The following is a 144,179-nucleotide window of genomic DNA, read 5'->3' as shown; positions in this document are numbered from 1 at the left end:
CAGTCCATCAGCTGTCTCTCTGTTTACCCTTTTTCATTGCTGAAACAATTGCTGATAATGTGTACGAATCACTCATGCCATTGTTAGATGAATTCCAGCGTTACTCCGGTCTCAAATAACATTAGGTTTTCTTCACTCAACCTGAAAAATCACTCGAATCAAACAGCGAAACCACAGTCATGATGACATCTCTCACTCACAATGTGCAATGTGAGCCTCAGACGCAGGAATCCTTATCCTATTTCTATTTGACAGTCATTGTCATTTTGAGTAAAATCTCTCATTTCGGTGGCCTGTCAAGGCGAGATTTACAATGGATCCTCCCAATGTTTGTTGATTTTTCTAAGCCGATTGGATGCCCTGGAAGAGCAAAGTTTGCCATCTTCGGGAGTGGGGCCATTCATCTCTACTGAGCCATGGGAAGCCATATTGTTTCAGCCACACCCAATTAGCTCTCAGTTTGAGTGAAGAAGGCTTGTTTCACAGTCTGCTGCCTCTGCCACACGCATAAGTGTCCTACACGCACACTCATGCATGACAATGAGACAGGAGGAGGAGCCGCTCCATCAAAGACTACTTATCTGCCAGTTAGTACCCCCGGATTCCCAAAGCACAACCCACAGACTGATCCAAAAGATTAAAATAGATGGTAAATAGCCGGAGTGATTTCACTTCGCAACTGTAGTGTTGTGTAGGGCCAAATATGTGATGATTGATGTGGGTTTTATTGAGTTTGATGCTTGTGAACTGTGCCTACTGTAGGATGTTACTGAGCACATTAACTGAAGCTCGTCTTAAGGGAAGTGAGACTCAGTACTTTTCTCTGTCTGAATCACTAGAATGTTTTGAATAGGACTGTCAAATTAATGTTCATTTAGTGTGATACACTACACATTGTAATGGTCGGGCTGTATAGATCGCACAACGCAGGAGATTCAGAGGAATAAACCAACTTTAATGATAAATGAAGGGAAACTCAGAAGAAAACAACCAAACTAACATTAACGATACAGGACAAAGAACTAGAGAGAACTCAGGGCTTATATACAGTACGTTATTAAAGGAACATGTGCAAACTCAATGAATTACCAAAGGGAACACAGGCAAACAGGAACAGTACAGAGAAAAAACAAAAACAAAACAGAACTACATGTGATATATACAGTATACACACACTACCATCAGTAACATTAAATTGATCCAAAGTGACCGTAACTGTTGTCAACTAATTTTTTTTTTTTTTTTTTTTTGAGCACCAAATCAGCATATTAGAATGATTTCTGAAGGATCATGTGACACTGAATACTGCAGTAATGGCTGCTGTAAATTCAGCTTTGCCATCACATTAATAAATTAAATGTTAAAATATATTTAAATTGGACATATTACATTTGATATTTAACCGTTTTATAATTTTGTATTAAATAAATGCAGAAACATAACTGCCATTTAGGACAGATTGTGTTCATTAAATTCACAGTCCAATTCACGAAGACCCGGTGTGGTTTAAAAACCACTTTCTCAGACTGAGAAACTGAACAGACCAAACTCTGACGACAAACAGACTTGAGTTTGCATCAGAAACAAGTGTGAAATTCAATTAAAAAAATGGATTGCTGGAGTCTGTAAGGCAGTTGAAATGGAATTATGTTGATAATAGAAATAAAACAAGCAAAATATTAACTTATAAAGCCACCTTTTTAAAGCTTTTGACAGTCACATAAAGGTAATGTCATTTATTTTGTGATTTGTCTCAGCAAATATTCATATATATATATTATATTATATTAACATATATCAACATATATATATTAATTTATTAAAAAATTGGCATATCAATTATTTAGACATGATTGACAGTCCAAGTTTTGACACAGACATACACAATCTATTTCCAAAGTATTCCATGAGAGGATTCTTCACTCTTCCCTTTAGTCACCATCGATTTCTGCAGCCTGACCACTAACTTCACCATTGATAAGCATGTCATTGATGAGTTCAGCAAACTTCCCTCCTGGCAATCACTTTTTGCATCCTCCTCCTGATTAAAGCCCTCTTTTTCTATGATGCAAACACTTTTTCAGCACAAACAGCAAGCTGCACGGAGCACTAAGGCTACCAAATAGACGGCAGGTGTAATTGGAATTCTCTTGTGAGGCAGAAGCAGGAAATTAATGTGACAGGATCAGAAGGCTGTGGTCTTCTGGAGCAATCTCAATTACAAAGCAGTCCCATGAGGAGAAAATTTCTAGATACTGATATGAAATGGTAAATATTAGATTTATGAATAAGTAGAAGAATAAATGAAATAACACTAAAATTCTTTGGAACAATCACTATCATCTCATTCTGGGCCAAAGGTACGGCCACTTTGCTCCTGAGAAAAATAGAGCAATTGTCCTCTTTTGGATTAAATGAAAAGAAAAGATTCAATCAGGCCCCATCTGTATTAGATGAACAATTGTATTTCATGCAAATTACAGACACAAAGTCACAGGTCGGTCTGAAATATGAAAATAAGAGAGGTCTCTTAGCGCGCATTAGAAAGCCTCTCATTTGGAAGTGTTTGGTTTACCCCATTTCGCCACCTGGCTGAACCCTGAAATGAGGCATGATGGGAATATTCAAATGAGTCACAGCGAAGGTGAGCTGAGCCTGTCAGGCCAGAGCGTTTTTTTGTCGATTGCTTTGTATGCCTCTTGGCGTGAGAGAAAAAGGGGCCGATTCATTCCTTTGTTAAATAGCATAATAAACCTTTCCATCAGGCTTATCGGTAAGAACACGGTTCTGTTCACAATTGTGACTCAAAGAAAAGATGAGTGAACTTAAAAGCCTTGTGGCCTAATTGTTTTCAGGGGGTTTTGGTTGGTGGAACGTGTCACGTTGAGAGCAGGGCGAGAAGATTTGTTTTGAGTGTCGGCGATGCTAATGTGCATGTTTGTCGCCCCATTGAACCGCTGAATTTGCATGTGAAACTTTGCATGCCAACCACGCTGAGCGACGGGCTCCCTCACATCTGTGAGTCTGCGTTGTAATGACCGGCGCCTCTCCTAATACTCTTAAATCATGTCACATTAAGTTACAGCCGCTGCTTGGTATAGAGACAATAGCGTCAACAGCGACAACATCTCATAGCAATAGCAAGCTTACTTGCTACATCGCAACGTGAATAGCCTCATGCTAATGAAACCTGAGCCGCATTAAGAATAATGTGCTGTTTGTAAGATACACTCAGGATGTCATGTGGATCCAAAGAGCATTTGAATCCCAATGGAGAACACTGTCTGTTAGTCTTCCAGTCCTTGACGTCCTTTCTGCCAAATGCCATGGTTGAAGGAAGCTGGCTGTCAGGTTGTTGGAGTAGCTGGAATTCCCTCTTTGAGACAATCTGATGCATTGAGCTTCCAGGGTCCCTCCGGAGAACAGTCCCTGGTGCTGGCCACATTCAGACAAGGATGAAGAGAAGGAGAGGATATAAAAATAAAAAAGCAATAAAATAAACAATAAAGGCAGGGCTCAATTTGAGTGGGGATGGCATCCCCTTTATTGAAAGAAATTACAAAAAGCTTCCCCTCTGTCATTTTAGAGCCCACATTTGATTTATTTATATAAGCCTCGTTGTCACCAGTTCTGCTAAACATCTGGCCACTGTGTGATCAAATGTGACCCAGAAATTTCAAGTCTCATCCTAAAGGAACCCTTGGCAGATTTCTTTAGTAGGCCTTGTTTCGAATTTGTCCGTAAGGACGTTTCGTCTGCACTGACTGACACAAACTGGCATTGAGCAGCTCTTCTTCACAGCCGGCCCCACAGCATCCCACTCTCCCTGGATGAAGAGCCTCTTCTAAACTGAAAAACATGGGTTTGAGCACTAGCCACTGAAGTTATTTATAGTGGATATTTTTCTGCTTTTGATGTGACTCACAACAGTAAATCTGGTGAGACTATGGGTTTAACATCCCCAGCTGCTCTCTGTACTGTGAAGAATAGCCCTCAACTCCTTTTGGGAAGCTAGTAGTGTTTGTTTTCTCATTCCCTGCTACATTTTTATGTTTACAGAGGATAATCCAATACCGTATATTTCCTTCTGTTTTGGCTTCGGAATGGATGAGGCAGTTAGTGTCTGAGTGCTCTCAATTTTATGTCAGCATATTTAGGTTGAAACATGGTATCAAGCATTACTCTTTTGAAATATAAGAGTTTGATGAGAGCTCCTTCTCCAGTCCACCCACACCAATTATGAAAACTAAGCTGTACATAACCATAAAGATTCAGTCAGAAATCATTAAGATTATAACATCAAAACCATGATAACCCTCAGGGAGAACTATGTCAGAGGGTAGCCAATCAAAGCTAACTTCATTTACATAGCCTTAGGTATGGTAGCAAAAACAGTCTGTTTAACTCTCAGGGTCAGAGAGAATGTGAAAAAAGTTTGTGGTCATCTTTCTACCAAACATCAATATATTTCGATTTTTTTTTTTTTTTTTTTTTAAGTTGTGCATGTTATAGGTTCTATAAAAGGTTCTATTTCACCATTTTTTCCTTTACTAGGTCATTTTTGAAATGTTTAAATTCCTGTGATGTGTAAAATCATATTACTGTCAAAATGATTGTAACCCACAAAATTAATATAATAACTGTAAAAAAATATTATAATAATTAAAATTATTCTAATTTTAGATTTAAAATCCCTTCCAAGGGAACATCGACGCCACATCATGGTGTTGACGCTATGGGGATGTCTGAGTCATGTGTAGTACATGCCAAGCCATTGGCCAAGGATGAAGTCAGGTGACGCAACGTTGTGCGTGATCAAGTCTAGAAATAACACCTGTGCGAGATCATCACCACCGTCTTGTCTTTAGAAGCCGGATGTCTCATGTAACTCCGTGTCAAACTGTCTGTTTCTGTGTCTTAGATCAGGAGTTTGGACTAAAAATGAATTAAGAATTGTAGGAGATGTGTTTCGTTCTATTCCTTGGGACGACAGACAGGAATTCTGTGTGTTGGGAGAGGATCACGCTCAGTCAGTTCTCGAGGGGGCTGACTGTGTTCATTATGAGGCTCCACACCAGTTTGGCTCTCTTCTCGAGGGATGAGAGTCGGATATCTGTGCCCCATGGTTCTGGTCCCGCGTTTGCCGAGGCGGCGCGGTGACTTTGATCATGGGGATTGTAGCTTAAGTTGGTTAAGTGGAGCTTGAGACAGGTATTCCCCTTTCTCTTGCTCCTTCTCCCGCCTCTTTGTCCCACTTGGATCTGAAACCATTCTCAACGCTAGGGCTCCCTCAACAAAAAAGCTGTTTGCTCTTAAATGGCGTCTTTTCATGTCGCCATTGTGAGCAATGCCATCTTAACCTAGTTGACTGCCTGGTTGGTCTTTCAGCTAGACTGACCCCCACTACCCTGTCGGTGTATGTGGTCGTTATTTCGGCTTGCCACAACCAGATTAAAGGGGCTTTGGTGTGGAAACATGTCTTGGTGTCCCTTTTCTTTTGCGGTGCTAGACTGCTAAAGCCAATCTACAGACTGCAGGTTCTTTCATGGGATCATTTGATTGTATTGAAAGGTTTGTCAGATTCTGCCTTGGAACCCTTAGAGTCAGCCTCAGAGAAGATTCGGACTCTCAAGGTGCCTTTGCTTGTAGTTATTACCTCTCTAACCTCTCTTGCAGGCCTTGTCAGTTGCCTCCTCCTGTCTGGATTTCACTCCTGGAGTGTTTTATCCTGTTGTTCTTCAAGCCTTCTCCCCTCCATTGTTTAAAATTCAGGAGCAGGAGAGGCAAGTTATGTCCAGTCCGGGCTCTCAGGATTTATGTCCACCGCTCAGGCCAGTGGCGTAAATCTGATCAACTCTTTGTCTGCTTTGGGGGGCATAACCAATGTATCTCACTGGGTTATGTATGCGGTTTCCCTTGCCAATGAGGTCCGCAGTGTTGCTTCGCCTCTGGGTCTTAGGGCCCATTCTTCCCAAAGTGTGGCTGCTTCAAAGGTTCTAGCAAGAGGAGCGTCTTTGTAGGATGTTTGTGCTGCAGCAAGCTGGTCATCACACATTCACCAGATTTTATAAGTGTGGATGTCAGCTCAACCCCAGGTATTTACATTTTTGTGCTTTTGCAACCTTTTCACAACCTGGGCACCATGGGTATTGTCGTTCCCTTAGCGTCAACACCACGACGTGGCATCGATGTTCTCTCGAAAGGGAATGTTTCAGAGTTGTGTATATAACCCGGTTCCCTGAGAAAGGGAACAAGACGCCGTGTCACGTTGCCAAACTTCAAGTACGCCTATGCTGCTTCTTCAGACAAGCGAATCTGGGGTCGCTTTCGTGCAAGTGTTATTTAAAGACTTGATCACGCACAACATTGCGTCACCTGACTTCGTTCTTGGCCAGTGGCTTGGCGTGTACTACACATGACTCAAACTCCAGCTCACACTTTCCCATAGCGTCAACACCATGATACGGTGCCTCATTCCCTTTCTCAGGGAACCGGGTTATATACATAACCCTGAGAAGTTTTGGTGCAAAAATCCTTTATAGATACTTTTTAATTAATTATAATGTAAACATCTAAAGTTAAAGTTTTAATTTAACTGAAAATATAAAAAATACTTGAGCATTTAATTTGGGCTAGTTCTCATTTCTATTTAGTTTAACTGAATAAAAGTAAAGTACTAAAAAAAACAACTGGTGATCGCGATTAATTGCATCCAATATATATATTTATATATACAAAATAATTATATACAGTACACACACATATATTATGTATACACAAACTTTTATTTGGGATGCGATTAATCGTTGCCCACTATTCAAAATATGAATAAAAACTATAATAGTATCGCAATGATACTAAAATAACACTGATCTATAGCTCCTCAAACCATCCATTATTGATAAAAGAGGGAACAGCATGCGGAAAGAGAAGTGGAGGAGAGAGAGAAAGCGAGAGCGAGACAGAGTGAGGTGGAGGCCTCGCTGTAAGACACCGTTATTGTTCTGTGTCTGCCTGGTGAACAGCACTTGTCAGAGGTGAGGTGATTTTCCACTGCAGCTTTTCTCCTCAGTATGTAAGCCTGGCGTGAGCAGAAAGTGAAACTGTGACTGAAACACTAATGAGGCAGCTCAGTCTCTAGCTTTCGCTCTCTCATTACCTTCCTCTTCCTCTTCCTTTCCTCCATCTCTCACTCTCTCTCTCTCTCTCGCTTTCCCTCCCAGAGCAAATTAATTTCAGGAGTTAACATTATCTTGGCTCTTTCTGTAGCTCTGCCTCAGTAGAGAGCTTCTCTGCCGGGGTCCACTGGGAGCGGCGTGTGGGGCGAGTTTGCTAGCCGATAACCTTGGTGAGGTGTTTGGGAGAGGGAGTGTGGCTCTGGAATCTCATTAGCCCCGGCGCCAGGCTGGCTTTAATTGCCGGGCACGTCCTCACAATGCCTGTCTGTGATGAGGGAGTGGGATAGAAGAGGGGGAAAGAATAGGAGTGCGAGGAGGTCAATGAACTGAAAGGAATGATATGGCTTTCAGTGTGGGTGCACCCGTCAGGACGAATAAATGGGTGTTTGGGTGTCAGATATTACAAGATAGAATCCGACACCATCACATTAGGACCCTCAATCATTAACTTGAATGTGGGGTCTCACACTTCACACTCCCGAAAGTGCCAAAAGACATAGATACACCACGTTTTTTCTGTATTTCAATGAGTATTCGTTAATGTCATGACATGCCACGACTTCTTTCAAATATTATTTTTGGCCTTGGTTCTTATTCATTGACAGTTTTCATAAACAATTTATTTATGTACAAGGTTTTGCCAATTTGAATTTATTTAAAAGGGAGAAAAATGTCCTTGAAACACAAAAAGGCCACCAAAAAGGTTTATTCATGAAGTAAATTAATACGATTATGTAAATAAATTAGATTGTATATATTTTTAAAAGCAATTCAAATCACAAAGGAAATATGTATTAACAAAAGACAAGTTAGAACAAAACATTAAACATTCATGATAACAGCATGACAAAAGATAATCATTAAAAAGGAATTAAATCAATATCTGAGTCATCAAAGGCCGTTTTGAAAACACAACTCTTAGTGTGAGAGCTCAAACCCCCTAATCACCATCCTCTGACATGATAGTTTTTCTTGCGCAAAAAACTCTTCAAGGGCCAATTGATAATTCCCACACTGCTCTGTAAGCCACCACATTCCCTTCATATAGACCTAGAGCGAGCAACACTGTCACAGTGGCAACACCATCAAATAATCTCACTCTCTTTGATCTTGAGGCTTTAAGCATCAAGTAGTTCATGAAAACTCATGAGGGAAGCATTTAGCTGCAGTGCTGTGCAGTCAGCTAGCATACGGCTTAATCAAAGATGCTAAACACAGATATGAAGGTGAACTATTACTGAGGCTGTTCACCGCATTAGAAATATAGGCATATTAAATAAAGCCTGTAGTTAAATTATATGTACTGTATGGTTAAAGGGTTAGTTCACCCAAAAATAAAAATTCTGTCAGTAATTACTCACCCTCATGTTGTTCCAACCCCGTAAGACCTTCGTTCATCTTCGGAACACAAATTAAGATATTTTTGATGAAATCTGAGAGCTGGATCACTCCTCCATAGACTTCTAGGTGACTGAAACTTGCTGGCCCAGAAAATGTATTAAGGCGAGACACGGCAGGCAAAAACATCGGGGGTTTTTTTACTGGTCAATTTTGAGATTTTGGGATATTTGTCTTCAATAACATGTCTTCTTTCAGACTTGTGTTGAAAAAAAGTCAGAAATACACATTTAGGTCTTTATTTTATTACACTTTGTCTGTTTGCGTCTGTAGATTTCTCATAAATTCAACAAAAGTTGGCGTTCTAAATCAACATGCTGCTCCGCGATCTCTGCCGTCAGCCTGTCATCACATGCACCGTTAGGAAGCTCTCTCTCTTGTGTACAATCCTGTCGGATCCAAATATGGTCCATATCATATATATCCACACCAAATATATCCAAATCATTTTTTTAAGGCTATTGACAGTATTTTCTGATTTACAGGATAGCAAAAGTAGATATCCATAAATACCTCTGTAATTTTTTTCCCATCTAATATGTGAACACAATGAAAAAATAATTTTTAACCTGGCTTTATCCAATACTCAGATATCGTTTTTTTAAATATATGCAAATTAGTGCATATTTGATTAGATATTGCCTGATTTGCATATTTAAACATTAAATTACAGAAAACTTGTAATACTTTTTTTCTCATCTTAATGTAGGTAATCAACTGGGAAAGTTTCATGGTGATATCTGCTAGTTAAAAATTTTACCCTATTCACCTGTAGTGTCTCGCCTTAAAGAGATCGTTAATATAGTCCAAGTGACTACAGTGGCTCAATCTTAAAGGGATAGTTCACTTTGAAATTAATTTTTGATATGTTTTAGCTTACCTCAAGGGCATCCAAGATGTAGGTGTCTTTGTTTCCGCAGTAGTTTCAATTTTGATATTTTTAGGTCAAACCGTTCTTGTCTGTCAGTCATATAATGCAGGTCGATGGTCATTGTCTCAAAACACAAGCACAGAGTCCAAATTAAAACAATTCCCCATCGTCCAAATGAAACAATTCCCCATCATAAGTACACATTGATGGCCTAAGACACGAAACGAGCGGTTTGTGTGAGAAAACGAACAGTATTTATATCGTTGTTATCTCTTGAACACAGCACAAGTCCAAATGATCTGACGGCGCGGGCGGGTATAGATATATACATAGATGTCGCCTTGGCTACGGTTTCGTTCCAATGAACTGCAGTAGCCAAGATCTATGTTTATATCTATACCCGCCCGCGCCGTCAGATCATTTGGACGTGTGCTGTTTTCAAGAGATAACAACGATATAAATACTGTTCGTTTTCTCACACAAACCGCTCGTTTCGTGTCTTAGGCCATCAATGTGTACTTATGATGGGGAATTGTTTCATTTGGACGATGGGGAATTGTTTTAATTTGGACTCTGTGCTTGTGTTTTGAGACAATGACCATCGACCTGCATTATATGACTGACAGACAAGAACGGTTTGACCTAAAAATATCAAAATTGAAACTACTGCGGAAACAAAGACACCTACATCTTGGATGCCCTTGAGGTAAGCTAAAACATATCAAAAATTAATTTCAAAGTGAACTATCGCTTTAAGTATATCAAGTGACGAGAATACTTTTTGTGCGCAAAAACAAACAAAAATAACGACTTTATTCCACTATTCATTTCCTTCTATCTGGGCCTCGAGTTGGTTCACGTAGTGTTTTTGCGCAGCGCGTCTGTGTTGTACGTCACACGCATCACACACATGACCAGCGTCGGCCAATAGTGAGCCTACGTGGTGACGTGTAACGCAGACGCGCTGCGCAAAAACACTACGTGAACCAACTCGAGGCCCAGATAGAAGGAAATGAATAGTGGAATAAAGTCGTTATTTTTGTTGTTTTTGCGCACAAAAAGTATTCTCGTCGCTTGATATACTTAAGATTGAGCCACTGTAGTCACTTGGACTATATTAACGATCTCTTTAATAACTTTTCTGGGCCAGCAAGTTTCGGTCACCTAGAAGTCTATGGAGGAGTGAGCCAGCGTTCAGATTTCATCAAAAATACCTTAATTTGTGTTCCGAAGATGAACGAAGGTCTTACGGGGTTGGAACAACATGAGGGTGAGTAATTACTGACAGAATTTTCATTTTTGGGTGAACTAACCCTTTAAGTCTTGCCTTGTACACAAAAGTCTCTGGAGGCAATTTAGTTTTTGACCTGCTTTAATATGTATAATTTACTTCATTGTACATGCATTAAATAGTTGTTTTAATAAAACAGTATCTTCTCACCTTCCATAAAGGCCAAAAAAGAAATACATTCTGACAATATAATAAATACATGCATATAGGTCTTAATCACAAATGACCTCTAACCAGAAAAATGCTGTTAAATTACAGAAAAAGCTGTGTGTGTGTAAATAAGGCTAAGATGTTACTGACGGTTTACCTTTTACAATTTTTTCCTCCTTTTTATTGTATTTGTTAGCTTTTTTTCTGATTTTTTTATTTCTTTCATTAGATTTTTTCCCTATGTATGTTTTCTTGTTTATGTAAATTTGCCTCATTGCATATTCATTAAATGTGTGAATATAACTTTTATCTTCTCGCCTCCAATATAGAATAAATAGTAAATATATGCCTACATGTATACAGTACAATATAGATGCACATTTAGCCTTTACAAAAGCCACTTTCATTACATTGCAGTAAAATTGTCGGCACTTTTGTCTAAGATGTTACCCATAAGAATATAGCCATTTCTTTTTTCACTCTTCTGAAAAAGTAAAAACGTTAAATTCATATTTGATGAGTCCAAACACACAGACAATTATATCTAGCAGACAACACACGGTGCTGTCAGATCATTCAGCTTCACCCACGTCACACTTCTCCACTCAGGTGTCCAGGAACAAGAGACACAAGTGAGTGAGGGATCCCTGTGGTAAAGCCCCACTTAAACCCCGGCAAATAAATTATTTCACTCTTTGATGGTGATGTGGTGGTGTTGTTGGCACATTAACTATTCTGCAGAAGTAGCTGTGCTGCTTGTTATTTGGAATTGGTCCCATTTGCTTTTCATGTGTCGGCAATGTGGGGATGAGTTTTGAAGTGGATGTCATGTTGTATGTGGTAAAAGTGTCAGGATGATTAGATGATAAAGAAAGGAAATCTGTCCTTTGATATACAGAATAATACTTTGAAATGAGAAACAATGATGAGTCAAATACTCTCTCTTGATGCAAAATTTCTGCATTTCTGAAAGTCCTTCAGCCACTAGTTAAACTAGAAAATGATGCCTAGCTCTCAGCAAATGCGATATTATATCATACAGATAAAAATGGCAATAACTTTCGATAAGAAAGCATTCTTGTTGAGTGACCATGTTGGACTGAATTGTCATTCTTTTTGCCTTTTTATCAGATTTTTCATCTTTTTAAATAGATATTTTAACTGTTTTAACGTTTTGTCTTTCACTTTTTCTAAACATATTTTTGTAAACCGCCATCGTCAAACCTACTGTTTCTTTCTTTACACAATGTGGTTTACTCATCACTGTCGAAGGCTGTTTTGACTCCTGTAAATAACCAGTGTGTACAGAATAAGATTAAGCATTCACAATGAGTGAACTGTGAGTGACGTTCGTAACTACTAACATTGCCAATGTCTGCTGTTTCTATCTTTCCTGCTCGCTTTCTGTCCTCTGCTCTCTTACCTCAGTTTACCTCGATTACATGAAGCTGCATGATCTAGACGAGTGAAATAAAAGGAAAGGTCGGCAATTAGCTGTGGGTATCTGTGAGACAATCCTGGTCAGTGTTAGTGAAAATGTTCACTCAGAATATAGTATTTAATCCTTTTCCTCCACTTACCATTTACCCTGCTGTTGCAGGTAATTAATGAGCACTCGCTGTCTTTTTCTTCTCTCCGCAGTGTGTCTTTTTCTGTCTGGGTTGCCTGTAAATGGTGACTGGGGCACAGTGTTTGAGAGAGAAGCGTTCCAGGCGGATATTGTCAGATCATAAATCAGAGACTCTCTCTTTGGGATTATTTCTGACTGCTCTCATTTGGACAGGATCAGGTCTTTGTTATGGTTCCACAGTCTGTTTCCTCAATCTGTCCCACAGAAGCCTCTATCATCCTCTTCCCAGCTCTCTGTCAGCCCTCTCACCTCCCTTCCAGACAATCGATAGGTCACCTCTCTCATTAGAGTGGGTATTCTAGACGTTTGCTTTCGCCTTTCACAAGTAAGCAAGTGTGTGCGCTCTACAGCATCCAGCTTGTTTTCTTGTCTGCTTCTCTCTTTGTACATTCTTTCTCCTCCACCGGTACTTCAATGTTTGTCTCACAAGACACTTTTGTCTCCTTCCTTCCTTCTTTTTGGATGTCGTGTTTTTGTTTCCTGCTGTTTTCCAAATGCACCATTTGCCTTTTCCTCCTAAATAAAATCTCTGCCATTCTTCTCTCCCCTCATCTATCCTGAAAGTCAGACAGAGTAGGAAGGTGTCACTGCATGAGAATGACAGTGACAACACCACAGGTAAATATGTTTTGTTTGTGCAAAAAGTCTCATCATATTCCCTAGATTCCCCTCTGTCACAATATTTTTTTGTGTGTGACAACAACTGAGAATTATTTCCAGGTAGGGAAGGATTTTACTCATAAGTAGGTGTTAGAAAGTCACTGGAACTATTTATTTCCTGCTTAATACCTTGTTCAAAGGTAAAGCTATGACTCAAAATAGTTTTTCTGTAGTTTTTTCTTTTTCTTAGAATCAATATTGAAGTCAGAGCCGTGGTGTAGCTGCTTGCGCACATGCTCCTGATACATTGAGCTCTGGTTCTCATGTGGGTAATATGGGTTCAGTGTTACTATTTCGTTTTTTATGTCCCCCTGTGGTAAAAATCTAGTTTTTAATGTTGTTGATATGTCTATGTGGTGTTTTTAACCCTCTGGGGACCAAGCTGTTTTTGGGGTCCTTGAGATGTTCTGACATGCCTTGACATTTGTGCTTTTTTCAGTTATTTATAAACATGTTAATGGCAAAGGTGTAAATTCACTCTATATAGCACAAACAGGGCTACCATAATATGCGAGCAACGTGTATGTAGATGTTTGTATTTTTAAGAGAATAATGTTTATGCGTGGTTATTGGAAAAAATTTACATGAAAGTTGCTGAATTAAGACCACAAAACACATATTAAATATGTGTCCACAAGACTTTTGACTAATGGATGTTGTCCCTTTGAGTTCTAGCTTCAAAATGATGTGAAAATAGTCTTGCTTTATCGTTCACAAAAAAAAATACATTGATTTAAATGGTGTAAAACAGGTTTTGCTTAGAAAGCCAATATGCGAGGGGGAGGAGTGGTTTACACCTTAGATTACAATGTCCCACCCACTCTGCATAATGACTCTGCCTAATGAGCCATTCATTCAGGTGTGACACTGACTGAGCCACAATGCAAGGACAAAAGATGTATTTAGAAGAAGATTTATATTGACCATTTAAGATTTCGCTTACATCTCTCTTGTAAATATGTTTTGCTATTTTATTAAAAATGTTACAATTACAACAATAATTACAATTTCAACAATATTTCAAGTGTACTCTTTCTTTGTAAAAAAGAAAAAGAAAAAAGATTATAGGCCTACATTTTATCATATGTATTCATTAGTTTGAATATAGCCAACATTGGAACATCTAACATCTTAGTCTATGACTTTATTTTTGACAAAAATAGTATTTTATTTATATATATATATATATATAACGTTAGATATGAGCAGAAATTGCTAAACAAAAGCTTATTTGATGTGGCAGTATATTCTACAGTAGCCTAAAAACTAGACAAACCATGTGCAAATTCATAAGTCAACACCATTGCTGAGTATTTTCTACTTAAAACTGCAGTGAATCAAAGACAGTCTAAAAAACACGGTTTGAAATCGCTGGTGTTTCTGACGCCACAAACTACCTTGTAACCAATCATGTCAACGTGTGATCGTCAACGAGTGGATCTTTGAGCTGGTGTGAGTGAGTGGAGGCAGGGCTAATTTGCATATTCATAGAACCGTGGATACTAAATGAGGCAAGGGTGTAGTTGCATTCAAGCTATTTTAAGGCATGAAGATTTTTTTTTCAAAGGAAAAAAACGTTTAAATATGTAATTTTGGTGATCAAAGATGAGTTGTAAGGGATACAATTATTTACTACAGGGGGACTTTTTATTTTTTCCCCATTTTTCTTTTCAATTTCAGTTATTTTTAGCAATTTGTGTTTTTTTAATATGCAGTTTTTATTATTTTATTTCAGTTTTAGGTTTCAGTTATTTAAGTTCGTCAAGTGAAATGAAAATGAGAAATGTTGCCTTCAGCTAGTTGAAATAAAATAAATGTAAGTTTTTTTTTTTTTCTATATTTGATTTCAATTCAGTTCAAGTTTATTCTACTTAAAGTAACAGCAATGTTTTTATTTAATGGTTTTAGTTTTAAGTTTAGTTTTAGTTAACTACAACAACCCTGGTTCAAGTCTAGCCTAGCCTGCGCTGGTCCTGATCCTTTTCTCACTCTTTTTTCCTTAGCAACTTCATCATTTTCCAATTTAAAAAAAAATAAAAAAAATTTGACTAAAAAAGAGAGAAAACTCCTCCCCTTTCCCGCAAAAATTTCAGGCTTAAGTTTAGAAACAAAACTAATTGGGACTGATTATCAACACACTAAAACCAAATCTTAGACTAAAGAGCATAAAACCACTTTGGAAAAAGTGTCTCTCAGATCTGAGCAGATCACTTGTAGTTAGCTAGTTATTTGCTGAGCTTTAGTTCATGCTGATGAAACGAACCTCCATATATCACGCTTGATTTCGAGAGCCTCTAACTGTCTCCCCTCCAACTCTTATCTCATTCTGAGTAGTGACATCAGTGCCATGGCTTGTTACCCACTAACAAGACCTTTCACAACCTTCATTTACATCCCCCACTCATCCACTAGCTAGAAGTGCTTTAAATCATTGTTCCTTCATGCCCCGTTTCATGCCCTCGCCAAGCACAGGGCCCATTGAAGCCATCCTCATCTTTATCTGCTTGTTTAGGACAACAACCTCTCACACTCCAGCTTTGTCTCTCGTCGCACACTCACACTTCCCACGGTGGCGTGTCTGCAGGTTTTAATTAAACTTACACAGCTGGCAAGGACACATCAGATCCTATCTCATCAGTCCAGCCTCTCGAGCCCCATAGATCCCCGTAGGACGCATCGGCCCAGCAGATTTCTCAACAGAGATGCCCAGAGCTTTGCGGGCACAATTTCATACCACCTCTGGAACGAATGGACATACCGATAAAGAGCCTCGACCCAGCTCCCTTGATACGAAGCTAAATGTTTGATGGATGGCATTTGCCGTAAAGAGATGGAGCTCTTATGTCTCTGAAGGTTTGTCTTAATTGCAGCAGAGAGAGGACACACTGCAGTAATGGGATAATGGTGGAGCTGGACTGGACTCTCGAGTGGGGCTAATCAGATTCTCTTCACTGTGCTTCTCCTGATTGTTTCACAGATCTGAGCTGGGCCTCTGTAGATCTCAGGGTGTGTACCAACAAAATTAGGATCACTGTGACACTACGTAGCTTGTGACTACATTACCGTCCATTACTGAAGCAAGTCTGTGATTTTCCATTTACCTTGGATGCTCAATCTCACTCTTGGAGATCTAATTTCCTGCAGAGTTTAGTTGCAACTCGATCAAACACACCTGATGTCAAGGTCGGGGGCTTATGGAGGTCCTTGAGTTCATTTGAAAATTACAGGCAGGTGTGTTACAGTATGAGTCCACAGAATTAATCTCTCGTTTTTTCCCTGTTTTGTGTAGTCATAAACGCTATTGTGTTTTTAAAGCAAATAGGAACTGAAAAATTATATGAGTTGTAGTTTCTGTTCACCACTATAGAAGTTTAACCATGATGACTTCAGCTTCTGAGAACCACTGGATACGTTTACATGCACAACTTTTGTTTCAATCGGACTGAATTAATTCCGATTGATGAATCTGAATGTAATGTTTACATGAACGCTAAACAAGTGATCGGGTTGATGTGCGCGTTTATATGTCACAAGCTTCAAATCGGAATACATTTTTTGAAATGCGCACACTGCACAAATATCCGAGTTTCCCGCTTTTTGCGCATACTAACTATTCTCCCACATTGATTCTTTATTTGTTTTAAACAACGGACTTAATATTTATCCTTTTCTGGTCAATGAGCATATGAACCGTTGTGCTGTGCTGCTTATATTTATATTTATCGTCTGTGGATGAGAATCCGAAACAAGGACTGGTGGGACGTTGCCCTGCTTCACTTCACAGACAATGAGTGAAAAGCGAATTTTAGAATGACGGGAGACTTTATTTAACAGGAACAACAGCTCGTTCCGTCATTGCACGTGCGCAGTTCTTTCAGTTTAGGTTTTCAATCCGATCAAGTGATTACATGTTCTCTCGATCGGATTAGAAAAGGAATAAACCACTCCTTTCAATCGGATCGAAATTTAATTCGGATCGATTAAGGTGCTTACATGAAGGCTTTTCAGTCCGATTGAGCCGCCAATCCGATTACTAACGGATTATTTTGTTGCATGTAAATGTAGCCAGTGAAAAGGGTCCATCTGCTGGTCCATCGGCCTCGCTTTTAATGCAATAAAGTCATCATGATTAGGAACTTTATTTCCGAATGTCTTTAATACATGAATATATAGTATTTCTTTGAATTAAATGTATTACTATGTATATAAATATAGCAAACCTCCAGCACTGTCAACTGTTTTTTTGTCAGTGTCACAACCTTGGCTTGCCTTCAGCTTCAGCTTGGCTTGTTCAGGGGTTTTGCCTCTCATTTGCATAAAGTTTAGCATTTCACAACTTTTTGATGCTCTCACGTTGCCAATCCCACAGTTCCCTGTGCATGGAGAATGAATTGGAAATTAATTCTGACACTGGGATGCAACTAAACTCTGCAGGCAGGTAGATCTTCACAAGTCCCTCTGATTTATGCTTTTACATGACATTTTTTTTATTTTGTTTGTACAGCATTTCTCAAAATGCATGTTACTCCAAGTTTGTCTCATAAAATATATCACCAAATGACATATGACTTCATATTCACTAATGCACAACCTTAACAAGGAGGAGGATACGACTGCAGGTCTGCAATGTTGTTCTCGTGTTCCCCAGGTGTCACGGTAATTAATTAGGGGGTGAAGTCAAAGGAACGCTATCAGCATTTTTTTGTTTGTTTGTTAGTTATTTTTCTTTTTAACTTGGAAAGGTGATGTGACTCTCTGTCCAATTAATGGTCTAATTAAGTGCAGAGTCTCAATAGGGGGCATTAGATTACATCAGACTAATGACCTACAGCCTTTTTATCCCTTGTCACATAGGGACGGTTGATACCCAGTTTTACCCTTAGGTGCTTCCTCTCCCGATGGGTAAAGGGGCTGATGAGGAACGTTTTGGATTGTTAACTGTAATTTAGTACCCTTTTTAATTAAATGCTGTGATTAAAAAGAAATTGAATCTTTTAAAAAATATATTTTTTTGTTTTTTTTTACAACAATGGCAATCATAATGTGATATGATTAGAGTTTTATATTTGATACTACATAAAATTATGATAAAAGATTTGATTTTGCTATAACTGATATTGCTGAAATGAATGCAAAAGCATGAATAATAGATGATGTAAATAAATGGAAAGATATGCATGAAAGTATATGTGAACAGATAAAAAGAATAAGAAATACAAAAGGCTAAATAAGTAAAATTCATGTGACTTGGGTTATTTTTTCAATAAATTACAAAATATACACTACTGTTCATATAAGTTTGGGATCAGAAAGATTGTTTTATGTTTTTGAAAGAAGTCTCTTATGCTCACAAATGCTGCATTATTTGGTCAAAATTGCAGTGAAAACATATAATAGTATGAAATATTATTACAATTTCAAATAATTGTTTTTTCCCCAGAATTTTAATTTATTTTTATTACACTTGTCTTTACAGTAACTTTTGACCCATTTAAGGTATCCTTGCTGAATTAAAGTATTATTTCCTATAATAATAATAACACAAATTTTACATGGTAGTTTATAAACATTTTGAAATGTTTTTATTATTTTCAAGGCATATATTAAGTAGGCCTACTCTATGTGCAAAAATAAGGATACAATATATTTTTTTTGTCATGTGCAGTGTTAGATGATTGTTCTTGGTCAGGTATAGCTTGTCATCAGGGTCAGCTGTCAAGTAATTTTGAGTCTTTGATGGGGTTTTCTAAAAGTTATTGCATGAAAAATAATCTATAATTTAATATTCAACTCATATCAGCTTATGCTGTTTCTCTCTTTCATTTAGTGTCAGTAATGAGAATGTGTGTCTTAATTGAGCTTTAGGAAGTTATGACTCGTTTATCATATCTTGCTGCATCAATGTATTCAGAGAATTAGCATCATCTAAAACAATAGATCATAGTATCAACAACTATGCCTGAGAAATGCAGCAAAGTAACTTTTGTAACATTCTTATTTGTTGGTACGGTGGCGATAGTTCTGTCACCTCACAGCATGAAGATCCCAGGTTTGTGTCCTGTTTGAGCCAGGATGCTTTTCTGTCTGGAGTTTACATGTTCTCTCCATTTTGGTTTGGGTTTCCTCTGCATCATAGGTGAATTGGGCACACATACTGTTGGACAAGTGGTTTGAAGAATGGATGGAAGTACTTCAGAAGCTAAATGAGTTTAAATCAACCTACTTTTAAAGGTACATAAATACCCTTACTTTTGTCCCAAAGCAGCTTGTCAGTCCAAACGACTCAGGAAAGTAAACTTTTTTTTTTATGGTGCTTGGGCAGGTCTTTTTTTGGTCCTTTTCAAGTACTATGGATTATTCAGAATGTCTCTTTTCTATTCAAATACACTCCAAAATAATTGTGCCCTGGAAAAGAGAGGATGGAAATAAAACCTACAGTACATCTGATTTTTTTCTTGCGGAATTATTGACTACTGCACTTCTTAGTCCAAACTGATGCCGGTATCCAAACAGCAGATCCAGGTGAAGTTCAGGCTTCTTTTTTTTCTGCTGCCTCACTTGCCATCGGCTAGCCTTTAGAGAACTGTCCTTTACTGTGTGTTTAACTTTACAGTATCTGGTCTCCATTGTGGCCATTTCTACAGAGAGCACCACCTGCTCTATAATCTCCTCTGCAGCCCAGCAGGCACTACACACACCTACAGTACTGAAATCTCAGTGGTTTGCCCACTCCTGTACATGTTTCCATCTCTGGGGCTTTTTTGTTGGCCTGTTTCTTTGTCCAGCAATCAGTCTCATTCAGTCTCTCTCTCTCCTTTAATAAGTCAGGAGACATAGAGGCAGCCTGGCAGAGCGGAATGAAAAAGGAGGGGATGGAGAGGGACAGTCCCACTGGTCCCTCTCCGTCCCCTCCTTTTTCAGTGGGGATGGCACGACTTGGTGCCGGCGTCCAGGCATGTGTTCTACAACTAAGTGAAATTTAATGAGCAGGGACATCCACTTTATGAGCAGAAATCTGGACTGGGAGTGAAGGCTCCAGGGGTGTACAACATTGAAGAAATAGAAAGTAGCTCTTTGACTCAATGTTCTCTGACACACTCCCTGAGGACGAACAGAGTGGAATGTACAGCACCTTCAATTAGAGTTCCAAAATGCAACAGCACTGCTCCGGTAGACATGGCTCTGCCGTCTTTAATGACGTCTCTGAGTGTGCATGTATGGTTTTGAAGATGTAGTTGAAGGATGTCGGTTGTTACCCGAGTATAGTTTAAAACCGAGTTTAAATGAAAGCAGTCAATTCCTTTATAATTATCTTTTAAAAGCTAGGGATAGCAATTATATTGGCTGATATCTCTTGAGTGGTCTAAATGAAAAGGATCATGTTGTTCTAAACCAGTATGACTGTACTTCCTTCAGCAGAACACCAGGCTCACTGGAAAAACATGCTGTGGCGACATTTCTGTAAAATTATATTAGGTTGCTTCTTGCACATCTCGCAGCATTTTGAAAGTAAAATGTCCAGCGATAAGGAGCTGGTTTTGTGATGCAAATGTCAAAATGTATTAAGTTTACAAATCATGCACTAAAAGTGTTTTGAGGTCTTAACACTTTATTGTGAAAAATACGTTTATTAATCGATAATCTGCCCTTATAATTATAATTAGTCTGAAAAGGAATAGATCTTGTTGGTGTTTTACTGACCCTATCATGTTAATTTTAGCTGGAACCTACAAGTGAATTGTATTTATAGGTATGTTTTTGATGTTTTGCAAAAATGTAGGTAGAGGCATGTTTTTCCAATGAGCCTAGTTAGATATTTTGAAGAATGCTTGAACTGTTTCAGTTCCATACAATGTCCATAAATGATTATGTTTTTTTTTTTTTTTTTTTGGTTGAACTTCCCCTCTATGTTCAAGGTTTTCTGTACAATACTTTGCTTTGTTGTACATAATACATTTCGTAAGCCCTCGCAACCTCAAGCTTTCCCAAGTGCGTCAAATTTAGAAAATGATTGAGCTTTCATTGCTGCTCTGGACCCATGCACAAAGCAGTTTAATTGTTTAAAAAAAAAACAAGAATGAGAGATCTATTTGCATTCAGCAAAAAATAAAATAAAAATGGGTGCATAGAGAATAATAACAGCATTTTATTAGCTTGGATGGCACAAAGGCTTGCAAAAGTCTACGACACCTGGCAGCTTGCACATTCAGTTCAGGCCGTGGTTTACTCAAACAACGCTGGCGTAATTGCTTTCTGCTCACTGTCATCACAAAAGAACTGTTACACACAGAAATCTTGCTGCTCTGAATGAAAAACTATATGATGTCGCTTGAAAATGTCTCCCGTGGAACACAAGCTATTGGTCTTTTGTGTTTCCGTCTATTTGTTTATCATCAGTTCTCGGCGTACTGTTGTACCGAATCCCAGAGCATGCGTGTTTTGTATGTGCACAGCACCCCGTTTCTCTATATCTGCGCTTTTCTAAAACATTACTGATAATTGCATTTTGACTTCATTATGGGACGACCAGCAAGAGGCCAAATTGGATCTGTTTATCTGATGCCCAGCAGTGTGGAAAGATTCCATTTAGGAAAAAAATGAGGTTTTCTGGTGCCATTTTTCTTGATAGGGGAGTGGTTCCCAGCATGGGAGCTTTGACATGGCAAAAAAAAGAAATTACTCCATGTACCGTAAATGGGCCAAGCAGAAACAAACAAATCTTGCGAAGGAAGAAATGAAACGAAAAGAATGCGCTTCACAGTAAAAGAAAAGACTTGTGGCAGATAGCATAAATTTAAACAGAGACTGGTGCACCTTTAGGGAAAGACACCAAAGACCAGTTGCTGAACAAACCAGTTTGCTGACACCAGAGTGACTTTCCCTCAATCTCTTTTTTCTTCCCTTAGTCTCTTTCTCGTCTCTTTCGATTATGGTAGGTAATGGGGGCTGAGCTTTCAAAGGCCGTTTTCTGCAGTATAGCCATTGATGCCATTTTGACAGAGACTGCTTCTGGAATGTGAATGTGTTTGAGAATCATACGAGATGAGATGAGAGGAGACGAGAGGTTGCTGCCACACAATAGGCCCACTGCCAGGATGAGAAGCATGAGGAGAAAGCTCGCCGTCCCTGTGGAGAGACGCAGTGTGTGCGGAGCGATGCAGACAGAGAGGAGAAGGACAGCCAGGCTCAACCTTTATTAGTGTGATAATCCTCTCATCAAAGCCAAAAACTGCAAGAACATCAGATATATTTTCTAATAATGAATAATGAACTTTGAGTGCAGATTTGTTCTACACAGACTGCTGATGCTGTATAGAGAATCTGTATAGTCTGGTACGCTTTGCTTTAAAGGATAGTTCAGTCAAAAATGAAAATGTTGTCATCATGTACTCACCCTCGTGTTGTTCCAAACTTGTACGTGTTTCTTTATTCTGTTGAACACAAATGAATTGAAGAATCTTGTTGGACCCCATTGACTTCTGTAGTATTTCACGCTGCAAGCTGAAAGAGATGAAAAATGACCCTCAGGAACCACATGAGGAAGCATGCTGCATGCTGTTATATAGATTTTACCATGTTCGAACATCTACAGTAGCCAGATCGGATTGGAGATGTTGGAGCTGATGGTGATTTCATTTCATTTTGTGTGGTATATAGGGGACTGTGTATGGAAGTCTATTTGTGAATAGCCAATGCAATATCAAAATGAAACATTTTTAGTTAGTAAATCTTTACCTAGAGCTAACTGATGACCATGATCACAGTTCTCATATGGCGCTTTTCCACTGCATGGTACGGCTCGGTATGGCTCACTTAAATAGGTTCCAAGCAAGCCGTACCGATGCGACATGTAAACACTACAGATCACTGATTGGTCAGAGAAAATCATCACTACCAGCGTCATTGGGTTTGCGACACGAGACACCAAACCCGAACGAACAAACATCTTCATCTTGCAGTGAAAACATCCACATGCCGAGAATCAAGAACACCATTCAATCTATATGCTTCATTGCTCCTGCGTCGTCAGTTTGTTTGTGTCGCGTTTACGATGTTGTCACGGCACGTGCTGAGCCGTACCATGCAGTTGAAAAGAACCATAAGTTTCAGGCTTAGACAGACAGGCGGTTATTAGAGAAAAAGTGTGGTGGGCAGAGCGCAGGCTGATCTTCTTCAGCATTCTGGTCAGCTTGGAACACCTGAGCGGCTCATTAGAGTGCTTAATGTTCTGGTTCCACTCTCTGCGTTTGAGCTCAGGGAGATTCCGCCCACGCCGCATTAGATCAGCCTGTGACTTTCCTGCACAACTTGAGGACAAACTTGTTCTGCAGTTCATAAGTTGAGGACAGACTGAAGCAGGGTATAGAATTAAAACCCACCATCAGCCACATGCTGGTACTTTTTGCGCAGTGGGGGATAATTTTGCTTGTCTACCACCCTTGGTGGCGGTTGACATGTAAGACATTATATTGACATTTGACAAGTAAATCCCATTGCTTAGATGCAAAGGCGTGCTTGAAAAAAACACATTTGATTGTGTCTTGATGAACAGAAAAAACAAAGGCTGTTGATTTGCTGTTTGTTTGAATGTTCAGTGGCGCTCTGTTGCTCATGCATGCAGCACAAACATTTTCAATATAACTAATGCATGTGAGGAGTTAGTGTTCTTTGTGTCTTAACAGAGTTTGCAGTATTTTTGAATACAGACCATCTCAGGAGTTTTATATACTGTACATGTTGCATTATACATATATTAGTACCGATACTATTATTATTAGTAGTAGTAGTACTAGTATTTAAATAAATAAATAAGCTAGTGTCTAATTCCAAATGCCATTGCAAATATTTTGTAGGTAACTTTAGGGTCAACTTTTTTTTCCTTGGGACACATTCGGAATAATGAGGGGATATTACTGTATTTTGTCTTGCTCTTGGGTCAAGGTCAGACAGTTTATTTGTTTAGTGTTTGGGATGCTGTTGTGAGCAATGTTTTAAAAGTATTATATGTAAGTTTTATTTGTAAGTGTATAAAGGTTTTTCTGTGCATGGCTATCAGTCGAGACTCTATAATGGAGACTCAGGAGTCATATACTATCTCAGTGAAACAGAACCACCAAGGGCACTAAGTATTTTTGAGCTCTCTCTCTTTGAGCTCTATCTTTTTCTGTGTGTGTGTGTGTGTGTGTGTGTAATCAAGACCTTTACCTTTGTTAGCAAGACCGTTTAATTTAGTCAGAAACTGCACAAGGTTGAGTTGTTCTGTATACAGGATTGCAACCATTTTGCCCGGTAATCAATTAAATTCAATTCACATTTATTTGTATAGCGCTTTTCACAAAATACATATTATTTTAAAGCAGCTTTACAGAAAATGCATGTCTACATTACAATTTAGAGTGATCTGCTATCAGAGGTTATGTATTTCAGAAATGTACATATACAAATCACACATTTAGCTAATAATGTATTTATTTAAACAATGTATTATTAGGGTATTCACCCACTACTCTCAATTTCCCTTGTGTTAAAGACTGACAAAATGGGCATACCTCCAATACAATACATAACATATACTGTATGTCATCAACCATTCATGCCAAAGTCTTCCTTAGAGTAGCTTCATGCCATAGCAGTGCCTATACACACTTTCCACTAGTTTTTATGGCGATTGCATACACAAAGAGTTGAGCTTGGCCTCCTCTCTTGCTCTTTTAAATATGGGCACATACAGTCTCTCTCCTCCATTGTTCTTCTATTCCTGCATCGCTCTCTCTCTTGTTTGTCAGTGTGCTGGAGCAGCAGTACTTGCGTTGTCTCTGGGCGGTTGGCTTCTTTGTGAGTGCTGGCAGCAAGGCCCGTGCTGGGGTAATGAGGACGGATGCCCGCGCGTGGGAAGAGCCGGCTGCTTTGTAGTGTCTCTCCGCACAATGCGAAGGTTCTTGGAAATGGTCGAGGAGCGGCACCGCAACACAGCAAATACATCCCCACGCCAAAAGAACGTCAGTTTTAGGCGAGACAGTTTGTCTCTGAATTAAGCTCTAATGAGATCTCTTCTTGTGTTCGCAGCCGATATCTCTAAAAGGGAGGGTGTGCCTTCAGATTTGTCTTGGAGGAAAGTGACACCACCTGGCAGTGCTAGAGGTGCTGCATGGGTAATGTTTTGTGCTCCTTAATAATGTCTAACTCGCACCTAATGTATTATCATAATATGCAGTGACATGACATGAGTGTATCTACCATTAAGCTGACAGGCCCTGGGCGAGGACACTGTGACATCCCAGAAATCCCAGGGAACATCCCAGGGAAATTGATTCTGTTGTAATAATGTGACAGCAAACAGACCTTATACTCCTGAACTGATGATAAAGTGAGGATAAAACAGACGTTAATAAGGATTAATGTTAATAATTGGAATTCAATCTTTTAACTTTAGTTTATTACCTCAAATGATATTTCTGATCCAATCACAACCTGCTCATCCAGTTTTGTTCCAACAGACACCACTGTTCGCTTCTGACCTTTGTGAGAAAGATTTGCCTCATATCCAACACCTGTTTATTCTTTAGCATTAAAGAGATAGTTCCACTCAAACTAGCTAATCATTTAATGTTAATATTTCTATCCACCTAATTTTCAACATAAAAATTGGTGCAGTCATTAGTAAATTAAATGTGCCAGGCTTCAGGTGTCATCCGCTTCCAGGTATTTTATACAAAAAGCTGTCAGTGATATTGCAAACTGATTTTACTGATTTTATTCATTATCATATTCATTAACCCACTGGTTTCTAGCACAAATAGTTTTACCTGTTACCATTTTGCCATTAGTTTTAGGCCTACCACTTTATCATTATTGTAGTTATTTACCTAGAGTGGCTATAAATATCGCACATTCAGATAAAACAGCTTACTTTCGCGTTGCTGAATACTGTAAGGTGGATACAACAGCCTGTGTATGTGTATAATGCCTCGTAGTGTTCAGTAAATCGAATAAACCGGATTGTAAATTCTCGTATCTCTGCATACATTTTGCCCGCTGAGGCTTGCCATTAATGACAGTTTCAGCAAGACATTTACATGCTCAAACCATAATATTCTGGCTGTAAGGCAGCAGCAGGAATGTCAAATATGAATCTTTCAGCACCTGATTAATTAATATCGATCTTTGGAAACGGCGTCAGTGATGAAATATCGATAAAACATCACTGCGTATCCGATGCGATCAGTTTTGCTTTCCTAAGGCGCGGAGCCGCGACACCAGAGCGCATTTTTGGGAGGAGAATAACCGTGAGGGGCGCGCAGGAGGAGCCCTGATTCAAATCAGCTCAGTGACTATCACACACCATGAGCTCACCTCACCATCCTAACGCTCGCTCTCTCTCTCTCATTCGCCCGCGTCTCGGTGAACCGCTGGCTGTGGCGCATCTCGTGGTATAACCATCAGCGCACCTGACACGCCTAAACAGCTCACGCGTCGCCTGACTGACAAACACGACGACACGAATACAACACGGGGATTCAAAATTCGCGCCGTTGAGGAGCAAGCTCTCGTCCCCAGCACTCTTGAAACGGCAGAATGACTGAGTGACAGTGAGAGAGAGGACACTGTGCTCGCAGAATGGAGAAAAGGAAAGGTAAGAGACTGTCATTTGACAGAAGGCTCTCATTTTGTCTATTTTAGATCCATTTACGACTCAGTGACACAGGGAGTTTGACTTTTAGCGGCGTTTTCTTCTTTTCCTGAGGAGATACATTTAAGTTCAGTGATAAATGGTGGCAAGGATTGCCGCGCGAGACGTAAATGGATGCGTTGGGACACTATGCAGTATGGCATAAATTTTACTTTCGTAATAATTATAGTGAGGTAGGCTAATTCATGTGGATATAAACAAGGGGAGGATAGTTTTAATTGGTTGTATTCACGCAAGAGTCATAGTCATAACGGTAATGTGTTAATCTCTACGACAGCGTAAACATGCCCATACATTATTTAGTAGTTGTTTTGTATGCGCGCGTATGTAGTGCATGGCCGAATTAGGCAACCAAATCCTTTTTTAGCTCACCAAGAAATGACTCAAGTTAAATATTTCTCATTATAATCAAATTATCATTCGCCTTGAATAAGCATCAGTGTCGCGAGAATATGCGTTGCCTCCACAGTAAGTTACAAGTGAGTTTATATTTAGTATGACATTGTTCATCTGTTAAATGTAATGATTGTTGTCAAATGAGTCTGGAATGTATGATAGTGCTAATTTATATTCGTCTGAGTTTTGATTATGTCAGGAGACACACCCATATGTAAAGTTTGACTTGTGGCATCCTGATTGCAATCAAAGTTTGCATCTGTGATACTGTAATTATCAGGATATTTCATGCAGCTTATCCTTTTTTTTTATTTTTTTTTTATTATCAAGATGAAACTCACCATTATAGCATCACCAGCTAAACATTTATGTCTTAAGACAGGGCCGCTGCTGGCGAAATCTGTGCCCTAAGTTGATTTTTTTTTTTTATGCACCTCACACAACTACAATAGGGGTCAGATAGATATACATAGATCTTCAATAAAAACATTTTTTTTAAATTATTTACAATTGTAGCTCTAATGTATAAAATACAAACTAAAATGATAGCCTACATATTAAATAAAAACTAACAGTTATTTTGGTAATCCAGTAATCTGTTTATTATTTTAATAATTAATCGAGTAATCAGATTTTTATTTTTAATTTTCTTTTTTTGGGGTGATAAAAATAGACCTAAGTGAACAACAGCCTTTAAAGTGACTTAAAATGCATATATAATAACAATGAGGCAATAACAATTGGTTCAAAGAAAGTTTCAAAAGCAAGTAGTTTTATGTTTTTTTTGAACAACACTGTTAAAGTATTATATATTATACATATTTAAACAATCAACTTGTGTACAACAAATGCTTATTATAACAAATGCTGGCAGAGGGCGCAAGTGGCCTGGTGACTGTTTTTGTTACACTTTACAGCATGATTAAATCCTTGTTTAATATTGGCCAAACAACATTTAATTCAAATGTCCACTTAATCTTGATTATTATGCGATAGAAATGCTATACCTCTGTAGTTTTTTGAACAAGAACACGTGGACAATCTAAACATGCAAACTCAGAGCAAGGGTTTAAACAAATTGATGGATGTTAGCGTAGCACTCGTAACACTTCTGTGTTAGCGTCGGTTTATAAATAATAGCACAATGCTATCCTATATTATGATTTTTTTATTGTTTTAATATATTGAGCAGCCTTAGAAAACGGTCTAATAATGCGGTTCATGGATTCTCATCTGTGGAATTCCGGTATTCTGCTGGTAAATCGACTCGGGAAAATTGCAATCGAGGATTTTTTTTCAAATCGAACACTCGAATTTAATTTAGGAATCATGACAGCCCTAGAAATATAGGCTGCACGATTTGGGTAAAATGTCATATTGCGATTATTGAGGTCAATTATTGCGATTGCGATATAGGCTAGCCTAATAAACAAATGGTTTCATGAGTCATCTTGCTTGGTTCTCAAGGAAAATGCACACACAGATTAGTGATAATGCTGAAATGTGTTTTTTAACATTCTGTCCAGACAAGCAGGGACATAAAAGCGGGATGTAACATGTGCTTTGTTCATTTTTGGTGTAAGTGTATTGTGATTGTCAAAAAATTTGGTAGCTAAACAGAATTTTGTTAAGATTTGTGACAACATGTTACAATGTTTACATGGTACAATGACTGGTAGGCTATTCACGATTTCAATTCAAATCTTGTGATTTGATTCTGATCTTGATTCAATATAGATTTATTTGGATAAATACTAGGTGCAGTAGATACATGTCAAGCTCCAGCTGTTTTATTGACCTCTTTCCGCGGTTGAAAAACACTGATTGATCGATATTATGTATGAGGCATAAACCATTCGGTAGGTTGTACTGTATCTTTCAACACACCTATTGTTCATTCGTGTTTATTCACTATTAACTAGTAAAGAGTAAGAGATGTTCGGTTCACGACCACGATCTGTCATGTCACATTTACAAGCGCCAAAACGCTATTGTTTGAATTTCGTAATAAAATTGACAGAATCTGAGAGCTGAGAATTTGTTTCCTAACAAAAGTAACCTGCTCTGTCTAGTCTGTCGGTGTCAGTGTCCTCTTTGCTCCGCTATTTTTCTCTGCGTGAGAAAATGGATGTGTGGTGTGAGAGCGTGTGAAAAGTGTCATTTGCGTGAGTCTCACGCTGAATGAGTGAGAGTTGGCAGCCCTGCTCTCTCTGCTCATTGTTGGTTATCTTATAGCCAAAATATCGCCATATAACAGAGGTAGATTTTTTTTCTGGCCACCAGTTCAGTGTCCGTCTGCTCGGCATCATCTTCACCTGTTCTCCGCGCTGCACACCGGAAAAAGTCACGACGTGACCATAAACCCCCATACGTGCCACTGCCTAAACTGAAACTGACTGGTCTTCTTTTTATTAGCGTTGTAGAAAATGGGCAAACAGCTCTCAGAGAGAATGGGTTGTCATGTCCACACATACATTTATTTATTTAGCAAAATCGCAGCATTTTGCGTCATATAATCGCATAGGCTTGACATCGCAATTGTGATATGATTAATCATGCAGCACTAATCTCACCCTGTAACTTTGATAGCAAAAAAAACAAAAAAACATCTTCACATGTTTGTGAATTGATAGTTGTCGATCAATTATGAGGTGGGGACGGTGCAGAACCGGGAATGGCTTGTCGCAAGTGCTTACTGTGTTCACCGTAAAACGCTTTATTTTTATTTTTATATATGTAAGTTAATATTAATATAAGGAATAACTTTTTTTTCTTTTTTTTTGCCCTACACAAAATGCATACTCTGTGTATAGAGAGCGGCGGTACTGTCTCAAGACTGCCATATTTCATGATTTATGGAGAGTTGAAGAGCCATTACCTCTGCGGCCCCTCATCTCCCTTCCTCTCTTCCCTGGCCTACATTTCAACATTTCTTGGGGACAGGGGAACACTCCCTCTCCCATCACTGTTGTCCAACAGCTTCAGTCTTCCAGGGACACACTCATATCTCTCATCCACCGCTCATCTCTGACTCCCTCACTTCTGCCCATGCTTTAAGTATCATCACTGGTGCTGTCAAAGAGGAAGTACGTGAGAAATGGTGCCCATTTTCCACACACACTCCCCCAGCCTAATGGCCTGCGTCTCAAAGGCCCACTCCATCATCCTTAATGGACAGGAGTTTAGTCTGGACTAAGTTTAGTCTGTCTGCCATGGTCTCTCGTTTCACGCTTTGTAGTATAGGCTAAGTTTTAGTTTCAGTTGTTGTTGAGAAATATGCATAAAAGGATAGTATGATTGGATAGCAAATGGTGTCACTTGCATTTGAACTTGCCGTTATTTTTATCGGTATAGCTAACCAGAGGCAGTCTGGAAAAGCTTTTTGAATAAGTAGGTCATATGGAATTAGTGTTTGCTGTTAAATCCCCAGTCTTTTATTCATGTTAATTACAGCTATGTGCTTTTTCTCTTTCAGTCTCTGTTGAATGTATGAAGCTTTAAATGCAAGACGGCTTGTTTTGTAGCACTTGTTATCATTGTCATGCTCATGTACAGCATTTCAACAATCATTTAAATTAAGAGTCTTATAGAGCGAGATTTTTAAAACATGACTCATTTCTATTAATATTTATAAACCCATTTTCATTTAGACTTCAGTGCACACTGGTTTCAGAGCAAGTTATTTTTTGTTCCCCAAACAGCAATAGAATTTTTTTCTACTGTATTTAAAGACTGTGGACTTGTACATTATGTTGCCAATTGACGCATCACTAAGCCTGCATTTAAAAAAAGAAAAAAAAAACGTTACTGTTCATCCTACTTTAGCAACTGTTGTCATCCGCCATTTTCTCAACCAAGCTTTTTCCTCTTTTCTCAAGTAAGTCTATGGAGCATCTGTGCTTTTGGCTAGTTTTGATTGAATTTTGTGGACGTGATCCAAAAATATGGTAAAACATTGTTGCCAGGTCAGTTATAATAGTGACACAATCTACCCAAAGAGGATATATGATATGATATATAAATCTTCAAAGGTTCATGCTGCGATTAAATGTATGTCATTAGAATGCACACATGTTTCAAAGTAAATTAATGTTTCTAATTTAATGTCACTTCATAGTGTTGATTGAACTAAAGAGTTCACATTAGTGAAAGCATAGTATACAAATATTTTCACTTTAAATTGCAGTTAAATTGAGCCTTTTTATTTGACTGCAAGAACTGTTTGCCTTGATTCTGATCTGCATGTTTCTGTGCAATTTCTTTCAAAGAATCGTGGCAGATAAAATACTTTGAATTGCTACTATTCATTCAAGCCCATGTAAGAAAAATAGCTAATTTGTTTTTTCACCTCTTTATGAAAACTGAACACTCATTTACTGAATGTCACACTCTCCTGTTCTTTCTAATGAAATGTTTTATAAAACTTATAAACAACAGTAACTAGGTGGCCAGAGTTTAAACTAAATGCATAATGTGCTTCAGAAGAGTATCCTTCAGAATTGAAACCATTTGTGCTTTATTTTCTGTTTGTTTTTCTTTTTTTCTTTTAAGTGAGTGTGCATGTGTATGTTGTGATAGCTCCCTTGCTGTACAAGAGTTGCATCACTCCCAGCACTGATACTCTATAGGGGGAGCTGTGCTGAACAACAGCCGCTGCTCTTCTCCTCGGGGTCTGATGATGCAAAGCATTGCTGAGTTTGCCTCAGTGCAGTGTTCCTCATCCTTACCGGAATCAATGGTTTGCCCAGCCCACATGTCAACGGTCACAGCCCCACAGTGTCCAGCCTGATACAGGGTTGACCACCCTGCCCACTAGCCCTCTCCTCACTAATGACCCAGGACAGCTGTTCCCCTGGGCCCTTCTCATCGCCTCTGGACACTGACACACACGGCTGTCACATGTGTCAGCTCTGACTGACATCTGCCTCCCAGCACTAGAACAACCCCGATCTCCATTAGATTAGGCACAGCTTATTTCAATAATTCATCACTTGTTTCTCTATTTATAGCAGTGGAGAAGTTTAGGAATTGTCCATTCAGTGTCCTCTCGCTGAGGTTTGTGTGTGATATTTAAGCAATATGTTCGAAATGACAAGGGCAACATTCTGTTTTTGTAGAGACAAATATTAATGAAGACGTTGCGTCGTTGATAATCTCATATTGCGAGGCCGCCGATTCATAAACTCATTACCGCTGAGACCTGCTGTGGAAAACTCTGGGCAATATGGTGTGTCTGTGACCAAATCTAGTGCACTTACTTCAAAGGCTTCAGTTAAATTTAGTAATCCCTATTTATGGATTAGAAGGCACCGTTTGCGATGCTCAGACAATAAACTGCTCAAGAGGAAAAAACATTTGAGACAATGTGAGAACGCAGACTGATAAATCGTATTTTGTTATGCCAGTGATCCAGACAGACAGACAGTAGTTGGAAAAATGATGCAAGCTGATTGGAGCGAGCCAAGTGTTGTCATGCGGAGAGGCGCGTTCTCATTGGATGAAACTCATCCTCTTTGATCCCTGGCAAGGCTGCAGAGTTCTTAAGATTCGAGACATAGGAAGGCGTATCGGTGGGAGGATGTTCTATGGAGGAGCGGGGAGGAAGCTTTAGAGAAAGAAGCAAAAAATGAAGGAGAGGGTGAAAAAAGTAGGCCACTTGTTCTGTCGCGACACCAGTTAAGAATATTGTCTATCTGACATAGCAGATGTCAAAGGCAGCTGCAGTCGGTGGGTTGGTGCAGTGATTTATTCATGTCCTCGTAGGAGAGCCAAAAGCTGATGACAGAAGAGAAGTCCTAAGTGCTGCTTTGTGTTATATGAGAGCAGACTCAGCAGTTCACAAGCAGACTCTCTTTTATGATAAACTGGTCCAGATTGACTGATAAGTACTGATATTACCATGTATCTTAATACTGTAGCTTGCAGAATATAATCAGAGAAAAATACTTGAAAGCTTTACTTAAACCGAGCAAGAAGCCTGTTTTTACTTTGGGATATATATTCTGAGTTTCATAATATCTAATGATGGGAATTTCAAAACGTTTTAGTACTTTAACTAGTTATGTACAATTTTCTTTATAACTTTTTGGATATCTTTCAGTTATTTTTGGTTGACATTTAGAGCTTTTTTATAAAAAGCTTTTATATAAATGATAACATTTACAGTCAACACTTAAAGTTAATCTTTAAAAACTCTACGAATTTAATAACACTTAAATGTAATCTTTCACAAAGTTGAAAATAAGTATTCCTTTTTCATATGGTACGTTATAATGTTGGGATTCCTAAATTCACTTGTAGCATAAATGATTGATTTTAGATTTAGTGTTTTATTTTGTATATTCATTTTGACACTATTATATAGAATTTTTAAATCTGTCATAACATTCTACAGCCTGTACTAGTGATGCTTCACAGAGCACTGCCTGAATCTCCTCCAGTCATTTTCGGATGGATTTCAAAGACTATAAATTATCATAGGGAGCGACATCTACTGACTACACCAGCCAGACAGTGATGCATGATTCACTGAATAATGCCGTTTTATAGGATTGGCTTATAAGACTTTAAATCAGTGAATATATTTACAATGTGAACATTGTCTTGTTAACATATTAAACAATTTATTCATTAAAGACAAAAAGTATTATACATACCATACCATACAGAGGAGGATGGGCTCCCCCAGCCGAGTCTGTTTTTTTTTTTTTTTTAACAATCTTTGCCACAATCTTCTTGCTACAGTTATAAACTGAAAGCATCTGCTATGCTCCATACAGATACAGCACTAGCTGCAGCGTCGCAGCACAGTGCATCAGGAGTCAGATATCACTTATCACTTATCATTCCAATGTTATCTGTAATACTGGGGTTGTCACAAGTTTATATACTGTGTGAAATATTACTTGATATGCCCTCCTTACTGTGATGTTTGTGACTAGCCTCACCAAAAAACTAAAATGGCATATAGATGCAAAGCCCCACATCTCAGCCAGTTTGACATGTTTGAAATCTGATTGACATGGCTTCATGTGCACACCTTCAATAAATCGGAGAGCAACGATGAACAACGACCAATAAAATTGTGAGAGGAAAGAGTGCGTGAGGAGGATAGAGATATGGCAAGAGGGAACAAAAACAAATTCAACTGTTTCTCCAACCACAGTCTCATCCATTTTTTAGTCATCTTTTTTCAGTGATTAGTGCAAAATCAAACACAAGCCCATTCTCCATGCTGTTTGTAGGGCCCTATGAAATCCATTTTATTTTTTCCCAAATTCCGTTTTACTTTTTTCTGGATTCTGTTTTTTTCCGTTTTAAATGTTTTGGACTCCCATTTTAATGGTTAATTAAAATTGTAGTTTTCAAAAAGCATGTCTAATTAATTGAAATCATGAAATGTATACAATTTACCAATAAATTATAAAAAATAAATAAACAAATTGCATGTTTAGGGCACTGTAAAATGTTTTTTATTTTCCTCAAATTCCATTTTTTTTTTTTTTTTAAATTCTGTGTTTTCTGTTTTAAGTTTTCTGGATTTCATTTTAATGGTTTAATAAAAAAATTGAAATCAACGATTTAAGAATCAATTCTATGAAATATCTCATAGAGATATTTTTATTTTATTAGTAGTTGGGTAAAGTGAGAGCACCATCATTTCCTCAACATGGCAGAAAACAAGAACTGAGTCTTTAAATTATGTTTTATTAACAAAGTTCGGGAGGAGCACGTTCAGATAATTAACACGAGTGGAGAGCACTCAGCAATCAACGATAAGAGGTGTATATTCAGCAGTCTCACCTCAACTCGTTGACAGTTTTAGCACCCCTTCTCCCATTTACATACTCTGGGTTCGGGCCGAACTCCGAGCTCCGAGCCCTCTCCCCGGACAGCACGCCAATTACGCATTAAACTTTACTCCCTCTAATTGTATGTAAGTGTGAACTCGTGAAATGTGTGCACTGTCAGAAGCGTACCTATAATGCCTTAAAATATTGTCTCCGTAGGCAGCTCTCTAGGCTTTTGAACATAGCTATAATGTCATGTCCCATGTGCCCCTAAACTGTTGCACCTTTCCCAAAAATAGAGAGCCCCTCCCTTCTAGCAATCTGTCCCCAGGGGCTTTAAAGAGAAAGGGTCAAATCTCAGTGACATCAGTGTCATATCACATTATTGCCAACTATCACATATTGTTAGAGTGCATGCGTTAGATACACAGCCTGGTGTGTCATGCATTTGCAGTGACATATTGCACAGTGTCTCGTGTATATATACAGACGAGTTCAAATCTGTCATTTCCAGTCAGTTCCTTTATCACTTAAATTACAGCAAAAAAATGTTTTTTAAATATACATTTGGACTTGACTTGATGTTGGCTGACTTTAAAAGAGCTTTTGTGTTCATAGATGCTGAAATTGTAATGATGTTTCATGATGTTTGCCCATTATAGTTTTCAAGGATTAAAGGATTTGCTGGAAGTTTGACTGTTATTGATAAGGGCCTTTTATGAATGTGTCGATCATTGAAATCAATGCCAAGGTTACCACACAGAACTTACTCTGCTATTGTTCAAGGCTGAGATTTATTACACAGAAAACAGACATTGGGCAGTCAACAGCTCTACTGCATCCCACAACACTGAAATGGAGAATCACTGTAAGCAAACAGACTGAGAGAGAAATGAGGAAACACAGATGGGTAGAGACAGACGGTGAGATGAAAAGGTAGCTCCCACACCTGTTTTCAACCAAGCTATAAAAGAAAAGAGAAATCCTTGCATACACCTGCACAGCTCTTGATATTTTTGTATGTGTTTGGCGGTTCATTTTTCCCTAGATATTCTTCTCAAGTTTAACGTCTCCATAATTATTCCCACAAACAACTTTACAAAACCGTCCAGGGCGCTGAAGCATCGTGCTGCTTTGAACTTATCGCTTACGGGTGTTATCAAGGGAACTTACTGTGGCCCACTCCATTTCCCTCAGATTTATCTACAAACCACAGGTGCCCAGTCACCATGGGAACTACTGCACTTCTGAAGAGGTTACCCAAAAATGATTCAGTCCTGCTGACTGTGATTCTCCAGCTGGCCAGTGTGTTTGCTACCACTGACATTCAAACAGTCAGTCACAGCAGTTTTTTACTGCGCTACCTTTACCAAATTTGAACATTTATAGTTTAGATACGGTGCTTTCTTTATGTATGTTCAAAGCCAAATTTGCTGTCCATCATCATTCCCGTTTGCTTCTTCCATCTTCATTTCCACTTTCTTTTTATAGCTTTACTATAGGGGGAAAAAAAAATCAGAAATGGGATGTTTATAATACAGTATCTGAATTGGTTTGCTTAGACAGCAATGAAAGCACATAAAGATCAGCTTTATGATAGATAGCTTTGTTTTACAGAAGTAAGAAAGGTTTAGAACGACACGAGGGTGGGGCGGGGCGATAAAACGATAACGATAATTATCGCGATATAATTTTTCTCGATAAAACGAGTTAGATAAATGTTCGATAATGTTTATGCGCCAAAAGCGGAACGAAACTCAGTTGAACCGCGCGACACACGGACCATTTATCCGCTCGGCTCAAAGTCCAGACAGCAGCGCGAGCTCACTAGAGCAGATGCGCTTACTCTGATCGGTGTCGGTCACGAGATCCAGTGAGAAGCGCTTGAATTCAGCGAAGAACACAAATGTCTCAGTGATTTAAACCAGTTTTAAAGGCAGATGAAACAGCGCTGACAAACAGGAGAAACACTGTGCACAACGATACAGTCAGAAGGCTTTTCCGTCTACAAATTCCCATCATTTACCATGGATTTACTGTAACGTTACCCTAGTAATATTAACTGCACCATGAAATGTGGGATATACATATTGAATTGTATTATATTATTAATGTAGACAATGTATTAAAGGACTAATGGAATATAATTACAGTATTTAATCATGTATTTAGGCTACTGATTTTCATACAAATACCAAAGAAACCATAAAGTTACATTTTGCCATGATAGTGAGGTGCTACAGGCTATGCCTGGTTTTATCTGTGGTATATCATGATCTAAATGCATGATACTGGATGACCAATGGTTAATTTTAATAAAACTCAAACAGTCAGAATTACATTTTACCAAATAAAAATGAGGTTGTTACATTTTTTATAACAGATGTTACCGTTTTGTTAATGAACATAAATTTAACATAGTAAATCTGCATCCTAACTCAAGCTAATACTACTGTCAGCTCACTGTCAAATATGCGTTAATATTAATATTGCAGCCTGCACTGCAAACTGTGCTGAAGATACGTGCCATCAAAGTCAGGCAACACAAACCTGTTTCAAGACTTGAAACAATTTCCCCCATTAGCACATGCAGAAACTAAGAAATTAATTTTACAATAAAGATATTTATTTTGTTAAGGAAAAATGACAAATGTTTGAATGTTCTACCTCAGATTTGTGAAATGTTCACCTGTTTGGCAAGTGTTTGTCCTGATATGTTCTGACAATAAAGAGTAGTTTAATGCTCTGGTTTCTACAATTTTCACTTAGGAGCAAAAATTTGCCTTTAAACTTGAAAGAAATAAAGATTTGACATTTATCGTGATAATTATCGATATCGACTGATATAAAATAATGATCGTGATCATTTTTTTTGCCCATATCGCCCAGGCCTACATGAGGGTCAATTATGATCGAATTTTCCTTTTTGGTTGAACTATCCCTTCAAGAAAGCTGGTACGCCAAAACAATATGTGTTGGGATTTGAATTTCGTAAGATTATTTTTTTGTTGTTGATAATCTAAACCAATGTTTAGGGATTTTAAAATCTGAGATAAAGTTTGTGCAAACTATATGAAAAATACAATTTAACTCAATTAATTATTTTGAGCTATAAAACATTAACCTCCAATAAATAAATGGTTCCTCTATATCCTGTCTAACACAGATCCCATTCTATAACTAAATTATCCATAATTATATTGTGAGTCAGTTATTTTGTGTTCTTTTCTGTGACTTTAGAGCTGCATTCAAAGTTTATTCGCAAAATGGCATTGTGATTAACCTGACCAATTCGAGTTATAGAATTGTGTTAGATCTTGTTACAGTTGATTTGAGTTGATCACTGTAGTTATTTTGGAAGTTTGAAGGCTTTAATTGTGTTCTGCGAGATAATCTTGGCAATAAAATTTGTTTTGTTTGGCGGCCTCATGTGTTGCATGACTTATGATTCCCCCCATTTTGTGCGGGGCGACACAGACGCTGTCCCCCTCCCCCCCTCTGTGCCCATGATCCTCGTTTGCCTTTGTTTGTCATGTTGGACACCGATATGATAAATCTTCACAAATGTCACTGACCAAACTATTGTGAACGCAGATGCAGCAGATCAAGAGGGAATGCGAGAGAGAACGTAACAGAGGAAAAGGTTGGGAAGAAAGAGAGGGAAAAAGGGAGAATGAGTAGAGGGATTGTGCGGGAGTTGCACTGTGTTTGCCTGAGAGGATCAGTCCTGAAACAGAGCTAACGGCTGCACTCCAGTTTGAAGACCTGCCAACTCACACTCGCAGAGGACAGCGAAAGGCAACAAGATCGCCTGTGTGTGTGTGTGTGTGTGAGGGGGTGTGTGGTTTGCAGCTCTTGTGTGTGTGTGCTGTTGTCTCCTGGTCTGCCACAGGTGTCTGCTCTGTGTACCCGACAGATAAAGGAGTGTGGTGAGTGATAAATTACGCTTGTTGCGGTGTGATTTGTCACTCTTTTTCCCACAGTTGGACTGCGTTCTCTCCCATCTTTTCTCCTTTGATGGTAGACAATAAAGTGCCACTGCAGATTTTCTCTTTCTCGTCCACTCATCTGAAAAAGGATGTTAAATCATAATAACAGTGGGACAAGGCGTATACGCGGTGACCATGATTTCACAAAGTGCAACATGTTTCTGGATCAACATCTTTGTTGATGCTGGAACAACATTCCAATAAACCAATCCGATTTGACAGAAGTTTATGTCAAGTTCAACAACCAGGGTTTGGTGCTTCTACATCATTGCTATTCATTTCCTGCTGATCAAAATACATTGATCCCGGAACATGTCTTACTTGGAAAAATCACTGTGTATACGGACAAATACGTTTTCGTGTAGAAATCGTGATTCATCACTGAGTTAACACTTAACACTCGTGTTAACACTGAGTTAATTATATGACGCACATTTTTTGCCTGCATCTGTTCATTTAAAAATACATAAAACAATGCAATTCAGATACATACAAACCTTTAAGTGTATAAACATACTATCTTTTTAATGTATTATAACTTGGTATAATGTAATACCTTAATTAAAATTAATTTGATATTTTTTGGGCATGAAGGCAAAAATGTCAGGTTGGTTTAACAGTCCTGATATAAAAGTTTCATTTAAAGAATGGAATGGAAACTTATTGTGTAGTTTGACATAATTATTATTTCTGTAAAAATTATTCTATTTATTAAGCCAGGTTTTGGATAATAATTCATTACTCAAAACAATGTGGAATGAAATAAATAGTTTTAAAATAAGAAAAAAATAATACAATAAAAAGTAATTCTATTTTTGTTTACCTGCATGTCAAATGTGATCATTAAACGACACCAGGGAACTGTGAACGTGATAAATATTAACTTACATTTTCAAGGGGGTACTTCAAGAAAATATTTTAGGTTAAAGGGGTTAGTTGACAAAAAAGTGTGGGAATTCCTGTATTAAGTCCACATTCACAAATATTATAAATAGGGTAAGAACAAATGACCCTTTTTTTCTGTGCGAGGACATTTACACAGCAGTAAGAAAGAACATTTGGAGTGTGTGTATGTGTGTGTGTCCACAAAGATGGCAATATCCGAAATCCTTGTCCTTGTGGGGAAATGTTTTGGTAGTCATGAGGGAAACAGCTTATAAATCACACTAAGTGCTGTTTTTTGAAAATGTAAAAATGCAGAATGTTTTCAGTGATGGGAAGGTTTAGGTGTAGGGTTAGTGTGGGGGACAGAATATACAGTTTGTACAGTATAAAAACTATTATGTCTATGAAAGTCCCCTGAAACATGAAAACACAACGTGTGTGTGCGTGCACGTGTGTGTGTGTGTGTGTGTGTGTGTGTGTGTGTGTGTTGTGTCCACAGCAGGGCTGAATGCTGTCATAGATACAGAGAGAGGAATTGATTAAATTAGTCACTGTAGACATGACTTGGAGAGCCCCGATGACACAGTTCCACTCCAGCATAGCAGTTCTTTTGACCGTTGGCTGCACACGAGTGCAGATAGCATGGGGTGGTAAAATGTCCAGAATATATCAGCTGGCCTTGCTCCCAATCACAAACCCAGCATGTGCTTGATGGTTTGATCATGTATCTGAATCCCTTTCTCTGCTTGTTGTGTCATCACCATGGCCATCCAAATGAGAAAACCACTGCAGCATTTTACTGCTTGATGTCGTCATCCTATTGAAGATTCATAATATATTCACAACAATTTTGTATGAAATTAACCGTCATACTCATTATTGTCATGATTTGATTGTTTTTTTTATTTGGCCATTAATCTTCTTGGAAGGTGATATTAGACTAGTTTTACAATATGTCTAGGTAAGATGACTATTAATAGCATCTCAGCTGTTACCTAATAAAAACAGTGTTAGAGCTGATATGTTTTTAGTTGATCGATTCAGAGATCTTTGCATAAAAAGTGTTGTTTTTGTACGTAAATGTTGCCAATTATTACAGTGTGTTCTTAAATTGATGCACTTAATTTAAATTATATATATTGAATTGAATATATTGAAATTATTAAATATATTTTTTGAAACATCAGGAAAACGTGGCTTGGTTATTCTTAAAAATTTATAAAAATATAAAAAATTATTTTGAAGTATTTAAAATTTATTTTAAATGCAAAATCTACTTGGCTACAGTGCTTGTTTGGTTTAGATGCTTCCGCTTAATGAAAAAATAATAATTTTAAGCCAATGAAGTGCAAATATATAAATATTGTAACGTTTTTCAAGATATCGAATTTTATACTTTCGCTACATTGCACATCAGTATTGCATACATAAGTCCATATATTCTATCTGTATGTAGCCTGTTCATTAATTTAAAAGCCACATCAAAGCTGACCTCCTTTCAGACCAGGGTTTTTAGAGTTGAAGGTTTTTTGGAGCGTCTCAAAGCTTCACAATTCTCGCTTTTCAATGTGGTATTGATTCTACAAGCTGCTGGTTTTGATGCATCTGTATCTTGTATTTCAATGCTCCATTTCTGAGTTTTCATTTATGTTTTCTTTTGTCTGCCTGTCTCCTTTTTGTAGAACTCGTGTCAGAGTTTACTTTGTGAAGAGATTGAAAATCCACAGAACAAACATATGTGAAAGAAATTGTCTTTGGTGACAGTTTAAAATCAGTGCTGTTGGATTTATGCTGCACATACTGTACAGTCCTGCTCTCATTTGTTTCCTACTCCCTTTTTAAAATAAATAATTATTTTATTCAAAAGGTTACATGCCCTTCTTTCTCAATATTCAAAGTCTCCTCGAGCACCAACAGCTATGTTTCCATCCATCTATTTTTATGCGCATTTTGGGATATCGCATTAAAAAAACACTGGATGGAAACGGCAAACTGCGCATAAATTCTAAAAATGCACATAAGAAACTCATGCGCTCAATTGAGTCGGATAAACTTTTATTCTATGTGAAAACATGCACATGAACTACATTTATATGGAACACATTTACCGAATAAATTCCTCAATGCACATCAAAGAAGACATGTGACTTTGCGATGGGACGACATATGGACAAACCAGCAGACCGATCTCGTTGCACAGCATCTGAAATGCTGTTTTGGTTGTTCTGAAATGCCATCAAAGAGGTTCAGTGCAATAACCTCCCAGAACTGGACAGCAGCATCTGCCTCCAAAGCAAGATAACTTTATTGCGTTTCATCTGTGCGCTCTGAAGCGCAAATCATTTCTTATTTATGAAATTATTTTATACAGTGGCTTCTCCTACTGCAGCATTTTTCTTAGTGATATTAAGCGCCAGTTTATCAAGAAGTGACAGTTTTGTTCTTTTCGGTTTGTGTTTTAAAGTGTTTTATTCGGTAAATTCACAACTTTGGATGGAAACATAGCTAATGTTTGTTTGTAGCGTCTTTCAGGAATTGATACACACACACACACACACACATTTCAAAAGGCTGCCAGCAGTCATGGATAAATTATTTTGTCTCATAAAATATAACTGTGAAATGGAGGGAAAAAATGGTTGTGATTCACTTTAGTTTGTTGTAATTTCATCAAACAGCACCAACTTCACTCCATAAAGTAACACACTTTTCCCACTGTGTGTGTGTGTGTGTGTGTGTGTGTGTGTGTATGTGTGTGTCCCCTTCAGGTCGCCCCCTCCCTCCCACGCCTTCATCCAGTCTGCTTCCCCCAGCCCCTCCTCCCCCATCCGCCCCCCTGCACCAGGCCGCCATCTCCATCAGGGAGTGTCAGATGCCCCTTTTGGACAACGGCTCATCCCATGCCATACTGGACCCCCCTCCTGACGACGAGTTCTCCCCCAACTCCTACCTGCTCCGTGCACAGCCCCCCACCATCGGTAAGAGCGTCTCACTGCGCTGCCGCATTCTCCATCTTATCCAGCACCCTGCCATCATCATCAAAAGCAACACTACGACACTGAACCGTCCTGTACAAGGCTTTCCCGTTGCCATAACCCAGATTTTAGGTAAATTAGATTAGGGTTATTATTATCCTGTTCTGTAAAGGCAAGCTAAAACTGTGTTCATAATACATTTAACTTGTATTATGGAATGTATTTCCAACTAAAACAGAACCAGAAATAATGTAAAACTTGACTTTATCAAAAGGGATTGTACTGGTAAATGAAAACTAAGCAATGATATTATCATACAGTATTGATTTTGTTGAGGCTGATCTTTTTTTTTTGCATTTTGAAATATGAAATCATTTATCTTTCAAAATAAAATGATTTCTCATGCACAACTGAACCAGGGGCTATTTATATATATATAAATCTGATTCTTTAAGAATCTGTTGAATTAGTTGTATTATCTAGATATCTGTATAAATTGGATGTCATGTTTACAAGAGTAAACGTAAATTTACCTAAAATTAAATTTATTCATATAACTGTACACAATATGATTAACACTACCAATGCTGGATGGAAAAATGTATAATATTATAAAAATACAAAAATTATTTCTAAATGTCTGTTCGATTTCAAAGGTTTCATGCTCCCTGCAGCTAATAATTAATTGTACAAACACATTGTGTTCAGCACAAACAGTGTTATTCTCGTTACAAGTCCAGTCTCGGTCGTATCTTTTATTGCCTTGCACAGTTGTTGCTCTTTTTTTTAAAGGATGAGGGCGCACAACCCTTCTGTGTTTGCATTTGCATTCAGCATCGTTCCCCCCTGCTGTTAGAGAGCCTATCAGAACACAACCATTTTTTTTTTTTTTTTTTGGTCAGAACCGTTCAGCTGAGAGCCACGGGTCAGGTGAACTCTTTGCTTATTTTGATCACAAATATTTAAGCGCTTGGTTCATATTATAATTTACACTCATCCAACAGTTTTAAAATTATAAATAACAAATATATCAATAATAGATTACAAATATATTTGACATTTTGTAATATGCTCTTATTATAAAAAGCATGGGCATTTGGCACAGGTGTGTGTTCATGTAAACGGGTGTGTTTGAGTGCAGTCAGTAGTCTGTCAGGGGAAAGAGATCTGAGACGATTCTAGCCCGACACCCTCGGCTTTCAACAGCGCTTTTGCTTTCTCTCCCGGTCTCTCTCTTTAGCGCTTTCTTTTTTTCTCTCCATACGCTTGTACTGACAATCCTCCTGTTTTCCGTAACCTCTTGACCTAAAACACAATGCTGCTTGAATTGTTAACCTTGGATGAAAGAGATCCTACTGATTTCTCTGATAACCTTTTTGTCATTTTTGCCTAAAATATTTCATTTGTATTAATATGCTAAAACTATTATTAGTCATGTAATTTTTTTTTTTGCCTCCAAAAAACAACAAAAAATGTCCTTGACTTTTGTGAAATCTGTTTCTTAACTTAAATGGGAAAAAATGTGTGTGTGTGTGTGTGTGTGTGTGTGAGCTTTAAAGCTTTATTTAAATACATGTCTACATTTCAGATTATTAATACTTATTTACCTTATTAATTATATTTTTCTTATTTCTTACCTGTGCATTCAAAGTAATTTGTTTAAAACATAACACATCATTCATGCAGACACCTATAATAGATTTAGTATTGTAGTTTCCAAAGGTCCCCCCCCCCCCCCCAATTATTTATTTATTATAATATAATACCACTTGGAATGCAATAATCATGCATATATTTATCTTACATATATATGCACGAAAAAGTGGTTTTGATGTGCAACCATCATACTGGTTGTTAATATTAATAAATATATAATAATGAATTGGCTTGAATAAAAATGCTATTGTATCTGCCTAAATTTGTATGATGCGTAATGTTCAATGGTACAGATGAATAATTTGTTTAATTATACCTAGCAATAAATAAATAAATAAATAAATAAATAAATAAATAAGCCATAAAATGATCTGTCTAATACTGATATTTAAAAAAAAAAACTGATATTGTTCAATACTGATATGTTGTATTACAGTTTTTCTATACATGTATGTGTGAGAAACGGCACATCATTTCAGACTAATGCAATGTTTTTTTTTAGTATATATATATATATATACACATTTTTTTTTAGTATATATATATATATATACACATTTTACATTCAAAACCTTTTTTCCTTTGTGTGCTTAACATATTGTACTCTAATCTGTTGTAATACATTAAGTAGATACTTCACTGGCATGATCAGAGCAACTGGATTTTTAGAATAATGCTTTATAATTATATTCAAATAATTGTTACATCTGGGCAATTAATCAAATAGCGTGAGATTGTAATTATTCACCACATGAGTATGACAATATTAGGCATTTTTTATTTATTTCTACACAGAAAATCTTTTATTAAATTGTATAATTTATTGAATCAGATTGAACAAATTTTTGTTCATACATAATGAAACCTGATGCAGGATCATGGGAAATATATATTGTGTTCTACACAACCTAGCAAACAAACAAGTATCTGTTTAATTGAATTATGAAGGCTGCGGTGATTCCAGTTCAAATATATTAACATCAAGCTTTGACACCTTTTTAAGTTAAGAGTGTTAATTAACTATGAGTCTTTCAACACTCTTTGAAAACATGCAGAATGAGAAAAACCTTTGATATTTATATCAGTCATTTTTTTTATCAGTCAGCATAGCAGAAATAATACAGATCATATCTTATCTGGAGCAGCTTCTGAAATGGGTCATCATTTTAGAGAAGTGAAATTACAGGCCTATCTTTGTAAGAAAGGTGGGATTATTTACCACAGATGTTTGCTTTTTATATTCAGTAATCCTTTCATAATGAAGGTTCATTACATGACACCAGACAGTCACATTACTCTTGTGTGCACGTGAAACACTTGCAGATATTTAATATGGCGATCATGCAGAACTGTTTTATTCCTCCTCTGAAAACTTAAATCACGGTCCGCTCTAAGAATGTATGAGTTATCACAATTCGTCATGAGTACAGGAAACGGCATTTTCTCTGTGCTGACTATTCTTTCTTTTTTTTATGTTCATTTGACAGATATGATAGCTGATAATTTTCATGTTTTAGATGATAACTAGTATGATGGTTGATTTGTGTAAAAACAAAAAACAAAACAAAAAACAGGTTTATAAATTACTTTATTATTTTCTCTTGTATGTTATGCAACAATATAGAAATTTGGGCAAATAAAGTAGCTTTTTAATTATTATATAATTATTAATATTATTAACTAGTATGATGGTTGCACATCAAAACAACTTTTTTTTGCATACTTAAGTTAAATGAAATATATTCCTGTTTTTTTATCATGCAAAATTCAAGCAAATATATCAAATATGCATAATAAAATAAAAGATTTAAAAAAGAATGCATATATTTTATTTAACTTTCATTTATGCATGTAAATGTGGTTTTGATGCACAATATTCGTCATACTAGTTGTTAATATTAATAATTATATTATAATGAATTGGCTGTAATAAAAATGCTATTGTATCTGCCAAAATTTCTATGATGCATAATGTTCAATGGTACAGATTAATCATTTTTTCATTTTTATACCTAGCACTGAAAAGGAGTGAAATGAATAAATAAATAAGTCATACAAGTTTCTGTCTAGGCCTAATACTGATATACTGTGTATAAAAAACCTGATATTGGTCAGTACTGATCTTTTGTATCAGCACGGCCATGACAAGCTGTTCAACGCACAGGTCTGAGGTGGCAGCAATGCTCACTCCCACCCCTGAAGCAAGAGTCATTGGTATGCACTGATGTTCTTCTCCTCAGTGTGTGTGTGTGTGTGTGATTATGCTGCAGTGAGACGGGTCGTGCTCAAGCCTCTCAGTCTCAGAGGTGTCATCCACACGGGCGAGGTGTGCTCGGGAACCAGAGCTTAACCTGCGTCTGGGAGACCTGTCTTGTCAGTTCACTTGCTCTTTTTCCCTTCCCTCTCTCCCTCAGCTGCTCCCTCCTCCGCCAGTTTCTTTCCTCTCTGTCCTTCCTTCCTCTGTCATCCTCTCCCTGTCGAGTCATCCTGTTCACCCAGTTTTCAGCCCTCCGTGCGGCTCGACGCTCACTGCTCCTGGAAAGAGCTTTGCTCTTAGCGTGCTAATGCCGCAGATAAATTATTCATATGTGGTTTCTGTGTTGTGCTTTTTTTTTTGCTATTTCTGGAGTGTCTTGACTGTGGGAAAAAAAAATTATAATAAGGAAATTGGTGGAGGTTTGTGTTATGACTTGAATGTTTGAGTTCTCCTTTCTCGGCTGTGAGACAAATAAAACGGTTTCATTTGTGTCAGTCAAGCATCTGAATAAATTGTATATTAGGCGACCTAAACATTAGTGGTATAATGAATGTAATTGTGATGCATTCGTGACCGTGTTGAGGATGCGTTTGGGTGACATTTGTAATCAGAGTAGGATGTTATTACTCCCTAATTAGTGGTGGCAAGTGTCTGAGACTGACCGAACAATGTGTTCTGAATAGCGATGAACTTTCTTTCTCTCTTTCACTCTCTTATATTATACTTTTTTTTTTTTTAAATGAATAAAAAAGAATGACTGTTTTTAAACAGTTTCTCTGAACAGTTCCTCCATCAGTCATTGGTCAGGCTGAAAGATGTCTCCACCCCAAACCACACCATTGCCTTAGCTACAGTGTTAGGCTTAATTGGATAGCAATAATGAATATGATATTGACAATAGTGTTTACACTTTTGGGGGAAATTAAATGGACAGTTCACCCAAAAATGAAGATATTTTGAACAATGTTGCTAACTATACAGTTTGGGTGACCATTGACCAAAAAAAAGATATATCTGCAATATTAAAAAAAAAAGAGAAGAAATAAATTAATTCAGGTTTAGAATGAGATGAGGGTGACTAAATGATGACAAAATTATATTTTTAGTTAAACTATCCCTTTAACTACAAAAAATGTATATTATAGCTGTTAATTAAACTGGAACAGGAGAAAGTATTTCAGTATCTAAAAAGGACACATTTCAGCTTTAAATCCTAGAGCTAAGATGGAGAAGAAGGAAAAAGGCCAGCTGGTGTCCAGCACTGAGCTATTTCTGTCCATTCTGGATTCTCAGTTCTTTAATAACACAGGAGGGAGACATCAGCTGATCTCACTGTATCTCTCTGCATGTAGATTTGACTTTTATTGAGAATAAAACCGCTTGATATGTCAAGACAGTGTATTGTATTTAAAATGAATAATTAATTGGTCAGAAAGTGTGGGAACACTGCCACTGTAGATGTATTAGTGGGAAAGACATTACACTTTACACGTGAGAGCGTGAGAACTTGTTATTAAAGGGTATTGGCAGGCACACAGTCAGTTTCGTTGTTCATGCTTGTCAAACTAATGTACGGTCACGATGCTCGTCCTGTCACAATTTAGCAGTTTTATAATTTTACTTTTATTGTGTTGAATAATGATAAGATTTTATATTGCACATATACATTTTTACATGTTTTTATACAGATATTTTATACAGGCATCAGCCTGACTGATAATTATAATTGTATGTTTTTGGTTTTTGTGTCCATCAACTTCCAAATATAAAAAGAAAAATAATTAAATGAGATAAAGTTCCTGTCATTTGTAAAATATGAACAGATTACCACAGTGTAATTTGATAAAGACTACTGTTCAAAGATTTGGGGTCGTAAGATCTTACTGTATGCTCACCATTTTTTGTAAGATCTTACTGTATGCTTACCAACGCTGCATTTATTTGATCAAAAATACAGTAATAACTGTAATACTGTAAAATATGATTACAATTAACATTTAAGTAACTGTTTTCTATTTTAATATATTAAAATATAATTTATTCCTGAGGTCAAACTGGTTTTTCAGCATCATTACTCCAGTCTTCAGTGTCACATGATCCTTCAGAAATCATTCTTATATGCTGATTTGATGCTCAAGAAACATTTCTTATTATTAGCAATGTTGAAAACAGTTGCGCTGCTTAATATTTTTGTGGAAACCATGATTCATTTTTTGATATAGGATTCTTTGACGAATAGAACGATTAAAGAAACAGCATTTATTCGAAATATGAAAAAAGAAATATTTTGTAACACATTTGATTAGTTTAATGCATCTTTTCTGAATAAAAGAAAATCGTATTGATCCCAAACTTTTGAATGGCAGTGTATAAACCTTTTTTGGTTGAATTTCCTGGAAAATACATTAGTTGCATCATGACATGAGAGTAAGGCAGGGGTTCTCAAATTTTATGGTCACCGCCCCCCATTAAACCTTTAAAAAATCTACAGCTTGTGATGGGGTCTGCTGAAGAGGTGCTTTTCTATGGAGAGGAACTTCTGTTGGGCTTGTTCAGACGGTGACAATCCAATGGTCTGAAGAAGAGCGATTCAGTGGAATTGGCGTTCAGTGGCGCTTTATAAAGGCAGAGCGCCAAGCTCTATTCACGCACTTGAATGCCGTTGCAACGGCTGTTTTCTTTCCTTTTTTTTTTTGCTGATCTGCCGGGCCCCCGCCCCTGCAGTACCTGTGTGCCCAACACCCTCCGGAGGGCGCGCCCCCCACTTTGAGAACCACTGCAGTAGGGCAATGTTTTTGGCTCAGCTCCAAAGGCAGTGTGTGCTGTAACTGTGTAGTGCTCAGTTCCAAATGAACTGCAGTCGCACTTATTTTTATATGTTTTGTAATTACCGTTTCATATATTAGTTCTGTGTCCGCACGTTTCTGTGTTCATACCTTCAAATGAAAGTGCGAACATGTTGTTGACAAGGTTCCCATACTCCCACTCAGTAGACCTCTGAAATATTGTTGGTTGTCATATACCGTCTAGCCAGATCTGTCGAGCGAGGGAAAGAAAAAAACGGCGGTTGGTGCGTGGAGAATTAGTCTGAGGATGGATGAAAGACAGAAGGTAGTTGGCCACCAATCATGACACCTCATAGCTCTCTCCTTTTCTTTCTCTTTCCCTCTCTTTTTTGTAAACACTCAACTCTATAGCACAGAGCTCAATTACCCCCGCTCTGTCTCCAGGCTCCTCCTGCCACATTTAGATTGTGTCTTTTATCATTCCAAATTGACATTTATGCTTTTACTCCTATTGTTTTTCCACCGTTCCCACCGCTCATGTTGGGCAATTTATTTTAATCCCTGTCATGGCATGGCCTATAGCCTAGCAAAGCTTGGCTGCAGTAATTTTACCATTGCCATGCGCTGGAAACAAGAAGCTGCCACGCAGAGCTGTTGTCCCATGTCTCTTCTTCCATTCCTCCGCCCGTCTCACCAGCACCAGCTCATTTCTTCTGGCCCGTTTACTCTCTATCGCATCTGTCTTTCTCTTACTGTTTCTTTTTACACTCTTTTTTTACTAATGATGTAAAAGCTGGTGTGTTTTTTTCAATGCTAAAATTGTTTATATACCAACTTAATGTGCAAAGACAACTATAAAATAAAGTAATTATACTAAATAAATAGAAATGACAATAAAATTATAAATATGAAAAATAATAATAATCCATACAAAGCAGTTTCAACCAATGGCATGAGTTTGGGCTAAGACTGTCCAACGGCAGACCTAAAATATTTTTGAAAATGGTCCAAATCTAATTGTTACATTTTAATTAGAATATTATACAGATACTTCTCTTGTTACTGGTTCAGTAAAAGTAACTGAAACTAGATAGATATCATCTCTCTCTCTCTCTCTCTCTCTCTCTGTGTGTGTGTGTGTGTGTGTGTGCCTGGGGGCGTGGCAACGCAGACACCCTTTCTATATTATTTAGCTTGATTTCCGCACGACGCTCATGTAACTAGACAGAGGAAGCTGGAAATAAATTATATTCTCCACTATATCTTCATAGCAGTTTCTCATTTATATGCCTTGAATGTAAATGTGTCTTTTTGTTTTCTTTTTTTTAGAAAAGGACAGGCTGGCAGGAAGAGCAGGAAGTTTCAAATCAGGCGAATAGGCCTTTTCTGAGCCCACATAGAGTCGCTTTCCCTGTGTTGCTTGTCGACTATTTTGTCTGCCTCCGCCGTTCGCTCGCTGAATCAAAACTCAATTATTCATAAACACTGCTAAATGGTTAAGAACGGAAAGCGGAGGGAGAAAGAGAAACAGCCTTGTGAAAAGAGAGAGTGATGGAGGCTGGTAGGAAATAAATGGATGTCAGTAGTGGGGGACAGAATAGCTTCACAGCTGTTTTGTGTCCCAATAAATCAAGGTTTTATGAAGCTCGTGTTGAAGCGGAAGTTCTGACAGGGAACGAGCTGCAGCAAAGCAGAATCTGTGACCTTGTGTCATGAAAAGGATTCTTTCTCAGTCCCAAATAAAGCCATTTTACTTTTAACAGAGCTCAATCCAGGGTGAAATTTAGTTATTTTCTTTATTGCGAGAAAAGAAGAACCACCTTGACTGTTTTTTTGTCCCAGTGCTTTAGGTTTAGAATAATGGTTTTACCAAATAATTGGCGCTGATAGGAGCTATCGTTATTGGCAAAAGTTTGTATTTTAATTTGAATGATTATTTTAATTTATTTAATTTTATTTAAAAAATGCATTTACATATAAAGAAACATAAGAGCATGGTAAATGATATAAATCTGAAACATGTGTAATATACACAATACCAGGGCCGTAGCTAGAGGATTCGGGGCCCTCTGAAAAAATATTGATGTGGGCTCCCACCACCCTCCACCAATGAGCATGGAGGCCCACATATAACAGAAGATGGTGATGTTGTTGTAAAACCTTTATTTTAAAAGTTAAATGTTTATATAAAAATTACAACTAATAAAAACGAACAAAAAGCAAGAAATTGTTAAATGATAATAAAACCAATTTTAAAAAAGTAACAGCAAAATAATGTTTGTTTTTTTCCCCATCAGTCTGTTATAATTCATAAATCAAAAAGTAAACATTTAGAAATTGACAAGAATGCAGTCAAATTTAAAAAATAAAATCATTTATTGTCTTATTTTTTAATAAAAGATAATATGGAACTGGTAATATTATTGAATAAATCTAATAAAGGTATTAATCCAAGTGCAGTGTGTTGTATTCGTGTTTTCTTATTCCCAGGGAAATAACAATGCAAACTGTCTTTAAGAACGTCTTGATCGACTGGGATACAACAACTCTCCTGACCTCCCTCTCCTTCTTTTCATGGCGTTTCTGTTTTCTTTTTCCCCTTTTTCTGACCTTCAGTCAGTTAGTCTCCTGCTCTTCCACCAACTTCATCGTTACCTTCAGACAGCTGCCGCCTCAACTCTGATTGGTTCTGTTCACAAGCTGGGGTGGGACTTACAATTTTATTGGGTCCATCTGATGTTTGTCACTGACTGAATAATTAATAAATACTTTAGATCGGACTAAACCATTTTTAGGGAGGTAAGAGAAGCAGATCTTTTGAAAAAATATTTAACCAAATTGCATGTTTTTGTGGTTTTCATTTAAATCTCAGGCATACAACTAATATAAATATTATAATTATTCATACAACAGGGGCCTATATAGTATAACTGCTGCATTTTGCCCCCCTGGACAACGGGGGCCCCTATAATTGTCACCACCTTTCACCCCACTAGCGACGGCCCTGCACAATACTATTATAAAATAACATGAAAAAACAAGACTTAAGTTTTCATTCATATCATTCATTTTAAAAACATATTATAATTATTTATTAATTTTTTTCCTTTATTGTGACAGGATAGCATAGAGTAGACAGGAAGTGAGGTGGGAGAGTGAGGGGGACGGAATCAGACAAAGTCCGTAAGCCGGGACTCCGACATATTATCAATCTGTCATTCGCTCTTTAGTTATATGTATTAGGCAGCAGAATCCACTATTGGTCGACCTCTAGTCCACTTGTTTATGTTCAATTAAGTTGCCATATCATCCGTTGGAGGAAAGTTCCAGACAGCAAATACATAGCTACACACCCTGGCAATCAATATCTGTTTCCACAGGCGTCTTAAACGACCCCCTGTCTTCTGCCTCCTGCTTGGGTACGACGTGCACATTACATTGAGAGATTTTGTATTTAAGCTCTTTCCCGTAACTCTGTGCTAATATCAGTAGTCGCCTGTAATCTCTGCATTACTGTACTGACTTTAGCGCCGTTCCCTGGCTGTGCACCGTGAGCTCCACATTCTGTGTAATGGAGGCGCAGGAGTGGCCCATTGTCCCTCTGTGATTGCAGCGCTTCACACTGAGACCCCTGGCGAGCCGTTCTCACATGCGAACGAGAAGAAAATCCCACCAGCGCCCTCCTTCATTTGGCCATTGAAGGCCACTGTCACAGGCTCCCATTCACAGGGCGCTTCTTCTGCGCCTGTCGCATCAATTTCCTCCGACTACGCCAGGTCCCCTTGAAAAAAACAAAGAATGAGGCCTCAGTTGTGGCAGCGCTTTGAGCCCATAAAAGCACAAGTTCCTCCATGCTTTTGTTCCAGTGTGTGGAGAGTGGCCTGGCTGGTTTTCATGGCCATGTCATCAGGCGATAATCCAGTGTTTTGAGCACCATTGTTGGAGCCGGAGAGTTCCTCCAGAGTTCCTCTGGTGCTGTAAGCTGAGAGAGCAGGGCTTTGTGCCCGGCCGGGTTTTGTCGCGCTCCGTTTTAGAGCGCTCTGACACACTGCATGTAGAGAGATTACACAGCCCTGGCCCTCAGACCGTAGCCGATCTCCCGTTGGTCTAAAATCCTCTTTCATCTCGGAACCTCTTCTTAAGGGACACAAAGGCACTTTTGAATCCCCTGCTTTCACCTCTTTTCACAGGCTCCTGGAAGAATTTGCTTCCGTTTACCTCATGCGCTGATGTCGGGAGGTGCGGCGGAGGGTGTGAAATGCGCATTATCATATTCGCTGTGTTATTTGCAACCGTTACGTCGAAGAAAAACAAATAAAGGTGGAATATATGACAGAAATAAACCCAGACCTTTTGTGGTAGTTCATGTGGATAATTGATTTTTTACATTTGACACTCAGGAATGGAGACTCATCTGTTAAACCTCTAGGCACGCTTGACTGCACTATTTGTTCAGAGACTGTCAAGTGGGGCAAATATTTTCATTTATGTGCTGTGAAGAATCTTACCTTCCAATGTATCTCAGTTGTTAACAGGCTGAGATAATCACACATTTTTCTTTCATAAGTTAATTAAATGAACACCTATACATGCTTAAATCATAAAACACTGCAGGCTATCTTTATTATTTTTGTAAAGTCTCTAAATTATGAAGGTTTTGTTTCATAATTTAGGTTATATTGTATTTTTATATTATATTATACATTACATTATGTTATTTTGTATTATAAAGATTGTTATATGAAATAATAGTCATATGAACATGAAATAATAGTCAGAAAAAAAATCAATAAAAAAAAAAGGAACAATAATAAGAGGGCCATAATGAACAAAAAGAAGCAATTTGGTGCAGTTGCTGACATTTAAATTAGCAAAAAGTAAGATGACATTCTGCTAGCTTGTAATGTAAATAAATGAGATCTTTATAAAAGAATAGCAGACTACTTAAATAAAGTGCATATAAATATCAGTTGTCATGCTACATCTCTTAATAATATGTCTTAGTAAGATGATATTTAAATGCTTAGTTTAATTATCAAATGCATAGTTTTTATGATCAAAGCTCTATAGTCAATCATCAATGTACAAAGATGTACAAATAAACATTCCTCAAAAGCCTGATGTATCATATTTAATTTATTGTCAGAGTAAATGTTCTTACTTTTACTTTCTAAAGATCAGTGAAGCTTTCACAGCAAACTTTTTTTTTTTTAGCAAGCATGTCAGGAGCTAGAAGGTGAATTCAATCTAATAAATTCTAATTCAATCAGAGAATTCAGTATAATAAAAATCCAGACTTGTTTTATTTTTCCTCCTAGCAATAGATTTTTTATCAAAGTCTTCTTTTTGTGTCTGCTTATCTTATTATCCATAATTGATCCTTCTCTCAGTTGCAAAATGTCTAGCATTTCACCTCTCCTCCTTTGGGTTACAATCATTTCACGCATTGCTACAGAACAGTAAACAGATTACAGCTGCATTGAATCAAAGTAACCTGAACAACTTGATGTTCCGAATCTGTGGTCTGAAAACACTATGAGGCAACATAAAGGAAGAGATGTTCTGTGATTGATCTCTCTTCTCTCTTTCTTTCAGGTGCATCCGGTCATCACAGTCAGACCTCCCTTCGACCTCCTCTGCCTCCCCCGCACAACCACCACCAATCATCGGCTAATTCCCTCAATCGCAACAACCATGCCAGCCGGCGGAACCTGCAGAGCCACGCACCTACCGCGGCCCTGGCAGATGGACCCTCCACCCCTGAATCCGTCCAGCTCCAGGACAGTTGGGCTCTCAACAGCAGTGTCCCGCTGGAGACACGGTTAGTTTCACAAATACACCAAAAGATTCCTGCTAGGGTTTCTCAGATTCCTTTTTTGGAAAACTATAGAGCTATTATCCATTTTTATTGGCTGCATATAATGATGTGTGATGTGGATAAACATGCTTTCTAGTTGTCGTTATAGTCATTAATGATCTTTTACCTGTGTATTATGTTCTAATAAAGGGAATGGTATTGTCATTTTTTTTTTTTTTTTTTTTTTATCTGAATAGAAAATTCTATAATACAAATTATATTATTAAGATTATATAAAAATAATAAATAAAAATGAATAATTATTAACTGTTTAATATGTTATAATTTATTTAAACATATATATTTAAATATATTATGTTATAATTTCATTTGATTTCATAAATTATATGAAATAAGATCATATATATATTTGTTTTGTGATTAATGATACTATAATAATAATTATACATTTGCCAGTACGCGACAAATGCCAGTCTCCCTTCTCTGCAGAATGCCATACATCCGCTAAACCAATCACAGCGCACCATTCCACGCATTGTAAACCATAACGGCGACGCTTTAAATACACCCGGCTTCCTAGTTTTTCTTATCTACGTTGTACTTTTCGATCAACAAACAAACACAAAAATGAATCATTTTGACGGCATTGATGAACCTGTGGTGGTTTCTGCGGTGGGTAAGAAACGTAAGGCATCGAAATCGAATCATTTACGTGAGGAGATTAAGAAGACGAGGCACTCGGGAGGAGGAAAAATGCCGGCTGTTGCTTGTTCTCACACGACAGCATCAAACTTCTGTCACGCTGACACATTGACCCCAGGGGATCTTTTGAAAAATGTTCAATTGTTTTATTCAAAGTCAGTGAAAACCGAGCAGGACCAAGCCATTTTACAGCTGATCGCCGTCAAAAAAGTTCAGCGGCGACGTCCCAAGGGTGACATCAGCAGCGATATGCAGAAGAATAGGGAGGTCACACTCACAATCGAATACCATTTGCTGATTGAAGATCATCTGACACAGATGTTATATTAATGCAAGGGATGTATGCACAAGACAACAAATTCAGTGCGTTAAAAATGTATGTGATTTTTATTCATTGATTAAAACTTGAAGCAGAACTCTGGCATTACTCAACCCATAGCCCAGTTGAGCAAGGTCACTGTGAGCTATTGATAGCTATTCCTTTCCCCATCAATAGGTTGTGGTGACCTTGCTCAACAGGGCTATGGGTTGAATAAAATCTTTAAAAAAATCTTTTAGGCCTACAAGTGGTATAAAATTGATACTATAATATGTGAATCTTCTTTACAGTGTTCTTAATATGACAAAGTACTGTAAGTGTTTTTGTCTGTGAAACTTACTAAAAATATAATAATAATATTATTATACTAATAAACTTACTTTGTGTATTTTCAACAGTTTCAATATGAACAATAACTTTTATATTGATTCAATGGATTAATTGCATTTTGAAAAAAAAAATTTGTCATGGATTTATTGCATTTGGCGGGGAGGAAATGATCGTTTTTTTATAATAAGTCTTTGAAAATCAAAATCTGCATTTGAATTTGTTATGTTATTATAACCTAAAAGTGCTATGTGAAAGTTTGAAACAGAAAATAGTGGTTTTCATCTTGCCACTTTCTTGGTAAAGAAAACACATTTTTACTCAAATTAATCAAAATGGATTTATTGCGTTTTGGAACCAAACTCTTCACATATATATATATATATATATTTTTTTTTTTTGGATTTTGGAAATAGATTTTTAGAATTATATTTTGGCAATCACTGCATGTAATTAGTCCCTGGTCTACAGGGCACAGACACAAACGACGCAGACTCTTATCACCCACCCTTCTAGAGACCCTCAACGAGCACTTAGTCACAGCCTGTCGCACTCACACACACTGGATTGTGTCTGCTGGGTCTCTGTGGGTTGTACTTGTGTTTATTTACTGTGTAGTATAGGGTATCTTTTCTTGCAGGACTGGAGGGTTGCTCCCCTTGACTCAACAATACTCTCCTCTATTGCTGAATGCACTATTTATGAGACACGCACTCTTTTCGTGTCTATTTCTTGTTCTCTTTCTGTCTCTCTCTCTCTCTCTCTCTCTTTTTCGGTTCCCATCCCCCTATCGTTCAGATGTTTTATTCACCAGGTGCTCCGATACACACCACAGACCAGTTTCTTTAGTACCCCACCCAGCACCACGCTGTGTGTCCAATACCGTGTCAGCATATGCGTTCACTCCACAGAATCCATGAACACGTATAAACACACATTCGCACACACTCCACGTCCATCAGCACCAGTCTCTGTCTATCTCCACAGATACCTTCCTCTCTCTGTCTCTCTGTCGCTCTCTCCCATAAAAAAAACTGACACTCACTTTCAGATGAAGCAAGCACCGCCTGAAAAATAGGTCATGCGATGGCACGCATGCAAAACAGGGCTGCAACGGCGAGCACGGGATACGAGAAGTTCTGCTTTGAATGCTAGAGTGCTAGCAGGAGAGAGAAACGAGGCCATATGGTGACAGATTGGTTGAGAGTCACAGAAAGTGAGGAATGTGCAGCTGTCACATGAAATAGAGCGTCTTAGTGGTCGGGATTTTGTAGCCGAGGGGACCGCAGGTGGAGCAGGCAAAAGTTCGGAAGGAGTTTTTACCACCGACACGCAGCTGCATCACAGTTTTGAGCGGCTGCAGGTTTGCTTCTTCAATATTCCCCATGCACACACAGGCAAATGCACTCTCAGATCCTTCAAACGTATCAAGCTGCCTCCAGACGTTGGATGGACTACCCACAATCCCCTGACACTTCAAAGCTCTATCCTTGGCTGGCAGATTAGAATGACTTCTTTCAGGGCATATGGACGTGACCTCCAACAGCCTCTACCTCATATTGCTTTGTCTGTTAGACAGCCCTGTCTGCCACAAAGTGCAAACCCAGCACTTCTCACGACAGTTTAATGAGATAAATACCATTGGGTATTTACAGAGGCAGTTTAGAGCTACTCTAGCTCTGCTATCTTTTTGTAGTGGAGAGTCGGTGGGGTGATTTGACCCACTATTTAATGCTGCTGTCTGACCTGTGGCTGTTTGGACTTGTGAAGCTAACCTTTAAAAAAAACAGTTAGCAAATAAACTAAAATGTTTAAAAAATAAAATACATGCAATATAACAAAATATAAACTCATTTAAAAATATAAAAAGAAACAAGCTGCTAACAAAAAGTTGCTGACTGACTTAGTGCATAAATAATACATAAATAGTGAGTATTTACATTTAGTCATTTAGCAGACGCCTTTGTCCAAAGCGACTTACAAATGAGGACTGAAGCAAGAGTCATCGTGAAGAGGCAAAAACAACACAAGAAGTGCTCAAAATACAAAGGTCAGGAATTGCTCATAGTAGCATAAGCCAGACAAGGGAGGATTAAAGGAAAAGGACATTTTTGGTAAATTTTTTTTTTTTTACAGTGTCCTTGATACATATGTTACATGTATTTACCATAGTAATAACAGAAAATGATGCATAATTACATGCAACTAACCCTCAACTAAATCCTAATCTTACCATAACCCTATATTAAGTACATGTAGTTAATTAATATTACTCAGTACTTAAATGTATAATTACACTGTAACAATGACACCCTAAAATAAAGTGTAACCAAATTTATATATATATTTTTTTATTATTATTATTATTCTTTTTTATGAGGTTAAGTGTTCACGGAAGAGATGAGTTTTCAGTTGTCTTTTGAATGTTGTCAGGGATTCTGCATTCCGGATGAGGGTGGGGAGAGCATTCCACCGGCATGGAACCGTGAATGAGAATGTTCTGGAGAGTGATTTTGTGGCTCTCTGTGATGGTACCACGAGACGTCGCTCATTGACCGATCGTAGGCTTCTGGTAGGGATGTAGACTCGTAGGAGCGAGTGAAAGTAGGAGGGAGCTGACCCTGTGATAGATCTGTAAGCAAGCGTCAATGTCTTGAACTCGATGCGAGCAGCGAGTGGTAGCCAGTGCAGAGAGATGAACAGTGGAGTGACGTGGGGCCTTTTGGGCTCGTTGAAGACGAGACGAGCTGCAGCGTTCTGATTCATTTGTAGAGGTTTAGTTGCACATGATGGAAGTCCAGCCAGAAGAGCATTGCAGTAATCAAGCCTAGAAATGGCCAGGGCCTGGACTAAAAGTTGTGTTGCATGCTCAGTTAGGAAAGGCCTGATCTTCCTGATGTTGTGCAGTGCAAACCTGCATGATCGAGCTGACCTTGACTGGGTGATTGATGATGAATCTGGCTGGATAGTGAAGTCGTGCTGCAAAGACGGATTTGCAGGGAGGACGAGAAGCTCAGTTTTTGCCAGGTTGAGCTGCAGGTGATGTTCCTTCATCTATGCCGAGATGTCCGCCAGACAGTTTGAGATACATGCAGCTACTGTGGGATCATCTGGTTGAAATGAGAGGAAGAGCTGTGTGTCATCAGCATAGCAATGGTAAAAGAACCATGTGCCTGTATGATGTGTCCCAGTGATGTGGTGTAAATGGAGAAGAGGAGGAGTCCAAGAACTGAACCCCGAGGAATCCCTGTGGTCAGTTGATGTGCTTTGGATACCTCGCCTCTCCATGCGACCCTGAGGGACCTACCTGTGAGATAGGACTCAAACCAGTGGATGGAAGTTCCTGTGATGCCCAGTGACAGATCCAGGAGAATAAGAACTGATCATTTGGAAGCAGCTTTTGCGATCCGCAGGGCTTATGTGACCGACAGTAATGCCGTCTCGTTGTATGCCCTTTCTTGAAGCCAGATTGGTTGACATCCAGCTGGTTGTTCAGAGACAGTAAAGATGAAAGCAACTCGTTCAAGTGTTTTCGCAATGAATGGTAGGAGAGAGACAGGTCTGTAATTCTCTACAAGTGATATGTTTAATGTTGTTTTTTTAAGCAGTGGAGTTACCCGAGCCAGCTTGAATGCTGTAGGGAAAATGCCAGTATGGAGGGATGAGTTGATGATGTGTGTGAGTGCTGGTAGAAGTGTGGGAGAGATGGCTTGTAGAAGGCATGAGGGGATAAGGTCTAGAGGGCAGGTGGTAGGATGACTGGAGAGGATAAGTTTAGATGCTTCTTCCTCGGTTAATGGGGAGAAGGAGGAGAGAGTTTTGGCTGTGGGAGAGGATGATCTGGGTTTCCTGTGTGTGTGTACCTGAGAACTGACTGTTAGTTGTTGTTTTGTTGGTGAAGAAGTTAGCAAAATCATCAGCAGTTAAAGAGGAGGTGGGAGGTGGGTGGTGGAGGTGGACAGAGGAGAGAGTTGAATGTCTTGAAAAGTGTTTGTGTGTTAGAGGCGCTGTTGATCTTGTTGTGGAAATATGAAGATTTTGCAGCATGAACATCAACAGTAAAGGAAGAGAGCAGAGATTAATACATACTCAGGTCAGATGTGTCTTTTGATTTGTGCCATTTCCTCTCTGCTGCCCTGAGTTTGGTCCAGTGTTCACAAAGAACCTCAGATAACCAGGGGTTAGAGGGAGTAGCGCGTGCTGGCCTGGAGGAGAGAGGGCAGATATTGTCTAAAGAAAAAGTTAAAAATGATCATAAGATATCCGTTGCGGTATTTACATCCAGAGATGAGATTTGTGATGGTAGGGAGAAATTGAGCGCAGGTCTCGTCTAAAAGTAACTGGTAGGGGGGTTGGTGGTGCATGGGTAGTGAGTTGTAGATTGAAAGTAATGAGGAAATGATCTGCTTCTACTGCTGCTGTCCCCACCCTTGCAATTAGCACAGCAAAAGCAAATATCCTGAAAATGGGAGAAATCATTTAAGTGATTTCTTAAGTATGATGTTATGGTCACTTAAAGAAAACTAGTTCTGAAAAACTAGTTCCACTCAAAGTTTACTATTGTTACAGTTAAAAGTGTGCTTTTATACACTAAAAAGTGGGCCAATTTAATCCCCATCTCCATCATGACAAGTTTCCTCAAGATATATTGTGTAATACCTGTTAACATGCTCAGATAGAGCTTGAAAAATCCACCTCTGCACGCAAATATTTAAAAAGGACTCAAATGTGAAAATATTCATAGCGACATAACAGAAATGCAACAAAGTTTATATATATTCTATGGTGACCGGGAGGGGACATGTTAGGTTAATTAGTTAGTTGACCTAATTAGTTAATTAGGTTAGTTTTGTTGCAGCCACAATATATTAATTTGTGGGAATGTCATATTAACTCTTGGGGACGTGATAATAAGTCATGGCCACGAGACCATTTTGTCGAAGTAACAACATCCTTATGTCGTGGCCATGTGATGTGTCGTGGCCTCAAGATCCTATGTTGAGGGAACGATATATAGGATCTCGATATATTCTCACATCTATTTCTCACATAAACTCAAAACTTAACAAATACAGACTCAGACTCAAGAAAAAGACTCCATAACCAAGACTCCAACCAACATAACACAACATTAAAGGTTGTATCAGCGACAGGGGTGGGTGTCTGTGATTGGTTGGAACACTATTTATTTTGGTTTTGAGTGGTTGGTGAAACCAACTGTTTTTGTGTGCAGATCTCAGAGCCTAGGCTGCCTACAGAGACGCGTTTTTTTGAAGGCATGCTTATGGGGCGGGTAGCTAGCGGATCGTTAGGAAAGATTAGATGAATGTGATCATTTATGTTTGGGCCTGAAATCGCTGATACAACCTTTAAGAACTGACAAAGACTGAACTAGACACAGGGCTTAAATACACAAACAAACCGGAGAGCTAACAAGATAAGACGAGACACACCTGAACAGAACTAACTAATCGATATGTAACCATAGAAACAATAAGGCAGGGGCGGAGGAAGACTAAACTGAACTAATAAACAGATAATCAGACAGACAAGAACAGAAATCAAAACAGACTGCCAATGTGACACCTATAATAATATTTATTTTTAATTATGAATGACAAAATAAGGGCGGAATTAAGAAATTGTTATATTAAGCTATATTATAGCCTATAATATTGTGCGCAGTGTTGCCTATAAACATCATTCGAATTAAGTTATGATGTTATTATCAATAAAAGTTTAAAGAATATGTAAGAACATTAAATAATATTGAAGGGTAAAATAAATCAAATACATAACAATGAATACAATTTTAACCAATGAATAAAAAATAACAATAATATATTATTATTATTATTATTGGTTACACTTTTTATTCATAATAAAAATATTTAAAAATGATCAGTGAATGGATATAAAAGACTGTTGGTAAAAATATTTTACAGTCCTTCCAGAAAAGTTTTTTTGTGATTGTTGTAGGCAATAATCCTTGATTATGCGGCACGTTTTATTAAAAGATGTGATGGAATATGCAGGATATTTATGCAATTTTATGCGATGAAATTGCGAGAACTTGCAAAAATTGCGGGAAATTGCAAAAACTGATTTTGTTTGATCAAAAAGAGAAAAAAAAGTGATTCCCCCAACACCCTGTTCTCACTTGGCTACTACTTTAATGTAAAGAGTCATTTCTTATTACTTTCTATGATGATAAGCAAGCATACTACATCACAGAAAGTGCTGGGAATATTTAAGTTCTCATCTTGTTTTATTTCAGACCTTAATAAACACGTGGCTCAAACTTACAAAACATTGATGAGTCAAACAAGTTCTGTAGATTTACAAAAGGAATATGCTACAACTTAAAAATGAATAAATAAAATATAAAAAAATAAAATGTGTGCTTCCTGTTTTACAGAGGTAGCTATACAAAACAGACATCTTCTGTTAGTGCGTAAATTTACATACTACTAGTATACTTACAACTGTAATAACGTCACTTCATAACGTTCCCATGGCAACAGGGGAAAATGGCTGCTCTTGTGTGAAGCAAACGCAACATTTTTCAACTTTCTACTAATATATATGTGATTTTTTTGCAACGAAAATGCGGGGATTATGAAATCGGCAATTTATACGCCGAAAGTGCGGCGTATTTGAAAAAATGCGGTCCCCGCATAAATATACGGACTTTGGCTGATTATGCATTGAATTATGCTACCGCATAATCACGTTTTTCTGGAGGGACTGCTTTTATAAGGCATATTCTTTTAACATTTATTGATAACAAACTTCATTCGAATGCTGTCTAGGCACCATCGCACACAACACAATATAGTAGGCAATATGTTAATAATATGCTTGTCATTTCTTTGTGCCGGTCAGTCTCACAATTGGACCTTATTATGCACATTTTCCTAAGTGTATTGGTCCAAATGAACAGACTCTGTGACGACCGTTCCTGGTTTTGCTGGGTTTCAGCAGCACAGAGGGGAAACTCCAGATGCTCGAAGGTTTGAAAAAATGCAAGCTCACTGTGCAAGACTAATTATCTTATGAAATATGATCTCCATCGTTATCTCCCGTCAGTGCATAAAAAATGGCCCAGTTCTGAGGAACAGCAGAGGGAAGAAACTTTTTTTACTCAAACTGTTTTCCTCCGGGACGTCACACCACCATCAAAATCTCAACCGAGCGTTAGCATGAGTGTGTGTTAATAGCGCAGCATCAGAGTGCACTGAACACTTGAGCTCTGGGAACTCTCCTCCATAGCCTTGAGATTTAAGGCTCCTTTTCAGGAAGCTCAGTATTTATCTGGGCCTGCTATAGAGACAGAGCCCAATTAGAGGTGGTTTACTTGGCCTAAAACTCCTGCAGTGCCCCCCTGAGCTGGAGCTAATGACGGTGTGCTCCATCTTAGTGGACGGAAATGGGAGACGATTCTCTATTAGGCGTCAGGGAAGAGGTTGTGTGTCTGCCTGCTGTCTCTTCCTTTTCTTTTCCCCTTCTATTGCTCTCCCCGTGGGCTTGTTTGAAACACCGGTGTCATTTCTCTCACTTGTTCTGCACATGACTTGTCATCCACTAACAGGCCTCGAACTTCTCCACAGAAAAATAGAAGAAATTCTTGCCTCTCCTGCTCTGAATCTCAGCTATCACTTACTGTTTTTGTGCGTCGCCAGATATAATCGGCGGAATCATTTGGAATCTGCATACGTTTTGCACAGATTTTTGGGGGAAATCTTTGCAGAGAATTAAACATGGTAAAATGTGTTAAGCTGAGAGTTCTAAATGTTCAGTGGATGCAGAAAATATATACTCTACTGTTTAAAAGTTTGGTGTTGGGTAAGATTTTTTTATGTTTTTAAAAGAAGTCTCTTATGCCAACCAATATAATATTGTGAAATATTACAATTTCAAATAACTGTTATCTATTTTATTATATTTTAAAATGTAATTTATTCATGTGATGGCAAAGCTGAATTTCCCCAGTTTCTCATGATCCTAGAGAAACCATTCTAATATGTTGATTTGCAGCTCAAGAAATTTCTTATCATTATTATAAATGTAGAAAACAGTAATATTTTTGTGGAAACAGTGGTATTTTTTTCAGGATTTTTTAATGAATAGAAAGTTCAAAAGATCAGCATTGTTTGAAATAGAAATATTTTGTAACATTATGAAGTCACATTTTATCAATTTAATGCATCCTTGCTGTAAAAAATATAAATATTACTGACATCACTAATAACTAAATATTTAATAATAAAATGATTGTATAATTTAAAAATCTTTTAATATCACTGTGCATGTATTAATTCTGTCTTTTATTGGAGTTGTGGTTTACATCTGTGCTGATGAACTGTGTGATGTTGTTTTGTACTTGAAATGCATTTCAGACTTACTTGAACTGCTGTTTTTTTCCTCACTCTCAATGACCAGAGTGTGGACGCTTCAATTCTCACATGGTACAAAAAGGAGATCCGTTGTGCGACATTATTTTCATAAGTGGATGGGAATCACTCTTATCTAGACACTTCACTAGCTGGAGATGGTTGACAATAAAGTGGACAGGATGTAACAGCCTCAGCGGTTTGCAACTCAGAGGTTTCTGAATGCTGCCACTGCATCTTATATTGGGGACAATGGTAGATCGATGTGCTGTAAGAGAGTCTCCAATGAGTCCTTTCAATGTATCTCAACATAAAACCATTTTTGGTTGGCTGGGATTCCTGGAGGCATTTATCATATTTTGAGTGTGGAAATAAACAGCAGACTTGCCTCTATGAAAAGACAATATATTTTGGATGCTACATGCAAACAGTAAAGGACCTTGGCCCTGTTAAAAATGTTGAACACCAAACCAGTGGCTTCGTCACTGATTCGGAAATCCCAATTAAGTGGAATGTTTTGGACAGTTCGGACTGTTTATATATTTGTGTGGAATACTAATTCACCTTGAGAGATGTTTGTGTTTGTTTGCATTCTCTGTTAAATCTCATGTTTGCTTGTTAATTGCTCTGGACCTTTCCTCTTCTCCCACAGGAGGAGAGAAAAGGTGTTTACTGTGAAAGTGAGAATTTTTGCGGCTTTGCCTTGCTTTTGCTTATTGCCATGTTTCTCGGTCGTGCTCTGTTTGCGCTTGTTGGTGTGGATGGTTTGCTGGTGAGATGTCCCAGTAGGGCAAGCGTTCTCTGATTGGCTCGCTGTTGTTCTTTTGCTAACACAAGTTAGCAAGTTTTTATTTATTTTTTACAAATAAAAATGTGCAAAAACTTGACATTGTTAAAAGTTTCAGAAGTAATTATAAGCATCATGTGTTACAACAGGGACCTTTCAAATTCACTGTGATGAATAAGCTCTAGGAATTCATATTCTGGCATAAACCGTGATAAACATAAAATAATGTAAAAAAATACATATAATATTGAGGAATTAATGTGATTTTATGTTGGAAGTTGAAAAGGCATTAAGCAGTAACACTTCAGCTTTGAAACCAATTTGTGCATAGATTATCTATCTACTGTATCTATCTATCTATCTATCTATCTATCTATCTATCTATCTATCTATCTATCTATCTATCTATCTATCTATCTATCTATCTATCTATCTATCTATCTATCTATCTATCTATCTGTCTGACTCTATCTATCTATATGTCTATATGTCTGTCTGACTCTATCTATCTATCTATCTATCTATCTATCTATCTATCTATCTATCTATCTATCTATCTATCTATCTATCTATCTATCTATCTATCTATCTATCTATCTATCTATCTATCTATCTATCTATCTATCTGTCTGTCTGTCTGTCTGTCTGTCTGTCCATCTGTCCGTCCCGTGTATATGTTTAATGCAATATAATCTTCAAACCTTCTAGTGAAAAAAGAATAAGATGGAGCATCAATTAATTTACCTTTTGTATGCCGTTTTACTGTTAGTGTCCATCAGTTAGCTTTCCGTCACACATGTGATAACCACAGGGTATGTCCTGTTTGTCTTTGTATGTGTGCTCATTAATCAATATGTGTGTGAACTGAACCTAAGTGTTGTTTCCATTACCTTGTAGATGCAGTTCAGGGATTAATGACTGTGGGCCACAATATGAATATTTTGCTACAATAACACTTTTATTGGTTGCTTTTTTGTCCCTCCTTTTCGGTATTTCTCCATTTCTCCATCTCCGTCTCACTTTCACAAATCTCTCCCCTTCTCTTCTTCCACGGCAGTGTAATGTAATTTGAGGGTTTGAGGGTTGACACTTTTAAGGCGTATTTTAAGTTGATTTATCACATGTCTGTCAAACCATATGATGAAATATGTTTGGACCTCAAATAATTCTAGAACATTATCAAAGTACGACAAAGTTTCATATTCTGTGCATTGTGTTATTAAGCTAGATTGGTAAAAAGATTGTCTGTTTGTTTTCAGACGAATCGTAAAGGCTTGAATGAGTTACTTGAGCCAGAGCTTGTCCACAGATGACCGTGTCTGCCCAGTGAGATTGCACTGTTTAGAGCAAGGCCACACACACACAGTAAAGGCAGTGGAGGAGGGAATGACAGATTTTCTCTATACCCACTTCACTGCTCTCATCCAGCTCATATGAAAAACACAGTTCAAACTCAGCCACTTATTCTGCTGTGAATTCGAACCATAGCTGTGCAGGAACCTGACTGCCATTTCACAACCTGTTACTTCTTCCCAGCACTGAAATGAGCAGCAGGAACCGAATGCAGAAAAGATTTTAAAGAACAACTCTCAATTTATTTCCTCAACCTTGCCTTTCCAAAGGATAGGATTTTCTTCTGTGGAACAGAAAAGATGTTCAGAAGACTGTTCACGCTGCTCTTTTCCATAAAGTTAAAGAATACAGTGACCAATACACTCATATATATATGAAGAGTTCAGATGCAAAAGCCTCTAAGTGCCATCTGAAATTTTCTTCTAGAATGATGATTTTTATAAAGCTTGTATATTTAAGTGAAGTAATTTCACTTAAATAACAATTAATAGGTAATTTGCATTGCCATTTAAGTGAAATTATTTAACTTAAATATACGAGCTTGATAAAAATGATCATTCTAGAAGAAAATTTCAGATGGCACTTAGAGGCTTTTGCATCTGAACTCTTCATATATATATATATATATATATATATATATATATATATATATATATATATATATATATATATATATATATATATACACACACAGTCTCAGTCATATTGACCACTTTAATATATTTATAGTGATTTTTCCTTTTGGAGCTTGACAGCTCATCACTTCATTCCTTTATTGTATTAAAAAAAAAAATCTAAAACCGTTGGGTTCTAAGGAAAAAGAAAGTCAAACGACATACACTAAACTTTTTTTAAAAAGAAATTAATTATATTATTCAGCAAGGACAAAGGTGACAGGACAGGCATTTATAATATAATTTCTATTTCAAATAAATGCTGTCCTGTTCTTTCTATTCATCAAAGAAACTTAAATATTAAGCAGCACAACTGTTTTCAGCATTGATAATGATCTGAAATGTTTCTTGAGCAGCAAATCAGCATATTAGGATGATTTCTGAAGTATCATGTGACACTGAAAACTGAAGTAATGATGCTGAAAATTCAGCTTCGCCATCACAGGAAGAAATTGCATTTTAAAATATAATAAAACAGAAAACAGTTATTTTAAATTGTAATAATTTCTCAATATTACTGTTTTGCTGTATTTTTGATCAAATAAATACAGCCTTGTTCAGCATAAGATAATTCTTTTTAAAATATATATTTTTTTAAACACACTGACCACTTTTGATTGGTAGTGTATTTGACATGAAGGTGAGTAAATGTGATGCGATCTAGGAAAACCCGTCGGATGTCGCGATGGGCCGTTTTCAGTAAATTCAAAAATAGTTTGGATGTCAGTTTTTTTGTCAAATTTTTTTTTTCATTAAATTATTATTCTATAACATCTTTTCTCTTATCTCTGAAAATATCTTGGCAAAATTCCCTTGTTTAGTGCAGAAAAACAGTGATTTATAGTGTCAAGCTGAAAATACTCTGGGCCCTATTTTAACGATCTGAAACGCAAGTGTCAAAGCGCAAAGCGCAAGTAACTTTGTGGGCGGGTCTTGGGCGCTGTTGCTATTTTCCCGGCGGGATAAATGACTCTTGCGCCCGACGCAAATCTAAAAGGGGTTGGTCTGAAGTAGCTTCATTACTCATAGGTGTGGTTTGGGCGTAACGTGAAATTAACCAATCAGAGCGACATCTCACATTCCCTTTAAGAGCAGGCGCGTTTTTTCTAAGCGGATTCCTATTATAACGGCAGATTTGCCAGGCGCACGACAGGAGCGGTTCACAGCCGAGGAGACCGACGTCCTCGTCACGGCCGTAAAACACAGAGAAGTGACATTGGGGATGGAGAAACAAACACACCCAAATTAGCTTCGGTTAAACAGGCGTATGATAATTTGGGCGTATGATTAAATGTGTAAGCTAGATTTATGCCTATTTTATTTTCACATCTTCATGAACACAACAATGATTTCCCTCGTGTATTAATATGAATAAATGAATGAAATCTTTATTTCGAACAATTAAAAAATAAATTAAACCAAAGACAGCAACACATTAAATATCCATCAATAAAAATAAAACAAAATCAAGAAAAACAAAATTATTATTTTTTTTTTTTTGCATAATAATCACACTGTTCGAAAAGGGATACGTAGAAGCCCTAGGCTTATCAAGACCTACAAGACCTAATATTTTTCCTAGTAATAATGTATGATTTGCAAAAATGAAAACGGCTGCTTCTGTGTAGATGAGAGCTTCAAATTGTAACGCGCGTTGTGCACACGCTACATTGATTATGGCCAAGCATGCGCCCTTAAAATAGCATGAATAACATAAGCAACGCGCCACTGACTTTAGACTAGGTTTTTCCTGGTCACTGGCGGAATTGTTTTCTAAACCTGCAAAATAGCATGAGGGAACGTTTGCGCCGGAACACGCCTCCTCTTTGCGCTGAACCGCCCCAGGGAGCGCAAGTGTATTTGCTAGTTAACCGACGTGCATCTGTGGAGGGAAAAGTCCGCTTTGCGCGGGTGCAAAATAGGAATGATACATGCGTCAGTGTACAAAGTCAATTGCGCTGGGTGCAAGATAGGGCCCTCTTTCTCTAATGCATTTTTCTCTAAAGCCCGGCAGAGGTGAAAAAAAAAAAAAAAAAAAAAACAATCGCCATATATCCACCTGTCCGTCTCTTAACACTACAAAGATAGTTTACCTATAAAATAAACCAGATAACATGTACAGTGAATGTGTATTAGTGCGCATTTCGCGCCAAGCCTGTTTAAACTATAACGTCACGCAGTTTTATAACAATCGCGTCCTGACGGTGACAATTATTTAAACCTGTTTTTCTCAAAATTCCGTTCCAGAAAATCATAGCGATCGGCCGAATTCAGATAAACATAACTTTTGATAAAACATAACCTATGATAAAAATAAAAACAGATTTGGAAAGGGCTTGATACCAGCTTCCATATGATATCAAAACCTGTGATAGGTAAAATTTCACCATGTGGTGGGTTTTCCCAGATCGCATCACAAATGGTGTCACATGTTATTCTAGACTGTTAAAGGGGTCATATAATGGTACATGCACTTTTACAAGTTGATTGTACTGAAATGTGTGTTGGCAGTGCCTGTACACAACCATAATAAAATGATAAAAATCCATCCAGTGTTTTTTTTTTTTAATCTTCTTATATGTTTTCCCCGTCTCAAATCAAGCCATCCTCCCACGATTGTTGATTGACAGCAGCGTTTCAACACAGACTAGGGGTGGCACGGTACATGAAAAAACATCCGAACCGTTCGGTTCGCTTGTCTCGGTTCGGTGCGCGTGTGCGTCGCGCGGTTTGCACGGTTCGACACATGCGCAATGTAGCCTCGTGCCCGTGCTAATACAATGCTAAATCATAAATCAGACATATGTAGAATTACATTACAATGTCCAGCAATCGATTTATATAGTACACTGAGTTTACCTAGACATTTAATGAGATCTACTCCACTATATGTTGTTTTTTTCATGTGAATAAATAGGCTACATAGATCGACTGTTCCACGTAGCCTAATGGTCCAGTGGCAGAACTTGCCAAGCGTATCAAAGGTTCTGAGTTCTAATCTGCGCTCGTATATATTTTTTTCTTTATCAAAACCGATTATGTTTATCAGCGGTTGTATATCAAGCAGGGACCGATTTGTATGAATTTTGTTTTATTATTTAATCGGAACGAGTAGCCTTGAGTCTCCTCAATGGATTGAAGCGCGCGTCCGAGTGATGAATGTGCGGCCGCTGCGGTGTGTGCGCGAGCCACGAGAACACTGTATCAGCACCACTGATCGCAACTGCAACGAGCACTTTGATCACTTGATTAAAAAAACACATTTCAGCGCTAAATTGCTTCTTATTTAACAAACGAATGAAACAAATACTTTGCTAGTTAACTGGAAATGTTTTATTTATTTGTATTGGTACACCCGTGCTGCAAGATAATATCAACCCTGGCAAAAAATGGTGGGGACATGTCCCGCCTATGATGACGAGACACGAGGATAAATTGACAAATAACGGTCCAACACAGCCCACGTAGCTCTACAGATGATGGACCTCCAGGGCCACTGAAAGTTTCCTCAGGGTGACTGCTCACTCATATTACTTCAGAATGGGAAATGAGAAGCTGCGTTTTGCAAACACACCCCATTTATGAAATAAATAAATAAATAATTAGATAATTCAGCTATATATCATATGCTGAAGTAAATTTTTGGAGTGTTAAAGATTAAAAGAAAAAACAACAACATGAACCGTACAGAACCGAAAACCGTGACCCTAAAACCGTGATACGAACCGAACCGTGGGTTTTGTGAACCGTGCCACCCCTAACACAGACCCGCCCTCGCTCGTGAGTGAGCTGTCAATCATAGTCCACTCGGACCGGCGCGGTCATTGTTGATACGCTGGAGCACTGTCTATGAGCAGAATGCCGTCTAAGCGATTGTGGTGTTCTGTTCTTGGGTATAATAAGGAACACAGCAGTCATTTTGATGTTCCTAAATCCGAACCGCTGAAGACGCAGTGGCTGAGTGTGTTTTCGAAGGGAATATTCCCCACGATCAACGTCAATGCTTTCATGTTTGCGCGAATCATTTCACACACCAGACTGCTTTACAAACGAGGGTCAGTAACGTTATAAAGCTGGTTTTGCTAAGAAGCTGCTCCTGAAAAAAGGATCGGTGCCAAATATTTGTGTTATATTAATATTTATATTAATCTTTGCAAATCGCTAGCATGCTTCACGATGAATGCGGCTGTTTACACTCAGATACATTACAGCATGTTTTCTATGTACGATGTTCTCAATATAATTCATAATCCCACGTTAATAATGAACAACGCGTTATGGTTATTGTGTTATTATTTCAAACGGTGTACGCACAGAACAGAGGGGCGGGGTGAGCAAAGCTCATTATCATTTAAAGACACATGCACTTAAACGGCGTGCTGAAAACAGAGCTGTTTTTGACCAGGTAAAATTAGTGTTTTCTTACAATACTAATGAGAATTTTTAATTAAAGTATATTACAAACTTTTAATTTAGACCCTAAAGAATCATATTAGCTTGTACAAAAATGGCATTATATGACCCCTTTAAGCAGGTTCAGCTCAGATCTAGCGATAGATTTGTTGCTGAGTTTTGCAGAACTGAGATGCTGGCCAGTGCTCATGGGTTGTTCTGGCTGTGGGCAGCAGGGAGCAGTTGGATGCCTAGCGGGGGGGCAACAGAGAGGCCTGGTGGAGTCTGACTGGACCTCCTGTCCCGAACAAGACACATGGACAAAGATCTGAGGCTGATTTAGCATAGGACCTCAGCCTGAGCCAAACCTAGTGCTCATCAAAGCTTCCTGGTCAACTGTCATCTGCTTTCATCCCCTTCCCATCTGCCCCCGTCCCCAAACACGCACACACACGTTACCCCTTTCAGCCCACCTTTGACTCTCTTCACCATGGCTTCCAGATCTGGCATTATTTGCAATAACATTGCCATCCACCTTATCATTTGACCTCTCATTTTATGTCTGATGGTCATAATCTTTTGAATTATAAAGGTTTGATGCAGTCCAAGGTGATTAGAACTGTGTTATTCAGCATCCTACTGAATCTTAGCAAGAACAGGGATTTAACAACAACAAAAATCAATTCTCTCTGCTGAGCAGTCGATTGGAGTTGTCTTTATGATGCATTCAGTCTACACTGCTAGTACACAAAGTAGTAGTCTAATGCCTAATACTTTTTAAATGGCCAGAGCTGTGTTAAATGAGCCTCATTTAAAGCCATTATGTACAAATTGAACTCCTGTTTGTTAGAAAAAACTACAGCATGAGAATGAAATGAACAACATGAGCTTCTGAAAAATGTGAATGAAACAAATAGCCTACTCCCCCATTAAGCACGCTTAAATGGGCTTCTTTTTAGTCATTCAGCTCATTAAAGAAGTTTTTTTTAAAGATTTATCAAAGCCCAGTAAAGCCGTGGGCATATTGACAATTTTCAGAACGTTTAGACTAGTGATACTGATAAGAAAGAGATTTGTCTTTTGCTGGCATTAGTTCAGATTAACAGCTGAGTCATGTTTAAAATGAGTCATGTTATGGTTCTTTTTTTCTTTCTTCTTATAGGCACTTTCTTTTTAAGACACCGTCTGGGAGCACTCCTCTGTTCAGCAGCTCTTCACCAGGTTATCCGTTGACCGGTGGTACCGTCTACTCCCCACCACCCCGACTCTTACCCAGAAACACATTCTCCAGGAGTTCCTTTAAGCTGAAGAAGCCCTCCAAGTACTGCAGCTGGAAATGTGCCGCTGTGTCTGCGATTGCAGCCGCCGTGCTGCTGGCCGTCCTGCTCTCTTATGTCATAGGTATGTTCTTCAAAGCACTGTTCTTTATAAAATCATTATGCTGTACTATACAATAATTATGTTACTTCACTAAGGCATTGTTCAAAAATGTATTGTTGCAAATTCATAGTTTGTAAAATTACTTGGTCAGCATCGGCTTCATTTTTGTGCAGACTTTGCAGATTGTGGATGTCATGCAACATGCCATTCATTGTTTGTCATGGCTAATTTTGTCCCCAAATAATATGCAACTACAGATAAAGTGTCTCTAGTTGTTCAGATGGAATTTTCATGTCATTAGTAGGTATTGATGGCAACACCTAAATGAATGGCAATCTGGCACTTGAATTTGTTTTGCTGAGTGATAGTATTAAATGTGATTATCCATTTTCTTTGCGCTGTCCTTGAGGATTTACACTTGAGGCATGTAAAAAAAACTCACTTGTTACTTAATAAGCAATTTGTAATTTAGCATGATGCAAACAGTGATATTTAATTCACATTTTACAATTCAGTCATGCATAATTAGCTCCTGAACTGAATTCACGGATCCTTGATGGATCATTTATTTCTGTCTAAACAATAAGTCAGCAACCACGGCATGATGAATAAATTAATGTAATTAGACACTCCTTAAATGTCATGAGCACAAGTTAGTGTAGTTAGCAGAGGGTTTGCTGGGCAGTGCTCAGTGTCCTCCAGCACACCATGGCCTTTCAAAGCTCAAAGAATGACCCTGAGATGACTCGCTCAGAAGAATGACATTTATCACGAAGAACGAAGCGCTTCAAAGCTTCTTTGATAAACCATTGATGTGTGTTATTGTTGTGGTACAATTGCAGCAAAGCAAATACCCACGCAGAGGGGCGGAAGGAGCCTCAGCGTGTGGACGTTTACTTCAGACGGCAATGTGTGATTCATCCGCCGTTTGATATGGGTTGTGATTCGGATGTATTTGGGGAAGGAGGGTTTGATCTTATCAAGGCACCTCTGCTGGGAGTGCTGCTTAGTTTCAAGTCTAAAGTGCCTCTCTTTTTCTTAAAAAGAGTTACTGTAAGTTAAGTTCTCTGTAACTGAGCAGTGAAAAGTTATAGGGTTTTCTGATGCATCCTCAAGTGAATTTGAAAAAAAAGAACAGACAGAGAACACATTTGGTGTTTTTTCGTTGCTGAGAGTTGCACTTGAACGGTAAGAAAAGGTGGCACTGAATGTGAGAAAGAGACTGCGTGTCGAGTCTGATAAGAGTCGGACCCTTTCCAGCAATACAGTCAACGGTAAATGTCACCAAGCACCTTGAGTGTGTGCCAGCCTGTGAGTTGCACCTTCACAAAGCAGTGAAAAAAGCAGCTTTTTCTGCTCGAATAATCTGCACATTTACACGTTTAACATCTCATTTGTTTTTCCTTGTTTATTTTGCAGGAGCTTTGGCTCTGGCCTTATTTGTAGTTTTTGTACTCAATACTGTCAGGCATTTATACACACGCACGCACACACACACACACACACACACACACACACACACACACACACACACACACACACACACACACACACACACACACACACACACACACACACACACACACACACACACACACAATTTTTATGCTCAGAGTACTTTTGATGTGAGTGTGCTTTTAAATGAATGTGTATTTGTGTGTATCTTGTGTGCAGTGGCCTGTAAAGTGTTCTGTAAACTATTCCAAAGCCTCAGGGACTTTTACCTGTACAATGGGACTCTTAATGCATATGTGTGGCTGCTCCACTGAGCTGTAACCACCCACTTAGCAACACTGTTCATTGCCTGAATCACACAGGTTCTTTAAAGTTTGTACCACACTTCACACAACACCCTGCATTTGAACACATAGTCAGACTGAAAGCCAAAGCTTGAACCCAAACTCAGAACGTAAGTGTATTTATACTTTTTTTTGGAACTGATGGTTACACCACAATTTTTTGAGTTGTTTGATTAACATTTTACTGAAAATGGCATTAAAGATCTTCCAAACCTAATGAAACGAATGAGTTTTTAAGAATCTGCCACACGTGTTGTAAACTAAAACTAAAATAATTTATTCTTATACATTTATTTGTATCTATTTAAATATTTTACTTTATTTTAAACCCACTGGCTGCCATTCTTTCATATTTATTCTGTCAGTGGTATAAACCAGCTTCAAAACATTTTTTTGAGCATAACATCCATTCCCAGAACTCAAAGTGTGCTCCCTTTCAAATCCAATATCCCAGTGCTTTGTCCAATACTCACCCATGGCCTAATTACAGTGTCAATCTCTTGGATGGCTGTTTCTGAGAATGTTTGTCTTGTCATTCTTTTGTCAGAGGCAGCATCCCTTGCTTGAGATCTGGATACAGGTTGCTAGGAGACAGGTGTTGCAGTCCTGATGCGTGAGGTTGGGGTTCTGCATGGGGCACAGCGGCTGCATCTGACTGCCATAAGGCCACTGTGACTAATGTGGACTAATTGGTGTAAGATGATGAAAGAAGCAGATGAAAGAAGGAGAGATAAATGATAGATGTCTAAAGGCTAAGTGAAGTATTCTGCCCCCCACCTTCCTCATTGCACACGCGAGCTGAGTGCAGTGTTCCCTCTAAGCTTGCGGCCGCAACCTTCTGATGTCTCAAACGCGCAGAAAGAATAAAAAACGCACAGAGGACAGACGCAAAATGTGTGGGGAAATCCACAAAAATAAGTAAAACACAGATATTTCTGTATTGTGCTAGTGTGAAGCTCTGAATGGGATGTTGTATCGATGTATCGAACACAGCCCTAGTCATTCTCCCTGAAGCCATGTCGTGTTCTGTTCCCAAGCCTTGTTCTGCCAAGTCAAGTTGACTGGTCCTGTTAATCACACTGTAGACCCTTCTCTTACACCTTAACCTACCCTTTAACCTTGAAAGACCCATACTACCAAACATGCCTGTCCCTATAACCTTATCCCATATCCCCCCTCATGCGCTCACATGTTTCAAGTCAGTAAAGATTTGTTGAATAACTGAGATACATTTAGAATCGTTTCATAATAGTGATTCTTTGAATCGATTCTATGAATTGTAAGAAGCCTAAAGATTATCATCCCTACTGTTGAATTATGTACATTTAGGATTGTGAATTTATAAAGTATTTAGTCAGTTTTGATTTCCCGTTGATTGTAAATCATCTATTCAGTTGCAGAGCGATGTGTGCCGGAAGTGTAATGACTCACCATTCCAGCTCCTGCCAATGAAACAGTGACTTGTTTATGAAACAGGTCAAGACTCTGTCAGGTCTATGGTAACATGCTGTATGTCAGTCAGAATGAGTCATCATGTGTCCATTTACCACTGCTCTCTGTCAGCAGGGACTTTTAGTGCCTATTTTATATTTGTCCTCACCACACACACACGCACCCTGGGAGCCTCGTGGCACGCTCCTCTGCCCATACTGGCATGCAAACAAACACAACAATCAGTCACACACCTACACACCCCGAGATCTTGGAGATTCTGTCTTGTGGAGATAATATGTTCACCAGCCAATCTCTAACTCGCAGCCCTGTGCCGTCTGCCTTACTGACACACTCCAGCGTACATGCCCGAAGCTGATTAAAATGACACTTTTCATTTTTTACTTTCACTTTTATATTTACTTTCCCCTATATTCTGTGTTTGTCTGACATCTGCTTAATATTAAAGCCACTGAGTGACAGGGGAGCGAAAAAGTTTGATTAGAGCTTCGCGCGCATACGCTCGGATCGCAGGACAGAGATTGTGGGATCCCCATCGTCACTCTATACCTGTGATAAAAAATGCTGTCAGTCAAAGCATCAAGCTTTCCGCTTGTGCATAGGACTGAGAGAGGGAGAAGAGGTGAATTTTCTTGTATGTGTGTGTGTGTGTGTGTGTGTGTCTTTATACCGTGGGGAGTGATTGTTGTGCTTTGAGTATTTGACAAGCTGAGTGGAATAGATTGGATCCATCTCGTCATGCCCACGCAGGAGGTTTTGGGGAGAGTGTGTGTGTGTGTGTGTGTGTGTGTGTGTGTGTGTGTGTGTGTGTGTGTGTGTGTGTTAAACTCATAGACCTTGCATGCCTGAAGCAACATCCATGATTTTTTATTTATTTAATTTTTTGAGCGCATATGTGTGTGTGGCATTATAGGACGTTTTATCTGGGGATTGCAAGTTTTCCCAGGGTACTCTGAGAGTTTTTTGGTCAACAGTCAAGACTGAGTGAGCTGATGTAATCAGATGGCGCTGGTCCTCGGGGTGTGGCGGTTCACTGTAGCCTTTCATTTATATTCATAGCAGCAGGACTTGTGCACCTCAAATCAAAACACACATCAAAGCCACACACACACTCGAAGGAGATCAGCAGCAATGAAAACAACGTTTCACCTTCAGGGAGAGGCTGATTGTGTGTGTGTGTGTGTGTGTGTGTGTGTGTGTGTGTGTGTGTGTGTGTGTGTGTGTGTGTGTGTGTGTGTGTGTGTGTGTGTGTGTGTGTGCTTTTGAAGGTAATATACAAAGGCCGGTGTGTTTTTTGCTTTTGCATTCCTCTTTCTTGGTCAGTCAGAGAGTGTAATTCTTGGTCACACTTTAGTTTAGGGTCTAATTCTCACTATTAACTAACTATTAACTATGACTTTTGCCTCAATAAACTAATAATTACTACTTATTAATTTAGAGAAAAAATCAATATAAAGTTTTCTAAAGGATCCAAAACAAAATCACCTAGCTACCATACCTTAAAATCCCTGGTAATAACACCAAATTTGGCACACACCAAGTCAAAACCAAATATTTATAGGAAAAATGTTTATTCGACTTTTATTTCCCATGGTACCACAATTGTTTGATTAACATTAATGAGACAGACAGCCTATATATTAAGACCTACTGTACCGCACAGATAAAATATGTTACACATCAGATGTTTTTCCCCAACAGTTAACCAAACGTTCACTTAAGACATAACAGACAATATTTGCGTGAATACTCACCAAGACAGATATTTTGAAATTCTGTAATTCTGTGTAGGCTATATGTACATATCGGTATCACGCGCTGTCTGAGGTGTCTTTGTGCGTACGCTTCAGATCTGTCAGTCAGTGCGCATAAGATCGTTTTGTTTACATCACATTTCATTGGTTCAGAATCATGCCGTCGAGAATTCGCCATGAATATTCACAAAGTTGGAATGCTGCGCTTTAAAATGATACCAAACTTGTGCTGAGGGGAAGCACGAGAAGCTAGCAGAGAAAAACAGCATTTTTCATGGACAAAGGAAAGGTACTCCTCTCAGAAAACGTACAGATAAAGATGTTTAATTGCTATTTGGAACACTGGGATCGCTAGTGTACTATAAGTATCATATAATGTAAATATCACTGCAATATATTAATATTAATGAATATTAGAGTTTTATATATTACATATTTTTTATTTTATATCATATTTATGCTGTAATTTCTTTATGTTCATGCCACAGTATTTCGGTTGAACCCCAGAGTCTTTATTCTTTTTACGAAACAAACCACTTTTGTTGAGCTTTTACAAACTGAAAGCTGCTCTAAAGACTCTGAAAACTGTATCATTAGCCCCATGAATGTTTGTAGTGTGTAGTATACATTTACTTTGAAGCACATAGTGCATGCAGACTATAGATTTATTTAATTAAATCACTGCCTTTTGCAGTATTATAATCGCAGTAGCCTGCAGTGTGATTTTGATTGTATGTAGATTTATTGTGCAGCCCTTGTGTTGGCATTAAACAATCTTCTGTAACATCAGGTGAAGATTGCTGTGAAGCGAGGATGAGTTGCGTCAGGTTGATTTACGTACATCAGTGTGTGTGTGTGTGCGTGTGTGTGTGCGTGTGTGTGTGTGTGTGTGTGTGTGTGTGTGTGTGTTCCATGGGGACATACTGCATGAATGTTTTCATTCACACAGCTCATTCAGGTAGCAACTCTTCCCAGACAAAGAGGGAAGTTGGAACGATGAAGCTTTGGAGCTCCAGGAATAGGATTCCTACCCTCTGGTGAGCTTCCCTCTCACTGGGTTCACTGGACATCTAGCTGTCTTCTGGTCCCCCCAGCCTTTGTAGCTGGACTTCAAAGTGGCTTCAGATTGTGCGATTTATTTGCTTTTTGCTGGAATGGTACTCACAGGGACCAGCCTGTTTCATCCATACATATCCCTTGTGGGTATAAATGCAACACAAGGGCTTAATAAATAATGAAACGGTGGGCAAATATCAGTAGTTTCTTATCTGAAGCATTTGGCAGTGAGCCGTGTTTCAAAGGGTGGCAATAGAATAGCTAGTAGAACTGGGTTTGCTGGCTATGTAAAGTATGGCCATGTATGGCTATGTATGGCCTCCCTGCAACCATGAGATGGGGCTCCGCCTACACATTGTGACATCATGCACAAGCGTTTCTTATTGTGGGTGCAACAGAATTGAGACAGACAGTTATGGTCTTTTCCGGCATTTTTCATTTTTCATTTAATCAATTTTTTAATACGAGTCTATTTCTTTCATTTTTATCCTCTGCTGTGTGTGACAGTTACTTTTTAAATGTCCTGCACATTCATCCTCCTCTGATACTCTGGTGCTCAAGGTGAAAGCATGTGCTGTCAACTTTGATCATTTGAGGATGAGAGAGCTGAATTTGAAGAGCAGGATTTGTAAAATTTAATTTTTTAAGCCTTTCCCTAAGTCTATTTACATCTATTTACATTCTCTGCTATGTGTAACAACAACAACAACAACAACAACAAATATATGGGGAAATACGGGAACGTGATTTATATATTATGATTACAGAATATGCTAATCAATGACTAGAAGATAGTTAACTCCACATCAGCTACATAAATTTATCAACTAACCATTCAGCAATGTCCTGTTGCATTCTACATGTTGTCACTTCTTCTTGAGTCTCTCCATCATTGTCCGACTCCAGTTTGAACATAAAAGGCAGAACAGTTTCTGACATTTTAGTGCTTGTCTGTGTGAGGTAATTGGAGCTGCGAACACACACACACACACACACACACACACACACACACGCACAAGCTCTTGAAGCTCAGCCCTCTGTGCCGGGAGCAGCAGCTCATTTGCATTTAAAGGGACACACACAAAATGACGCGTTTTTTGCTCACCCTCAAAAAGGGACAATTTTAACATGCTATAAAAATTATTTTGAGCTAAAACTTCACATACACACTCTGGGGATATCAGAGACTTATTTTACATCTTGTAAAAAGGGGCATTATACCACCCCTTTAATAACGCAGCGTTGAGTTCCTCTCAAAAGGGGACTTTCCTTCCCTCACATTAGAGAAAGGCAGCTGACAGACAGCTGCTCCTTGATCATGTTAATTTGTGTGTGTCTTCTGTTTGTTATGCACCTGATCAATAATCAACATTTAAGCACATGATATATTGTCTCCCTTGATTTGGATTCTGTGTAAATAATTTTAGCCTCTGTGTACCCTCTTAGCATTTTATTCTATGCAGAGCAAAATCATAATACAGCAATACATTCAAACATTCACACGTACCATCAAGCCTCCAGAGACTATCCGCAGGCACTTTAACAGCACATCGACCATGTATAGTTGTTTCATAAAGCTGACACCACTATCTGTTTAGTGTCGTCCTCAATTTCCAAGCATATCTCATGCTGTCAAAGGTAAGTCAGCTCTTTTCTCCAGTTATTCTGCAAGCGTGAGCTCACGAAGGAGATCAGCTGACTTACCTGTGACTTGGTTTTCAGGGCCGTGCTTGAGGGCAGTGCTTCTCATGCATTAGCTCATACTGTAGCTATCACATCAGCAGCACCTTCATATCGTCGCTGTCCGATGAAAACCGCGTATGTCCATTTTGCCGATTTTGAGATTTTTCGACGGATAGAATGTCCAGGTTCATTCCCGTATACAGTATGCTTCACATGTCTAAATGACCAATGAAAAGTTGTGAAATCATGTCATCTGATTTTCACGTATATCCATTTGGTGTCAAAGCTGTCAATCACGCCGCATATCTCCCGCCCTGTGGAGGCATCTCGCCGATCTAAGCGTCTCTGGAAGCTCAGCATTGGATAGCCGAATAACTCTGTGAGGTAAAGTATTGTTTTTGACAACTGTTCAAGTTTATTATATATTCGCAATATATTCACAACTGTTATTTACCGGTAAATGGTCTAGACGAAGTAATTGTCACTGTTTATTGTGGAGATGTTCACGCACGGGTCTGTTAACTTAAGCAATACTTTTAAGGTAGTCTAATATTTTTCTGACTAATAAATTACTGACACAGTAAAGGGTAGATTTAAATAAAGAAAAAATGAAATTTAAATAAAGAAAAAACGAAATTTAAATAAAGAAAAATGACATTTAAATAAAGAAAAAACGAAAATTAAATAAAGTAAAACCCGAAATTTAAATAAAGAAAAAAGAAATTTAAATAAAGAAAAACGAAATTAAGTTAAATTAAAAACGAGATTAATTTAGATTGATAACGGGTAAAAAGACTAATAGCCTACATGTTGGGTCCGTGTACTTTTTCGTTCATTCATTATTCTATTTCGGAATGAAAGATGAAATGTAAAAAAAAGGGTGCAGCTTGTTTTTTTGTTTAAAAGAAAAAAACAGAAATGGCTGTATTTTTTTGTACATAGCATAGCCTACTTTGTTATGATTTTAGTATCATAATGATTAATAAATGCACGCACAATTATCCGTGAACGTTATTTGTACAAATTGCTGCACATTCATTTAATTCTGCATTTTGCACACACAAGTTGAAAGGCTTCAAATCGAGTCTGTAGGTCTACTATACTGTTGAAAGTATGAAAAGTGAACAGTAATAGGATGCACAATTTGAGACGGGTCAGACATGATTTTGACCGCTTCATTAAGTTTTGTTTTGTAGAAAACCTTTCTTTAAAGTGAATTTCGTTTTGTATAAATTGTATCTTAATTTTAATAAATTTTTCATCAACCAATTGCCTGGAGTGGATTTAATAAATAAGCAGCAAATATATAGCAGACAATATAATCATGGAGGCGCCCGCGCGGTCACTTGCATTGCACGTTAACTGTCTGGAGCGCATCTCATCCTAACTTAACGAAACTCAGTGCCTCACACAGACATGAGAAAGACATCAAATACACAAAGCTTGAAAAGTCTTTAAACGAAATAATTCAAAACGAAAAGAAAAAGGCTCTCTGATTATGTATGATTATATGATCATATAGCCTAGCCTATTTTGTGAATTGTTCATTCCCGGTTGGCACACATTTTGCTGCCCTTACAAAAGTGCCGCTCCAGGCAATTGCCTAGTTCGCCTATATGGACGCACCGGCCCTGGGGTCAGCAATGAGTGTATTGATTCATTGTCTCTTCATAGTTTGCAAGAGACATTTAATAAACTGAGACGTAGGCTATTTAATAAACTGAGCGTAGCCTATTCATCTGTCAATATGAAACGCGACTTGGCCATTCTAATTAATGATCGGAAGAACGCGTATCGACCACCGTTACTGTAAAATATGCAGGTATGTCCATTTAAACTCGATTTTGGTCAAATGTGGATTATATCATTACACTGGCAAGAATATGGTTACATTTAAAGATGCCATACCAAGTATGACAATGCTACGTTCAACTGCTTTTGAAATTACGGTGTTTTTTTCACTTCCTGAAAAGTAACCGTTTTGGACATACGTGAGTTTCATCGGGCAGCGACGATATACTGTACACATATATCAGAGGCCACTTATGGACCACCTTTTGAACAACTCACACATCTTGTCAAAATGAAGTTCATTCAGAGTAGAAATGTCAAAATACATGTACTTTATATGTATGTACCTAGTAAAATAATGTGAGAATATCTCTGATAACTGATACTGTCTTTCTGCAGTTCCGTTAGTGCAGAGCACTTAGTTTGTCTGACCAACAGATCTCAAAAACAATATCCATTTTTCATACTATGATTGTGATACTCTTATTGTGATGCTCTAACATACTATTATTTTTAATTCTACTAAATGTTTAAACATATTTGATATATATTTTAATATACACCACCTTTTTAAAAGTTTGTGGCCAGCACATTTAAAAAAAAAATGTTTTTGAAAGAAGTCTCTTCTGCTTACCAAGGCAAATAAATGCATATTTAATCAACGAATTGATTAAACCCAATCATAATTGATTAAACCCAATCATATTTAACTGTAATATTGTGATTATTATTACAATTTGAAATAAAAGTTTTGCATTTTAATATATTTTAAAATGTAATTTATTCCTGTTATGGCAAAGCATCGTTACTCCAGACTTCAGAAATCATTCTAATATGCTGATTTGATGCTCAAGAAACATTTATTATTATTATCAATGTTGTAAACAGTTGTGCTGCTAAATATTTTTTTGTGGAAATCGTGATACTTTTTTTTCAGGATTTTTTTATGAATAGAAATCAAAAACAGCATTAATTTAAAGTAGAAATATTTTGTAACATTATAAATGTCTTTAATGGACCCTAATGAAAGTAATAATTACTGACCCCAAACTTTTAAACAGTAATGCATTTTTTTTTTAATTAATATATAATATAATTTTTGTTATGGGCCATAATATGAAAATAATTATTAGATTATCATAATTTTTATGTTGGTGAACCTAATGTAAACCCAGATAGTTATGTCAGTAAAATTATTTTAATAAGCCAAGATAAAAAATACGATTTTTGTCAAATATCGGATTCGACATTCTAGTGTAAATCCATTTCGATCATAGAACAGTAATGCATTTTTTACCTAATGCTTATACGAGTCACATATTCAGTTTAGGGTCAGAATTAGGGCTTTCATCTGACCCCTAAACTGAATATGTGATTTGTATAAGCATTAGGTCAAAAATGCATTACTGTTCTATGATCGGAATGGATTGCTAAAGAAAGAGTTCCACTTTTGCAATGCTGCTGTCAGCACCAACTCAACTGGTACAGCTCAGTGAAATAAGCTTTGCAGCTTAGATTTCATTTTCTCGGTGTGCTTTTAAGTCCGAGAAGAAATCCAGACTGAAGATGCAGACTTACTCAGGCAAGACAGGGAAATACTTTTGTCATCTGTATCCCAATCTGTTCTCTCACTCCTTCTCTTTCTTCCTGTTTCTTTCTTCATGCTTTAGGTAGGTAATATTATTCATCACTTTGAAGAAGTGAATTATACATAGAGATTACATAAAGATAGGGGCAGCATCTCATGAATTTCACATCTAACACATTTTCTCTTAATAATTAATGCTTATTGCACAGACCAAAAATGTTTGTTGAAGATCTCCAAATTTGATTAGCACAAAAAAAAGTGCAAAGTGACGCTAATGCTAATGCTGCCAGACATGAGGCCAGTGCTCTGCCCTTACCTGACCCTTAACCATGCCCACATTCTTCCACAGAGGATATGAAATAACCATGTACTTCTTGTGCTGTCCGTTTTATTCTCTAGATGGATGCTGAATGAACCTGCTGTTTGTAATTTAATGTTACAATTATTTTAATTATATTTGTTTATTCCACTGTTACTGTGTTTACTGTTGTTACTGTTAATTGGCTATCCTCTGTTGACAAATAATTGTCTTGTTAACACATTTGCAGCAAATGAAAACTTCTGAAAAATGCTGTTGAAATGGCTGAACATTACAATTAATGAGGCATTGACATACTTTATATAAATTCACATGGATTGTTAATTACATTTGAAGTTAATTGATCAAAGTTTTGAAGAGGTTGGCCTGTACAACTGATAAGGCTTCTGTCCTTATCCAGCTGTGATGAAAATTGTCATTTATTTTTTTAAACTTTGTATTAAAACATGCTTTAATCTCAATATGTTGACCACACTTGCACATTAGAAGATAAAGTGATGCTAAAATGCTTTTCGGTGATATTTAAAGGTTGAGTGATTTTCTTTTTTCCTTTTGTGATTGAATTCAAGATTGTTTACATATACGTGAAGAGAGTAATCCATTAGCCTTTCAATTCAAATCAATGGCTCACCAGTGCTTGCTGCCCTGTATGTATACTCTGCAACCTGGACACTGGCATCTTGCTTTAAGAGAACTCCAGAAGCATATGACTTATAACTCTCTATTATAAGGGGGAAATATCTATTTCAGATGAAAGCCATTTCTGCCTTATTATATTATTTATAAAAATATATATATATATACATTGAATGAAATTAAATATATAATAAATTAAATATTTGTTTTTGTGTGGCAAAATCAGCTTTCAACCAATAGCTTGCAGAGGAATACAACATTAGCCTATGTTAAGAATTTCTCCACAGCACAAGATGTTTCAGGTCATAACAGACCATCTCTGTCAGCGAGCACTGCAATGAAATGGACAAAAAGAAAGCAGGAGGGATGGAGGATACAAGAAAGGTGAAAAGAACAATGAAGGAGCGAGAGATATTGCTGATTAGAGGACAGAGAGATACGACGAGGAATAGTGCATGTGGGACAATGACTAGATGGCATCAGAGCATCTGACAGCCTGAAGGAGTCAGCTTTTTCTTTTGACCCCTCTACACAAGAGTGATAACACACCCTCAAATGTACAGTCAGGAGGTACCAAAAGACTGAGTTGGCATTGATTTTGCGTGGATGAGATTGAGGGAGGGATAGAAGAACTAGGGGGTGGAGGTGAGGTGTTATGGTTGATACTGCAAACGTCAGCGTTTTCCCGCAATATTTTATGTCCGCACGTGTGTGTGTGTGTGTATGATTGCACTTGTTTTTCCTTGGGGCACCTCGTTTGTAATTTTCACCAGCACATCACAAAAACTAACTTTGTCTGATCATTATCATATTTCTTAAACAGACTTGACAGATTTGAATATTGCATATTGAGTGATCTCCATTGGAGCTAATCAGTCTCTACAAACTCTTGGAAGTGCTGAAGCACTGAAGCACTGATTATAGTACATATGGGGTGCGGAGAGAAGCAGGCATCTAGCCAAAATCTTCTCTAGCACACACACACGCACACAAGAATGTGTAGAGAATATTTGGCATCTGTCACCAACTTTCAACTGGCTTCAGTTGTTGTTGTTTTTTTTAAGACAATTTTCTTGTCCTCTCACAACCTTGCTTTGCAGTTTCAAGATAAGTGTCATTTCCTTTCTGAAATCGTATTGTGTTGCATTTAATGTTTTGTTTTTCTCATTTGCCACCCGCTTCTATGTGACATATTTATATCTTTGGAGAATTTAGGATTCCTGTATTGGTTTGGATTAAACCTCGTCCAACAAAACCTGTCTGGGCACAGAGCCCAAACAAAGCACAGACTGCAGTCAAAGTGTCATTTTCTATAATGAGTGTATTTGTATGCTAAAGTCACCTCTGTCAGCAAGAGTTATAGTTGTTGTGTGTCGCATGCTCTCAGCTGTCAGGACGTGTCATCCGTGGCATACATAATGTAGTTGGAAGGTGTAATGTAGTGTCATGTTCTATTTTCTAATTCTCTCTTTTTCTCCCTTATAGCTCTTAATCTGCTTGGCTTGAATTGGCGGCTGAAGCCCACAGAAGGGCATCTAGTGAACACTGGCCTCAGCATGAGTATTCCTGGCATTGGCGATGTGGCAACAGTGCCCTCCGGAGGCAGAGGTAAAAGCAAAACACGACCCTGAAACCCTGAAACATGACCATGTGAAATCCAAATCACCTGATGACATAAAATGCAAACCCCCTGATAACATGAAATCCAAACTGCTCTCTGTTTACACGTCAATCATTTTATATTGCACAATTCATGACCATTCATGTTGTTCCAGTGGGGTAAAAAATTATAATTCTGTAATTCTGTAAAAAGTACTTGTAATAACATAATTACAGTGTAATAAAAGTAACCATTAGTGATGTGTGTTCGCATCACACATCACTATATATAGTATATATATAGTATATATATCACTATATATCCGCGGACACTGTGAATAATCCGCGGGTTGGGCGGGTCTGGTAACAAAAAAAATAACATTCCAAAAATTGCGGGTGGATGAGAGATAAATCATTAATGCGTGTTGATTTTAATAAAGGCTCGGAACTGTAATGTCACGGTAAAACGCAATGAATGTGAACGAGCTGTAACTTTTGTGTGTGCGTGCTGTGCAGTGCATGCTTTCAGAGCTGTGCGCTTTCATTGACTTAAGTGATTTAAATCTCACACAATCATATTTATGGCTTCTAACTTCTAAAACAAGCTGTGTTACTATGATGAATAATTACCTCAAAAGGTAGATCTGTATGTGTGATGTACTTTATCTGAATTGAATATATACACATCTCTCACTTTTATGCACGTACCAGCAATTACCCCTCTGTGTGCCATATAGGTTTCTGACCCCTGGTTTAGGCTATTAGAGAAATTAAATTTTGCCAAGAAGAACTTTTGCTTTGAATAAATGTTCATTTAAAAGCAGCCTTCAGTGCTTAACACTGAGATTTTGAATTATTGTAATGTGACGATCGGGTGCGGGTCAGGTGCTGCTTTTCTAGCTGATTTTTTTCATTAATTGAAAAGTAACTTTTTGTTTGTAATGTATGTAATGCAAGTAAGCTTGGTTCACAAATCAAGCCCAATTCTATATATTGTTCTAGCTATTTTACTAATAGAAATAATAACAGTGTAATGAAATATAAATCAATTACATCATAAACCATTTTAGCATAATACATTTTTGTTACTGAATATTTTTTCATTAATTGAAATTGTTTTAATATGACCTAACAATAACTATTTAATAAAATATTAACAACAACATTATGGCGTAAGTGCAACCCTACATTTTTTCTAACTGAGTATTTTGTTTCACTAAGAAATATGCCATGTTATAATAGATTTTGTATTGTCTTCAACTGGTCCAACTCTTCTCAGGGCTCCTCCTGCCAGTAACGTGCGGTGAAATCTTGTCATGGGTAGGCTGTGACCTATCAATGTGGCATATATGTTTATATATTCATTCAGTTAATGTAGCAACCCAAGTTCATATCAGGCATCATCACATCGCTGCCTGCATACAGCAAAGTCAGTCATATGTGAGGCTAATGCACAATCAAATCTAATAATCAAATTAATGGACACATCTATCTTATGACTTATACAACAAACAAATGTTTTGTGCGGGACACAGTAACGTTAAGAGAGGGAGGCGGCGCGGTGTCAGCGAACCGACAAGCAGCCTAGTCACTATTGTAGTTTGTATTAATGCCATGGTTCAACAAATAATGTAAAGGTTAAATAATAATTCACTTAGACTTTATAAGATGCAATTGCGACTTTATTTCACACAATTCTGACTTTATATCTTGCAATTCTGACTTTATAACATGTAATTGCGACTTTATTTCACGCAATTCTGACTTTATATCTCGCAATTCTGACTTTATAACACGCAATTGCGACTTTTTTTCACGCAATTCTGAGAAATAATGACAGAATTGCGAGATGTAAACTCGCAATTGTGAGATAAAAAGTCGCAATTATCTTTTAAAATGTTTTATTCTGTGGCGGAAACAAGCTTCCATACCTCCTGGCCTCTTCCTCCCATCCATCCTCCCTGACGCGTTATTGTAGGGCCGGCCCAGCTATCGGTAGGCGTCGGCGGTGCCGCGGTAGCCTACTCCTGAGAAAACGTTTTGGAAAAGACGGGCTATGGACCCAACCAACTCTATAGGAGGGGAGGGGAGAACTCCCTCACATGGTACAACCCATGCAGAGGCTGCGCGCTGCGGTGTCAGAATGCGGAACGTCCGAACGTGTGTAGCCTAATGTAACTAACGTGACAAATGTGAAAAAAGAAAATCCTCGACCGGCCCAAAAGTGAAGCGGCCCACCGGGAATTCTCCCGATTACCCACCCCGGGCCTGTTGACAGCCAACGCTAGGCGCCGCTAGATCGGGAAGCGCGGATTGAGTGAGAGCGAGTGGATCACGTGACATGAAGCAAGCTCGTTCTCTGCCTCAATGTTGATAATTCAAGACAGCATGAGAACTGACTGCGCATGCGCAAACCTACGTAAACTACGTTCTATGGACCAAAGAGGCACTGCTAACCTCTGCCTCAATGGCCATGGCCTTGCATTTCCTACATGAAACAATGGTTTTAGGAGCAAACAATGGCAAAATGAGTATATTATATGTGTATTCCTGAAAATTTTTGTTACAAAAAATTAATATTTGGAATAAAATAAATGCAATTAATAATGTGGTGAATTAATAAAGTTCTTGGAATTAATAAATGTAATGTCAACATTTCCTTTGGTGAGGCACTGCCTACCCTGCCTACCCTGACCGCACGTCCCTGCCTCCTGCAGTTCTATATGTAATGCTAATGCAGTTATTACACGTTAATCTATGTCAGACTGAGGTTTTGTAAGAATAATCTGAGCCCAAACAGGGATTCTTCTTTACTGGTAATTGAGAGAGTACATTAGTGTAAAATTACAGTCTTGTGTGCCTTTTTCTCACAGCGACCTTTGATAAACAGTGTTATTTAGATCTCAATGGACGTTAGTTAATGGTTCAAAGCTCTGGCTAACTAACTCTCAGTGGCTCAGACACAAAGAATCTTGCTGTCTTTTGTCAAATGATTGTCACATCAAATGATTTATCATTATCAGTGTCAACACATTTAGATGATAACGACTGTCGCTGACCTTTAGAGAGTGCCGGTATTGACGTTCTTCACACACAGTACAGCTTCTTCTGTTTTGCTTCTTCTTTTTGAAAAAAAACTCCAAAAACACACTCTAAAAATTGACTCTATACATACAATTCACTACAATGTCCAGCTGAAATAAACACCAGTGGAAGTAAAACACCAACAACTTTTATTTCCATTCACACAAATTATGATTAATGGCACAGATTATCGATTAATACATACTTTCTTTTGCATGGTTTCTTGACATGCAATACTGTTAAAACCTAAACAAATATATTTTACCGACTGCCTCACATAACCAGGGCTGCGTTTCCCGATAACGTTGTCTCTTAGCGCGCTACGAAGACTCTTAAGGTATAACTTAACTAAAGGTATACCATTTCTAGGCGTGTTCCCCGAACCATACCTTAGGAAGCTGCTTAAGATATACCTTCTTATGTGCGACGTTACCAGGCGCTGTCCGTGGTGATGGTGCTGAATCTGTTGATATCGATGGCTCGAGAATCAATTATTCTCTCGTGCAGGGGCTGCTCCACTGCATTATGCGAGAAAGCGGTGTTCTTTATAAAAGAAGCACTTCAGAAATAGTTGAAATTGAATTTATTAGGACTCATGGGATATTATAAAAAAATAATCCAAACTATAATAGCCTAGCCTATATATTTTAAAATTGTATCATATATTGCTGCCATAATAACCATTTCAAATTTGTATGTGCTTTCTTATCTTTCCCATTTGTGTTCGCTGAGGTGGAGTTGCGATGAAATATTGTTCTTGTAAATACTTTCCAGCATTTCAGTAATAAAAGTGTACATCTTACGTACGGTGCTCGGCAGTGATCAAAAAGGATTTAAACAGTGAATTTTTAATCTCTTCTTGTAAACTCAGAGATGTGGATTCAGACAGCAATTAAATTACCACACAACCTGTTTGTCAAAAAACAGTAGGTATCAATTTGGCCAGGGATTTTTACATGGGTTGGGTGAGAAAAAACATTGACATTATGGATTCGGACGGCAATAAAATCACAGACTTACCTCTGTAAATGTTTAAAATACCGTACAAGCCCATGAGAAACAATTAGCGTCCGAATAGGACTTAACTGACAGTAGCCTATGCTTTCACTGGCCTTTGAAAGCGCTCCGTGGACGGCGCCATCTTTTAGAACAACTATTCGCTGTATCGCTGCCATAGTTTGAGCAAACTCCCCACCACAATCATTCCCTTTAAATAGACTATTAAGCCTTTAATGGTTTGCCAGCTGATGTACCTTTGGATAATATAATTAAAAATCTAACAACAATCAGTGTAATGACAATTTTATTCTTTGCATGAAAACACTTGAATTCGCCTAATTGAACACTGTCTGGGTGTATTAAAACTTCAGAATTATATTCGTATAGACCTGCAACAGTGATAAGGTAAAGCCAAGAGTGGTCCAGACCAACCTTTCGAACGTATGACTTACAGAAGGTATACTTATCTAAGAACGTTTTGGGAAACACATATTAACGATAAGGTACTTAAGGTGTAACTTAAGAACGACGTAGCGTTCAGAAGGTTTCAGGAAATGCAGCCCAGCTCTATATGTACAGTATAGCTTTTCTAACATTGTACAAGTCTTGTGAAACACGAGTCACAACGCTCGATAAAATAGCTCAAACACTTGTATAAGCAAGCTAAAATGCCATGGTTTACTCACATTTGCTTTTGTTAACACTATCAGTTATGTTTAGGGTAGGATTTAATGTAGATGGTACATTACTTTCAAATGTGATTGACCTTTTCGGAGAAAATTGAACATGCACCACTTACTGGACTTGCCACTATGAAAATGCAGCAGAACATGCAAGAAGCAACGCAATATCATTTTGCAGAAATGCCACAGGCACGTTTTTCTAATGAGCCTGGGTTGGTAATGGAAGGACTCCTGTCTGATACTGGATGAACATAATCTGGGAGGAAGGACATCAGGTGCAAAAGCTTTAGAGGCATTTGCTTTCTCTCCTGCTCTGTTTTTCTGAAGTGTTTTTTTCACCTTCACTTTGATGGAGAGCTTTCTGGAGAAGGGCTAGCTGTCCTACAGACACACAGACACATGTGTAATGGTGAGCTGTCAGTGGGGGAGAAGTTCGATGCTGGGCTCACACCGTTCTCCAGTTTTAATGTTGTTGTTATGAGGATATACATGTCAGGACCTCAGTGAATCTCTCAACACAAACATCATGTGCCTTTTTGACTTTCTCTTGAAAAGTGCTTCTGATAGCGTCACGGACAAGCTATTTTATGTATGCATATAGCATGAAAGCCAGACAGAGAAAATACAGAAAGCAAGCAAAAGAGGTCAAGACTGAATAGAAAACATCGCTGAACAGGGGTGCGGGAAAATGTTTTAAGTTGGGGGTGCTGTTTTATTCATATAAATTAATAAAATTAATAAATTATTAAATTATTAATATAATATATAAAAAAAATGGGGGGGGGGGGGGGGGGGGGGGGGGGGGGTTAAGAACCCATATTGAGTCTATAAAACACGTCAAAACTCCCATGAAGCACAACAAGTGTACCTGTGAGAACACTCGTTTAACAGCGGGACATTTGACTGCACATCACATTTTTTACATTATTGATACAGCTTTCAATCTTAATGCAACGTTTGAGGACATTTGATACATTTGAGTGAAACAGAATTTTCAATTGGAAAAATATAGGCCATTACTTGATTTCATCCACTGGGAATTGAAGGCTTGAAAATGAACAGACTTTTGCTTTTCTGTTCCAACCCCCTCCAAGGGCCATTTGGAATTCCTAAAGGCAAAAAGGTACTGATAGTGATCAAGGCCTATAGGCCAAGATGTGTGTACATCAAGGGGCTGCTAATTGTCACACATTTAGGATGGTGGGGGAAGCTGCAATCTACTGATTGGTCAGTTTGAATGTCTCACATTTGGGTTTCAGTCACATGGTCAAGGAAGGGATGAAAGAAGGTTGTAACTGTTGCTTCTTTGGCTCTTCTTTGTCTCCTCTTGGGAGCTTTGCTCTTCATATCTACCTGAGCTCTGCCTTCCGTCTCTCTTTCTCTCTACACTTTCTCACTCTCTCTCTCTTTTTCTTAGGTAACATTCTACATACATTCTGGGTACAATTAACTGTTTTATTCAGTTTTATACATCTAATTTATAACTTATTTAAGTGTAACCATAACCAAATACTGTTATTAAACCTTCTCGATTATAACATATGTGCTAACTAGTTTTGATTCAGTATTAACATAGAAGTGCTACCTATTGCAATACTATATCGTCATACCATAGCAACGCTCTCCCACATATTTAGCTCTTATTTCCATCATTGGTATAAGTTGCAGTGGGTGGTAATAGACAAGAAGTCTACTGGTTTATACCATATTGCTGATGATGTTTCTTTAGTCAATCAGCAATCCTGCAGCCTGAACCACTGTTGACCAACCACCCTTACAGAATCAGTTTATTTGTGGGCAGTACATACCGAAATTTGGAGTTCCATATGGACTTACATGGAATGACCCCAGAGGGTTGTGTATGTGGTGATACTGGCTTCCTGAGCACATTCAGCCTTTCTTCAGTCCCTTAAACTCCTCATATACTGATACAATCTGTCATTTTCTCTAGAGATAGCTAATCATTTATTATAGTATGTTATTTAATACATTTATAAGAGTTATTGTAGGTTTATAAAAGGCAGGCTGAGGTGACTGACCTAGTCGCATCCAGACTAAACAAGAAAGTCCATCCAGACCAAGACCTGGGTATACGTGTACATTTGTAAGGGGAAAGGAAAGAGCCTTTTTCATTGGCTCTGATATAGGCAGTTCTGGCTGATTGAGAGCATGAGGAGTGTGAACTTCAGCTCCTCAACAGAAGACTCTTCTCATGCTCCCTCTCCATGGGATTTTCTCTCCCACTTTTTTTTGCTTCCCCACCTATCTCACTTTCTCCATCTCTCTCTCTCTCGCTCTCTGAGTGTATTGCTCTCCTTCAGCACAGAGCTGTTCATCCATGCTCCGTGTTAATGAGGGAGGTTGGTGCAAGCTCCCACTGGTTACAAGAATGGAACGCTTTAACCGACCTGTCACTCAGACCTGACACTGAGTGTACGTGCACATGTTCTCCAGCAAAAAAAAAAGAGAGGCTTGATCCATTTAGGGAAAGAGCCTGCTTGCGCTCGATCAATTCAATTCATCTCTCTCCATAACTCGTTTAAATGCAGCCAGAGGTTTTTGCAGGCAGGGAAACAGATTGTCTCTGCTTATCAGGGCACATCAAGCATCGAGAAAGCCGACTAGACTGACAGCTAACACCAAGCCCACTCATGTTGCGCTGGCCCGTCAGACACAAAAAGAGTGTGTGTATGTTGCTTCTGATACCATCAAGGCCCGTTTGCTGGGTTATTTTCTGATTGGAGTTGCTGCGATCTATCTGCGCTGTCAACATGGCAGCAGTTTTCTCTCTAGAGGACAGAATTAGCAGGTGTAGTGGGAAGGGAAGTGTGCGTGTGTGGCCATTGCTGTCATGCAGAGGTATTATGATCTCAAGGGAAAAGACAGGGTTTGATTTAGGGTTGATGACTTTGGCAGCCCGCACCACACACTCATTAGCGCAGAGCTGCGTCTCTGCAGAATAATATATGTTGATTTTTCTTTGTACAAACTGCAAATATTTTCATACAGAGCTGAGGATATTCCCCATTCTCCCTGTCTTTGAAAGACTTTTTTTTTATCAAACAAATCTTGTTTCTTCTCTTGGGGTCCGTCTCAGGGCCGTGGGTGTTGAAGAACAGCAGTATAAACAGCGGGGAGTTGGAGCTGGGTCAGCGTGTCAGTCAGGATGTTCCTCCAGGCGTCTTCTGGAGGTCTCTGCTTCACCTGCGCCAGCCACACTTCCTCAAGTTCAACATCTCCCTGGGCAAGGACGCACTGTTTGGGGTCTACATGCGGAAAGGCCTGCCTCCTTCACATGCTCAGGTGAGCAAATCGCCTCATGTCTTGTTTCTTCTCTTAAAGGAGCCATGTCCACTTATAATTAAGGTTGAGTATCCAGTTGTTAAATACTAAAACCACGTTCGGTTCAGTTTTTATTAAAAGGTTAGTTCATTTCCCTCCTCCATCCCCATTTCCTCCTCTTGTCAGTCAGTATGACATTCTGATTCCCCCTGAATCAGACTAAAATTCTCTAATTATGTTTTACATTAAAATTAATTAATGATATCTGCAATACATTCATGTTGGTCAATCAGTGGTCCTGACAGAAAGGGTTAACATACTGATCTGACAAAACCCAACCATTGAAAACTGGGATTTGTCACCATTTTGTGGGACAGTGTGTGAGGTAACCGTTTTAGAGCAATGAAATCTGGTTCTCTATAATATTCCTCCTTAAAAAGACAGGTTTTTGTTAATTACCATGAAGAGACCATCTGTGTGGACAGGCTTTTTTTTTTTTTTTTTTGCAATTCTTCATAATGAATTGTATATGATTTCCAAATTATCGCTGCATATTTGTCTGCAGCATTCTTACATGTGTCTTATCACATTTCAGAGTTGTTATCTCCTCTACATTTTTATTTAATTTGACTTTTTTGATTGTAATTACAGTGTTTAGAGAAGATGACGTCCTGTTTTCACCTCTCTCTGTGTCTCTTCAGTATGACTTTATGGAAAGGCTGGATGGAAAGGAGAAGTGGAGCGTTATTGAGTCTCCTCGTGAGCGGCGCAGTATTCAGACCGTTGTTCAGAATGAGGCTATCTTTGTTCAGTATCTGGACCCCGGCACCTGGCACTTGGCCTTCTACAATGACGGCAGAGAGAAAGAGCCAGTCTCATTCAGCACTGTGGCTCTAGGTACACACCTCCAGCTTTTATTTACACACTAAGGGTCAACATTTTCAAAAATTGTGTTGCTTGGTGACCTGCTGTAGGCCTATAGAGGATGTATTTCACTCCAAGCAGTTTACACAGTACACATGATCCACCCTTAACCTCATATTATATTTCAGTTTGAATGTGTGCAGTTGAAGGAGAGCTCCTTTTATTGCTTTCACCAGTGTTGGGCAGTAGCGTCGCTAAGTAGTGGCACTACTAGTTTAACTACATTTCTCAGTAGCGTGGTGGTAGCGTTGCTGTTTTCTGAATTAAATAGCTTTTCAGTAGCGAAGCTCTTTTTATCAAGTAGTGCGGTAAGTGTCCACACAAGCTACATTTTCCCAAGCATTTCTAAAGCTCAAGCTCAAATCAGAAATACAACTGTTGTATCAGTAAGTAACGGTGACTTCTTCGTGTTTCACGGCGGTTGGCAACCAGGGCCATATGATTTCATTCCCGCGATGTGGAAAACACAGATGTGTCTGAAAACCAGTCAGTATCTGGTGTGACCGCCATTTGCCTCATGCAGTGCAACACATCTCCTTCGCATAGAGTTGATCAGATTGTTGATTGTGGCCTGTGGAATGTTGGTCCACTCCTCTTCAATGGCTGTGCGAAGTTGCTGGATATTGGCAGGACCTGGAACATGCTGTCGTATACGCCGATCCAGAGTATCCCAAACATGCTCAATGGGTGACATGTCCGGTGAGTATGCTGGCCATGCAAGAACTGGATGTTTTTAGCTTCCAGGAATTGTATACAGATCCTTGCAACATGGGGCCGTGCTTTATCATACTGCAACATGAGGTGATGGTCGTGGATGAATGGCACAACAATGGGCCTCAGGATCTCGTCACGGTATCTCTGTGCATTCAAAATGCTATCAATAAAATGCACCTGTGTTTGTTGTCCATAACATACGCCTGCCCATACCATAACCCCACCGCCACCATGGGCCACTCGATCCACAACGTTGACATCAGCAAACCGCTCTCCCACACAACGCCCTAAACGCTGTCTGCCATCTGCCCTGTACAGTGAAAACCGGGATTCATCCTTGAAGAGAACACCTTTCCAAAGTGCCAGACACCATCGAATGTGAGCATTTGCCCACTCAAGTCGGTTACGATGACGAACTGCAGTCAGGTCGAGACCCCGATGAGGACGACGAGCATGCAGATGAGCTTCCCTGAGACGGTTTCTGACAGTTTGTGCAGAAATTCTTTGATGCTGTCTAATCAGCATCTTGATATGCCACACCTGTGAGGTGGATGGATGATCTCGGAAAAGGAGAAGTGCTCACTAACACAGATTTAGACAGATTTGTGAACAATATTTGAGAGAAATAGGCCTTTTGTGTACATAGAAAAAGTATTAAATCTTTGAGTTCAGCTCATGAAAAATGGGGGCAAAAACAAAAGTGTTGCGTTTATCATTTTGTTCAGTGTAGTTATATGGTTTTATATAGTTATGGTTTTGTTTTTGTTTTTTTGTCGCCAAACTGGTTTGGAACAGTTGTTGAATTAACAATTGAACTGACAAATTATGCCTGCCCATCTGTTTGACTGACAGTTTTATTGATCACTGAGAGAGCATTGACTTGGAATGAAGTTGGTTCAATATAAAAATGAAATTTTAGTGTATTAGACACGGTTTAATACAATTCAAGATCTTACATAGACTTCATCTGTCTAAACTAAAGCTCTCTAGGATGTTCTCTTCTGTGAACCCAATATGCGATAGATGCAGTCAAACATCAGCATCACTAGGACATATGTTTTGAAAGTGTCCTAATATTCGTAGTTATTGGATTTCAGATTTTCAATTACTGTCGAAGGTGTTGGGAAAACCACTAGATCCAGACCCTGTTATGGCTATTTTTGATGTCAGTAGTGACAATGTGGAGCTGTCTAAAAAAACAGTGTATTGTGCTTGGAGTTGTCATACTCTTCGCACGTAGATTGATTTTGCTCAACTGGAAACAAAAAAAATCCACCTCACTGCTCTGCCCTGATTAGAGATGTTATGCACCACCTTCAACTCGAAAAGATTAGATTTTCCTTAAAAAAGAAGACTAATTTTTATGTAGTATGGAAACCCTTTGTTAATTATTTTAATAAGACAGCAACAATTGAACCAACCCCACTACTACTACTACTACCTCCCTCCAACCTTTTTTTGTCCTCTTCTTTTTTCTCCCCTATATCATTACCCGTGTTAAATTATATTATAAATTGTTTACATAATTAAGAATATTACTGCACACTGTATCCGCAAAGTGAATTTTGTTGGAGTTTTTCTTTGTGCCAATGTAGAAAATTTTATAAAGAGAATGTTAAAAAATATATATATTTTTTTAAATAGCTTAGATGTAGTAAACTACTTTTGCCATATTGCTGTAGCTTAGCTTGCTACATTTCCCAGGGTGGTAGGTTCAGTGTAGTGAAGCTACATTTAATGTAGAGTAACTGCTAGCTTAACTCACTACTTTTTCCAAGTAGATTGCCCAACACTGGTTTTCACTTACATTTCTTAAGGCCATACAGGGAATCGTTGTATTTGTAAAATAAAAGTAAGCACTGAAAAATGTTTGTCCAGGCAGTTTAGTCAATATCCACTATATCCACAAAGGTTGCCATAGTGATGACTTAGCATAAGCACAATGCCAACTTCGAGGCTTTCTTCTACAACAGCTGAGAGGAGCTGTCAGTGAAGGATGGAAAAGTGGAAATTTGACCTCCTGTCTGTCAAATGCAGAACTCCTGAAGCGTATAGGAGGCATTGCTGTATTTTACATATTCATGTACTGTATATATTGTGTTTAAATATTCATGCATAAACTGCTCACTTGTTCACTCTTTCAAAATTCAGAACATAGCAACTGTTGTATGCTTCAATATATGGACAAAGAATGAGTGAAAATGAATAGGAATTGTGTCCCAAATTATCTAAAAAAACAACAACAAAAAACATAAAAAATATAAAAACATTAAAAAATCGTATATTGATCAGATTTACAACCAAATATGAATGTGTTTCGAATTGGGTTTGTAAATATATTTTTTATATATATTTAATACACACTACTGACTAGGTTTTTTTTTTCTTTCTTTTTTTAGAAATCTTTTTTTTTTGTTTTACTGTTTTATTCAGCAAATTGTATTCAGTTTGAGGAGTAACACACACACACACACACACACACACACACACACACACACACACACAATGTGCTCTTGAGGTCTCTTAGATCTGGAGATCAAATGATCACATTCTGTATTAATGTTTGTATGTGACATTCGGTTGATGGCTACTGATGATTTGAAAAGCATAATTTATTTTAGCTTTGCCACAGTCATAGTGTTATATTTCCCATAAGGCTTTGGTGAAATGTGTCACAGTAATTCACACATTGCCACTGAACTGTCAATGACGCTGACTGAAAGTTCACGTTGCACCATGCTGTGTAAAAGTTTATCTCACAAAATGCAAGACAGTTCATAGTGTTATGACTCGCTTTCTTCTGTCAGACAACAGCGTTTAAAAGGTTTTCTACATTCCACTATCCCTCATTAATAACTGAGGGTTGTAAAATGCGTGCGTCTCTTATGTGTCGTCTCAGACTCAGTGGAAGAGTGCCCGCAGAATTGCCATGGCAACGGAGAGTGCATGTCAGGAGCGTGTCATTGCTTCCCAGGGTTCCACGGCACGGACTGCTCCAAAGGTACCGTTTACTGTCACACTGCAGGAGTGTTTACATTAAAAATGGTGTTTCACATTGCAGCATTTGTCAAAATATATTTTTTAGCAGTCTTACAGAAAAGTTGTGTTGTGTAAAAACATTTTGTGCAGTAAATAACACGTCGCTTTCACATTTATAAATGCAAATAAATGATATAGTTTAAGATTTAGTCTTAAAGGAACCGTATGTAAGATTGTGGCCAAAACTGGTACTGCAATCACTTTTTCAAATTACTGTAGAGCGGTGTATCCCCTCCCCCTCCCCCCTGACTCGAGGTTGCCAGTTAGGCTGCAGGAACGTAGGCTGCTACAAGGAGCTTCCAATGGCAAGTGACGAGTCCTACACAGTATGTTTTTTTTTTTTTCGGACTTTGTCACGACGTATTTCGGATTCATAACGAGGTGTTTTAGGTTTCGTAACGTTAGACATTTTTTATCCGACACGTTTGTAGCTGCAGCTGTGGTAACTAGAGCAGAGCTGGCAACCCGGATGCCGAAACACTACTGACTTCGTGATTGGTAGATATGTGAAGGGAGGGGCATCAGGCCAAAACACAACATGACAACATCAACATCAGTTGAGGGCTGCAACTTCACTTTTTAAGTGACAATATCCTGGCCGGACTACTGTTGTCAGTGATATAAGTATTTGAAATGAACATGATTTCTTAATGTCTAGTGAGATATCAGGGCCATTTTATTGTACATTTAAAAGTACATTTCTTACATACGGTTCCTTTAAGATTTTTTCATATTGTGGCATTATTTTTAAAGGGGTCATGAACTGCATTCTTTTTTAATAATGTTTTCTGAGGTCCACTTATAATGTTATCAAGATTATAACATAAACAAATCTATACTGATTTTGACCCTGTTTTTCAAACACTTCATTTTGATGGGTGTGTATGCATTCTAGACTTGGAAGTAAACACCCACTACTTTGATCGGGTAACAGTTTGCGTATAAAAATCATTTTCGGTTTCCCCGCAATTACACATGTGGAATTGTTTTGAAAACTTCTGATGTTGAAAAATATCTTGTTACATAGTTACATAGAAACATTTGCCAACTATGTGAAACATTTATGCGCTCTAAAAACGCTTTATAAGTCTTGGTTGTGGCAAATAAAGCTGAAGTACTAAAGTTGAAGTAGAGTTAGCACAGTTGACAAAGGATGACTTACAGGGTTTCGTGTAAATGGAATTATGAATGAATATACCATTGTTTGTCACACTGTCATTCTTATTGTCTGTTCATCATTTATTATCATTTGCAGTGTTGCGTTTTAAATAAAATGAAACGTGTTGTAATGTCTTACTGATGACAAAACAGAAGATGTCGCTCACTGAAGCTTTTATTCAGGATTTTATACAGTATATGTGATCTGTGCATAAGCTCTTAAAGAGACAGTAGCCTAATAAACATGCTAATGTTAATCAAAGAACAAAAGACAAGTAGAAAATCACTCGCTGCTCTTGACTGAATAACTTTTGTAACTTAAATTGTGAGCATTAATATGTATTTATGTTTTACTATGAAAACTATCCGGTGTTATTTTACATTTAATTACTTTCATATCTGTAGTATTTCTTACCTGAATACTACTGTTTGACCCACCTGTAAAACTTAAAGCCATGTTTATTTAATTTTTCTCTTTATTCTATTGTATTTATTTGTGCTATCATTTGCAATTTTTTTTTAATTTTTATTATTATCTAGTTCAGTTATTCAAATAAAGCATCCCTGTGTAGTGTTTAAGCTATTACAACAAAATTATCACAAAATTATAGATAAAAGATAAAAACAAATAATTTGTACGATGGGATGTATGACAGTTTTCCCTGTGGTATCGAAAATGTCATTGAATATCAATATTTTTCAAGGTATCGTATTAAAGTTAGAAATTCCAGTATCAAAATCAAGCTATATCATTATTGTGTCATTTAAAACTTGGTTGCTATTCAACCTTTAGTTTTATATTACGTTTATTTACCATGACTTAAAAATAACCTTTGTGACCCACTGCATTTATTATTAAGTGAGTTTTTTCTGTGCAATTTGCCATAAGTTGCACAAGTCATATATAAATATGACTTGCTACATGTTTGATTCTGAAGCTGTTTTTCCCAGCAGCAGAATTTTCCCTCGAGCTCAAAATTTGTCATGAGATCGTCAGTGTACATAAGCTCTGGACATTTGTCGAAACGGCTCCATGACACTGTCACATCACGCTGAGATCCAGACGGATGAATTACAACATCCCTGATTAATCCCGTCTCATTTATGCCAAAATGTCTAATGGGTTTGTTGGCATTACTGTGCCAGACAAATCTTTTTGAGTGATGAAGTGCTCTCAGTGGAGGCTTCGTAAAGAGAAATATGTGTGAGCTCACCTGAGGCTATATACGGCTAGTTTATTACTGTCGATGCTGTCTCCTCTGAGTAGCGGGGAGCACTGTTGATATTGGCTTTGAAGCGCTACCTTAATTACACATGGCATAGTCTTTCTTATTACTATATACAGAGAGATCATGCAGCGTTAATGCCGAATAGCGAACCCTGTGACGGAAAAGAGCGAGGCATGATTATTTTCTTCTTTTTCTATATTCATTCACAGGCAAGTTTTCACTGTAAACTTTAAGATTTTCTAATAAGTTTCTGCTCATCTTGAGTATATGCAGGTTAATGTTGGAGAAACTATCAAAGCAAGTGTCCCTTGTTAAGTTACAAGCTACTTTATTTAGTTAAAGTCAGGCTATTTTTTATTTAAATTTTTTTTCTCGAAAAAGTAAAATTAGCTTAACTACAGTGTAACTTTTTAGGTGGAAATACATGGTATGTTTCAGATTATATAATTTGATATTATCAGATTATAAAATTTAATCTCAGCAGTATATTCTGGCACAAAAGCAAAGTTTTTTTTATTCGTTTTTTATCTTGATTAGGGTGACATTAAACTTGAAAAAATAAATGTACTTTTATATTCCAATATAAAATATATACAAAATTCCACAAGAGGTTTGATTCTACACAGGAAATGTATTATTCTTTAATCTGGTTCATATGAACAATTTACTTTTTTAGATTTACTTTTTTTTTGTTTTTTGGAATTTATTAATTAAAAAATCAACAAGGCTTCATTAAATTGATCGCAAAAAGTTACAAAAGATTTCTATTTTAAATATATGCTGTCCTTTTAAACTTTCATCAAAGAATCCTAAAAAACTGCATCATGGTTTTCACACAATACAATTAAGCAGTACAACTCTTTTCAACATTGATAATAATAAGAAATGTTTCTTGAGCACCAAATGAATATTTTTCTGAGAGACTGGAATAATGATCCATCAAACGAATAAATTACATTTTTAAATATATTAAAATAGAAAACAAGCTATTTTACAACAATTTTACAAACAGTTATTTTAAATTGTAGTAATATTTCAGATTATAGTATAATTTAATCTCAGCAGTAAAAACAATGAGGGTTTTTAATGAATGACTTTTGATTGGGGTGACATTAAACTTAAGAGATCAATTTATGTATTTCAATATAAAAATGGAACATTCTGCCAAGGAGTTGATTCTACATAGAGACTGGAATTGATGAATCATTTCTTTTCTTTTCAGTCTTGTTCACCTGAACAAGCCAGTTCACTAAAACATCCACATATATGTCAGGACAGTTCAGGAGGCTTTAAATTATTTATTTATTTATTTATTTATTTATTTATTTATTCATTCTGATTTGGGGATTCACAGCCCTTGACGAACAGTTTGAGGTGTTTTCAAACAGTTCAGTGGATTTGTTTGAATTAACTCTATGCTTCATTTTTCTCTTATCTTATCTTACATTTCATACCTGAACTTCTCTTAATGAAGCTGGTTTTCACTAATTCCTCTCAAACATCCTCGTCTTCTGTCCTTCCCTCACTCCCTCATTTGTTTTCCCTCCTGCATCCTTTGGTTCTGTCTCCATTGCAGTGGCTTGTCCCGTGCTGTGCAGTGGGAACGGGCAGTACAGCAAGGGTGTGTGCATGTGCTACAGCGGCTGGAAGGGGCTGGAGTGTGACGTGCCCCAGAGCCAGTGCGTCGACCCCAGCTGTGGCGGTCACGGGACCTGCGCCCAGGGCAGCTGCACCTGTGAAGCGGGTTACCGTGGCGAGTCCTGCGAGGAAGGTAATGAGCATGTCGACAGTTTCTCATTTTCAAAACTTGTTTCAGCACTCACGGAAAAAAAACTCTTCCTCTGAGAATCTCAGATTTCAAATGTCTGCTATAAAAGCGTGCTGATACAAGCATAGTAAACTTTATTAAAGTGATGAAATCCATTCTATTGATCGGGCTTTTAAGAAATTGGGCAGAAACGGAGTCTCTGAGTGCATGTTCATATGAGCAGCTGGTTTCTGAAAGTGTTGAGATCCCAGAGGTGAGTTTAGGAAGGAGAAGTGAAAGATGAGGAGGAAAGAGAAAAGAAAAAAAGAGAATGAGAGAAAAAAAGCTTTTTCAAACGCTCTGTTTCTTTCTCTGCAGTGGATTGTCTTGACCCCACGTGTTCTGGACATGGCAGCTGCGTGTCCGGTCAGTGCCACTGTAAACCTGGTTGGTCTGGGCCTCTATGTGATGTGTCCAGAGCCCAGTGCCCGGATCAGTGCAACGGCCACGGAGTCTACAGCCCCGACACGGGCCTCTGCAGCTGTGACCCCAACTGGATGGGTCCTGACTGCTCCACGGGTGCGTTCCCATCAGCCATTTCCACCTCCTCACTTGCTCTCTTCTCAAGCTGTGCTGCGATGTATTCCAATCTTTCATTTTCATCATCTGCACTCTCAGGGCGGGGGTTCACTAAGCATGAATTGCGCTCGCTGATAGTGTTGTTTATTTGCACTTACTGCGTGTGCTGTTTTAGCACCAGATTCATATGTAAATAAGACACACCTCAAAAAATTTGTGGACGCAATTCAAACTTGTGTGGATGAGGTGCAATCCAAAAAAGCTTCATAAAATATAATATATATATATATTTTTTTTTAATATTCGGTAAAAGCCATTTACTATAATGCATTATAAAGGTATTCATAATGTACATCATAATGCACTATATATTTTTTTTTATAAAAAATGCATGCCACAACCAGCACAGAAAGTTGAACTAGATTGTGGGTGATTAGTGAATAAAATATTTATTTATAAATAAATAAATTAAATATTTAAAAATATATATTTTTTGTGCTCAAACATGCATATTTACAAATATTTTGTAGGTAAAAATGTAATGCAAAAGTTTGGGGTCGGTACAATTTTTGAAATGTTTATTATTAATTAATTAAAGTCTTTTATGGTGACCAAGGATTTTTCAGGATTTTTTGATGAATAGGTTCAAAAGAACAGCATTTATTTGAAATAGATGTAGCATTATACTATCTAACATAATAATTATAACATAATAATTATCTTTAATGTCACTTTTGGTCAATTTAATGCATCCTTTGCTGAATAAAAGTCATAATTTATTTTAAGAAATCTTACTGACTCAATAATTGCGGTAGTACTCAATAATACAGCTATTTTAGTGTGATATTGACATAAATGGCATTCAGTACAATAATTTGTGTTATTTTTTGGCAATGTTGTTATTTACGTCGCCAAAGCATGTGCAGCTTTGCTGCAGATCATTAAAACAGTGCAAAGCCAAATAGCAATTAATTAAAATAACAGAATAAAACTGCAAATTGCTTACATTTGAAAGAAACAATAATAATTAAATTAATTAAGAAGGAATAAAATAAAGATAAATATACGAGATGAAAAACAAATGTAAAAACAAAATCTCTCTGCCTCTCTCTCTCTCTCTCTCTCTCTCTCTGTCTCCAGAGGTGTGTTCAGCAGATTGTGGGAGTCATGGTGTGTGTGTCGGGGGCGTTTGCCACTGCGAGGAGGGCTGGACAGGCACAAGCTGTGACCAGAGACTGTGTAACCCACAGTGTGTGAAACATGGGACCTGCAGGGATGGCAAGTGCCAGTGTGAACAGGGCTGGAACGGAGAACACTGCTCCATCGGTAAACACACACACACACACACACACACGCACACATGCTCTTATTCTCCTTTGAAGCTTTGAGCTAGTCAAAGGCATTTCCCTTGGTTCTGTGACTTCTTTTTCAAAGACTTTTCAGCCGCTGTTTTGTTGTTTGGTCTTGATTGATTTGCTCATGTTTGCACCAGCGCATGTACATAAACATATTTGTGTATGATTGTGTGTGTTGCCATTGTTTTATAATCACATTCCGAGCAAAGGACAAAGTTTTCACTGTGTGATCCGCATCTATAAGAATATTAAATGACTTGTTGAACTGTGGAGTCCAGCTTGAAGAAGAATACTAACGAATGCCACTTTGGTTGCATGTATTAGTGTGCTTGTTTTCATGCTAATGAGGACAGTTCTCCCTCTCTGCCACCGTTTTCAAATCATTGTTTTCAGACAATTATAACTGATGGATTCTGAGCACACAACACATCTTGACGCTGAATTCACCATCCAGAATGCAGCAGTCAAACCAAAGTCATTCATAATGGTTTCGCTTGGGTTCATTGATTATAGATGTCCATCAGGAGTTTGTCTGACAGTTTGCATGCCGTCGGTATGGTAGTGAGTTTTAAGTGGCGAGTAACATTTCTCCTTGTGTTTCTAATGGGCATCAAACTAAATAATCTCAAATCCAATATAGTCACACAATTGATCAATATCTCTCTCTCTCCTCTTTCAGATGGTTGTCCAGGGCTGTGCAATGGGAATGGGCAATGCATCATGGGTCAGAACAGCTGGCACTGTGAGTGTCACACTGGCTGGAGAGGGCCAGGCTGCAGTGTTGCTATGGAGACCTCCTGCAATGACAATAAGGACAATGAAGGAGGTATGAAATGCATGATGAATGCAGAAATTGTTTCTTTCCCTTTTGGCCTCAATTGCATCATATCTGTCAAGACTTGATGGGGAAAATGCTAAACTGATAAGATAGGACAGTTATTATCTCACTACTGCAAAGGCCTTGTTTGCGCAACGATAAATAATCGGTGCGATAAACATTTTAATTTGAATGAACGGTTGTTAATGTGTCTCTTTAGACCGACACTAACTTTCATATGCCATCAATGCGACAGAATGTTTTTGTTCGGAGAGGTGTTGTAATTTTTATTTCTTCTCACTGTGAATAAAACTGGCCAAACAATAAGATTTGCTCTTTTTGTCATGTGCCCATTTTTTAAATAACCATTCGCATGCTGAGGACGTTTGCATTGTATGTACAGGAGACTTCGGATATAAAAATGGTATCTTGTTAGGCAATGTTTTCTGATTAAAATCATACCATTTCCTATTAATTCAATACAATGTGTGAGCTTACTAGGGAATACCAATATGGCGGCACGATGGCTCCACTTTTATGACGTCATGAGCAATCCAGTTCTCTATATAGATCAGTGGTTTGACCAGACAAAGTGTATCGAACATCGAACAGTTCCTTTATTTATTTATTTATTTATTTATTTACAGAAACTGGAAGTATTGATATATCAAATTACAATAACAAAAAACATTATTCATTTTGTAATTCTGGAAACTTCTAGAATTGTATGTTCTTCAATAAAAGCTCAAATGTTTTTAGTTTTTTTTAGAGTTAGATTATTTTTTACATACGAATAATAATTCATTTATTTAAATACTTTTAAGTCGTCCAGCAGCCCGAATTCCCAGACCTTTTTCCAGTTTTTTTTTAGGTTAGATAGTTTTTTAGATAGTTTAGGTTAAAATTACAACAACTTAACAATACATTCACATGTTCATGGTTCTCTGATTTAATGGTCAGCAGGACGACAAACAAACTATTATATATATATATATATATATATATATATATTAGTAGCTTTTCATAAACTCCCAGCTCCCTCACAAATCCCAGTTTTTGAAACCCTGCTCTAAAAGAATTGATGCCTTGCCATCCTCTCCCCACTCATAAAGAATGGATTTTACTCTGAGATTTGTCCCAAAAAAAATAGATAGAGCAGCTCCAGTCAACCGTATGAAAAGGTGATGCGTCTGTTGGCTGGCAGAGTGAGGGATCTGAAACTACCGCAAGGCAGAATGATTATATAACGGGTGGATGTTCAGAGTCAGCCCTAAGCACTGAGTGTCTCCCCTAGACCAATAAACAGCACAGAGGGGCTTTTAGATGGAGCTCTTTGTTGTGTCTTGTTTTAAAATGTTTTCGTTTTCTCTGCGTTGTCTTCTCTTTATTGTTCTCTCACTCTCTTATATACATGGCCCGGCAAACATGCAGGTGTTTGCTCAAACCCCTAACCATTGGTATCACATTGTTGTCACATTAGTCTTAGAGCATGTGAAAATACTTTAGGCCCTTTAATCTAAATATTCTTTCATATTAGAATAGGGAGAGAAAATTATATATAGAAGGGGGGAAGGGGATTAGGAATCTCAATCTCTGCTAGACCATCAAACGTGTGATTTAATTTAACTGAATTGTACTTCTTGTGGATTAAATTTTAAAGATGATCACAAAATACTTCTTAAAGCAGACGTTTGAAGGCAATGTTCAGTCTATCCCAGACACAAACAGCACAAAGAAAAGCGTCCTCCAGGATTCACACCTTCCTGCTTTTTTTCTTCTCTCTCTTTTGTTTGCCCTTCGTTTGGGGGTTACTTCATTGTGGTTTCAAAGATCAGAGAGCACCAGGCAAAACAACATGGAGCAAAAGTCTCTGGCAACAGGCGCTTGCTGCGAATTTGTTCCGGATCAAGAAAGACCCATTTAAGGAGAAGGGTTGAAAGGGTGTGCATGTACCTGTACAGTGCACTGCGATATGCAGCCAGTAAGAGACGGGAAGAGACAGAGAGAAAGATGAAACGAGAAGGGAAGCTCTCAGGGGTGTGAGCGATGCCCTCTGTGACTTTGATGTAAGTTCTCTAAAAGTGAAACCGGGGGTAGAGAGAGCAGAACTAGCATCATTCGATTCAATGATCATTTCAGTCAGCTGGGCTCATTACCACAATAGGGAAAAATAAATATATTTGTTCAATTTAATTTCCATAATGATAAGAAATTCTGCATTTGAGCTCATTATGTTTTTTTTCTTTTAATCACATTAATAGTCTCACTCTCTTGACTTCAAAGCAGTGCTGGGTTTTGAACTGAGAAGGGTTCATCAAAAGTACACACTCTGAGAATAAGATGGCAGCCGAACAGAGAGACTTCAGAAGTCGCTTTAAACCATCTGCCACTCTGAAATCATGAAACTCTGTGTGCTTGGGATGTCAAATGTGCTGGTACTTCTGGAACCAAATCAATACTAGATTTAGTTTTTATAGTAGGCTACTATAGTATTGATAATATTAAGTACAAACTAAATTCAGTAGGCTACTTTGGTAAAATGCAGCTGCACACTTTCAATTAAACAATTATTATCATTTAGAAATATTCATGTAAATTCAGAAGGTTATTTTAATGCAAACAGGTGAGACGAAAAAATAATTTGTCAAAATATAGTATCTGTACATTAGACATTGACTATGGTTTGGTGTCAGTACAATTTTTTTTTTTTTTTTTTTATGCTCACCAAGGCTGCATTTATTTGAATGTATCAAAAACAATAAGGTTGTGAACTATTTAAAATAACTATTTTCTATTTTATTATATTTTAAAATGTAGTTTATTTCTGTGATGGTGAAGCTAAATTTTCATCTTCATTACTCCAGTCTTCAGTGTCACATGATCCTTCAGAAATCATTCTAATTTGCTGATTTGCTGCTCAAGAAACATTTCTTATTATTATCAATGTTGAAAACTGTTGCGCTGCTTTATATTTTTGTGGAAACATGATTTTTTTAGGATTCTTTGATTAATAGAAAGTTTAAAAGAACAGAATTTATTTGGAATAGACATTATAAATGCATTTACTGTAACTAATGAATTTAATGTATCTTTGCTGAATAAAATAATTTCTTTCAAAAAAATCTTACTGAGCACGCAACTTTTGAATGGTAATGTACATTAGAACATTTTCAGCAAAAATGCAAAAAATTCTGCTAAAATATATACAAAAATATATTTAGTAGATATTATTGACACTGGCATTTCTATCAAGAAATGAATTTTTGGTATCGTGACAACTGTAGTGTGGGTTTATTTTCATACAAAATTAATGTGTCTCACTGCTAATGCATGCTACAGATCTAAAGTTTTTATGACATGTGGTGACATCTTTTCCACTCAGATGGTCTTGTTGACTGCATGGATCCGGACTGCTGCACGCAGAGCTCTTGTGTGACCAATCCTCTGTGCCGTGGATCACGTGACCCGCTCCTGGTCATTCAGCAGAGCCAATCAGAGGTCCAGAAAGTCCCTTCCTTTTATGACAGAATCAAGATGCTTGTGGGTAAAGACAGCACTCACATCATCCCAGGAATCAACCCCTTCAATGCCAGGTACCTCATCTGCCCTGTCCTTGGACTAAAGACATGGTTTATCATGCTCTAATATTACTTTTTGTATTTGTGTACGTGATTGCAGCCTGGCATCTCTAATTCGAGGTCAGGTTTTGACCTCTGATGGCACTCCTTTGGTGGGCGTCAACGTGACCTTTGTGAAGTACCCTTACTATGGTCACACCATGACCCGCCAGGATGGCACGTGAGTAACTTCAATTTATTTGAACCCCTTTTGCTATTGAATATGTGCTGAAGTATGTGTCCTGTGCCGGTTCTCCCTAGTTTTGATCTTGTGGCCAATGGCGGAGGCTCTCTTACTTTGCGGTTCGAGCGGGCTCCGTTTCTGAGTCAGGAGCGGACGGTGTGGCTGCCCTGGAATCGCTTCTACGCAATGGACACTCTGGTGCTACAAACAGAAGAGAAAACCACAGCCAGATGTGACCTGAGTGGTTTTGTCAGGCCAGATCCTGTGGTGCTTCCCTCCCCACTGTCCTCCTTCTTCAGCTCCAACCCTTCAGAGAGACACATCCTCCCTGAGAGCCAGGTGCCACATTCAACACCGATCTAATAACATCTAATTTCTGTCATGTTCGTGTAGGTCATTACACTCTTCTGTTGGCTTTTTATTTGCATTTTATATTCTCTATTACTCTTCCTCTTCACTCACTCTCCGTTTTCACTCCCTTTGACCCATTTACTTTCCCAAACCTTCTCGCAATTACAGTTTCTCTCAGCTGCTCACTTTCCATCTCTTTTATCTCCTTTCTTAGGCCGTTTTTCAAGACTGATGACAGCTGCAAGAATTTTTGATTCTTGGCATTACTTTTTCCTTTCTCTCTCTGTCTAGGTCCTACACGAGCAGGTGGAAATTCCCGGCACTAGCCTTAAACTTTGCTATCTGAGCTCCAGGACCTCAGGCTACCTCTCGCTGCTTAAGGTGATCATGACTCCAGCTCTAGTGCCTCTCAGCCTGGCAAAAGTGCACCTGATGGTGTCCGTGGAGGGCCATCTCCTCCAGAAATGGTTCCATGCCTCTCCTAACCTGGCATACACTTATATCTGGGACAAGACTGATGCCTACAGGCAGAGAGTCCACGGCCTGACCGAGGCTTTGGGTAAGTGATATATGGAGTCATGGAAACAGGTGTATTTCAGCTGTTATCTTGTTTCTTGTCTACGCCTTTGTCTGTTCCCCAGTGTCTTCTCTTAATTTGAGCTCCAAACCACAGATAGTTTCAGTTTAATGAGACTGTCTGTCTCTCATCCATTATTGTGTATGCCAGCGGCAAGTTCCTCTTGTGAGCTAATGAATTGTTATGTCCCCGCTCGGTGATGGAGTGTTTAATTAAGATAGTACAGCTTTGCTCTTCCTCTAAGTGTCTTCCCTCTCTGTCATTTTCTCCTTCATTCTTCACATTTCTTCACCTATCCCTCTTTCAATCTGTCAATCTTTCTCTTTAGTGTCTGTGGGGTACGAGTATGAGACATGTCCCAGTCAGATCCTGTGGGAGAAGAGGACAGCTGTGCTGCAGGGATATGAGCTCAACCCCTCGAACTTGGGCGGATGGTCTTTTGACAAACACCACATGCTGAACGTCCGCAGTGGTACGATACTGAAACACCCATTCAAACAAAAGTTAATCTGCTCGATAGGGAAAGGCAGGAGAACTCACAAATGACATCAATGATCAGCCATGGAAATACATTAATTGTGGGACTTGTTATTGGACTGTTACTGGACGTTTTGAAATCAGCTATACACAAAAGTCCAAAACAGGGTTACTGTGGCATTTTGGGTGGTACATTGGGGTTCAGTTGGTTGCTGGGAGCTCCAAGAGAGTCTGCAGAAGAATTTAAAATAAAAAAATTTAATTCTCAAATTGTACATTAATACTGTTCCATTTTCTATTTTTAAGACTGATCAGAAATAATGAGAACTGACAGCCATCGTTTTTTTTAGGTTTACACATTTAATGTGTAATGGTAGGTGGACAAAACACACAGTGTCAGCGTAACAAAAAATATTTTATACATATTTATGAAAAAAGAAACACAATAAAAAATTTCATTTTACAGACATATGTGTGCATAAATTTCCTCGCCAAGTACCCAAGTTCAAAATAGGCATCCCGAACACAGCAACAAAATTTATTTGTGAATTGGCCGCCTCACACATACACCCATAATGCATGTGAATAAAATAAATCAAAATCTTGCATATTATGTTGCAGTTTAACAAAAATACACATTGATAAGTGTCAGGAGAACACAATGGCGTTCTAATGACTGATATATTTACAGGTTAAGAGGGCCCATGATATGAGAGTAATTAGAACGTGGATGGGCTGTTCCTTGAAGGCCCCTGTACTGCAAAGTTTAGCTCCATCCCTACTCAAACTGGTGTCTGTAGTTTTCATGTAATCCTGAATGACCTGAAGACTTAAGTTATAGGTGTGTTTGATTATGGATGGAGCTAAACTCTGCAGTTCAGTGTCCCTCGTGGACCACATTGCCCATTCCTGAATTATAAGGTGGAAACACGCGAATAAACAAATAAACCCTCCTCGATAAGACTAATTACACTGTGCTAAGTTGTATTTCCTACGAGGCACTTATTTTTGTGAAATACATTTGACAATGAAGAAGAGACAGGTCGTCCCTGCAGCTCAAGGCCTAATAAGCTTATCCAAGAAAAAAAAAGTATTTATTTTCTCAAACTGTGTAAAAAGTGTTGGTATAAAGCACTATTATAGAAAAGAAGTTATGCATGCTGTTTCACACCTGTGTATCTTCAGGATTTTGCAGAAAAAATTGTGATTGGAGCTTGGCTAATGGGAAGTCAAATGAGGACACAGGGATGTTATATGGCATGCCAGTGGACTATAAAATAACATGAACACGCTGCCTAATGTTGCTTTTTTTCTGCACATTTGTCACTGCTCATAATTTCATCACTGTATTAGGGTGAAAATCTGTGTTTAAGGGGCCAGCAAGTTTTTTTTTTTTTTTTTTGTCATTATTGATGATTATGAGGTCTTTAATGACTGCTGGTTTCACGCTATTGATCAAGAAATGCAATAAATATGTCACAGTGTAGAAATTGATGCTTTCATTTAAGCATCACATTTGTGCGTGTAAAGACCATTAAGAAATATGTCATGTTTGAAATCTCACTCAATTGCATTTAGTGACAGTGTTTGATTTATTTCACACAGCAATTCTTCATAAGGGCAGCGGCGAGAACATCTTCCTCTCCCAGCAGCAGCCGCCCATCATAAACAGCATTATGGGTAACGGCCGAAGACGCAGCATCTCTTGCCCAAGCTGCAGTGGGATGGCAGAGGGCAACAAGCTGCTGGCGCCGGTAGCCGTAGCCTGTGATGGAGAGGGCAACCTGTACGTGGGTGACCTTAACTTTGTGCGGAGGGTCTATCCTTCCCTCAATACCACAGCTGTACTGGAGCTCAGGTAAAGCTGATAGGATGCACACTTAAAGACAACATGATATAGCATTTTTAATGCATTTCAACTCTATAATGTAACGCATTACTGAGCACAACTCGATATTCAGCTGAAATAAGTGTCTGGAGTTAAAAAATGTAATAGAATCAGATCAAATTTAAATAAAAAATGCATGATCCACTGACAGAAAAAGCTGTACTGAAGAAGAATAATCATTCACACTTTTCTTCAGGCTTCATGCTTTTTTGAATTTAGTTTGGTTTGGAGTGTGGAATTACACAATATATAATAGTATGTTGTGAAATATTATTATATATAATTTAAAACAACTGTTTTAATATGTTGGCCTGAAACTTTTGTTACTTTTTGAAGTTGATTTTATCCATCAGAATTTAATTGAACCATGAAAAGTGGACTGTTATTATTGGTCATTTCAGGGGTGTGGAGACATTTTATTGGTAGACACAGAAGTAGAGGGAGACAGGAAATTAAGGGGGAGAGAGAAATCCGGGTCTGTCATGAGCACCATAGCTGACCACAAAGCCAATAGTTATTGCAGTTTGATGAACATGCCTTGATGAATCATGCACTACTATACCAAGGACATTTATTAAATAAATAGGTTTTTAACTACTAGAATAACTTTTACAATAATATATTTTAATGATTTTTTTAATTGATGCATACTTTTTTGTCTCTTCTCTTTCACTGCTCCATGAAGGAATAAAGATTTGAGACACAGGTAATTAAAATAAATGCTTAATGTAAAAATATTCATAATTTGTCTAAATAGCATGCTAATTTAAAAAAATAAAACGTATTGTGCAGATTTCTATGCTTGTGCCCTATTCTGTAGCTGTTTTCTAGTTCATTCGATGTAGCAGAATTTCACTCTTTTTTTCTTTTTTATCAAAGTGGTTTCTTTTTTGAGGTCCAATTACTTTACCTGCAATGAACTATTCACATTTCATCATGTTCACCAAGGTAACCATGCTGTTTGTCAGAGGTTTTTATTAAGAGACATTCTCCCAATTTGCCCTATTTCCATAGCAACAGTCCAAGTCATAAGTACTACTTGGCAGTGGATCCTGTGTCGGGTTCTTTGTTCCTGTCAGACACCAACTCCCGGCAGATCTACCGCATACGCTCTCTGAATGGTGCGCGGCCACTGCTGGAGAACGCTCAGGTGGTGGCGGGAACGGGAGAGCAGTGTGTCCCATTCGATGAGGCTCGCTGTGGCGACGGAGGCAAGGCAGTGGAGGCCACCCTAATGAGCCCGAGAGGTGATGGTTTTTAAGAAATATACCCGTTTTCTTTTCATTCTGTGAGTTGAGTGAGACATAAATGCCTGAACTTCTTCAGAATCAGCTTTTGAGACAGCATTTCTACGCTGTCTGAGACACATTTTTATTTTCCATGAACCTAGAAACCGTTACCATTTAATTCCTTAGACAGTTACCAGATGCTGTCATTTTCTACGATATCACAAACCTCAGTAACCTGTAATTCTCTAGACTCCAGACATCATTCTTTAAGCCCAGCATGGCCCACTGATGTGAGGAAAAATAAATGACACAGAAGGTAAAGAGAGATCGTAAGGTTAGCCGACTGCACTCAGAGACCAACTCTGCCTTCTTATCTCAGAATAAAACGTATTCTAGACATGATCACCATGACAGCGTGAATCAAACTGTAGCAGTCTGACTCTTTTCCAGGTCATTGCTCCTACACACATAGACTACTAATTATTTTGCCTTTAAAAACACCTTTCCTCCAAGGATTATCAGAATAGAAGGGAAATAAATCAGAGACTTAGGGCGCAGTGAAATTCTTGAGAAGAGTCAGGAGTGATTTCTGTGACATTGACGAGAAGTTTAAGAAGAAAATTATCATAATTATTAGGTAATTAATTATTATAAAAGATAATTATTCTGTCTGAACCTCCCTTTTAATACCTGGTGAATGTGTCCTACTTTGTTGTAGTCATACATGTCTCATGCAATTTGTAGCATGTCTTAATATGAGTTTTATGCACAAGTTTTGAGTTCTTTACTTTCATGCAGGTGTTGCACTGGATAAAAATGGCCTGATGTACTTTGTGGATGCAACAATGATACGAAAAGTGGATCAGAATGGCATTATCTCCACTCTGATAAAGACCAATGACCTGACTGCAGTCAGGCCCCTCAGCTGTGACTCCAGTATGGACGTCAGCCAGGTTGTAATGACTTTCCTCAACTATCTTGCACTTGCACATCAGGCGAGATTCAGCTTCCTGAAATATCTCAATCTATTAAAACTAACATTGTTAGTTATTTTATGGTATCAAAGAGAAATAATTTTTGTACGAGAGCATATTCTAAATTCTACATTTTTGAGCTAGTTTGATCATTATTAATTTACACAATGTGTGATTTGTTAAAAAGCATTTTAATGAGAATGTCTTTATTGAAGTATTAATGGCAAGTTGAGAAAATTTAAAAATACAGTGTAATTAATACAAAATGAAAAGTAAAAATACAGAAAATAATCGTTTAACTTGTTTACTATAAATTTAATGAAACAATTTACAGGCCCCATGAAGCAATTAGATAAACTTTCAAACACAGTTGTGTGAACACATTTCAGCCTGTTCATTTCAGTCTGCACTGCGAAATGCTAGCACTAGCCAATATTTGCTTGTCAGAGTCTCTCTTTGGGTATTAACGTTTGACAATGACAATGACAAACAATGGAACTGGATTATCAATCAAGCCGCTGTCATCATTTGTCTATCATTGTAATAAATTCATAGGCCCGCTGATTTGTTCCACTCAGAAGAATCTGTAACACAATTTTTTTTTAAATGCCAGTAGGAAATCTACTGCCAGAAATGGAAAATGCATCCCATCTAACCAGAAACAGGGATAAAATGAACAGAGCGATATCAAAAGCAGAGGCTGAAAAATATCCCTCGGCAAAGCTGAATTTACACTCACGTACCACAACTGCTCGACATCCCCAGTTATAGTACTTTTTTTGTGTCCATGTACGACTCTAATGTTTATCTAACATTTGATGTTTCAGGTACGTCTGGAGTGGCCTACAGACCTGGCCATCAACCCTATGGACAACTCTCTGTACGTGCTGGAGAACAACATCATCCTGCGTATCTCTGAAAACCACCAGGTCAGCATTATTGCAGGGCGGCCCATGCACTGCCAGGTCCCTGGCATTGATTACTCGCTCAGCAAACTAGCCATCCATTCTGCCTTGGAGAGCGCCACAGCCATCGCCATCTCCCACACAGGTGTGCTCTACATTGCCGAAACCGACGAGAAACGTATCAACCGCATCCGGCAGGTTAGCACCAGCGGCGAGATCTCCCTGCTAGCCGGCGCCGCCTCCGAATGCGACTGCAAGAATGACGTCAACTGCAACTGTTTCTCAGGAGATGAGGGCTACGCTGCGGACGCCGGCCTCAATTGTCCCGCTTCGCTGGCGGTGTCACCGGATGGTACCCTGTACATAGCTGACCTGAACAACATCCGTGTGCGTTCGGTCCGCAGTAACCGACCCAACGCCACAGCAAGCGGGCAATATGAAGTGGGTTCATCTCTAGAACAGGAGCTTTATGTGTTTGGCTCCGACGGCCTTCATAAGCAAACGGTTAGCCTCATTACAGGCTTGGCCCTGTATAACTTCACCTACGGACTGGACGGAGAGTTAGCCGCAGTTACCGATGCCTCTAACAATACACTTCGGGTGAGGAGGGAGGCGTCTGGCTCCATCAGGCTTGTGCTGTTGCCAGAGAACCAGGTGGTAACACTGGGAATGGACCCAGCCGGCAGCCTACGTTCATTGTCCGCCCTCAGCCAGGAGGTGGCACAGCTCAGTTATGATACTAACACTGAACTTTTAGCCTCCAAGTCGGATGAGACCGGATGGACCAACTTTTACGAGTGAGTATGAAATGTGGGATATGACAACAGAACTTTTTAAAATGCAGAAAAATCTTTTGATAAATTACTGATGCTATGTGTATTAAAATCTCTTTTCGTGGGAAGTAATAGCGCAATGTTTACTGACCTATGTTAATAAGGTAATCTATAATAAGACCAATTTACATAATAGGAGGCCTGTTTGCACTGAAAAGACTGACATTTACTTAGATGGATGTTAACCTGGAGAGTGATTATAATGCAGGTTTTTTTGCTGAAATGTTGAGCGCAAAAGGGGTGCAACTGTTCAGAATTAGCACCCCAGATTCTCATGGTGTTTTCATCATGGTAGTTCTCGTGAATGATGAATTGGGACTTTTTATGAGTCTAAGCACTGTGGTTATTATCATCTGCCTGGTATCTTTATCTACTGTTAGAGCAGAGGATGTTTTTGCAGCGCAACACAGCCACCTAGTGTCTGTATGCAAGAACTGCTCCAGACTCTTAAATAGATGAAGTAACATTGCAGTTGTTTTTTCAAACTGTTTTGTTATTGTTAACTATAACTAGAATTATTAATAGTTAATTAATCTTTTAAAAAATCCTTGTCAATTAACTGAGGTTTAAGTCGAAGCATTACAGTTACTAAAATAAAAATAAATAAAAAAATAAATAAAATAAAGCTATATAGAATTATTTTTTTTAAATGACAAAAGTGCATAGCAAAATTACTCAAAATATGAATAAATACTATAATAATACTATATTATGTAAATAATACTAAAATTACACTGGTTGTAAACTATTTAAAACATTACAAATGAATTATAAATTAATTTTTAAAATAATTCATTTCTACAGACACTGCAGGCTATTTATTACAATCATAGTGAGTTTTGTCTTGATTCTCTTCTTCACAGCTACGACAGTGAGGGTCGCCTAACCAACGTCACATATCCCACTGGTGTGGTGACCAGTCTGCGCCGTGAGATGGAGGAGTCCATCACTATTGACATGGAGAGCTCAAACCGAGATGATGATGTCACGGTCATCACTAATCTCTCATCTGTAGAGGCGTCCTACACTGTGGTTCAAGGTACACACACAGAACACAAAGAACAAATCTCAGTCCAGATCTCATGCTGATGCCCCCCATTTCCCCTGTAAATCACATCCATTAAGACCCAAACACACAGCAGGCAGGTAGACTGATTTTTCTCTTTACTACCCACAGGGAGGCCACATTGTTTGAATGTGTGGAATCCAGCAGAGCAGAAAAATCCCCATTTTACAATTTATCATAGGCGTCCTTTAGGGGTTCTTTCAGGAGGCAAAAGCTTGAAAGCTTAAAATCTTTTCTTTATATCCAGTGGATTATGTGTTGTTGATGGATTTTCTCACGCAACTTACTTGCACTTCCTGTAAAGAGTATGCTTTTGCTGTTTACTCAAGACAAATGACATGAAAATCTACCCTTTGGGTGCCATCTGCTTGTTAGCAGTATACCAAAATGCACTTGGATTTTTTTTATGACTTTAAAATTGTACATGATTGTATTTCCCAGGTAAATTTCAGTGGAAAGCCGCGTCTGATCCAATTATAGCTTGTAAATGGAACTGAAGATGTTTGTGCTGCTTTTAGCCAAAGCTAAATCTTCTTTATAACCAAAAGCCGCATTACACACATCCGCCCCACAGTGCTGCGTTTCCCCTAATGCACAATAGACTGTCAGATCAGACCTAATGCTTCATACTAAATGAAATGAGGCTGGTTTTAGGGAACACTTCATAATAACTTGCCTTAATACAAACATTACATTGTAAAATACTTCACAGATAAACAGTAGTTCATGTATATACATCACATGAAACAGTAATTATATATTTTCATATTCATTTCACTATCGTTTTAAAGATTGGTGTCAGTAAGATTTTAAATAAATTAATACTTTTATTTAGCAAGGACGCATTAAAATTCTTGACAGTAAAGTTTCAGTTTTCAGTTTCAGACAGTAAATTGACAAAAGATTATATTGCAAATGAATGCTGTTATTTTAACTTTCTATTCATCAAAGAATCCTGAAAAAATCAATTTCAACATTGATAATAATAAGAAATGTTTCTTAAGACAGAAAATGGGCATATTAGAATGATTTCTGAAGGATCATGTGACACTGAAGCCTGGAGTAATGATGCTGAAAATTCAGCTTTGCCATCACAAGAATAAATTACATTTTAAAAAGTATTTAAATAAAAAACATTTATTTTACATTACAGTTTTTACTCTGTTTTTGATCAAATAAATGCAGCCTTGGTGAGCATAAGAGACTTCTTTCAAAAACATAAAAAAATCTTACGGATCCCAGACTTTTGAACAGTAGTGTGCATGTGTACATTCATAATGTTATGTGAAATGTTAAATAATGTTTGTTTATAATGTATTATTTAAAGAGTATAATCTGGTTTTATGATCCTTGCCAACCTCTTTTACAATTTATTGTTATGTTTTCACAGACCAAGTGCGGAATAGCTATCAGTTGTACCACAACGGCACACTGCGGGTGTCCTATGCTAATGGGATGGGCATCAGCTTTCATACTGAGCCCCACGTCCTTGCAGGATCTGTGAGCCCGACCATCGGGAGGCGCAACATCACCCTACCCACTGACAGCGGCCTCAACTCAATTGAATGGCGCATGAGAAAAGAGCTGACCAAGGGCAAGGTCACTGTGTTTGGCAGAAAGTTGCGCGTAAGTTTTTCATATTACCATTGAAGTTAGTTTACAAGTAAAGTCAATTTTATGTATAGTGCTTTTCACAATAAACATCATTTGAAAGCAGCTTCATAGAAATTCATAATATTAATGTTTATAATGCTTTAATGCCTAATAGTCCACATGTAGCAGTTCAGACCTGGGTGATGGGAGAATTTACATTTGGCGATGATATAAACAGTTGAGATTTGAGACAGATTTTGAGACAGTCAGTTGAGATTTGCTATGTAAAATTTCAACATTTGATGTTTGAATTTGTAGTTTAGATCTTGGAAAAACCTTAAATGTTTTCCCGTAGGTCCACAGCAGAAACCTTCTGTCCATTGACTATGACCGCAACACCAGAACTGAGAAGATCTACGATGACCACCGCAAATTCACACTGAGGATCATCTACGACGCCCAAGGCCGACCAGCCACCTGGCTCCCCAGCAGCAGCTTAGCCCTGGTCAATGTGTCTTATTCACCCACTGGACGGTTGGTGGGCTTGCAGAGGGGCAGCATGAGCGAGAAAAGTGAGTTTGACACATTCGGACGGATCTTGTCTCGAACCTTTGTTGATGGGAAAGTGTGGAGCTTCAGCTACATGGACAAAGTGAGTTGACTCTTTTCAACTGCAGTGGAGATTTGTTTTTCCTATTCCTACAGTACTCATGTATGAATGTATTTTGCTCACCTTTTTAATTTTTCTCTTTCTATTTCACTCTACAGTCCATGGTATTGCTGCTCCAGCAGAGTCAGAAACAGTATGTCTTCGATTTTGACACAGCAGGCCGGCTCACGGCAGTCACTATGCCGAGTATGGCCAGACACACTATGGCCACCCATGTGTCTGTTGGTTACATTCGCAACACCTACAACCCCCCAGAGAGTAATGCCACCATTATCCATGACTTCAGTGAGGATGGCCGTCCACGTGCCATGTTCTACCTCGGAACAGGCCGGCGTGTGCTCTACAAGTACGGGAAGCTGGGAAAGCTCTCGGAGGTGCTGTATGATGCCACTGCGGTTACCTTTGGCTATGATGAGACAACTGGAGTGCTCAAAATGGTCAACTTGCAGAGTGGAGGCTTCTCTTGCACCATTCGCTATCGCAAACTGGGCCCCCTAGTGGACAAACAGATGTACCGCTTCTCAGAGGAAGGAATGGTCAACGCTCGCTTTGACTACACTTATCATGACAACAGCTTCAGGGTGGCCAGCATAAAGCCGGTAATAGGGGAAACCCCACTTGCTGTGGACCTGTACCGCTACGATGAGATATCCGGTAAGGTCGAACACTTTGGCAAGTTTGGCATCATATACTATGACATCAACCAAATCATCACTACGGCTGTGATGACACTCAGTAAGCATTTTGACGCACATGGCCGCATCAAGGAAGTGCAGTACGAGATCTTCCGCTCATTGATGTATTGGATGACGGTGCAGTATGACAGCATGGGCCGTGTTATCAAACGTGAACTGAAGATCGGTCCCTATGCTAATACCACACAGTACCGCTACGAATATGACGGTGACGGGCAGCTTGTGGGCGTCAAAGTTGACGATTGGTCTACGTGGCGCTACAGCTATGACCTAAATGGCAATCTTCATTTGCTAAACCCTGGTAACAGTGCCCGTCTGCTGCCTCTACGCTACGATCTTCGAGACCGAATCACACGGCTCGGTGATATGCAGTATCAGCTCGATGAGGACGGTATGCTTGCACAGAGGGGCTCGGATATCTTCGAGTACAACTCCAAAGGTCTTCTCGAGCGAGCCTACAGCCGCACGGCAGGGGGTTGGAGCATCCGCTACCGCTATGATGGCTTGGGCCGCCGTGTCTCCCGCAGAACTAATGAAGGCGAGCATCAGCAATACTTCTACGCCGACTTGAACTACCCCACTCGGGTCACCCATGTTTACAACCACTCGAGAGCTGAAATCACCTCCTTCTACTATGACCTGCAGGGTCATCTGTTCGCTATGGAGGTCAGCGGTGGGGAGGAATACTACATCGCCTCCGACAACGTAGGCACTCCACTGGCCATCTTCAGCAGCAATGGGCAGATGGTCAAGCAGATGCAGTACACGGCATACGGCGAGATCTACCATGATTCCAACCCGGATTTCCAGCTCATATTGGGCTTTCATGGAGGGCTTTATGATCCTCTCACAAAGCTGGTTCACTTTGCCCAGAGAGACTATGACGTGCTGGCAGGAAGATGGATTGCACCTGACCATACTTTGTGGCCGAAGATAGGCAAAGAGCCAGCTCCTTTCAACCTGTATATGTTCAAGAACAATAATCCACTCAGCGAAATGATTGATGTGAAAAACTATGTGACAGGTGAGAGGGTGATAGAGCTTCCTGCTTGGTATTGGTGGGCTGAACAGAAGTGATGTATAAATAACTCACATTGGTTTGTCTTGCAGATGTGAAGAGTTGGCTGGTTATGTTTGGCTTCCAGCTCAGCAACATCATACCAGGGTTTCCTAGACACTCGCTTTATTTTGTTGACCCTCCTTATGAGATACTTGCCAGTCAGGACTCGGATAATACTCAGGTGAGTTAAAGTTGGCGCTCCTTTTTAAATGAAGTAATTTGCAAATGGCTTTACCGTTTTTTTTTATTTATTATTATTTATTTACTTTCAATATTATCAAATTTTTTTACTTTATTCTGCAAGGATGTACTAAATTGACACAAAAGGGAGAGTAGTGACATTTATGGTATAAATGAGGTTCATTAGTTAACATTAGTTAGTGTATTAACTAACATGAACTAACAATGAGCAATACATTTGTTTCAGTATTTATTAATCTTTGTTAATGTTAGTTCATTTAAATACAGATGTTCATTGTTAGTCCATGTTAGTTCACAGTGCATTAACTAATGTTAACAAATACAACATTTTTTATTTTAATAACGTGTTAGTAAATGTTGAGATTTAAATGAACTAAGATTAATTTTATAAAAATAAGAAGTATTTTTCATTCTTAGTTCATGTTAACTAAGGTAGTTAACTAATGTTAACTAATGAACCTTATTGTTACCACATTTCTAATGTTACAAAATATTTATTTCAAATAATTGCTGTTTATTAAACAAACAAAAAAATCTAAAAATCCTTTTTTTTTATCACGGTTTCCACAAAAATAATGAGCACAACTGTTTTTAACATTGATAACAATAAGAGCACCAAATCAGCATTTCTTAAGCACCAAATCCAAATATTTAAGTTTGTGAGGCTATAAAATGGACAAACAGAATTGACAAATTAACATGTTTAGTGTCAATAAAGTACTAGTTCAAAGCAGTTCTGGCCCTCAAGGTCCAGTTTCCTGCAGAGTTTAGATTGATGAACCCTAATCAAGCTGAACCTGAACAAGCTAATCAAGGTCTTCAGGATTAGAAAGTTGCAGGTAGGTGAGGTTTAATCAAGGTTGGAGGGAAACTGCAGGAAAGTGGATCTCGAGGGCCAGAGTTGAGAACCCCTGCCTAAGACACATCTGACAACCTACTGAAGGTGACCTTAAGCCCGGGACACACCAAGCCGACGGTCGGCCATCGGGCAGTTTTTGTGCATCAGCCGACTAAGTTTTCTCAGTGTGTTCCGCACAGTCGGCTGAAATTGGTCCTCGTCGGCTTTTTTTCGGCCGATTCGACATGTTGAATCGGCGTCGGGCCGTCGGTGAGAGAGAGAACTCTGATTGGCTGTTCAGCTTAGTGAACGAGTCAGTGCACTAGAATAATAGCAAAACAGCGAGCAAAGTCAAAACGGTACAGATAGAAGGTTACCTTAAGTGTTCCTTGGCTAATATTTCAATATTAACATGAGCGGAGTGGAATGAAGAAAGTGTTTACCAGGATTGATATTCAAAACGGTGAGCACGCACTGCTTCGTGTACGGTTTGTGTATCTGCAGCCTGCAGCGTCGGTTTCCCTTTTTGAATGATGAAGATGAATATATCTTCAGAAATAGACAGTTGTCTCATTTACATGCAGGTGCAGAACGTACATTCTAGCTGACAGTCAGCTGTAGCTCCCTCGGTGTGTTCAAGTGCAGGTTTTTTCCTCCGACACAGGCGACGCGATGCGACAGCACAGTCGGCTTTCATCAGCGCTAGTTCTTTGGTGTGTCCCGGTCTTTACATAACGAGAATCATTACTATGGAACCACTTTGATCATGTGTCACTAACTATTCATTCCATTCCAGCTCTTCACTGGAGTTCAGCATTCAGTAGACAGACACAACCAGGCCTTCATGGTTCTTGAGGGGAGGCGGCTCAATAAACTGCGGCGTGCCAAGCGTGACAAGCCCGGTTACTGGTTTGGCACCAGCACCCCGATCGTGGGCAAAGGCATGATGCTCGCTATCAGGGATGGCCATGTATTAACAGATCTGTCCAGCTCAGCTAGCGAAGACAGTCGCAAAATATCACAGATCCTCAGCAACGCCATCTACCTGTACGGCACTCATTACACCATCGATGGCCGGGATTGCCACTTCTTTGTGAAGCTTGGACTTGCTGACAGCGACTTGTTGGCGCTGGGTCTCAGCAGTGGCCATAAATCACTGGAGAGCGGGATAAATGTAACGATCAGCGGACGCTCCCGCCGCGGCGTCACTCTAGAAATCCACTCCTCCAAACTCACATACAGCGTCCGATACGGGCTGTCAGCAGAGGTTCTGGAAAAGGAGCGGAGCCGCGTACTGGAACAGGCCCACCAGAGGGCGCTTTCCGGAGCCTGGGCCAGGGAGCAGCAGCAAGCGCGCGAGGGCAGGGAAGGAGGACGCGTGTGGGCTGAAAATGAGAAGCAACAACTGTTAGCAATGGGGAAGGTCGTGGGATACGAGGGCTACTACGTGCTCCCGGTGGAGCAGTACCCTGAACTGGCAGATAGCAGCGCTAACATCCAGTTCCTCAAACAGAACGAGATGGGCAGGAGGTAACAGAGTTCAGCTGTTGCTGATGCCACACCATCTCCTACGGAGAGAAACAACAGCGTGCTGCAGAGACGTTTCCCAAATATGGAGAACCGACAGCCAGCAGCAAGAACACTATGACCCAATATTGAAAAAAAGCACTTGTGAACAATGATTTTGTAGTGGCATTTTGACTTTATAGGAAGTGGTAAATATTTTTTAGTCATTTCAGACTGGCTGTGAGTGGGAGACGTTCATGTGATGATAGTGTGATGGCTCACTGCTTTGGTTTTTCATGACTGCATATCAAACCATTACAGAAAATCACACTCAATCAGTTCACCGCACACTCGGGCCGCTTTACCCAATAAAACAGTCACCTGCTCTCATACATGTTTGTGAAACTACACTGGAACACATTCAAAAAGAACTGCAGCATCTCAACATTTCCTCGTCTCGTTCCTCGTGAATTTTCCTGGTAGACATCACTGCAGTGTTCTGTATGAAGATTTCAATCGAGGCTGAGCTTTCTGATTGGCCTTCGTTAGATGTGTTGATCATCAGCTCACACCATCTGTCCTCTTCTGTTCGTAATATATGACAATCACAACAGGGGCTGATACATTGATCGACGACCTGTACATGAGACTACTGTTTTGTATAATATGTAAGAGAGATTATTGATTGTCTGGGTTTTTTATTATTATTTTATTAATTTAAATGCAACTTGACAAGTGATATCAGATGAAAGCGTAATATATATATTGTTTTTTTTTTTTTTGTCTTTTAAAACTGTGAAACATACTACACATGTAAAATATTCTCATTGACAACAGTTGAGTGTGTTAAATCAAGAACATTTCGAGGAAGTGGCTTCATCGTTACGTAATGTGAAAATCCATTGCAAGACTCATTGCAGAGGTTGTTTTCTTTAAATATTATGAAAGCTAAAGCAGCCATTGGCCTTTTTTCTCTATTGATGTAAAATCTCTTCTGACTGTGGTAAAGTCAGTGTGGATATGAGCGTCATCTAGAAAAGTTACACTCAGACGCCGGTGGAAGGAGGTTCTTTGGAAATTCTATGAAAATAAAACATTTGCATTTGTACTTTGAATTCTTTCCTTTACAGCTGAGCAGAACACTTCAATCAATGCCATAAGTGATGCTGCGAAAGTTCAGAATTCACTTAATGAAAATGAGGTGATTGTCTGTTTATTTAATATAAAGAGCAACAGCTAATTTATCAGTGGATCAACCTCAATCCCTACAGCTCTTTCTGTCTAAAAGAAAAAGGGTTTTTTTAGGTTTTTTTAATTTTTATTTTTATTTTTATAATATGTAACTTGATTTTTTGAAGGATTTTGTTTTTGTTAAATATGTCTGTTTTTGTTCATAATTATGACTTAAAGATCAGTCAACTCAACAAATCTAAATTCCCAAAGTTTTGTCAAAATTGCATTATATTCTGTCTAGTAGATTATTTTCAACCTAGCATATGTTTCTGCAGTTGAGCCTACATTGTAATTACTGACTCAGCAGTTCCATAACACTGTTACGTTGTGAACGCACAGAGAACAATGACTTGTCCTGTTATTCCCTTATCCAGAATTGAAGTTAAAATGCCAGAGAACTAGAAGTCAAACAGTGATTGTCTTGGGCCAGTGAGGTGGAATGTCAGTCAGCTGAGAACATTAGGAAGAGTTTTGGGAAGATTTCCGTGGACTGACCAACATAAACGGCTGCGGAGATTCATATTAAACTTTATTAAAAAATATAATAATAATAAATAATTAAAAAAAAAAAAATATATATATATATATATATATATATATACACTCAATTCTGCCTTCATCTAATTATTTAGCTGTCATTGCCATTCAGGGGCCAGACCGAATGGCCAATGATCAGACCAGCTGTAGCTGTCATTCCTGACAGCGAAAAAAAAAAAAGGTGAACACAACTAGGCTTTAAATAGCATGTTGCAATGCGGGAGTTAAGTTTACACCCATGGTAACCACTTCCAGTTAAATGATGCACACTGGTGCTGGGGGAAGACATCACTCAAGAGTGTTGCACTTGGCTCTCGAGATTCTGGTACGTACATGTTGAAAAGACTCAAAACAAACACGTTATGTCACCTATTCATAAACGCTGCTTACCTTACCTCGGTTATTTCAACACACACCAACATGCGTAAAACATTAACATTAGACTCTGGCAAAGCCATATTAGCATCTATTCATCAATCTTTTAAGAACCTGCATACAACAACGTAGACTAGATTCCTGTCAGAGATTAGTTTTGAGAGTAGACAAAGGCATGTAGTCTGTAGTACCTGACAGCTGGAGCAGTTCAACAACACTATGAAGAGCCGGTGAGGTGTGAGGACTAATAAAAAGATTTCTCATTAAAAGTGCATTTGCAGCTCAGCAAACAATTCCTTGCAGGATTCTCAGTCAATACTATTCTAGTTTAGCTAAAATTCTTTATTAGATTTATAGCTGAAAACGCAGACAAGAAAGCTGATAATAAATTAGCCAATAATCAGTTGACTATGTATTATACTTTGTGGCAAAGGTTCAGGTCTGTTGCTTCATATTGTGTTTAAAATGTTCACAAGATGTGCAATTAAATGTTCAGAGTGGATTTTTACCAGATGCTTCAGATGTGGCGATAAATATGCTGAAACTTTAAGTTGGTTTCCTCAAAATATATGTAAACACTGTGGTGCTTTGTTCAGCTTGTTCGAGCATCAAGACCTCCCCGGCACAGCAACACAACACCAGAGGAGTGTCCGGAAGATTTGTTTTAAAAATCATTACTCTGGCAGTCCCATTTGATGATGCTAGTAGCGCAGAACCTACACTGAAAACACATTTTGAGTAAACAAAAGCGATGACATGGCTTATTTCCATCATTTTTATTAATAGAAACAAACTTTTTTTGTCTTCGATTGACTCATATTAAGACAGATCAAACATTCACAGACTGTGCAAGGCCATATTTGATCATCAAATCTGGCCTTATATTCAAGCAATTTTACATTTTTGCATTCATTAAAGAGATGACATTTGTATAAGACAAATAATAAAAACATTCTGTTTAATATGCCTCTACAAATAAGATCAATGAGTGTAATCAGTCTCTCAGTGCGTATCGTGCGTCATTGAAGGAATAAAAAGAGGAGCTTCAAGCTGGACTGCTGAAAATGGAGGCTACATTTGTTTTTCAGTTATTTTTCAGTAGTCATACATTAAATAAGGATTGGAACATGGAGTGAAAGCTCATTACAAATGAAGGAAGGGGTCACAGCGGTTTTCCTCAATATCCTAAGTCAACATGTCCCAGAGACAGCAGCAACACAGAGCAGTCCAACATGCAGTTAAACATGCCTGGTCCCCAGAATCTTCCCGTCTGCCCTGCTCCACAACATACACTGGGGGAAAAACACAGACATACAGCTCAGATTCTGAAATATTGAACAATTTCTTTTAACAACTTTTTTTTTTATATTGAAAAATTACCCCAATTATGGATTTTTGAAAATGACCTTTCATGTAGTGTGTAACATAGCTCTAAGTGAATGAAAACATCCTGCAAAGTTTTAAATCTGAAAGTGCACCGTATATAAAGTTATCGTCTCTCAAAAGTAAGAGTCGCCTCTGAGTCAATTAAATGAATCGTTTTTCAAACGAATCCTAAGCCGTTTCGTTGTGACCTCAAGACGAAACATTAGCATATTGCCCGCCCACTTATGGCGCGTGCAGACACCAGGGAAAACCTGAACCTCAAACCTGCAGCTGATTCCTGTGGAGACTGGACAGCATCATGTCGAGAAGACGCTGTGCTCTACAATGTGAAGGTAAAGCCAGTTTTTTTCACTGCCCAAGAACGAGCATGTGAAGAATCAGTGGTTAAAATTCATCTTTACCACGATACCACAGCAGTATAATCCGAAACTTTTGCTGTGTTCCTTTTATTTTACTGACGACTGCTTCTCAAATCTCGGAGTTCAATGCAGGATTCGCAAAACACTTGCTCTTGAAAGACGAGTCAGTACCCAGTTAATTTGGACTAACTTGCTCCTCAGAATCACAACCTGTAAGTATGACTAATTATTGATGTATATATTTTCTACCAGTGTTCAAAATACTAAGTTTTATATTGTCAGGGTCTCCTGCTAACTCACGTTATTACTGTCTTACTGAAATACTTCTGCTAATCAGTTGTGGGCCACGATTATCTATAACTGTGTCTATTAATGGAGATTGTGTGTTGTTCTCACTACTTTGAGTAAAGATAAAGGATGGAGCCAGATTTGTTTTACCAACGTTTATGTTACATCAGTCATTCACGCTAGAGCTCGGCTAATGTACTGTTATTGATAGAGTTCCCACATTTTCACCGCAATACATTAGAAAAATACACATCGGTAAGTGCATAAGTATAAGTAAAATAATCGGTTTGTTGATGGACATACAATTGTTTATGCTGATGGTGAGGAATTACAGTTGCAACATCTCATAATGGCCCTCATTTATCAAAAGTGCGTACACCAAATTTCCAGCGTACACCCAAAACCACGGTGACTTTGAGATTTATCAATATGGACGTTGGCGTACGGCACGCTCAAATCCTACGCCAGCTCAGGAGGTGGTGTACGCAAGTTTGGAGTGTGGGAATGCGCAGAAAAACAATTCCTAACACCACAAAACGCACTGACAAACTAAAAGATATGATATATTATGACCCACTGTAAAAAAAAAAAAAAACATAGTAATTATAAACTTCAGTGTTTATTTTTGTGCAACATGGACTTCAATGTTTAATTTGTGTGATTTTACCAAAGCATTTGATTTGTAGGCATATGTATTCCTTAAGTTGCGAGCCTGTGCGCTTTACCTGACGTTTCAAGCCTTGTTTATACTTTCGCCTGGCTCCGCAGCGCGAGTCTCCGCAGACTGCGCGCGCACCTCCCCAAACGGACGAGGCGTTTATACTTGACGCGCTCGCCGTTGTACTATTCTTTGAAACGATGGTTAGGCCAGGGTTAGGCCCGGCAGGTGTGCACGGACTGGGTTCAGTAATGAAAGGCTTTCAATGACCAAAAAATAATTCAGACTGACAAAATAATAAAAATGACACTCTTCTTCTTTTAAATAATAATAATAATACAAATAATAATAATAATAATAACGACATTCTTCTCCTAAATAACAATAAGCGTCATTAATAATAAAAATCTAGAAATCAATTTTGTTTCTTTCCACTTCCCTGGTTTCGCTTTCTCTTTCTCAAAGAAGTTTCTCTTCTTTGCCGTCTTCCGTGTGTCCATGGCGTAAAATGAGGGCGTGGGGGGAGCAGAGACTTGAATATATAGGGGCGTGTTATTCTAATGACGCTCGTTTTCAGCCGCGGCATTTATCAAGGGCAGGTATTGCGTACACCTGGATTTCAAAGGTACGCACAGCTTCATAAATCAGGCGATGAGAGGAGTGTAAGCATAATCTTACGCCAATATATACGCCCGTTTCTACGCAAGAATGATAAATGAGGGCCAATGTATCTAAAACCAAGTAGTGTGTCACTGAGAAACGTCCTGCTCGAGTCGGAGGTTCTGGTTGAATTACTAGTTCTTCCAGTGTTTCACCATCGGACTCGCGCTCGGATTGATATAGTAAAATCAATGTCATTGTTCGTTACTATCTTTAGTTTACGGTGTAGAATCGCTGAGTCAGGACAGAGCTGGCGTTCAGTTATGCCAATGAGCGTTTTTGTTTTTCGACACGAGCGCTGTATGCGGTAGACCAATCAGACTGTATTCCCACAGTATTCCCAGAAAGGAGGGATTTAGAGAGACTGATTCATCAGATGAGTCGTTTGAGAATCATTAAAAAAATGTGGTGATGTGCAAATGTATATTATGATCAAATGAAACTGTTTTTTGACCTTTGATGCTTGTAGACCTGTTGTAGGAGACTCCAAAACAACATTAGGAAACTTTAAAATAGATAATGTCAGAATCTCTTAGTAATTAGTATGGATTTTCCATGTTTTTAAAGTGTTCTCAAAGGGTCCCCACTGTACGTGAAAGTCCATTAGACTTAATTAAAACATGATTTAAAAACCTAGTAGGTGACCGAAGCTAAACAACTTCTGTAATTTACATAACAGCTGTTATACATACTGTAATCCTCTGACCTGTGTTAACTTCCTATTTAAAAAAAAAGAACACCAAGAAAATTAATACAGCTATTAATGATTACATGACTGTTACTCAAACTATGAGCAACAAACATTTCCACTAACTGTTCTAGCTGTGTTTTGTGTAAATCTGTTGATTCCACTGTGGATTACAAATGAGGATGTTTATCAGGGAGTTAGAGTGACACTAACCCAATGACTGTGTAAATGAGAATGTTCAACATGACAGGAAATCAAGAATCTCACCAGTGTTTTTAGGAGGTTCCCCATACATTGGGCCTCCATACTGTGGTTGTGGGTACCCCTGGTATCCTGGCTGGACTGGATATGACCCAGGGGGTCCAGGAGGGTAGTTTGGGTAACCAGGGTTGGGCTGGTCGGTATTGACTGGATATCCTTGGTATGGCTGTGCAGGGAATCCCTGTGCAGGGAATCCCTGAGGAGGGTATCCCTGAGGAGGGTATCCAGGAGCGTTGGGAGGGGGGTATCCAGGAGCGGTGGGACCAGGCCCTGTGTAGGGGGGAGGCTGCTCGTAATTCATCTACACGCTGGAACTGAGCTAGCTAGCTGGGAGAAAACAATGAAAAAAACTATATTTACTTCATATTACTCAGGCAGCAGTTAAAGGAGAAGTTCACTTTTAAAAAAACTTTTGCTGATTATTTACTCACCCCCATGTCATCCAAGATGTCCATGTCTTTCTTTCTTCAGTCGAAAAGAAATTAAGGTTTTTGATGAAAACATTCCAGGATTTTTTCACATATTATGGATTCCATTGGGACCCAAACGGTTCAAGGTCCAAATGACAGTTTCATTGCAGCTTCAAAGGGCTTTAAACGATACCAGACGATGAATAAGGGTCTTATCTAGCGAAACGATCGGTCATTTCAAAAATAAAAAAAAAAGTTTACGTTTTATAAGCACAAATGTTCGCCTTGCTCTGTTCTGTGATGCGCGTTCGTGACGTCAAGTAATACGCAATTACGTTGAAAAGGTCACGCTTGAAAAATTGAAGAAAATGTTCTTTTTGGCTTTTTAATATTAAAACACTCAGGATGCGCACACGAAATGGGCATTTTAAACGATAAACTGACACAAATACATTTGAAAATGTTTATATGGTCCTCCTTCCGCACATTTGTAAACACATCAAACTTGACCTTTTCAACGTAATTGCGTATTACGTGACGTCACGAACGCGCATCACAGAACAGAGCAAGGCGAACATTTGTGCTTATAAAACTTAAACTTTTTTATTTATTTTTGAAATGACCGATCGTTTCGCTAGATAAGACCCTTATTCATCGTCTGGTATCGTTTAAAGCCCTTTGAAGCGGCAATGAAACTGTCATTTGGACCTTGAACCGTTTGGGTCCCAATGGAATCCATAATATGTGGAAAAATCCTGGAATGTTTTCATCAAAAACCTTAATTTCTTTTCGACTGAAGAAAGAAAGACATGGACATCTTGGATGACATGGGGGTGAGTAAATTATCAGCAAAAGTTTTTTCAAAAGTGAACTTCTCCTTTAAGAGTTGTTGCAATTATGAAGTTAAAATATGCACTTTTCCTTTTTTGTTTAATTGTTTTTAACAGGCTAGGCATGCATCTAGGTGTAAAACTATACTACTCTTCTTCTGTTCACCCAAAAATGTCCTAATTTTGTCCTCATTTACTCACCCTCAAGTTGTTCCAAACCTGTATGAGTTTCGTTCTTCTGCTAAACACAAAAGAAGATATATTAAAGAATTTCAGTAACCAGACAGTTGACTGTAGCCATTGACTTACACAGTATTTTTTTTTTTCCTATAATGGAAGTAAATGGATCAAATTGATTATTCATCAACTGAATAAAAGTGTTAATTTCTTTAAAAAAACCAAAATTTTTAAATGATAGTGTATCCCTATATCACATAAATATACATTAAAAAGTTCAAGACATTAAAAAAAATTGCTAGATTAACAAATAGATCTTATTGAGGATCAATAAGCATATTTAATTTGAAATAAAAGACAATGAGGCTATGAGGGATAGACATATAGATCTTTCAATCACATCATATTAAAAATTACATTTAGCTGTCTACTTTGACTAGGCTACAGTTTGTTATTTAGGTCAAAAGGTCGCATATGCGACCTTTTGAAATGCCATTGCGACCCTAATTTTTAATGGGTCGCAAATGTATCACTGATTATTTTTGTACCTACCTTATATTTTAGGCAATAATGCTATGATTTATTATGAGCATTTATTAAAATGGAATGGTGTAGGCGTAGCCTAACGTTGATTAAAAAAAAAAATATATATATATATCTGAGTCTATATGTGAGTTTCACGTTTCCATGGTAATCAGTCACTCGTACATCATGACACGCCCATGCTCGCACCCGCGCTGGTCATTTTCATCATAAATGGTCCATCATTTTCATCATAGAGGTTCAAGTTCAAAACGGCAAAAACGCTTCACTCCTTTTCCCCGAAAAAGTCAAGCACTGTTAGTTGTCATGTGGTATCCGAATTGTGTTGCACAATGATGAATAACACTGCCTATTTCTCGAGTTGAATAATGAACACGTTTATTCAAATATTCACTACCCGCACAAACGTGCGCTTATTTTCAGTCTTTTTTTAGTCGTAATGTCTTTTATTTTCACAGATATGTAATCAAAGCCCTTCAAATTAGAATAAAGATGGTGATTGTTAATGCTGAATTTGGATTTTCATGTATTAACAGCCACTATATCTGCTTGAATCATGCAGCGTTACAAGTTACATGATGTTTACCATATAATTCAGTAACACTTTACAATTGTTTGATTCTGTATACAAATGTACAAATTCTGTAGACAAACTATAAGTTGTCTTGAAAAAGCCTAACCTGAAAGTTTGAAGTAGTTTTAAAAGCTTGAAGTTTGACATAGCCTACACAAAAAAAAAAAAAAATAATAATAATAATAATAATAATAATTTGAAATATGTAAACAATGTAGTACAATATACAACACTGGGCTATGTGCAGTATAAAGTACAGAACATATTTCTTTCTTTCTTTCTTTAAACATAAATAGCATATTAAGCCAATTAAGCACAAAGGTCTGCAAAAAAAAAAAAAACCTGGTATAACGCATTCTGTCAAGAATCATTTTCACTTTTGAAATGATGGCTACGCCCCTGCAAGAAGGCGGTTTAAAAGATGGCAAGTAAAATAAAAAGCACATCTGTATGCAATACAGTTTCATTATTGTTCATCATTATCCAGAGCAGCTTACTATAAATAATTTGTGCGACCAAATCATGTTTTGCGCCAGTAACTGAAAAAGAGTTAGTAGCGCAAGTGCCACCAGTGGAAAAGGTTAGTGTAGTTCCCTGAAAGTGATTGTTTTGGGGGAAAAAAATCTGAATCATTGGATGCTTCAAATGATGAGTCATATTTCTAAACATCACCCAGTACAAGGGCCAAAAAAAACTCTTTCTTTATATGATCAGTGAATATCAAGCCTCATTAACAGTGGGTATTCTGTCAAGGGAAATGGTATCAGTGCTGACTAATACACTTACAATGGCGGTGTGAGTATTTGATCTAGCTGAAGTCAAACAGTGCTCTCTTGACTCAGTGATGGTAAATTATTAACTTAATGGCTCTTAATGGAACAAGCTGGCAATGCATTACTCAAACAACAGAGACAATGCTAGATGAAATGACTGATACACACGGAGCAAATCCACACACAAAAAAAACTATTGTTGTGGATCAGGACAATATTGCCACATAATCAGAATTCCAAACTTTAGGTTTAATCTTAGCTCTACATGCCCTTAAATTTTTAAATTAACAGGCATATCCACTATACATATGTCACACATGTACAAGTATTACAGTGTATTTAAGGGGCCTCAGCTAGGGTAGACCATGGGCCCAATATATAGCAGATTTATGCTTTTATGAATTAAATCTGATCATTTAATTTATACTTCAATCTTCCAATTTATTATTCACACAATTTCATGCACTCAAAAGTTATCGGAAACATTTCACAAACTTGCTCTGATAATAATAGGGACAGTGACATCAAAACAGCTGAATGATCAAAGTAGGCTACATGCTGATACCTAGCTAAACTAGACACCCCATCTGAAATGAGCTGAGTCTGACTCTGAACTGAACTAATGATGATAAAAAGTGTCAAGCACATCTATTGTTTTTGGCCTATACATTAACACGCCCCACTCTCTGTGACGGTGAATGCAGTAGTGTTACAGACACACTGCAGTAATAATCAGAATCAGGCGATCGGATTCATTCACAACAAGATGATTGTTCACCTGCTGCCAAACAAAGGTCAGGATCTCATTTACCCACGCGAATAAATGTGCGACACACACATTATGAAAACACAGTAGTTTACAGTACAGACACAACAACTTGAATAATACGTAATATCTTCCATGTCTCACAATAGCTAATAATAGAACAGCTTTATATCCTCATGTTCAAGAGATATTTCTTGTGCGCCATAGTTTGTGTGGAGGAAAATGGAGGGGCGATAAGACCCTGAAGACTAACAACCCAAACGTTACCATTCAGTGGCCAATGTTTGACAGAACCAAAAAACAAACATATTCACTAGCAAATGAGACTAACTCGTGTCTAAGACGAAAGACATTTCATTTGGTTATCGTGTATTGTAATGAAAAGGCAAAGGTTTTTTTTTTTTTTTTTTTTTACCTTTGGAGGAAAAACCTGTTTCTTTTCAGCGAATTGCGCTTCCTTTGTTGTCCTTCAGAATTTGGTTATGTTATTATTCCGCCGCTGAAGTCCGGCGTAAACCGATGAAGCTGCAATCACGGATAAAATAACGCTTCTCGATTTGGTCACAACGGTGATGTCACGTAGACAGCGGTGCACGGACTCCCATTGGAAAGTTACTCGTGGTAATATCAGCTGACCGCTATACAGCAGCGCGTGAAGCACAACCCAATGACCCCGCCCATTTAAGAAAACGTCACCACGACACAAGAAATAACTTCTCACACTAGCATACTTTCTATTTCTGCCATTGTAAGATATGGTAAACTTAGTACGAATAGTGTACTAGTATGCGGTCCGAATTCCGCGATTATTATGAGGTTATGAGGTTTGATAAAACAAGTTTATCACTTACGTTTTATAGTTGGCTAATATATTATTAATGACAATTTAAGATAGTCGGGTCTGTTATACCGGACTTTTTATTTTATTTTTAGAAAAGTATGTTTTGTATTGTTTTAGCATATCGTATTTTCGAAATCTCAATCTCACCTTGATTACATGATGGCAAGACAATAACATGAAGAAAATAAAAAAAATGAACTGCATGCCTTACAAGATATCAATAAGATCAGTGAATCACTGCTCACTGAAGGAAAATCTGCTTTTAAAAATCTGTTACTGTAATTTTATCCAACAGGATTGAATGCTTTTAAAAATGAACTAATAAAACAAAACCTTACAGAATTTATCAAATTCATTAGTAATATATATGTCACTTCTCTGCATAATTAAGGAACTGGCTTTTGTTGGTTAAAGGGATCTTGCAAAAGACCAACCGCAGGACTGAAATTTAGGACATAAGGAAGTTAGTCATTTATGATTTACTTGAAACTGGAAACATTTACAGTATTTAGATGTAAATACAATAATAATGAGTCAGGGTTATTAGAATACTTTTAAAGCCACAATATCTTGATGCTGTGCTTCTGGAACAAACTAGTATAATGTTTGTTGCTTCTGTGGTTATCCAAGTGTGTGTAGCCTCATCTATTCGTAAATAACACTCCTGTTATGTAAAGTATATGGGGAAAAAACTTTTAATCATCAAGAAAGAAAGGCTCAATTTTAGCTTCCTGATACTTCACTTATTCATTCTCTTTTCCTCGAATAAATATCTGGTGTTTATTTATTTTTTTAACTAAAAAAAGAGGGAACAGCAGAAATTGAGCATATCATCTGTTCCTTTATCAAACATCCTTGTCTTCAACTTGTCATTTACATGAACTAATGCAATTTAGGAAAGAAACAAAAAGCACAGTTGAGGACTCATTCATTTATAATGCAATTCACACAAAAACACAAAGGTGAAACACTGTTGGCTATAACAAATGTATACTTCGACATCATACAAAGCAGCTGGACTTGTGAAGAGCGAGGATCTGTTTTATTTCAGGATTATTGTTTCTGTGAAATATTTAAATGCTAAACATTTAAAGAGTGTGGTCCAATTTCTTTCTGGAGTTTGGGATACAGTCGTTGCTTTAATGAAAGACGGTCTGCCTCCATCGTTTGTCATGCTGGAAGGGCCATAGGCTGTCCCTTATGGCAGTCTTGAAAGGGGTGGACTCCACACTCAGGCCGAGGAGCTCCAGGCGTGAGCACTCTAACTGGGCGTTATGTGGCCTCTGAGCCCCTGCTCCAGCAGGCTGCTCTGTCATCTACACACACACACACACACACACACACACACACACACACACACGGATTGGAGTCATATATTTTTCACTATATTTACACAAACGTTCCACATATAGCTATAATATGCATGTTACATAAGAGTGTATACAGTCTGTACCAGGGTCAGAAACTAACTTTTCTATTAAGGGGCAATATTTGCCTCCTGCCCTGGGAAATAAAATTACATCAACAAAAGTCATCTTTACATTATCAAATTAGCAGCAAATCATATTCTTGTAGGCTACTCTGAGAAACCAAGCTAAGATCCTATTATTAATCAGTTTATCGCTTTTTACACATAAAAAAAAGAGAAAACTTCACATTGGTTATAATAGCATGAAAAGCAAAACGGTTATTCAAATTGGGATTAAATTATGAAATTTACAGAATGCGAGCAAAGAACATCTCCCATCACTGACACTTTTCCTTTATTTTCACATCTTACTTTAATCGCGACAGTCGATAATTTATTCATTTTGGTGGAATTTTTGCCCTAAGGTTCATTTCCGACCCTGGACTGTACCCACTGTAGGAAGGACAGAATATATGATGATGGTATCTTTTCAGCACACAATTTGTATTCTTTTTTCTTTGTACTCACTGGTATTAGATGACTGCTAGGCAAGTTGAAAGCGTCTGCTATTGCACAGGCAATCTCATATTTGGTCATCTGCTCTTTAGCAGAGTAATGGAAGATTCCACGCAATGATGGATCCTGAGGGCAACAGGAACATGTTGTACAGAAATCAATAGTTAAGTTGATTCTGGACTGGAATGTGCATTGTGCATGCATTCTCTACATGGGGACACCAAAGTGACTTTTAGTTCAATCCAGCCCTTGACCTAAACTGAGCTTGACACCCCTGGGGCTCACCTGAAGGGCTCGCTCAGCCATGTTCCGACAGACACGTGCCACATCTTTAGTGAAGGTGGGGAAGCGTTGCTGACAATGTTCTATGCTGCAACTCTCGGCTCCCTCCTGAACTCGGTCCCACAAAACTGTCACTGCGCTCTCTTCAACCTTCTCCACCTCTCCAAAGAGAATGGGCACTCGCAGTATAGCTGCCCCTGCTCAGAGCAAATACAGACAGAGAATTGTTTTTAAAGGGAACATAATAATAATAATAATAATTCATTACATTTATATAGCGCTTTTCTCAGCACTCAAAGCGCTTTACATAGAAGGGGGGGGGGGGGGGGTCTCCTCAACCACCACCAATGTGCAGCATGATGCATGTTATGCTCTCCTAATATTATTGTGGAAGGGCTCTCACGCCTCAATCTAGCTTAAATATATTTTTATTTTGTAATGAAGAAAAAACTAGCAGATCCTTTCATATGAGGTTGAAAAACGGAACATACCTGGGCAGTGTCTGAGAATCTCCCTCTCACCCTCTAGCTTGGACTTCCCATACAAATTCAAAGGATTGGGGGCATCGTTTTCTCCATAGGGAGGATTACGTCCATCAAAAACGTAATCTGTGCTGATGTATATGAGGAAGATGCTACCTGTGGAAAGGGATTATGGAGAACTTTAACAAGAAATGTTGCATTTATAACCATATCTAATTTAACAGTTCTGTCAGGAGGACCACAATTGACAATTAGCATACAGAATCTCCTGAGAGTCAGCTGATGCGAGCTTGACTAACATGACCTGCCAGAACTGACGCTACGCTCAATATGCGTCACTTTACTGACCTGCTTCTTTGGCCAGAGTAGTGCATGCATGCACATTCAGGTTCATGGCTGCTTCAGTATGACGCTCCACCACGTCTGGCCTCCTTTCAGCAGCACAGTGCACAATGACATGAGGCTGACATTCACAAAATGGAGAAAAACACTTTTGACACATCAAGCATGTAATGTATAAAAAAAATTTGTTGGTGGTAAGAGAGTAGCAGTGGGTGATCTTACTAGGGTTAGGGCAATAATGTGATAGAGCGTAAGTTACCTGAAAGCCCTGAATGACCCCTCGCACTGCGTCTTCATCTAAGAGATTGCACTTCAGGAAACAAGGCCGGGCACGGTTGTAGCCACATCCCAAAGAATCCCAGTCATTGTTCTTGAACTCTTTATAAACAGCACGGCCCAGTAACCCTGTTGCACCAGTCACAAGCACACGCCGGTACGGTGTGTAGACATCATCCTAAATGACAGAACAGTTTAATAGCATACACACACATAGCAGAGGTGCCTAGTTGATGTGCATGTTTTTATCTGCAGGATGCAAGTATTTTTCATCTGCAATGAGCCTTTAAAATGTTTCCTGTCAGATGTTAAAATGTCTTAAAGATTTAGAATGTAGGCTATGTAAAACTGTTTAAAGATGTTTTTCTGATGTTTGTGGTAGACAACAAATGCTTCACAGATGAAGCGCTCTTTAGACATATGTGAACGTTTTCTTAATTATTCATAATTTGAAGAATGTCAATACATGGGGAAACATTTTATAAAACAAAAGATCGCTGTGTCTACAAGATGTTATATAGTTATACTGAGTAGAACGATATCAGGTCCGAGATTTGATTGACACAACTGAAAACTAATGAGAGCCGCCAATCACAGAATCTGAACACGCCCCTACAACATCATTGGCAGATGATATCCATTCGTCGTGTAATGACAACTGATGGAAAAAGCCTAATGGGTGTTTTTTTGTGTGTGCGACTGACCATTCTAAAAAACAGCAAAACAAACGAAGAAAGGTAGGATATTACAATATTCTTGAGAAGTTTATCTGAATTAGCTATCGTCGTCGTCGTGTTGATGAACTGACTGTTACTAAAGTTAGTTAAGTGGCGTTCGATAATAAAATTTACCTCAAATGTTGTCCGTGAACGTCGCTTGTTTTATTATGAGGTAAATTGTACTTTATATTTTGTTATTTGAAAGATGTCATGTTGTTAATTGTAATTGTTTAACGAGTCTGACTATTTAGACTAACGTTAACTTACCTTTTCAGTCCAATTAGGACGTTTACAACTGAAAGGAGTACGTTAATTTATATTCTATTATAGGCTATGATTGTTGTAGTAACTTACACATTCTGCACTGAGCTTATGGTAAGGTAATATAGAGGATGGTGACACATGGAAATTGCCTTTAAAAAAATACATCGTTAAACTAGCATCGCTTTCAGCCTCGGGCGTGACGACACTTAAAGTTAAAAGACAGAACCTTTTTTTAATACAATATTTGCATTTGTAAGTTATATGATGTGTAAACGTTTGTTTTAAACAGCCTCTCACTAGCTGAAACTAATGTTCTCGATGCTGTTCTGCAGTCGATGCTGAGGCTGCAGCGCTCAGGCGTCTATTAGTCGCTATTAGCGCCACCCTCAGGCGATTTAGTGTAACTATACAGCTGGATTGGATTTTGGTTGGAGAAAGTTATCTCGTTCCATTCCATGCGTTCAAGTCATCTCGTATAGATAGTATTTACGAGTTGAACGCACTTGAACGCCACCACAATGTCGTAAATGCAAGTGGGGAGCTCGGGATTTTCTCTAATGGTGCGTTCAAGTCATCTCGTATAGATCGTATTTACGAGTTGAACGCACTTGAACGCCACCACAATGTGGTAAATACCAGTGGGGAGCTCGGGATTTTCTCTTAGCTCCGATCTTTACGAGTTGGGGGCGTGTCAGTGATTAACATGGCGGAATACACAATACGTAAAAGGTATTTAGCTGTGATATTGTCAGGCTTTTCTATTAACAGCTAATCGCCAACACAGAATATGATAGTATTATAATATAACAATGCAACATGTAACGATGTGTTGGCAGTGGCTTCATAAATTAATTAAAAACATAAAAATACAAAGTACACCTGATGCACATTTCTTTGTTCTTCATTTTCTAGAACAAGAGTTTAAGAACCTTACTGTATTTTTGTGTAATTAATTAAGAGAAAGTACTCCGCCATTTTGCTCCGACGAAAGTGACTTGAACGCACATGCCGTTATAAGCACGACTTCCCACCTCGTACGTACGAACTTCCCAGGAGGACTTGAACGCACCTGCCGTCGTACGAACTTCCCAGGAGGACTTGAACGCATATTTCTGTTAAACGTTATTGCCATACATATTTTTCTTTATGGCATTGAAAGTTTTGCCATTCATATATATATATATATTTTAATTTTTACTCCAGTCAGACATGTATTTTAAATTACATTTGACATCTCAAGCACGTTGTAGTTCAACTTTAAATCTGACTTGCATCTAGACACTTAAAGAGGAAGCTGGTTAATGGGATTAACCAACAGCGGGTTTAAATGCAGAGACAACACATCAGTGTCGCACAGCATTTTAATATACCAATGAAAAACATCATAATAGCACCGTATGTCTAATTATTTAGGAAGGCACTCGTATGCCTTCTAGTTTAAAGTGCTGCCAAATTGTAAACAATTCAATCATGATATGCATTCTGTCACAACTGAAACTAAACAACGCGATAACAATTCTATGACTTGTTTTTTCTTTTTAAGTATTAAAATGACGACAGAACGGATCTCCCTGGATTATAAGGCAGTCATTTGATATAAAGTTACTTTGGCTTGTATACCATGAAGGCTTTCTTAGAAATGGTCAACAGTCTTACCTGAACAACCTCAACGTGCCCGGGTTTGAAATGTATATTAAGCTCTTTATTTCTGATACTCATTTCAGTGTGGATACAGTTATCATACCCTGGAGGAGAGACCTCTATTTGTAATGTGCCACTCAATCCTCAAAACCTCTTGGAACGGCTGGATCGTGCTGTCAAATTAGGCCCACATTCGATATGATCTATAGAACATACGCACGTAACGCTGATGTGTGGTTGTGTTCTACAGATCAGTGGATCTAAACCTATCCGTGCAGTGTAAACAACGGCTTTTGAACCATACAAAGACAAGTGTTCTAGCGCATCATAGCTGCGCAGTTTTTATGCGGCTGAGTTTCGCATTATTTCGCGTCAGCTGTTTTGTCTGCCAGTATCTAAGTCTATCATCAATATAATATATCAGAATATTCGCAACAGAATGTTTAATATGAATGACAAAATACTGAAACACCCTTTAGGCGTAAAACTTTAAAATAGAGTAATGGCAGACCTAAGCCACCAATACAAAGCTAATGGCCATTAGCTTAAACGTTTCCAAACAGCTTGAGCTTGCTCAAATTTAGTTTTCTCTCTGAAACGCGGATTAAATAAAATTCAGTTAAATAAACATTTGAGCAAAGAATAGGATTAATATGACTGTTTCATTAGCTCCGAACAGAGATGCAGCTTAAATCTCTAAAGATCATATATACGGTGGCTACTTAAAATCACATACATGCCATTTAAGTGCATCTGAAATGTACCTGATCATCCCCGTAGTTAAAACCAGGCATATTTTGATTATTTGCAGTAGTGTGAAGCCTTCAGCATGTATCTGAAAATGTCATTTCAAGTCTTTTTTCTGCAGCCACAGTGTTGATTTCAGAATAAAAGTCTGTCAATGTTTGTATAGAAGTCCCAACTAATGTATTTGCGTGCGTTTTTTATTTGTCTACTGATTGTAAAGAGAAAACATGTAGGTAATTACAAAACCTGATGTTTAGCGTTCCGGGGATGTGTGTTTTTTCTTTTTCTTTTTTTTTTTCGTGTATTTAACTTGACTTTTGAATGTGAGTGGTTTTATGAAAGAAAAAAGAATTGTTTCCGCCCGGTTTCGAACCGGGGACCTTTCGCGTGTTAGGCGAACGTGATAACCACTACACTACGGAAACGCTATGCTAAGACTTATGGG

The 144,179-nt window shown here is 38.3% G+C and overlaps 3 protein-coding genes across 8 annotated transcripts; 1 reads left to right on the top strand and 2 right to left on the bottom strand.

Annotated features, from left to right (window-relative positions):
- Positions 1-42,702: 42,702 nt before the first annotated feature.
- Positions 42,703-127,085, top strand: tenm2b (teneurin transmembrane protein 2b). The gene is made up of 27 exons (XM_084386646.1): positions 42,703-42,906; positions 55,198-55,423; positions 73,530-73,768; positions 87,311-87,433; positions 95,288-95,493; positions 96,174-96,369; positions 100,010-100,111; positions 104,113-104,307; positions 104,662-104,862; positions 106,003-106,188; positions 106,897-107,043; positions 110,417-110,627; positions 110,713-110,832; positions 110,913-111,174; positions 111,478-111,745; positions 112,092-112,235; positions 113,846-114,098; positions 114,814-114,834; positions 115,143-115,375; positions 116,156-116,310; positions 117,159-118,033; positions 118,933-119,108; positions 120,526-120,761; positions 121,084-121,380; positions 121,497-123,117; positions 123,204-123,334; positions 124,989-127,085. Exons 1-27 carry the CDS (start codon positions 42,801-42,803, stop codon positions 125,724-125,726), a joined length of 7,668 nt encoding a protein of 2,555 aa, XP_084242772.1. The 5' UTR covers positions 42,703-42,800; the 3' UTR covers positions 125,727-127,085.
- Positions 127,086-128,601: 1,516 nt separating this feature from the next.
- LOC311276565 (cysteine-rich and transmembrane domain-containing protein 1) lies at positions 128,602-136,877 on the bottom strand. Of its 4 annotated transcripts, none has more exons than XM_084386268.1 (4): positions 136,632-136,877; positions 133,585-133,624; positions 132,150-132,470; positions 128,602-129,135 (listed from the first exon to the last, which is right to left on the bottom strand). In XM_084386268.1, the coding sequence occupies exons 3-4, from the start codon at positions 132,442-132,444 to the stop codon at positions 129,029-129,031; spliced, it is 402 nt and encodes a 133-aa protein (XP_084242394.1). In that variant the 5' UTR covers positions 132,445-132,470; positions 133,585-133,624; positions 136,632-136,877; the 3' UTR covers positions 128,602-129,028. The 4 variants fall into 4 exon arrangements, with proteins under 4 accessions (XP_084242394.1, XP_084242395.1, XP_084242396.1 ...); XM_084386269.1 differs by having other exon boundaries at positions 133,585-133,621; positions 136,632-136,797; XM_084386270.1 differs by having other exon boundaries at positions 128,603-129,135; positions 132,150-132,466.
- A 1,001-nt stretch (positions 136,878-137,878) lies between these two features.
- On the bottom strand, positions 137,879-143,887 carry mat2b (methionine adenosyltransferase 2 non-catalytic beta subunit methionine). 3 transcript variants are annotated; one of them, XM_084388087.1, is made up of 7 exons: positions 143,752-143,887; positions 140,347-140,541; positions 140,094-140,208; positions 139,755-139,901; positions 139,267-139,460; positions 138,994-139,107; positions 137,879-138,373 (listed from the first exon to the last, which is right to left on the bottom strand). In XM_084388087.1, exons 1-7 carry the CDS (start codon positions 143,779-143,781, stop codon positions 138,197-138,199), a joined length of 972 nt encoding a protein of 323 aa, XP_084244213.1. In that variant the 5' UTR covers positions 143,782-143,887; the 3' UTR covers positions 137,879-138,196. The 3 variants fall into 3 exon arrangements, with proteins under 3 accessions (XP_084244213.1, XP_084244212.1, XP_084244211.1); XM_084388086.1 differs by having other exon boundaries at positions 139,267-139,463; positions 143,752-143,865; XM_084388085.1 differs by lacking the exon at positions 143,752-143,887 and adding an exon at positions 143,003-143,187 and having other exon boundaries at positions 139,267-139,463.
- Between the last annotated feature and the right edge of the window lie 292 nt (positions 143,888-144,179).

The sequence above is a fragment of the Rutilus rutilus genome (assembly GCF_951802725.1).
Source record: "Rutilus rutilus genome assembly, chromosome: 18".
NCBI classification, from domain to species: Eukaryota; Metazoa; Chordata; class Actinopteri; order Cypriniformes; family Leuciscidae; genus Rutilus; species Rutilus rutilus.
Note: the sequence above shows the minus strand (reverse complement) of the source record. Positions and strands in the feature narration are given on the sequence as shown.

Excerpts from the sequence above, each read along its gene's own strand:
- tenm2b (XM_084386646.1), top strand. The coding sequence starts at position 42,801 with ATGCCCCTTTTGGACAACGGCTCATCCCATGCCATACTGGACCCCCCT. Across the intron at positions 87,434-95,287 it reads AGTGCCCTCCGGAGGCAGAG|GGCCGTGGGTGTTGAAGAAC; the intron begins GTAAAAGCAAAA and ends GGTCCGTCTCAG. Across the intron at positions 110,628-110,712 it reads ATCAACCCCTTCAATGCCAG|CCTGGCATCTCTAATTCGAG; the intron begins GTACCTCATCTG and ends ACGTGATTGCAG.
- LOC311276565 (XM_084386268.1), bottom strand. The coding sequence starts at position 132,444 with ATGAATTACGAGCAGCCTCCCCCCTACACAGGGCCTGGTCCCACCGCT. Across the intron at positions 129,136-132,149 it reads GGAACCTCCTAAAAACACTG|TGTATGTTGTGGAGCAGGGC; the intron begins GTGAGATTCTTG and ends TTTTTCCCCCAG.
- mat2b (XM_084388085.1), bottom strand. The coding sequence starts at position 143,065 with ATGAGTATCAGAAATAAAGAGCTTAATATACATTTCAAACCCGGGCAC. Across the intron at positions 139,464-139,754 it reads GATTCTCAGACACTGCCCAG|CAGGGGCAGCTATACTGCGA; the intron begins GTATGTTCCGTT and ends ATTTGCTCTGAG. Across the intron at positions 138,374-138,993 it reads CTAGCAGTCATCTAATACCA|ATGACAGAGCAGCCTGCTGG; the intron begins GTGAGTACAAAG and ends GTGTGTGTGTAG.